The sequence below is a fragment of the Orcinus orca genome, chromosome X (genome assembly GCF_937001465.1).
Source record: "Orcinus orca chromosome X, mOrcOrc1.1, whole genome shotgun sequence".
NCBI classification, from domain to species: domain Eukaryota; kingdom Metazoa; phylum Chordata; class Mammalia; order Artiodactyla; family Delphinidae; genus Orcinus; species Orcinus orca.
Window position 1 is genome coordinate 88974054 of NC_064580.1, and position 124911 is coordinate 89098964.

General features: G+C 43.2%; 4 protein-coding genes across 4 annotated transcripts; all 4 read right to left on the reverse strand.

Moving 5' to 3' along the window:
* Nucleotides 1-32859: 32859 nt before the first annotated feature.
* On the reverse strand, nucleotides 32860-46022 carry LOC101287516 (nuclear RNA export factor 2-like). The gene is given in 22 exon segments (XM_049704518.1): nucleotides 32860-32904; nucleotides 33040-33100; nucleotides 37671-37853; nucleotides 38395-38467; nucleotides 39272-39314; nucleotides 39410-39435; nucleotides 39438-39524; nucleotides 39633-39648; nucleotides 39650-39698; nucleotides 39805-39912; nucleotides 40056-40111; nucleotides 40195-40263; nucleotides 40645-40681; nucleotides 42480-42589; nucleotides 42775-42882; nucleotides 43002-43090; nucleotides 43237-43306; nucleotides 43445-43525; nucleotides 43862-43972; nucleotides 44088-44171; nucleotides 44782-44935; nucleotides 45169-46022. Coding segments are annotated over 21 exon segments (1602 nt in total). The 5' UTR covers nucleotides 44878-44935; nucleotides 45169-46022.
* Nucleotides 46023-62787: 16765 nt separating this feature from the next.
* LOC125962936 (nuclear RNA export factor 2-like) lies at nucleotides 62788-65757 on the reverse strand (the record flags this gene model as incomplete). The annotated part of the gene is made up of 9 exons (XM_049704519.1): nucleotides 62788-62959; nucleotides 63496-63568; nucleotides 64198-64240; nucleotides 64292-64451; nucleotides 64556-64618; nucleotides 64725-64832; nucleotides 64976-65031; nucleotides 65115-65183; nucleotides 65566-65757. Coding segments are annotated over 9 exons (936 nt in total), but the record flags the coding sequence as incomplete, so codon positions are not given.
* A 1634-nt stretch (nucleotides 65758-67391) lies between these two features.
* Nucleotides 67392-69625, reverse strand: LOC125963152 (nuclear RNA export factor 2-like). Its single transcript, XM_049705228.1, has 8 exons — nucleotides 69478-69625; nucleotides 68783-68866; nucleotides 68563-68667; nucleotides 68366-68446; nucleotides 68158-68227; nucleotides 67923-68011; nucleotides 67696-67803; nucleotides 67392-67511 (listed from the first exon to the last, which is right to left on the reverse strand). The coding sequence occupies exons 1-8, from the start codon at nucleotides 69571-69573 to the stop codon at nucleotides 67392-67394; spliced, it is 753 nt and encodes a 250-aa protein (XP_049561185.1). The 5' UTR covers nucleotides 69574-69625.
* A 235-nt stretch (nucleotides 69626-69860) lies between these two features.
* On the reverse strand, nucleotides 69861-104094 carry LOC101287280 (nuclear RNA export factor 2). The gene is given in 27 exon segments (XM_049704520.1): nucleotides 69861-70048; nucleotides 72579-72655; nucleotides 92040-92222; nucleotides 92760-92832; nucleotides 93463-93505; nucleotides 93601-93716; nucleotides 93825-93883; nucleotides 93990-94097; nucleotides 94241-94296; nucleotides 94380-94448; nucleotides 94831-94867; nucleotides 96667-96776; nucleotides 96961-97068; nucleotides 97188-97276; nucleotides 97423-97492; nucleotides 97631-97711; nucleotides 97825-97929; nucleotides 98045-98128; nucleotides 98900-99078; nucleotides 99185-99240; nucleotides 99350-99457; nucleotides 99600-99655; nucleotides 99739-99807; nucleotides 100189-100224; nucleotides 101465-101572; nucleotides 103677-103755; nucleotides 103946-104094. Coding segments are annotated over 27 exon segments (2496 nt in total).
* Between the last annotated feature and the right edge of the window lie 20817 nt (nucleotides 104095-124911).

The following is a 124911-nucleotide window of genomic DNA, read 5'->3' on the forward strand; positions in this document are numbered from 1 at the left end:
TAGAAGGCAGAAGGAATTACTTCTGTTACCTACAATCCAAGTCCATTAAATTCATTTCTGTAAGCTTTTAGGTGCTTATAGTTATGTTGAATATTTGCAATGCAATTCTCATAAAGGCATAAAGCAAACCATTCTTAAAACAGACAAAGTTTGTCTTACAGGTTTCTAACGCAGACCAGTATCTACCTCTAAAACTGAGTTGGCACAATTGAAATGTTATTCCCACATAACTTAACTCATTGGGTCAGAGGAAAATATCATGGCCAGAGGTAACTTGGCACAGAACTGAATTTATCTAATAAATTCAGATGATGTATTATCCTCAAAAATCCCTTTGTGACCTGTGAGCAGGAAGAATATAATCCTTTTTCTGATAAGAAAATATGACAGCACTAAATATGGCAAATGATGGTTCATTATATCCTATCAAACATTCCTCTGGTCTGTCATTTAAAAAGTTGCTTCAAATAGACTTATCCTTTACTTATTTAAAGATTTTACAATGTGCATATGCATCATACTCTCCTCAGAAAAGCTGTGTGGCACATTAGTGGTGTGACATGGAAAACTTTTAATTCCAGGAAGGCTAAACTCAAAGGCCTATGGGGGCCACATTGGTAATGTAAATAATAGAGACAGATATATATATAAATCTTGGGACAAGCCTTTGATTCCACAGGTAAATTCTCTCTCTCCAGTTTTCTTAAAATGAACAATGCTCTTGGTCTTTTTGTCCCCCATTTTTGACTGACTAAGTAGATGCAAGAAATGTTTCAATTTTTCTTTTCAGAAAAGCAATAGCAATAACAGTAAAATAGAAACTAATATTCTGTGTCAGTGGAGGGGGGAGGTTATACAATAGAGAGCGGTAAGAACTGTGGTGAACGGGTTGAGGAAACTATCAGGTCCAGCCACTTGTTTCCTTGAGGGAGTGTAAAAATGTAGGCCCCAGGAGGTCAAACTTCATTTTTCAAGATAAGCCCAGGAACTGCATTTATATATGAAATCTTCCAATTTTTAGATGTTGGAAACTATTTTAAAAATTAAACATTATATGGAAAAAATTGTATTCCTTGAACCACCAATTTTTATTCTCTGTTGTAAACTAATATTAATTGAAGGAATATGATATCTAAAACCAGATGAGCTAAAATCAAGACTAAAGATGTATTTGATTAGTATTTCACAATTATCTTTAGATTAAAAAGTTAATTAAGCAATCAGAAGTAGAAAAAGAAGGAATGAAATTAAGAAAAGAAAGACAAAGAAGGTGACATTACATACTTCTTCCAGACAATAGGAGATGAGAAGAGTGTATTGCTTGAGTTATCATGGAGGTTAATGAAAACATTTACCAAAAATTCAGAACTATGAAGGGTAAATATATTATTCAATGAGAAAAATGGGGACACTATGGTTGACCTCCAAGAGCCTTCCTAAAATAAGAATGGCTCTCAGTTTTTACATGCCATGAGTGGTGTAAATATTACTTTCTTTTGTTGTACAAGGATTCCTTTTATAAGCTCTTGTATAATGACCACAGTCTCCTTTTTGTCAAGGAGTGATGATCCACATTTCATAGATCAGGAAATCAAGAACATAAACGATGTTACAGAAAAAGGACTAGAAATAAGTAACCTTTTATTCATGCAAATCTCAGTTATAAGTTCACATAGTGAAGCCAGAAATGTCAACCGGATGTCTAGATTACAGAAAGTCAGCACTAGTCTTTGCTGAGCTTTGAATACTATTTTTTTAAATCCTATTAATACAAAAGACTCAGGACACCTTTTACCTTAATTTATAAAGTTTTATCTGCTAATACATGAACAGTGTTTACAAGAGAAAAGAAACTTATTTTTCATTCGACTCTGAAAAAAAATTCACTAGTTCAAAAATCTCATTGTCAAAATTACACAGCAAGCATAGAAAAACATAATTTCCTACTGCAGGATTTTTCTTGGAATTAAATATTTTAATTTTAATGCAATCACCAATATGAGACTGAATGACAATATATTTGCTTGTGGGTAATATAAATTCAGACCACACCAACTGAGAACAAAATTAGATTGCCTTCATTCTTATTTAAGGGCTGTCTGACAAAAACATAGTCTCACTCTGAATACTCTCTATTAAATTCTCAAAATAAATATGACTGAATACAAAGCATCCTTGTTCTCCCATTGAGACAGTACATTTTCATGCACTGGAAACAGAAATGATTTGGCAGAAGGCATGAGGGCAGGGTGTTACCTTATTTTTTTTTCACTTTTAACATCTTTATTGGAGTATAATTGCTTTACAATGGTGTGTTAGTTTCTGCTTTATAACAAAGTGAATCAGCTATATGTATACATATATCCCCATATCCCCTCTTGCTTGAGCCTCCCTCCCGCCCTCCCTATCCCAACCCTCTAGGTCTTCAAAAACCATCGAGCTGATTTCCCTGTGTTATGCAGCTGCTTTCCACTGGCTATCCATTTTACATTTGGTAGTGTATATATGTCCATGCCACTCTCTCACTTCGTCCCAGATTACCCTTCCCCCTCCCCATGTCCTCAAGTCCATTCGCTATGTCTGCGTCTCTATTCTTGTCCTGCCCCTAGGTTCCTTAGACCATTTATTTTAGATTCCATACACACGTGTTAGCATACAGTATTTGTTTCTGTCTTACTTCACTCTATATGACAGACTCTAGGTCCATCCATCTCAGAAGAAATAACTCAATTTGACTTCTTCTTATGGCAGAGTAATATTCCAATGTATATATGTACCAAAACTTCTTTATCCATTCATCTGTCGATGGACACTTAGGTTACTTCCACGTTCTGGATATTGTAAATAGTGCTGCGAGGAACATTGTGGTACATGACTCTTTTTGAATTATGGTTTACTCAGGGTATATGCCCAATACTGGGATTGATGGGTCATATGGTAATTCTATTTTTAGTTTTTTTTGTTTGTTTGGTTGGTTTTTTTTGCGGTACACAGGCCTCTCACTGTTGTGGCCTCTCCCATTGCAGAGTACAGGCTCCGGACGCGCAGGCTCAGCGGCCATGGCTCACGGGCCCAGCCGCTCTGCGGCATGTGGGATCTTCCCGGACTGGGGCACGAACCCGCATCCCCTGCATCGGCAGGCGGACTCTCAACCACTGCGCCGCCAGGGAAGCCCTATTTTTAGTTTTTTAAGGAACCTCCATACTGTTATCCATAGGGGCTGAATCATTTCCCACCAACAGTGTGGGAGGGTTCCCTTTTCTCCACACCCTCTCCAGCATTTGTTGTTTCTAGAGTTTTTGATAATGGCCATTATGACCAGTGTGAGGTGATACCTCATTGTGGTTTTGATTTGCATTTCTCTAATGATTAGTGATGTTCAGCATCCTTTCATGTGTTTGTTGGTAATCTGTATATCTTCTTTGGAGAAATGTCGATTTAGGTCTTCTGCCCATTTTTGGATAGGGTTGTTTGCTTTTCTTATATTGAGCTGCATGAGCTGCTTGTATATTGTGGAGATTAATCCTTTGTCAGTTGCTTCATTTTGCAAATATTTTCTCCCATTCTGAGGTTTGTTTTTTCATCTTGTTTATGATTTTCTTTGCTGTGAAAAAGCTTTTAAGTTTCATTAGGTCCTATTTGTTTATTTTTGGTTTTATTTCCATTTCTCTAGGAGATGGGTCAAAAATGATCTTGCTGTGAGGTATGTCATAGAGTGTTCTTCCTATGTTTTCCTCTAAGAGTTTTATAGTGTTTGGCCTTACATTTAGGTATTTAATCCATTTTGAGTTTATTGGTGTGTATGGTGTTAGGGAGTATTCCAATTTCATTCTTTTACAGGTAGCTGTCCAGTTTTCCTAGCACCACTTATTGAAGAGACTGCTTTTTCTCCATTGTATACTCTTGCCTCCTTTACCAAAGATAAGGTGACCATATGTGCATCGGTTTATCTCTGGGCTTTCTATCCTGTTCCATTAATCTATATTTCTGTTTTTGTGCCAGTACCATACTGTCTTGATTACTGTAGCTTTGTAGTATAGTCTGAAGTCAGGGAGCTTGATCCTCCAGCTCCATTTTGCTTTCTCAAGAATGCTTTGGCTCTTTGGGGTCTTTTGTGTTTCCATACAAATTGTGAAATTTTTTCTTCTAGTTCTGTGAAAATGCCGTTGGTAGTTTGATAAGGATTGCTTTAAATCTATAGATTGTTTTGTGTAGTATAGTCATTTTCACAATGTTGATTCTTCCAATTCAAGAACATGGTATATCTCTCCATCTGTATGTATCATCTTTAATTTCTTTCGTCAGTGTCTTATACTTTTCTGCATACAGATCTTTTTTCTCCCTAGGTAGGTTTATTCCTAGGTATTTTATTCTTTTTGTTGCAATGGTAAATGGGAGTGTTTCCTTAACTTCTGTTTCTGAACTTTCGTTGTTAGTGTATAGGAATGCAAGAGATTTCTGTGCATTAATTTTGTATCCTGCTACTTTACCAAATTCATTGATTAGTTCTAGTAGTTTTCTGGTAGCATCTTTAGGACTCTCTATGTATAGTATCATGTCATCTGCAAACAGTGACAGTTTTACTCCTTCTTTTATGATTTGGATTCCTTTTATTTCTTTTTCTTCTCTGATTGCTGTGGCTAAAACTTCCAAAACTATGTTGAATAATAGTGGTGAGAGTGCGCAACCTGGTCTTGTTCTGGATCTTAGTGGAAATGGTTTCAATTTTTCACCATTGAGAACGATGTTGGCTGTGGGTTTGTCATATATGGACTTTATTATGTTGAGGTAAGTTCCCTCTATGCCAACTTTCTGGAGAGTTTTTATCATAAATGAACATTGAATTTTGTCAAGAACTTTTTCTGCATCTATTGAGATGATCATATGGTTTTTATCCTTCAATTTGCTAATATAGTGTATTATGTTGATTGATTTGTGTATATTGAAGAATCCTTGCATTCCTGGGATAAAACCCACTTGATCATGGTGTATGATCCTTTTAATGTGCTATTGGATTCTGTTTGCCAGTATTTTGTTGAGGATTTTTGCATCTATATTCATCAGTGATATTGGCCTGTAGTTTACTTTTTGGGGGACATCTTTGGTTTTGGTATCATGGAGATGGTGGCTTCATAGAATGTATTTGGGAATGTTCCTCCCTCTGTTGTATTTTGGAAGAGTTTGAGAATGATAGCTGTTAGGTCTTCTCAAAATGTTTGATGGAATTCACCTGTGAAGCCATGTGGTCCTGGGCTTTTGTTTGTTGGAAGATTTTTAATCACAGTTTCCATTTCAGTGCTTGTGATTGGTCTGTTCATATTTTCTATTTCTTCCTGGTTCAGTCTTGGAAGATTGTACTGTTCTAAGAATTTGTCCATTTCTTCCAGGTTGTCTGTTTTATTGGCATATTGTTGCTTATAGTTATCTCTCATGATCCTTTGTATTTCTGCAGTGTCAGTTGTTACTTCTCCTTTTCATTTTGAATTCTGTTCGTTTGAGTCATCTCTCTTTTTTTCTTGATGAGTCTGCTAATGGTTTATCAATTTTATCTTCTCAAAGAACCAGGTTTTAGTTTTATTGATCTTTGCTATTGTTTCCTTCTTTTTTTCATTTATTTCTAATCTGATCGTTATGATTTCTTTCCTTCTGTGAACTTTGGGGTTTTTTTTTTTGTTGTTCTTTTGTCTCTGATTGCTTTAGGTGTAACGTTAAGTTTTTTATTTAAGATGTTTCTTGAGGTAGGATTGTATTGCTATAATCTTCCCTCTTAGAACTGCTTTTTCTGCATCCCATCGGTTGTGGGTCATAGCGTTTTCATTGCCATTTGTCTCTAGGTATTTTTTGATTTCCTCTTTGATATCTTCAGTGATGTCTTGGTTATTTAGTAATGTATTGGTTAGGCTTCATGTGTTTGTATTTTTACAGTGTTTTTACTGTAATTGATATCTAGTCTCATAACATTGTGTTCAGAAAAGATACGTGATAGGATTTCAATTTTCTTAAATTTACTGAGGCTTGATTTGTGACCCAAGATATGATCTATCCTGGAGAATGTTCCATGTGCACTTGAGAAGAAAGTGTGTTCTGTTGTTTTTGGATGAAATGTCCTATAAATATCAATTAAGTACATCTGGTCTAATGTGTCATTTAAAGCTTGTGTTTCCTTATATATTTCCATTTTGGATGATCTGTCCATTGGTGAAAGTGAGGTCTTAAAGTCCCCTACTATGATTGTGTTACTGTCAATTTCCCCTTTTATGGCTGTTAGCATTTGCCTTATGTATTTAGGTGCTCCTATGTTGGTTGCATAAATATTTACAGTTGTTATATCTTCTTCTTGGATGACCTGTTGATCATTATTTAGTATTCTTCTTTGTCTCTTGTCTTTATTTTAAAGTCTATTTTGTCTGATATGAGAATTGTTACTCCAGCTTTCTTTTGATTTCCATTTGCCTGGAATATCTTTTTCCATCCCCTCACTTTCTGTGTGTATGTGTCCCTATGTCTTAAGTGAGTCTCTTGTAGACAGCATACATATGGTTTTGTTTTTGTATCCATTCAGTGAGCCTGTGTCTTTTGGCTGGAGCATTTAATCCATTTACATTTAAGGTAGTTATCGATATGTATGTTCCTATTACCACTTTTTAATTGTTTTGGGTTTGTTATTGTAGGTCTTTTCCTTCTCTTGTGTTTCCTGCCTAAAGAAGTTCCTTTAGCATTTGCTGTAAAGTTGGTTTGGTGGTACTGAATTCTCTTAACTTTTGCTTGTCTGTAAAGTTTTTAATTTTTCTTTCGAATCTGAATAAGATCCTTGCTGGGTAGGGTAACCTTGGTTGTAGGCTTTTCCCTTTCATCACTTTAAATATGTCCTGCCACTCTCTTCTGGCTTGCAGAATTTCTGCTGAAACATCAGCTGTTAACCTTATGGGGGTTTCCTTGTATTTTATTTGTTTCTTTTCCCTGCTGCTTTTAATATTTTTTCTTTGTATTTAATTTTTGATAGTTTGATTAATATGTGTCTTGGTGTGTTTCTCTTTGGATTTATCCTGTATCAGGCTCTCTGTGCTTCCTGGACTTGATTGACTATTTCCTTTCCCATATTAAAGAAGTTTTCAACTATAATCTCTTCAAATATTTTCTCAGTCCCTTTCTTTTCATCTTCTTCTTCTGGGACCCCTATGATTCGAGTGTTGGTGCATTTAATGTTGTCCCAGAAGTCTCTGACACTGTCCTCGATTATTTTCATTCTTTTTTCTTTATTCTGCTCTGCTGCAGTTATTTCCACTATTCTCTCTTCCAGGTCACTTATCTGTTCTTCTGCCTCAGTTATTCTGCTATTGATTCCTTCTAGAATATTTTTTAATTCATTTATTGTGTTGTTCATCTTTGTTTGTTTGCTCTTTAGTTCTTCTAGGTCCTTGTTAAACGTTTCTTGTGTTTTCTCCATTCTATTTCCGAGATTTTGGATCATCTTTACTATCATTACTCTGAATTCTTTTTCAGGTAGACTGCCTATTTCCTCTTCATTTGTTTGGTCTGGTGGGTTTTTACCTTGCTACTTCATCTGCTGTGCTTTTCTCTGTCTTCTCATTTTGTTTAACTTACTGTGTTGGGGGTCTCCTTTCGCAGGCTGCATGTTCATAGTTCCCGTTATTCTTGGTGTATGCCCCCAGTGGGTGAGGTTGGTTCAGTGGCTTGTGTGGGCTTCCTGATGGAGGGGACTGGTGCCTATGTTCCGGTGGTTAAGGATTGTTCTCTTCCTTCTGCTGGGCAGGGCCATGTCCAGGGTTTTTTTTGGGGATGTCCATGAACTTAGTTTGACTTTAGGCAGCCTGTCTGTTAATGGGTGTGGTTGTGTTCCTGTCTTGCTAGTTGCTTGGCATGGGCATCCAGCACTGGAGCTTACTGGCCATTGGGTGGTGCTGGGTCTTAGTGTTGAGATGGATATATATGGGAGAGCTGTCACTGATTGATATTACATGGGGCCGGCTGTTTTCTTGTGGCCCAGTATCCTAGACTCAGCCCTCCCACCTTGGAGGCTCAGGCCCAACACCAGCCAGAGCACCAAAACCCTGCCAGCTGCACGTCTTGGAAGAAAAGGAAGAAAAGAAAAAGAAAACTGAACAGATAGAACCCCAAACCAAATGGTAAAAGCAAAACTAAACAGACAAAATCACACAAAGAAACATACACACAAACACTCACAAAAAGAGAAAAAGGTAAAGAAATTAAAAATTAAAAATTTGAAAAATTAAAAATTTGAAAAATTAAAAAATAAAACAAAATTTTAAAAGTTAAAAAAATATTAATAAAAGAAGAGGACGATAGCAATGAGACCAATAAACAAATCCACCAGTGATAGCAAGCACTAAAAACTAAACTAAGATAAACTTAAAACTAAAAACAATTCAGACACAGAAAGCAAACCCCAAGTCTACATTTGCTCCCAAAGTCTGCTGCCTCAATTTTGGGAACATTCTTTGTCTATTCAGGTATTCCACAGATGCAGGGTTTATCAAGTTGACTGTGAGTATTTAATCCACTGCTCCTGAGGTTGCATGGAAAAATTTCCCTTTCTTTTCTTTGTTCGCACATCTCCTGGGGTTCAGCTTGGATTTTGGTTCCACCTCTGAGTGTAGGCCACGCTCAGGCGTCTGTTCCCTGCCCAGACAGGAGGGGGTTAAAGCAGTGGCTCATTAGGTCTTTCTTGCTCACTCAGGCCGGGGAGAGGGAGGGGTATGGTAGTCATAATTGGAATACAGGGTGAGCCTGCAGCAGCAGAGGCCAACATGACATTGCAACAGCCTGAAGTGTGCCATGTTGTTTCCCGGGGAAGTTGTCCCTAGATCACAGGACCCTGGCAGTGGTGTGCTGTACAGGCTCCCAGGGGGGTGTGGGTAGTGACCTGCACTTGCACACAGGATTCTTGCTGGCAATGGTGGCAGCATTAGCAGTCCATGCCCATCTGGGATCCAAGCTGATAGCTGTGGCTCAGGCCCGTCTCTGGACCTCACTTAGTCAGTGCTTTGCCATCTGTGGGCACACAGAGCAGGAATCCCCTCTCCTTGTGTACCCGGAAACAATGGTCTCTTGCCTCTCTGGCAGGTCCAGACTTTTTCCTGGGCTCCCTCTGGGCTAGGTGTGGTGCACTAGCCCCTTTCAGGCAGTCTTCTCACAGCCAGCCGTAGTCCTCTCCCTGAGGTCTGACCTCCGAAGCCCGAGCCTCAGCTCCCAGCCCTCATCCGCCCCTCTGGGTGAGCAGATCAGCATCTCAGGTTCATGAGTGCTGGTTGGCACCGATCCTCTGTGCGGGAATCTCTCCACTTTTCCCTCTGCAGCCCTGTTGCTGCGCTCTCCCCCATGGCTCTGAAGCTTCACTCCCGCACTCCCTATCCTCACCAGTGAAGGTGGTTCTAGTGTGTGGAAAACTTTCCTCCTTCACAGCTCCCTCCCAGAGGTGCAGGTCCCGTCCCTATTCTTTTGTCTCTGTTTTTTTTTTTTTCCCCTACCCAGGTATATGGGGATTTTCTTGCCTTTTTGGACGTCTGAGTTCTTCTGCCAGCGTTCAGTAGGTGTTCTGTAGGAGTTCTTCCACATGTAGATGTATTTTTGATGTATTTGTGGGAAGGAAGGTGATCTCCACATCTTACTCCTCTTCCATCTTGAAGGTCTCCCCCCAGGGTGTTACTTCATAGTGAAGAGGTAAATGTCCACAATGAAAAGGCAATAGACTTTTTACTTGAAATATGAACTTATACATTGAGCACTAAACAGAGAATTCCAATTTGATTACCTTCTAGCACAGTAGTGTCCAAAGTTGCTCACTCTGCACTCAGAGGAGCAAAACTACATAGGGCTTTTATCTCTGTATAACTTGTGTGGCTGTCCTCATTGGCTCCCACTGCACCTGGCTTTGCTTAGTCCAGCACCCTCCATCTGTCCCCTTGAGACTATACAGTATCTCAGGGTGGCATTTCCCTCAATCCAACTATTCTCCCTCATGAGGTTTTGGTTATATGGGTGTTTGTAGGGTGGTGTTACAGGGTTGGCCAGGGTGTTGGCCAGGGTCAGTGGTGGCTTACTTGAGCCTGTGGCACCAGGTTGCTGTCTGCACTGGTGACTGCTGAAGTGTGATAGATGTTGGCTGTGACCTTTTTCTTTGTCTCCACCCTTTGCATCAATGCAGTGTTTTCATAGATAGTTAATTACATCTTTATTACTACATGCACATATGTAATATTTTATCATATGTACATATGAATGGAAAGTAATAACAAAAGAAATAGATATTGCTTAGCAGCAAAAATCCTGCTAACAGAATTTTTATGAAGATCAGATGAACTATAGAAAGTATCTGGCACATACTAGGCCTTTAAGAAATGTTAGTCCCAGAGTCCTCCCTTCCATAAATGAGGAGATTCTGATGTAAAATAAATAGCATAACTATAATAAAGGGCATATGTATATTTATCCACAAGACATGAAATGTACACACATTTAAGGGCTGTGGTGCTATTTTGTTGTTGTATATGTTTCCTGATGGAGTTTGGAAGAGGATAGAATATTTGTGCCATGTCTTTTTATTATTTAATGAGTTATCCTATCTGATTCTTTACTCTTCAGTTTAACACCAGAAACACACACACACTGACTCCACTCACGTAGAAAGGAATTGTAGTCATCTTTCTCCAAGTGAACCCGTCCTGTAGGTAGTTGGAAATGAGAATCCGGGGATCAGAGAGAAGAGTGGGATGGACAAAAGGACTCAAGCTAACAGTGCCCTACGTAGGTGTGCTGAATAAGTTAATTGTTGTGAAAGACTCAGTTTTGTGAATCATTACCAACAAGTGAAACTGTACATACACTTTCAGTTTCATATATATATGAAAAATTCATATATGTATGAAATTTTCAAGTATATTTAGGACTATTAATTGCACATCGTCTTTGTTTCTCTTTGCAAAAATTGATACATTTTCTTTGTAGTAAAGGTAACCTATTGAGATGATCTCCACCTGCTGGTCAGAACCAGAACGACATCTCTCAATATCTCTGGGAGGCGGCTAGGTAAAGATTCTGGGAGGGAGGGGTCTCTGGTCTGACCCACCAACCAGGGCTTGCTGGAAGCTTGAATGGCACAGACAGGCCTTACAGTATCAGATGCTGCCTGGTTCTCTTGAGCTCTGCACAGGATGTTCCACCCCTACCTCATGTAGAGAAAGCAGCCAGAGTGAGGGTCTCTGGGGGAATGTATATCTGTGTGTCCGTGGCTATTTTTGGTTATATCCTTTTAGACACAATGCTTTATATATGTATTTACACATACACATAGGTGTATTATCAACAACAATTGGGATTATATTGTTCATACATCATGTAATCCTTTTTTTTAATTCAACAATTAACTGTGAATTCCTTTTCAGACCAGGAGATTTATATGAAATGTTTCTGAGATTGGATTATAACAAGTCTTTTTCCTGTTTTCAAAAGTGTATCTCATTCATTTTACTCAATTATAAAACTAATGTATGTTTGTAATTGGTAGAAATCAAAAGATAAAGATATGTATATGTAGAAAATGAAATGATCCTGTATCTACCTCATTTCCCTCTGCTGAGATACCCTTTGTCAGTAGTGTGGAACACATTCTGCAGATGCTTTTCTCAAATATATATGTATACAATACATGCAGATGTACAAGATGTATGAGCAGATGTACACATATTTTTTGTGTGTGGGAATGGGATTACAGCAAACATTATCATGCAATTTACCTTTTTTTTAGCTAAGGATAAAATTACCAAAACTTTAATTTGTATATTTATTGTTGGTATCTTTTCATAAGCTTAATCACAATCCTATAGTTTTCATTTACTTATCTGTATCCTAGTTCAAGAGGGTTCCTGGCATATAAAGTGTTTTCTGAGGTGTATGTGGATAATTTCCTTTCCAATTTTTCATACATTTTTTTTTCTTTTTGCGGTACGCGGGCCTCTCACTGTTGTGGCTTCTCCCGCTGCAGAGCACAGGCTCCAGACGCGCAGGCTCAGCGGCCATGGCTCACGGGCCCAGCGGCTCCGCGGCATGTGGGATCTTCCCAGACCGGGGCACGAACCCGTATCCCCTGCATCGGCAGGCGGACTCTCAACCACTGCGCCACCAGGGAAGCCCTTTCATACATCTTTTAATCTTTCAATATCATTGATTTTTATAATGAAGAAATCAGTACAGTTCATTGTTAATGTTTTGAAGGAGTGTTTTGAAATGTTTTTATTGCTGAATTAAGGAATTAATCATGATTTTGTTTTACATAGTTTCATAACCTCCATTCAAAGTAGAATTTGCTCATTTTGCCAGATGATTATTTTTTCCATTGGAAAATAAAAGTAAAATTGGAGGTCAGTGCCATCTGGTGACCAAATCCAAAATTGCAGCTTGGCATTATTTTTTTAGCAATAGGCCTACAAGAGAGACAGGGAAAGAGGACTTTTTCTTTCTTTCTTCTTTTTCTTTTAAATAAATTTATTTATTTATTTATTTTTGGCTGTGTTGGGTCTTCATTGCGCACGGGCTTTCTCTAGTTGCAGTAAGCAGGGGCTACTTTTAGTTGCGGTGCACGGGCTTCTCATTGCGGTGGCTTCTCTTCTTGTGGAGCACAGGCTCTAGACGTGTGGCCTTCAATAGTTTTGGCACACAAGCTCAGTAGTTGTGCCACACGGGCTTAGTTGCTCCACGGCATGTAGAATCTTCCAGTACCAGCGCTCGAACTCGTGTCCCCTGCATTGGCAGGCGGGTTCCTAACCACTGCGCCACCAGGCAAGTCCCAGGTCTTTCTCTGTGAAAGCACACTGGAGGAAACTTTCTGGGATTTATATGGCAAAGGAAATGTTAAATGGTGATGCAGACAGAACCCATGGATATTAACTTCTTTGACAGGAAGTTTTCTTTGGCCCTTCTCTCAAATTAAAAAAGTGCATGTATGTGTGTAGTTATAAATCTGTGTAACTTTTTAACTTTACAATATATTTAACATATTTTAATGTCCTAAATATATATTTTTCAGCATCACTTTTTAAATTTTTTATTGGCGTATAATTGATTTACAATGTTGTGTTCGTTTCAGGTATACAGCAAAGTGAATCGGTTATACATATACATATATCCACTCTTTTTAAGATTCTTTTCCCATATAGGTCATTACAGAGTACCGAGTTCTCTGTGCTATAGAGTAGGTCATTATTAGCTATCTATTTTATATATAATAGTGTGTATATGCCAATCCCAATCTCCCAGTTTATCCCTCCACCACCCCCTTCCGCCTGGTAACCATAAGTTTGTTTTCTACAACTGTGCCTCTATTTCTGTTTTGTAAATAATTTCATTTGTACCATGTTTTTTATATTCCACATATAAGAAATATCATACGATATTTGTCTTTCCCTGTCTGACTTCACTCAGTATGACAATCTCTAGGTCTATCCACGTTGCTGTAAATGGCATTATTCCGTTCTTTTTTATGGCTGAGCAATATTCTACTGTATATATGTACATCTTCTTTATCCACTCCTCTGAGCATTACTTTTTTTTAATCTTTATTGAAGTATAATTGCTTTACAATGGTGTGTCAGTTACTGCTTTATAACAAAGTGAATCAGTAATACATATACATATGTTCCCATATCTCTTCCCTCTTGCATCTCCCTTCCTCCCACACGCTCTATCCCACCCTTCTAGGTGGTCACAAAGCACCGAGCTGATCTCCCTGTGCTATGCGGCTGTTTCCCACTAGCATTCTATTTTACGTTTTGTACTGTATATATGTCCATGCCACTCTCTCACTTTGTCACAGCTTACCCTTCCCCCTTCCCATATCCTCAAGTCCATTCTCTAGTAGGTCTGTGTCTTTATTCCTGTCTTACCCCTAGATTCTTCATGACATTTTTTTCTTAGATTCCATATACATGTGTTAGCATATGGTATTTTTCTTTCTCTTTCTGACTTACTTCACTCTGTATGACAGACTCTAGGTCCATCCACCTCACTACAAACAACTCAATTTCATTTCTTTTTATGGCTAACATTCCATTGTATATATGTGCCACATCTTCTTTATCCATTCACCTGATGATGGACACTTAGGTAGTTTCCATCTCCTGGCTATTGTAAATACAGCTGCAATGAACATTTTGGTACATGACACTTTTTGTATTATGGTTTTCTCAGGGCGTATGCCCAGTACTGGGATTGCTGGGTCACATGGTAATTCTATTTGTAGTTTTTTAAGGAACCTCCAGACTGTTCTCCATAGTGGCTGTAACAATTCACATTCCCACCAGCAGTGCAAGAGTGTTCCTTTTTCTCCACACCCTCTCCAGCATTTATTGTTTCTAGATTTTTTGATGATGGCCATTCTGACCGGTGTGAGATAATATCTCATTGTAGCTTTGATTTGTATTTCTCTAATGATTAATGATGTTGAGCATTCTTTCATGTGTTTGTTGGCAGTCTGTATATCTTCTTTGGAGAAATCTCTATTTAGGTCCCCTGCCCATTTTTGGATTGGGTTGTTTGATTTTTTTTTGTAATTGAGCTGCATGAGCTGCTTGTAAATTTTGGAGATTAATCCTTTGTCAGTTGCTTCATTTGCAAATATTTTCTCCCTTTCTGAGGGTTGTCTTTTGGTCTTGTTTATGGTTTCCTTTGTTGTGCAAAAGCTTTGAAGTTTCATTAGGTCCCATTTGTTTATTTTTGTTTTTATTTCCATTTCTCTAGGAGGTGGGCCAAAAAGGATCTTGCTGTGATTTATGTCATAGAGTGTTCTGCCTATGTTTTCCTCTAAGAGTTTGATAGTGTTTGGCCTTATATTTAGGTCTTTAATCCATTTTGAGCTTATTTTTGTGTATGGTGTTAGGGAGTGTTCTAATCTCATACTTTTACATGTACCTGTCCAGTTTTCCCAGCACCACTTATTGAAGACGCTGTCCTTTCTGCACTGTATATTCCTGCCTCCTTTATCAAAGATAAGGTCACCATATGTGCATGGGTTTATCTCTGGGCTTTCTATCCTGTTCCATTGATCTATATTTCTGTTTTTGTGCCAGTACCATACTGTATTGATTACTGTAGCTTTGTAGTATAGTATGAAGACAGGGAGCCTGATTCCTCCAGCTCCGCTTTTCGTTCTCAAGATTGCTTTGGCTATTCGGGATCTTTTGGGTTTCCATACAAATTGTAAATTTTTTTGTTCTAGTTTTGTGAAAAATGCCAGTGGTTGTTTGATAGGGCTTGCATTGAATCTGTAGATTGCTTTGAGTAGTAGAGTCATTTTCACAATGTTGATTCTTCCAATCAAAGAACATGGTATATCTCTCCATCTCTTTGTATCATCTTTAATTTCTTTCATCAGTGCCTTATAATTTTCTGCATACAGGTCTTTTGTCTCCTTGGGTAGGTTTATTCCTAGATATTTTATTCTTTTTGTTGCAGTGGTAAATGGGAGTGTTTTGTTGATTTCACTTTCATATTTTTCATCATTGGTGTATAGGAATGCCAGAGATTTCTGTGCATTAATTTTGTATCCTGCTACTTTACCAAATTCATTGATTAGCTCTAGTAGGTTTCTGGTAGCATCTTTAGGATTCTCTATGTATAGTATCATGACATCTGCAAACAGTGACAGCTTTACTTCTTCTTTTCCGATTTGGATTCATTTTATTTCCTTTTCTTCTCTGATTGCTGTGGTTAAAGCTTCCAAAACTAAGTTGAATAAGAGTGGTGAGAGTGGGCAACCTTGTCTTGTTCCTGATCTTAGTGGAAATGCTCTCAGTTTTTCACCATTGAGGACGATGTTGGCTGTGGGTTTGTCATATGGCCTTTATTATGTTGAGGAAAGTTCCCTCTATGCCTACTTTCTGGAGGGTTTTTATTATAAATGGGTGTTGAAGTTTGTCGAAAGATTTCTCTGCATCTATTGAGATGACCATATAGTTTTTCTCCATCAGTTTGTTAATATGGTGTATCACATTGAGTGATTTGCATATATTGAAGAATCCTTGCATTCCTGGAATAAACCCTACTTGATCATGGTGTTTGATTCTTTTAATATGCTCTTGGATTCTGTTTGCTAGTATTTTGTTGAGGATTTTTGCATCTATGTGTATCAGTGATATTGGCCTGAAGTTTTCTTTCTTTGTGACATCTTTGTCTGGTTGTGGTATCAGGGTGATGGTGGCCTCGTAGAATGAGTTTGGGAGTGTTCCTCCCTCTGCTATATTATGGAAGAGTTTGAGAAGGATAGGTGTTACTCTTCTCTAAATGTTTGATAGAATTCGCCTGTGAAGCCATCTGGTCCTGCATTTTTATTTGTTGGAAGATTTTTAATCACAGTTTCAATTTCAGTGCTTGTGATTGGTCTGTTCATATTTTTTATTTCTTCCTGATTCAGTCTTGGCAGGTTGTGCATTTCGAAGAATTTGTCCATTTCCTCCAGGTTGTCTATTTCATTGGCATAGAGTTGCTTGTAGTAATCTCATGATCTTTTGTATTTCTGCAGTGTCAGTTGTTACTTCTCCTTTTTCATTTCTAATTCTATTGATTTGAGTCTTCTCCCTTTTTTTCTTCATGAGTCTGGCTAATGGTTTATGAATTTTGTTTATCTTCTCAAAGAACCAGCTTTTAGCTTTATTGATCTTTGCTATCATTTCCTTTATTTCTTTTTCATTTATTTCTGATCTGATCTTTATGATTTCTTTCCTTCTGCTAACTTTGGGTTTTTTTTGTTCTTCTTTCTCTAATTGCTTTAGGTGCAAGGTTAGGTTGTTTATTCGAGATGTTTCCTGTTTCTTAAGGTAGGATTATATTGCTGTAAACTTCCCTCTTAGAACTGATTTTGCTGCATCCCATAGGTTTTGGGTCGTCGTGTCTCCATTGTCATTTGTTTCCAGGTATTTTTTTATTTCCTCTTTGATTTCTTCAGTGATCACTTCGTTATTAAATAGTGTATTGTTTAGCCTCCACGTGTTTGTATTTTTTACAGATCTTTTCCTGTAATTGATATCTCGTCTCATAGTGTTGTGGTCAGAAAAGATACTTGATATGATTTCAATTTTCTTAAATTTACCAAGGTTAGGTTTATGACCCAAGATATGATCTATCCTGGAGTATGTTCCATGAGCACTTGAGAAAAATGTGTATTCTGTTGTTTTTGGATGGCATGTCCTATAAATATCAATTAAGTCCATCTTGTTTAATGTATCATTTAAAGCTTGTGTTTCCTTATTTATTTCCATTTTGGATGATCTGTCCATTGGTGAAAGTGGGGTGTTAAAGTCCCCTACTATGAATGTGTTACTGTCAATTTCTCCTGTTATGGCTGTTAGTATTTGCCTTATGTATTGAGTTGCTCTTATGTTGGGTGCATAAATATTTACAATTGTTATATCTTCTTCTTGGATCGATCCCTTGATCATTATGTAGTGTCCTTCTTTGTCTCTTGTAATAGTCTTTATTTAAAGCCTATTTTGTCTGATATGAGAATTGCTACTCCATCTTTCTTTTGGTTTCCATTTGCATGGAATATCTTTTTCCATCCCCTTACTTTCAGTCTTTATGTTTCTCTAGGTCTGAAGTGGGTCTCTTGTAGACAGCATATATATGGGTCTTGTTTTTGTATCCATTCAGCCAGTCTGTGTCTTTTGGTGGGAGCATTTAATCCATTTACATTTAAGGTTATTATCGACATGTATGTTCCTATTCCCATTTTCTTAAGTGTTTTGGGTTCGTTATTGTAGGTCTTTTCCTTCTGTTGTGTTTCTTGCCTAGAGAAGTTCCTTTAGCATTTGTTGTAAAGCTGGTTTGGTGGTGCTGAATTCTCTCAGCTTTTGCTTTCTGTAAAGGTTTTAATTTCTCCATCAAATCTGAATGAGATCCCTGCTGGATAGAATAATCTTGGTTGTATTATTTTCTCCTTCATCAGTTTAAATATGTCCTGCCAGTTCCTTCTGGCTTGCACAGTTTCTGCTGAAAGGTCAGCTGTTAACCTTATGGGGATTCCCTTGTGTGTTATTTTTCCCTTGCTGCTTTGAATGTTTTCTTTGTATTTAATTTTTGACAGTTTGATTAATATGTGTCTTGGCGTATTTCTCCTTGGATTTATCCTGTATGGGACTCTCTTTGCTTCCTGGACTTGATTAACTATTTCCTTGCCCATATTAGGGAATTTTTAAACTATAATCTCTTCAAATATTTTCTCAGTCCCTTTCTTTTTCTCTTCTTCTTCTGGAACCCCTATAATTCGAATGTTGGTGCATTTAATGTTGTCCCAGAGGTCTTGAGAGTGTCCTCAGTTCTTTTCATTATTTTTTCTTTATTCTGCTCTGCAGTAGCTATTTCCACTATTTTATCTTCCAGGTCACTTATCCGTGCTTCTGCCTCAGTTATTCTGCTATTGATCCCTTACAGAGTATTTTTAATTTCATTTATTGTGCTGTTCATCATTGTTTGTTTCATCTTTAGTTCTCCTAGGTCCTTGTTAAATGTTTATTGCATTTTGTTTATTGTATTTCCAAGATTTTGCATCATCTTTACTATCATTATTCTGAATTGTTTTTCAGGTAGACTGCCTATTTCCTCTTTATTTGTTAGGTCTGGTAGGTTTTTATCTTGCTCCTTCATCTTCTGTGTGTTCTTCTGTCTTCTCATTTTGCTTATCTTAGTGTGTTTGGGGTCTCCTTTTTGCAGGCTGCAGGTTCGTAGTTCCCGTTGTTTTTGGTGTCTGTCCCAAGTGGCTAAAGTTGGTTCAGTGGGTTGTGTAGGCTTCCTGGTGGAGGGGACTAGTGCCTGTGTTGTGGTGGATGAGGCTGGATCTTGTCTTTCTGGTAGGCAGGTCCACGTCTGGTCGTGTGTTTTGGGGTGTTGCGGACTTATTATGATTTTAGGCAGCCTCTCTCCTAATGGGTGTTTTTGTGTTCCTGTCTTGCTTTTTGTTTGGCATAGGATGTCCAGCACTTTAGCTTGCTGGTCATGGAGTAAAGCTGGGTGCTGGTGTTGAGATGGAGATCTCTGGGAGATTTTTGCCATTTGATATTACATGGAGCTGGGAGGTCTCTTGTGGACCAGTGTCCTGAAGTTGGCTCTCCCACCTCAGAGGCACAGCACTGACTGCTGGCTGAGCACCAAGAGCCTTTCATCCACATGGCTCAGAATAAAAGGGAGAAAAAGTAGAAGGAAGGAAAGAAAGAAAGAAAGAAAGAAAGAAAGAAAGAAAGAAAGAAAGAAAGAAAGAGGATAAAAGAAAATAAAGTAAGATAAAATAAAATAAAGTTATTAAAATAAGAAATAATTATTAAGAAAAAAAAATTTTTAAGTACAAAGAAAAAAACAACAAAAACGGACAATTAGAACCCTACGACAAATGGTGAAAGCTAAGGTATACAGACAAAATCTCACACAGAAGCATACACATACACACTCACAAAAAGAGACAAAGGGGAAAAAATAATAAATCTTGCTCTCAAAGTCCACCTCCTCAATTTGGGATGATCTGTTGTCTATTCAGGTATTCCACAGATGCAGGGTACATCAAGTTGATTGTGGAGATTTAATCTGCTGCTCCTGAGGCTGCTGGGAGAGATTTCCCTTTCTCTTTGTTCGCAGAGCTCCTGGGGCTCAGCTTTGGATTTGGCCCCGTCTCTGCATGTAGGTCGCCGGAGGGCGTCTGTTCTTCGCTGACAGGACGGAGTTAGAGGTGCAGCTGATTCAGGGGCTCTGGCTCACTCAGGCCCAGGGGAGGGAGGGGCATGATGCGGGGCAAGCCTGCGGCGGCAGAGGCTGGTGGGATGTTGCACCAGCCTGAGGCCCGCTGTGCATTCTCCCGGGGAAGTTGTCCCTGGATCACCCTAGCTGTGGTGCACTGCACAGGCTCCCAGGAGGGGAGGTGGGGATAGTGACCTGTGCTCATACACAGGCTTCCTGGTGGCAGCAGCAGCAGCCTTAATGTCTCATGCCCGTCTCTGTGGTCTGCTGAGCATTACTTTTGTAAATAAAAACACAACCAGGTTTATCTCATGCTGTCATAGTTTTATCTTAGTTATTTTGCTTACTAAAAATTAGTGTACATGTTCCCCCCAGTCCCTGGAAAGACTGCCTAAATATACATCTATAAAAGGAATTATCTTGTATCTCCCCTCTTCAACCTCTATGTCCCACCTCAAGATAACCATTTGATATATTTCTTAATATTCTCCAGATATGTTTGTGTGAGATTGTTTATTTGAAAATAACATATGTACGTTCTTATGAAAATGTATGTTCTTCAAAATTTAGATCATGTTTTACATTATGTTCTGTATCTCATTGTTACATTTCTTTCATTTTTGGTGTGGTTGAGCAATTTTACTTATGTTTGATTGCCATTCATTTTTCTTCTTTGAATTACCTGTTGGTACGTGTGAACAAGACTCTTTCAACTAGTCATATTTCCTCATACATCAGGCATATTAATTATGTTTGTAAATGTGTTGTGTCCGGTATAGACACTCCCCCATAACACTGATCCTATATATGCCTACTTCCTCCTTGCACAGACACTTTATTGATATTCTCCTGAGAAGGATATTCTCTGCCATCCACTCTGGACTACTATTGAGCTGTAACTGGTCCCTTCTGCCTTCAGTGAGGTGACATATACTGGCACCCATCACTTACTTCTGGTATCCTGGCCACTGCTCTAGGGGCATTACATCTGTGCACATTGTAGCTTCTTTGCTGTGACCCTAGGCAGTTCTGTCCGGCTCTCTCAGCACAGGGTTGTAGCCATTTAAATATGGTAGCTCTTAAATTGAATTATGTATTTTAAAATAAGAAAGAGGAAGGAAAAATAGTCACTTCAGAATAGGGATAATCGGGCTTCCCTGGTGGCGCAGTGGTTCAGAATCTGCCTGCCAATGCAGGGGACACGGGTTCGAGCCCTGGTCTGGGAGGATCCCGCATGCCGCGGAGCAACTAGCCCCGTGAGCCACAATTACTGAGCCTGCGCGTCTGGAGCCTGTGCTCCGCAATAAGAGAGGCCGCGATAGTGAGAGGCCCGCGCACTGTGATGAGGAGTGGCCCTCACTTGCAGCAACTGGAGAGAGCCCTCGCAGAGAAATGAAGAGCCAACACAGCCATAAATAAATATATTAATTAATTAAATGTTAAAAAAGGCAAAATTTCTTTAAAAAAAAAAGAATAGGGATAATCATTATTTTATTGAAAAGATTGTTCCATCACCAGTATTTGAAAATAGCATTTTGGGTATTTTATTCATTTTGCCAAATTAATACATCAGGATATTAATACTCTAGTCCAAACTCCCACCCTAACCAGAAGATAGTCATTATTAATCATTTGATACATATTCTGTTGATTTTTCCAGTATATATCTTAATAAAATATATAGATATTTATCCAAGTATAAAAGCATATTCTTTTACAAACTTGTGATCACTCTCTGCATATTATGTTGATATTTACCTGTTTTACTTAGAATGAGAGCTCTTTTGGCATTTCATCAGTATAGGTTCGGGCATGTTTTCAAGTGTTTCATTGGGTATTTATATTGCTTTTAATGCACATTCTCTGTTGTAATCTTTGGCTTATTTCTCTGTTGGTTAAGAGATCAAAGATATTAACTCCATATCTGCAATACAGGTTGCAAATATTTTCTTCCACCCTTTTATATACATTGTACTTTTATGTGTTTTTATGTATATACAGTGTGTATATATAGCATATATACAGATATATACCACACAACACCACACACACACACACAGATATATATATAATATATATCTTCAGACATAAAAGCAGTAAAGCTCATGTTAAAGAGAAACCCTTAACTATACACTTAGGCTTCCTCTGGACTGCCTGCCCACATAACAGAACAGTAAAACATTGGCACTTTGTGTAATTCCAGATTTTGAGTTTCTGAGCATTAATTTACAAAGTTCTTTCCCCTGGGGAAAGTTGCCTAACTTCAATAAGTCCTGTACCCTGATCTGAATTATGTCAACAATGAACAGCAACTTGAATAGCTGTAAGGATTAAATTAGATAAAGTATAAAGTACCTATTGATTAAAGTCCTTGTGTAAATGTCAGTAACCCTTTCTCAGGTCACCGTCCAGAGAGAGCAATGGCTCTGCTTTCACGTCAGCCTTGCTTAACTCTTCAGGGACCAGCTCAACCATCCTGGTAAAAGGTTTCATCCCATAATCAGTATCATGTTGAGTAAGTATCCATGGACACAATTCCAGGAGAGTTTGAAACAGTCAGTCCTTAAGCTTTGGAAGCCCATCCTTGAAAAGGGAAGCTAATGGATATATTGGGGGGAAGAGAGAGTACCCCGTTTCTACTCCTGACTCGATGCGTGACCCTGGAAGAGTACCATTCTCTGTGGACCTATCCTTGAACATTCATAAAATGGGAATAATGAATCCTTCCTCACAGAGCCCTGGTGTGACGAAAGGAGAAAACCTACAGAAATGTTTGGCACATTGTATGACTAGGACAAACAGTACTGCCCAACCTGCTCCTCCCTCCCATGAAAGAGACTACTTTTAAATAAACCAAAGAGCATATCTGTCATAGAGAGCACCTGGAAATGTAGCCAAGGAAGAGAAACTAGAGATATTTACCTGATGCATGAGCTTTTGGTGTCATTTCTGTGTTGTGGGATGAATTACGTGAGAAGTTTGAGAAAGAAAAGAAAATAGTTTGCTTTTACTCCAGGTGATTTTCTGTCCTCTTCTTTTACCTTCTGGTTTGGTATTGGAGCAGCAGTTTCCAACTGAGCCTCAGATGAAGAGAGCGTATATGGGCACAAATCAATAAAAGGTCTGCTGGACAGAAGACTGGGTTCAGCAGGCCTGTGCCTATGCCAAAGCACAGGACCTTGGGTGAGTCCCTTACCTTGTGTTGACCTCAGTTTTAACACAGAAGAATGATCAATACAGAAACTGTGGTTCAAGGCGTGGGTTTGACCCTAGGTGCCTTTAGTTGCAGAATGCATGATCTTTTGTAAGCAGTTAGTTTCCTTTCTCTGAGTCTCACTTTTTCTCTTAGGTGGGAATTGAGGTGGTATCTGCTCCTTAAGGTTATGGTGAAGATTAAATGAAGCACTACATTGAAAGCACTCAGAGCAATGAGCAGCACCTGCAGTGCTGAATACATGTTTGCAGTATTCATTGTAATTACCATTACTCCTACAGCCATCGAAAAGGAGAGTCCTGCAGGGGGAGAGTTGCATGGCCAGGAAAAGTAATTGTTCTGTGGTGCTGTTAATTTCATCACTGTTGGGAGAAAAACTGTAAAGGGACTTCCCTGGTGGTCCAGTGGTAAAGAATCTGCCTTAAAATGCAGGGGACATGGGTTCAATCCTTTGTCAGGGAACTAAGATCCCACATTCCCTGGGGCAACTAAGCCTGCGCGCCACAACTACTGAGCTTATGCACCTCAATGAGAGCGCCTGCGTGTTGCAAACTACAGAGCTCATGCCCCGTGAAACCCACGTACTAGAGAAGAGAAAACCCACACAGCACAACTAGAGAGAAGCCCACGCGTCGCAAGGAAAAGATCCCACATGCCTCAACGAAGATCCCGCATGCCGCATCTAAAACCCAACGCAGCCAAAAATAATAAATAAAATAAATAAATAATAAATAAAATCTTAATAAAAAAACTGTAGAAAGCTTATGGCTCGAAAGCTCATGGCTCATGAGCAGGACCAGATATATACGTTATTTAATATGAAATGAGTGTGTCATTTCCAAGGGTGTGGATTAAGATGCGTGGCTCAAGAAATTGGATATGTACAACTATAAATGTTCAATAAAAATCAAAGTTAAAATGATGGATGCATGCCATTATACATTTTTGCAAACTCATAGAATGTACAACACCAAGAGTGAACCCTAAAGTAAACTATGGACTTCGGGTGATTATGATGTGTCAGTGTAGTTTCATTAACGGTAACAAATGTACAACTCTGGTGCGGGATGTTGATAATAGGGGAGGCTATGCATGTGTGGGAGCAGGGAAATCTCTGCATCTTCCCCTCAATTTTGCCATGAACCTGAAACTGCTCTAAAATAATAAAGTCTTTTTAAAAAATCAAAGTTAAATCGTTTCCCCATACCAAGTGATTTAATAGTAATTACAAAATCAACAAGACAGTAATAACATAAAAACTGTATATATAGCATCACAGTTCTATGAAATGTCAATGTAATGTATATACAATATATTTGCGTATATGCAAGCAAATTAAAAATAAGGGAACAGAACTCAGTAAAATGTTTCTTTTTTCCAGTGATGGTGGGTTTGCTGATTATTGATGTTTTCATCTCTGTAGTGAACTGTATTTCAGTCATTTGGTAAAATGAATGTCCATTACATTTACGATGAAAAAAACTTTCAGCCCCTAAAGATTTGTTACTTATCAAATATATCAAATTACAAAACTGTATAAAGAGCTATAAAAAGGACACACGTACCATACTATGCAGGTTATAAGCAATAAACCTGACAAATGCTTTGAGTCCCTCTCCTTATTGCACCATCCTTCCTTCCCCCTCAGATGTACATATATATATGTATGTACATATATATATATATATGTATTTCATACTGTAAGTGTCCTTATCTTCCATTTGATAACTTGATTTTAACATACAGGTTTCAGATGTATACATGGCCTAAATCCTATATGTCCAGGGCATTCATTTTTACTATTATATAATATTTCACTGTAAGAATGAATCACAATGTATTTTTTTGGACCACTGTTGATGGACATTTTGTTCTTTACTACAGTTTTGCTCTCACAATCAGTGCTGAAATTAGCATTATTATAGATGAGGCTGTCTGCCCACATGCCAGATATTCTCTAGTTCCTTGCTACTCAAAGTATGACCCATGGAATAGCAGCTTCAGCACTCTGTGTTGTATTAGTCAGGGTTCTCCAGAGAAACAGAGCCAATAGCATGTGTGTGTGTGTCTGTGTGTGTATTTCCTTATCTTTCAGTTTTATTGAGACATGTGACATACAGCACTGTATAAATTTAAGGTGTACAGCATAATGATTCCACTTACATATATTGTGAAATGATCACCACAGTAAGTTTCTTTAGAATCCATCCTCTCCTACAGATATTAAAAACAGAAAAAAGGGTTGTTTTCCTTTTGATGAGAACTTTTAGAATCTACTCTATTCGCAACTTCCCAATATACTATACAGCAGTTTTAAATATAGTCATCATGTTTTACGTGATATCCCCAGTATTTATTAATCTTATAACTGGAAGTTTGTACCTTTTGACCACCTTCATCCAATCTCCCCACCCTCAAACCTCATGCCTGGTAACCACAAATCTGGTCTCTTTTTCTATGAGTTTTCTTAGATTACACATGTAAATGAGATCATACTTATTTTTCTTTCTCTGTCTGACTTATTTCACTTAGTATAATGCCCTCAATGTCTATCCATGTTATAGCAAATGGCAGGGTTTCCTTCTTTTTTTTAAGGCTGAATAGTATTCGACTGTATATGTATATATACACATTTTCTTTTCTCATTCATCTGTTGATGGACACTTAGGATGTTTCTACTACTTGCTATTGTAAATAATGCTGCTGTGAATATGGAGATGCAGATATCTCTTTGACATAGTGATTTTTGTTCCTATGGATATATTCCCAGAATTGGAATTACTAGGTCACATGGTAGTTTTATTTTTAATTTCTTGAGGAACCGCCATACTATTTTCCACAGTAGCTGTGTCAATTTACACCCCACTAACAGTGCACAAGGGTTCCCTTTTTTCCACATCCTCACCAGCATTTATTATCTCGTCTTTTTGATGATAGCCATTCTAACAGGCATGAGGTGATATCTCATTGAGGTTTTGATTTGCATTTCCCCAATGATTAGTGATGTTGAATACATTTTCACATACCTCTTGGCCATCTGTATGACCTCTTTGGAAAAATGTTTAATCAGGTCCTTTGCCCATTTTTTAATTGGATTGTTTCTGTTGTTGAGTTGTATGAGTTCTTTATATATTTTGGATATTAACCCCTTATTACATATATGATTTGCAAAAATTTCTCTCATTCCATAGGTTGCCTTTTCATTTTGTTGATAATTTCTTTTGCTGTGCAGAAGCTTTTTAGTTTGGTGTAGTCTGACTTGTTTATTTTTTATATTGTTGCTTGTTCTTTAGTTGTCATATCCAAAATATCATTCCCAAGACTCATGTCAAGGAGATTTTTTCCTAAGTTTTCTTCTAGGAATTTTGTGGTTTAGGTCTTACATTTAAGCCTTTAATGCATTTCAAGCTAATTTTTGTTAGTGGTGTAAGATAAGGATCTAGTTTTATTCTTTTACATGTGTATATCCAATCCAGCACCATTTATTGAAGAGACTATTTTTCATTGAGTATTCCTGGTTCCCCTGTCAAATATTAGTTAACCATATATGCTTGGTTTTATTTCTGGCCTCTGCATTTTTTTCCATTAGTCTTGTGTTTGTTTTTATGCCAGTACCATACAGTTTTGATTATTATAGCTTTATAATATAGCTTAAAATCAGGAAGTGTGATACCCCTGCTTAATTCTTCTCTCTCAGGATTGTTTTGGTTATTCTGGTTCTTTTGTGGTTCCATATAAGTTTTAGGATTATTTTTTGTACTTCTGTAAAAAATGCCATTAGAAGTTTGATAGGTGCATTGAATCTACAGAAAGTTTCATGTAGTGTGGACATTTTAACAAATTAATTCTTCCAATCCATGAACATGAGAGACTTTTCCAATTATTTGTGTCTTCTTCGATTTCTTTCATCAATGTTTTGTAGTTTTCAGTGTAGGGATATATTTCACCTCCTTGATTAAATTTATTCCTAAGCACTTTACTGTTTTTGGTGCTAATGTAAATGGATTATTTTCTTTTTCAGATAATTTGTTGTTGTGTATAGAAATGCTAAAGATTTTTTTCACATCTTTATTGGAGTATAATTGCTTTACAATGTTGTGTTAGTTCCTGCTGTAAAACAAAGTGAATCAGCTATATGTATACATATATCCCCATATCCCCTCCCTCTTGAGCCTCCCTCCCACCCTCCCTATTCCACCCCTCTAGGTAGTCACAAAGCACCAAGTTGATCTCCCTGAGCTATGCAGCAACTTCCCACTAGCCATCCATTTCATATTTGGTAGTGTATATATGTCAATGCTACTCTCTCACTTTGTCCCAGCTTCCCCTTCCCTCCCTGTGTCCTCAAGTTCATTCTCTATGTCTGTGTCTTTATTCCTGCCCTGCCACTAAGTTCATCAGTACCATTATTTTAGATTCCATATATATGCATTAGCATATGGTATTCGTTTTTCTCTTTCTGACTTACTTCACTCTGTATGACAGACTCTAGGTCCATCCACCTCACTACAAATAACTCAGTTTCGCTCCTTTATATGGCTGAGTAATATTCCATTGTACATATGTGCCACATCTTCTTTATCCATTCATTTGTCGATGGACATTTAGGTGGCTTGCATGCCCTGGCTATTGTAATTACTGCTGCAATGAACACTGTGGTACATGACCCTTTTTGCATTATGGTTTTCTCAGGGTATATGACCAGTAGTGGGATTCCTGGGTCATATTGTGGTTCTATATTTCATTTTTTAAGGAACCTCCATACTGTTCTCCATAGTGGCTGTATCATTTTACCTTCCCACCTACAGTGCAGGAGGGTTCCCTTTTCTCCACAACTTCTCCAGCATTTATTGTTTCTAGATTTTTTGATGATGGCCATTCTGACCGGTGTGAGGTGATACCTCATTGTTGGTTTGATTTGCATTAGAAATGCTAATGATTTTTGTATGTTAATTTTGTACCCTGTTACTTTACTAAATTCATTGATTAGATCGAACAGTTTTTTTGGCAGTCTTTAGGATTTTCTCTGTATAAAATCCTGTCATCTGCAAATAGAGACAATTTTACTTTTTCCATTCTAATTCTGATGCATTTTATTTCTTTTTAACACCTAATTTATCTGGCTAGGACTTCCAGTACTATGCTGAATAGGAGTGGTGAGAGTGGGCACCCTTGTATTATTCCTGACTTTTGAGAAAAAGCTCTCAGCCTTTCATCATTGAGTATGATGTTACCTGTGGTCTTGTCATATATGGCCTTTATTATGTTGAGGTAATTCCTTCTATACCTAATTTGTTAAGAATTTTTAATAATGAATGGATGTTGAATTTTGTCAAATGATTTTTCTGTGTCCATTGAGATTATCGTATGATTTTTTCTTTCATTCTATTAACGTGATGAATCACATTTATTGATTTGTATATATTGAATCATGCTTGTATCTCAGGGATAAATCACACTTGATCATGATGACTGATCCTTTATTTTTTTATTTTATTTATTTATTTTTTAAATAAATTTATTTATTTTGGGCTGCGTTGTGTCTTTGTTGTGGTGCGCGGGCTTCTCATTGTTGTGGCTTCTCTTGTTGTGGAGCACAGGCTCTAGGCACGCGGGCTTCCGTAGTTGTGGCTCATGGGCTTAGTTGCTCTGCGGCATGTGGGATCTTCCCAGACCAAGGCTCGAACATGTCCCCTGCATTGGCAGGCAGATTCTTAACCACTGTGCCACCAGGGAAGCCCCTGATCCTTTATTTTTATTTGAATGTTTCATTGACGTATAGTTGACTTACAATATTATATTACTTTCAGGTGTAAAACATATTCAATATTTTTATAGATTACACACCATACAAAATTATTATAAAATATTGACTATATTCTCTGTGCTGTACATTACATCCCTGTAACTTATTTATTTTATAATTGGTAGCTTGTACCTTTTAAACCCCTTCACCCACTTTGCCCTCCCCCCACCCCTCTCCCCTCTGGCAACCATCTGTTTGTTCTTCATATCTGTGAGTCTGCTTCTGTTTTATATTTATTCATTTCTTCTATTTTTTAAATTCCACATATAAGTGAAAACATACAGTATTTGTCTTTCTCCTTCTGACTTATTTCACTAGGCATAATACCCTCTACATTCATCCATGTTGTCACAGATGGCAATATTTCATTCTTTTTTATTGCTGAGTAATATTCTATAGTGTATACACACCCACACCCACCCACCCACCCACCCACACACACACACACACACACACACACACCACATTGTTTTTATCCATTCATCTGTCGATGGGCACTTAGGTTGCTCTCATATCTTGGCTATTGTAAAATAATGCTGCTATGAACATTGAGGTGCATATATCTTTTTGAATTAGTGTGTTTTCATTTTCTTTGGATAAATGCCCAGTAGTGGAATTGCTGGATCATGTGGAAGTTCTATTTTTAATATTTTTAGGTACCTCCATACTTTTTCCCATAGTGGCTGCACTAATTTGCATCCCCACTAACAGTGAATGAGGGCTCTCTTTTCTCCACATCTTCACCAACAGGCACGTGAAAAGTTGCTCAACATCACTAGTCATCAGGGAAATGCAAATCCAAACCACAATGAGATATGTCACAGAATAGTCAGAATGACTATTGTCAAAAAGACAAGAATGATCCTTTAAGTATGTTGCTGAATTCAGTTTGTTAGTGTTTTGTTGAGAGTTTTTGCATCTATATTCATCAGAGATATTGGCCTGTAGTTTTCTTTTTTTGTAGTGTCCTTTTCTGGTTTGGGTATCGGGTAATAATGCTGGCTTCATAAAATGGTTTCGGAATGTTCCCTCCTCTTCAATTGTTTGGAAGAGTTTGAGAAGGATTGGCATTAATTCTTTAAATGTTTGGTGAAATGTACCAGTGAAGCCATCTAGTCCTGGGCTTTTCTTCATTGGGAGATTTTTTTTTTTTTTTTTTTTTTTTTGCCGTATGCGGGCCTCACTGTTGTGGCCTCTCCCGTTGCGGAGCACAGGCTCCGGACGTGCAGGCTCAGCGGCCATGGCTCACGGGCCCAGCAGCTCCGCGGCACGTGGGATCCTCCCGGACCGGGGCACGAATCCACGTCCCCTGCATCGGCAGGCGGACTCTCAACCACTGCGCCACCAGGGAAGCCCTGGGAGATTTTTTTATTACTAATTCAATCTCCTTACTAGTAATTAGTCTGTTCAGATTTTCTATTTCTTCTTGATTCAATCTTGGTAGGTTGTTTCTAAGAATTTTCCCATTTCTTGTAGGTTGTTCAATTTGTTGGCATCTAGTTGTTCATTTTTTAAAAAGGAATTGGCTCATGCAACTGTGGAACCTGGCCAGTCCAAAATCTGCAGGGTAGGCTGGCAGGCTGGAGACCTAGGGAAGAGCTGCAGTTGAGTCTGAAGGCAGTCTGCTGGCAAAATTCCCTCTCCCTCTGGGGAGGTCAGTCATTTTTCTATTCAAGCCTTCAACCAATTGGATGAGACCCACCTATATTATAGAGAGTCATTTACTTTACTCAGAGTCTACTGATTTAAATATTAATCTCATCCCCAAAATGCCTTCACAGAAATATCCATAATAGTGTTTGACCAAATATCTGGGTACCACAGTCTAGACAATTTGACACATAAAATTAACCATCACACCTGGGATCCTGTTACAGCTGCAGAATTTCAGGCCCTGCCACAGACAGTCACCATCCTCAACCCCTAGGAAGTGCGCCCTCCTACCAGTACTTCACCACCTTTCTTTGATGCATGTTAGGGTGCTAAGAACAGCTGAACACCAATTCTTCCTTCTTTATATTATTTTGGTGTGGGTGAGGTACAATGTCTAATCTTGCATGATATGGGTCTGAGGTTTCTTCCCTTCGATATGGCCACTGAGGGAATGAAGTGTTCACATCCAAACACTGGCTTTCTCCAGCACAGGGGTTACAGGGTGGTAGGATCATAAGGAGTAGTGCCTGGAGGGAAATCCTGTGATCATTCAGGGAATGATACCATTAAAACTTTATGATCAGGTAAATAGGATAAATGGAATACATATTTTGGAATATAAGCAGTAGTATGGCTGGGGGTGGGGGGTACAAGCAGGGATCCCAGGGGTAAGGGCATCAGTTCAGACAAAAGTTCTGGGACAAAGTGTTGGGAGTGGAAAGTACCACACAGGAGCCAGAGCAATTCTGAGGGAAGGCACACAAGTTAGTTGGAGATTAAAAAGAGAGACAGAGACAGAGAGAGAGTCAGGCTGCAGGGTTAGCATTTGCCTAGGATCATGAGAGCAAGGGAATTGAAAGCAAGGAATTGGCAGGAGAACAAGTGAATGGAAGACAAAGGCAGCATCTGAGCTGGCTAGGGAAGGAGGTGAAGGATGTGGAAGCCTGATGATGTAGAGAGAGGAAGTAGAGGGGCCATGTGATGAGTTCCATTTTCCCTGCCCACGAGGGAACTCAAACAGCTTGGAGAGCCTGAATTGAGCCAGACAATGCAATTGTTGGTTTACATCTGAGTCTACCTCTATTCTTCACAGTGCAGCTGAGAAGTATACACTGTGATCTCTGTTCAGTTCTTTAGGTGAGAATGCCAAGATTGTCTCTGATCATTGAGGCACTACATGGAATAACATGGAATTATTCCTTATGTAATGGCAATCATCTCCTTAGTTCATATTTTTAAAGACATTCACAAGCCAATATATGGATCCTTCATGTAAATGACATAAAGAACTGAAAAGTGGCAAGTGATAGGAAATAACTTATTCAAGACCCAAAAATGGAGGCATAATTTGTAAACTGGTGGTACCTCACCTGTGTGTTCAATTATACGATTGTAACTTGAAATTTGGTACTGCTATTATTTTAATTTCAAAAATTATGCCCGCTTGTTGTCTAAAGTGCAAAAATTACAGAAGTACAGAAAATAAGTTGTGCAAGTGTCCCTTTCAACTCTTGCCTGCAATTCTCTACTGCTAATTGCATTTATGAGAAAGGTCACACAGACCTGACCATAATGTGAGATTCCATGTTATTGTTGTTTGTTTGGAAGTGAAATTAAATGGCTCAAGCACATGAGAAATGCATGGGCAGACAGGCTGACTCTCCCCTACTCTAAGGTACTGAAGTGAGATCCCTCCCACAGTGCACCTTCAGAAAGGGAGAGGGGGCAGTACAGTGGATGGATGAGAATCCTTATGGAAGCATGGTGAGAGGTGTGAAAAGGCCTGTTTCTCATTCACCTGTATGCAAATCTTGAAATTGTTCACGGTATGGTCTTTGGAAATGATTATGGACAAGAAGTAAAACATGTTCATCCTCATCTTCCTCCTTCCTTACAAAGCCCTCCACTAGCCAGTCGGCATCCCTTGCAAAGTCTCTGTTGTTCCGGGTCATATGCCTGTTTCTGAGAGTGTCTAGGTAGAGCATTTGACTGAGTCACTCTGCCTCCAAAAACCAATCCCTGGAAGCATATCACGTCCCCTCTCATCAGAATTTATTGACAAACTACCTATGGAGTCAAGCCTGATATATCTGCTAGGGATTGCCAGGGTCAATGGGGGTCGGGCAGGAAGGCAACCAAGGCCTTTCAGGCCTGGACTCACTGGCTCATGATTGGGGCAGGGAACAGCAATGCAGAACACACAACATACAACATGCAACATCACTCTTTATTATGAAAACAAACAGCAATTGTGAGTGTGGAAAATACAGAAACAACTGACCCTTCAGTTGGCTATGTTACCTGGCCTACAAGGTAACTCTGGATTCTTTGTTGGCCAGGCCTCCAACCCCGTTCATGGGCATGGCCTGAGGCTGGAGAAAAGAGAAACAATGATGATATGGATGAAGACAAAGACGGCATCCAAGCACTCCTTTTAGGGGATTTCTTTGAAGGCCTCTTCTGGGATCTTGCACTTGGTCTGGAGAGAAGGAGTCGCGATGTCAGAAGAGCCAGCTCCCCAAGTTCCATTCTTAGGCCACCGGCCTCCACCTTCTTGGCCTCCCTGAAGGCCCAGAAACATTCATCTTTAACCCACTTGATTCCCAGACCTCACCTTGAGCATACTTAAGACCTGACCAGCTCTGGTGTAGTTCCATTCGTTGTCCTGAAGGTACCTGCAGTGGGAGAACAACAGGTGATCTCCATTAGTACCACAGTAGAGTCACGCTGACCATGCAATGACACCGCTAAATCTATGCCACTTTCTTGCTGAGACACATGTACGAGTATGAACACTATGTGTAATGACGAAGAAAGACCCAGTGAAAAGCAAACCATCTATCACTAGCATTCATGCCCACTAGAATTCAAAGCACAAAAGTAGAGCTGTGCAAAAGAACAAGGGAACTTAATATACACTGATCAAGGAAGATGTTCCAGAAAATAACAAGTGAAAAATTTTTTTGCTTTTGTTTTTGTTTTGTTTTCCCTTCCCCCTCCCCGTGTCCTCAAGTCCATTCTATGTCTGCATCTTTATTCCTGTCCTACCCTTAGGTTCGTCAGAATCTTTCTTTTTCTTTTAGATTCCATACTAGTCTTTTTTTTTAACATCTTTATTGGAATGTAATTGTTTACAATGGTGTGTTAGTTTCTGCTTTCTAACAAAGTGAATCAGTTATACCTATACATATATCCCCATATCTCTTCCCTCTTGCGTCTCCCTCCCTCCCACCCTCCCTATCCCACCCCTCTGGGTGGTCACAAAGCACTGAGCTGATTTCCCTGTGCTATGCGGCTGCTTCCCACTAGCTATCGATTTTACATTTGGTAGTGTATATATGTCCATGCCACTCTCTCACTTTGTCACAGCTCACTCTTCCCCTTCCCCATATCCTCAAGTCCGTCCTCCAGTAAGTCTGTGTCTTTATTCCTGTCTTACCCCTAGGTTCTTCATGACCTTTTTTTTTTTTTAGATTCCATATATATGTGTTAGCATACGGTATTTATTTTTCTCCTTCTGACTTACTTCACTCTGTATGACAGACTCTAGGTCCATCCACCTCACTACGAATAACTCAATTTTGTTTCTTTTTATGGCTGAGTAATATTACATTGTATATAAGTGCCACATCTTCTTTATCCATTCATCCGATGATGGGCACTTAGGTTGTTTCCATCTCTGGGCTATTGTAAATAGAGCTGCAATGAACATTGTGGTACATGACTCTTTTTGAATTATGGTTTTCTCAGGGTATATGCCCAGTACTGGGATTGCTGGGTCATATGGTAGTTCTATTTGTAGTTTTTTAAGGAACCTCCATACTGTTCTCCATAGTGACTGTATCAATTTACATTCCCACCAACAGTGCAAGAGGGTTCCCTTTTCTCCACACCCTCTCCAGCATTTATTGTCTGTAGATTTTTTGATGATAGCCGTTAAGTGAAACATTTTTAAGTACAAATTTCCAGCCATCTTTTTTTGAGATATAATGTACACACTATTTTAAAGAATACAAGTCAGTGCTTTTTAGGATATCCACAAGATTGTACAACTATCTAATTCCAAAATAGTTTTATCACCTTGAAAAGAAACTCCTTAACCATTAGTGATCACTCCCTATTCCTCCCCTTCCCCCAGAACCTGGCAACCACTAATCTGCTTTTGGTCCCTGTGGATTTGCCGATTCTGGACATTTCACACTATATTCAACTTTTGTGACTGGCTTTTCACTTAGCATAATGTTTTCAAGGTTGATCATGTTATGACATATATCAGAACTGTACATTTTTATGAGTGAATAATATTCTACTATATGGATGTACCAGATTTATTCATCCATGCATCAGCTAAAGGACATTTGGGTTGTTTCCACTTTCGGCTATTATCAATAATGCTGCTATGAACGTTCCTGAACAAGTTTTAAAGTGAACGTATGTTCTCATTTCTCCTGGTAGATACTTGGGAGTAGGATTACTGGGTCATTTGGTAAATCCGTGTTTAACATTTTGAGGAACTGCCAAATTTTTTTCCCAAAGTGAGTGCTCCACTGAACCTTGATACCTGTAATATATGAGAGTTCTAATTTCTCCACATCCTCACCTACGCTTATCTTTTGTTTCATTGATTAAAGCCATCTTAGCGTATGTGAAGTGGTTGTTCTGATTTGTATTTTCCTAATGATTAATGATGTTGAGCACGTTTTCATGTGCTTGTTGGTCACTTGTATACAATCTTTAGAGAAATATCTATTCAAATCCTTTCTCCATTTTTAAATGGGATATTTATCTTTTGATTGTTCAGTTGTGAAATCCTTCAATATTCTAGATAGTAGATCTTATCAGATACGAGATTTGCAAATATTTTCTCCCATTTTGTGGGTTGTATTTTCACTTTCTTGATAGTGTCCTTTAATGTACAGAAGTTTTTACTTTTTTTTTTTTTTTTTTTTGCGGTACGCGGGCCTCTCACTGTTGTGGCCTCTCCCGTTGCGAAGCACAGGCTCCGGATGTGCAGGCCCAGCAGCCATGGCTCATGGGCTCAGCCGCTGTGCAGCATGTGGGATCTTCCCAGACCGGGGCACAAACCTGTGTCCCCTGCATCGGCAGGTGGACTCTTAACCACTGCGCCACCAGGGAAGCCCAGAAGTTTTTACTTTTGATGAAGAGCAATTTACTTGTTTCTTTGGTTGCTTGTGCTTTTGGTGTCATATACAAGAAACCGTTGCCTAATTCAAGGTCATGAAGATATACACCTCTGTTTTCATCTAAGTGTTTTTTTATATTTTATTGGAGTTAATTTACTTACAATGTTGTGTTAGTTTCAGTTATACAACAAAGTGAATCAGTTATATATAACTCCATTCTTTTTCAGATTCTTTCCCCATATAGGTTATTACAGAATATTGAGTAGAGTTCTTTGTGCTATACAGTAGGTCCTTATTAGTTATCTATTTTATATATAGTAGTGTGTATATGTTAATCCCAATCTCCTAATTTATCACTTCCCCCCCACATTTCCCCTTTGGTAACCATAAGGTTTCATTTCGAGAACTGTGAGTCTGTTTCTGATTTGTAAATAAGTTCATTGGTATTGTTTTTATTATATTCCACATATAAGTGATATATGATATTTGTCTTTCTCTGTCTTACTTCACTTACCCAATCAAAAAATGGGCAGAAGATCTAAATAGACATTTCTCCAAAGAAGACATACAGATGGCCAAAAAGCACATGAAAAGATGCTCAACATAACTAATTATTAGAGAAATGCAAATCAAAACTACAATGAGGTGTCACCACACACGGGTCAGAATGGCCATCATCAAAAAATCTACAAACAATAAATGCTGGAGAGGGTGTGGAGAAAAGGGAACCCTCCTACACTGTTGGTGGGAATGTAAATTGATACAGCCACTATGGAGAACAGTACGGAGGTTCCTTAAAAAAACTAAAAATGGAGGTACTGTATGATCCAGCAATCCCACTCCTGAGCATATATCCAGAGAAAACCATAATTCGAAAAGATACATGCAGCCCAATGTTCATTTTAGCACTATGTACAATAGCCAAGACATGGAAGCAACCTAAATGTCCATCAACAGAGGAATGGATAAAGAAAGTGTGGTACATATACACAATGGAATATTACTCAGCCATTAAAAAGAATGAAATAATGCCAGCTGCAGCAACATGGATGGACCTAGAGGTTATCATACTAAGTGAAAAAAGTCAGTAAGGGTTTTTACAGTTGTAGACTCTACATTAGGCCTTTGATCCATTTTGAGTCAATATTTGTATACGGTGTGTGATAGGGGTCAAAATTATTTTTTTTTGCATGTTAATACCCATGTGTCCCAGAACCACCTGTTTAAAAGACTATTTTTTTCTCCATTAATTATTTTGGCACCTATTGAAAATTAATTGGCTACAAGTGTCAGGGTTTCATTCTCGACTCTCAGTTCTATTGCATTCACCAATCAAAAGTCAGTGTCATACAGTCTTGATTATAGTACCTTTGTAGTAAGTTTTGAAATTGTGAAGATCAGGACTTGTGAGTTCTCAACTTTATTCCCTTTCAATATTGCTTTGACTACTCTGAGTCTATTGCATTTCCATGTGAATTGTAGAATCACCTTATCAATTTCTGGAAAGGAGCCAACAGTGACTTTGATAGATATGGTGTAGACTCTGTAGACCACTTTGAATAGTATTACCATCTTAACAATATTAAGTCTTCCAGTCTACAAACACAGAATGTCCTTCCATTTTTTTGAGGTTTTGTTTAAGTTATTCCAACAATGTTTTGAAGATTTTAAAGTATAAGTTTCTCACTTCTTTAGTTACATTTCTTTCTAAGTATTTATTCTTTTTGGTTCTACGATAAACCAAATTGTTTTCTTAATTTCAATTTAGGATTTTTCATTGTAAGTGCATAGAAATACAAATGATTTTTGTGTATTGATCTTATATCCTGAGATTCTGCTGAACTTGTTTATGTATTCTTACAGTATCTTAGCAAATTTCTTAGGATTTTCCATATAAAAGATCATGTCATCTGAGCATAATATTATTTTTAAAATGCTTCACATATATCATCATAAAATTAGGATACGTTTTTCATGAGCTTCCTTTTTTTCTGGAAGCAAAATACCCAAATACTTATTTTTCCAAATTGTCTGTGTGTTCCCTTTTTAATTCCCTCATTCTCCCAGCTCTCTCTTATCCTCATGCACACAAAATACTCACTTCTGAGACCACTGGAGGTTCATCCCAGACTGAGTGGAGAAAGCTTGTACCATTTGCTGCTGCTCCCAGTAGAAACTGGGCATGGAGCTGGTGGAGGGTGTGGGTACTGGGATGGAGAATGTGCTCTTGCTCTTTTTAGGGCTGACATCCCATACAAACAGCTCGTCATTCATGATGAAAAGACTGAAGGAAAAATGGTCACTCAGATAACTGGACAGGTGAACACCACCACACCCCTAACAACAATCTTGCTCCCACTGGCACTCAGCAACCAGATTCCTTCCACGTCCCTCCTGTGTCTGTCTCCCCGGTTCCTTGACTGGTACCTCTGCCCCTCTCCACAAAGCCCACCTTTGGAGAGACTGTCTTCCACCTTCACTCGATTTATAGGTTTATCCCCAACCCACGGGCAATTTTGTATTTACACTTTACCACACCCCAAGGGGTGGACAGTCTGATCCCCATTCTTGGAAGGAGACACTGAGTCACAGAGAGGTCATGCGACTTGACCAAGGTCACAGAGCGAGTGAGTGTTAGGTCAAGGAGATAATGCATAGGCCGATTCCAGAGCCCATGCTCTTCTTAACCACTAGGCTACACTGCTCTTGGGATCCCCCTGCTGGCTTTCCACAATACCGAGTAAACCTAAGATCTGCACCACCACATTCCCACGCCCCCGAGCCCAGGCTGGGATGGACATTCCCACCCACAACAGGGCTCTCACCTGGAATAGCTGGCAGGGGTAGTGGTGAAGGTCCGGGTGAAGGCACGCAAACAGCCCTGAGAACTTCCTTCCACTTCAACAGCAAACAAACAACAGTACCCCTTACAGCTGCATGTGCTGTACACGCTCACACAGCGGTCCCCAGTCAGGGTGTGACTGGACACTCATGCTGAGAGGGCAGTTGTTCACGGGGGCCAGGGTGTTGGGAATGGGGAGGGCAACTATAGGAGCAGTCTGCGCCCAGTGACAGGGCCCCTGACGACCACCACACAAGTTCACGGGGTGCATTTTTCACAGCCGCCCAAGAGGTGGATACTACTACCCCATTGTGCAAATGCGGAAACTGCGAGGTTAATTAATGGCCCAAGTTCTCAGAGTAAGTATTTGGGTTGAGAGCCACCAAACTCCACAGCCTGTGTCCCCAACACCCAGGGTGTGGAGGGCAGACAGGCACGGACAGAGCTCAGACTTGGGTGTTCTGTGGGAAGACTGAGGGTTGGAGAACACAGAGAGGAAGGGGAGGGAGGGGAGGGGAGGGGAGGGAATAGAGGGGAGGGGAGGGGAGGGAGGGGGGAGGAGGGGGAGGGAAATGAAGGGATGGGAAGGGAAGGGAAGGGAGGGGAAGGGAAAGGAAGGGAAGGGAAGGGAAGGGAAGAGAAAGGGAGGGAAGGGAGGGGAGGGGAAAGGAGGGGAAAGGCAGGTAAGGGAAGGGAAGGGCAAGGAAGGGAAGGGAAGGGGTCAGGGAAGAGAAGGGAAGGGAAGGGAAGGGAAGGGAAGGCGACGGAGGGGTCAGAGAAGCTGGGTGGTTAAGGGAATGAGCCTGGCCACGGGAAGGGAGCAGTGGGGAATCTGGGGAGGGGGGTCTACACACACTCACCTTCCTTGAACAGCCCGTTGACAGAGAAGCAGAGCATCGTTCCCTGAAAGGGAAGAGTTGAGGTGCCCAGACACCACATCCACCTCCCATCCACCTGCGGCTTCCTGGGCCCGCCCGAGGGAGGAAGCAGGCACTCACCATCTGGAACCACGTGTCCACCAGAAGGAGCTGAAGTCATGTTGAGTCTTGGGCAACACACAGAGAGTGTGCACAATGACACGTTTTGTGGGCTTCAGCAGCTGGACCCGCAGGTCTGTGAGGGGAGGGGAAGCGAGTGAAGGGCAGGGGCTGCCACGCCCTGGGCCCTATGATTGACCCCTTCACCGCCCTTTCCCACCCAGTCTTCCCATCACACACTCACAGGGGTCCTTCATATTCCTGCTTCTTCATATTCCTGCTGTCCTTGAAATACTCGCACAAGCTGCTTCTAGGAGACAAAGAGCAACAGTGGGTGGTGGGTGTTTGCAGGAGCTAGCCTGTGTCTGCTGGGGGGCCACACGGCCCGGGAGCACAGCCTGTGCTGTCATACTCACGGGGCTGGGTCCTCGGGGTGGAAGGGAATCGTCAGGGAGAAGCAGGCCTCCTCGTGATAAGCACCCGCGAGAACCTGTCTGTCTCCATAGTCATGGATCAAGTAGTACCTAAGGAGGAGCAATGAAGACAGTCTATCTCTGTGGTCTGGACCTCAAATGGACTTGAAAACTCCCCTGAGCAGACCTGTGCTCAGGTGGCCTCACCTGTCCTAGACCTGCCCCCCCTTGCTCAGCTTCCCAGAGATACTTACTGCTTCAGGAATTGCAGGACTAGGCTCTTCAGCTCATCAGATCCAAAGTAGCTTCCCTGGAATCAAATGGCACTTGAGACTATGCAGTAGATAAAGCCTCCCTGCAACACCCCAAATGTTGTTTGATCCTTTTCCTCACCTTGCAGGGCTTTACTATGTAGGGAGTGTCAACGTCAACGGTCACTGGTGACGGTAACTCCTGGCCATCCTGGAGAAGGGAAGAGAAAGTCAGGAGTGGAGACCAGGGGAGTGGCCCTGGATGATCTGGGAAAAGGATGGGCCCTGGAGGGTGAGGGTCAGAGGTCAGGTGTGAAAGGGACCTGGAAATTCCATGGGAAAGCTTACAGTGGATGTCTTCATCATGAGGTCCTGGAAGTCTCTAGTGTTATATTCAACTTGTGTGTGTGCGTGTGTGTATTTATGGGTATTTTTCCAGCAAGTATATCCATGTCATTTTCAGGGGTCCATGTCCCCCAAATGGTTAAGGTTCTGATGCTAATATGTGATCTAGGCAAGGCCCAAAGGGCTTGAGGGCAGGTGCAGAGGCCACCGACATTCGTAAGAGACAATGATTTACGTAGGCACTTACCAGGCGTAACAACTTCGGGAAACATTCTCTGATGGCCCTGTCCAAAACCAAAAATAGAGAAGAGGTGGTTGATAGTTCAAGGTTGCAATGCTTCCTTTGAGTTAAAACAGTAATACCATAAACAGAGATCAGTGTGTTCTGGCCAATCCAGCAGCACCCTTTGCCCACCTCTGCTCCTGATTTTAAGGGTTTTCGGTCCACTTGCCTGTTGAGCACTGAGCATCTGTCATCTTACTGTCTGAAAGGCACTGTCTCCTCATCTCTCTCAGTACCTTCACTTTAATATTCCTCCCCTCCCTCCCTTCCTCTCCTTTGCCTTGGTAGCTCCCACCCAGACTACTCGGACTCCCTTCTCCAGTGCCACAGGGACCAGCATTTCAAACCCATGCTGCAGGGCTTCCTTCTCCTCCCTCCCTTCCTCCAGGGCCCCACTGAATGCTGTGGGGAGAAGAGGGGATGGAGTGGGAGCCCGGGGCTCTGCTACCTCACTGGGGGTCCAGCACTCTGGCAAGACCCCGACAACCCCCGGGATGGCCCAGGATGCTGGGACAGTGAGGTGAGTGAGGTGGGGCTCAGGGAGGGAGATGGAGGGGATGAAGACAGAAAGGGAGTGAAGGTAGGAAAGGAGAGATGAGAGAGACATAGGGGCACAGAGACAAGGGAGAGAGAGACAACAAAGGGAAGGGAAAGAAGCTCTCCCGTGGTCGGGGTCCGGGAAGAAGAGAGAAGAAAGGGAAAACGGCACACTTGTTGCAGCTCTTCACCTGCCCCAGAATCGCCCAGACACACCAGGTAGGAATGGAAAATATGCACATGTTGGGCTGGGGGCCCACTGGATGCTGGCTGAAACTTTGTCACCTGTGTGAGCTCAGCCAGACTTGGGCACGGGAAACCGAGCAGCCATGGGGGCAGATCTTTCTCAGAAGGAGGAAAGGGTCAGGTCCCAGCTCAGTATGGGGTTGAGGATCCGTGGCCCCCTCTGATGATCACTGTCTTCTCTCCCGATGACCCCTGCACCTCTCTGAGTTGGTTCTTTATCTGAGGAATCATACCTGTCTCAGGCTGCCCAGGGCTCCTGTGAAGGACCAGGCGGGATGATGTGACGTGTGCAGGGAGGGATGGGAAGTGCCCCTCAGAGGCCTGTCCTTCTCTCTCTTCTACCACCTCTGCCCTCTGCCTTCCACTCCTGCCTCAGGAAGCCCTCTGATCACTGGCAGGGGCCCACGTCTGGCCCCTTGACTCAAGGAGCCCTGCTTTCTCCCAAGGAGGGTCCAGCTCCTGGCATTGGGCCAGCAGAATGGATGTCATGACAGCAGCCACCCATGGCCTCAGCCCTCAGCATGGCGCAGGAAAGCCCCCATGTCAACCTGGGAGAGGAGGGGGGATCCATTTGGAGGAAGGGGAAGAGGGCCCCTCTCAGAACGGGGGAGGCAAACCCCATCTCAGCACGAAGAAGGAAGGCTTCTCTCAGCAAGAGGCCCTGGACAGGAGGACCCTTCTCAGTCCAGGGCGCCAGCATCTGGATCAAGGCTGGTCGCTCCTGGTCCTGGTGAGGAGGAGAAGCCCTGCTTCCTGGGGCACACTCTTGGGAGGCCTTGCTGGAATATAGCTGGGCGCAGAGAGCTGGAAACAGACCCCAGAGCGCCTGCAGAGGTGAGCAGGTCAGGGGAAGGAAACTCCTCACCGGTGATAGGCACAGAGAGAGCAGAAGTTGGGGCCTGTGATCCTCCCAGAAGACCAGGGCTGCCACCTTTGGCAAAGGGGCACTGTCACAGAGAGTCTAGGCTCCCATGGGTGAAGGTCACCAAGAAGGGTGACAGGGTGTTCACACTGACCTTACATAGGTGGACTGGTCTGGGAAGGTGTCACACAATGGGTTCCCTTGCAGCCACAGCTCTTCAAGCTTCAGCCCTTGCATCTTGCTCAACTCCCACACAGACGTCAGCTGAGAAATATGGCGCGGAAGTGGGAAAAGGAATCCCAGGGAAAGAGGGACATCTGGATCCCTGCACCCCCAGACCCCTCCTTCCCACACAGGTACCTTCACCTGCCTCCTGTCATCACTCTGATGGCCAATAACATGCCCGCCCCTACTCTCAACCCAACTTTGACCTGGCTCCCTCTTTTCACCTCATTTTTGGAGAGGTTCAGGATCTTGACCGTGGGGGCCATCTGTATAATGTCAGACAGGCCATTCAGCTGGTACAGTTTGTTGTTGCTCAAGTTCAAGGACAACAGCTTTGGGGCAAGAAGAGGTAGAGTGAAGGTTACTATCTAGGACCTTGGAGACAAATCTGCCCTCCTCCCCATCTCTTCCACCCCCTACCCTAATACCAGCACTGGGCCTACAGCCTCACCTCAGGGAAATTCTTTTCGATGACCTGCAGGGTGGCAGTCATGCAGCTTCTTCGATTCAGAAATATATCAATATCATAGCCCACCAAGTCTTCAGGAAGGAGAGGGGAGGGAATCAGATGGCTGAGTGGGGTGTGGGGCCAGCACCAGCCCCTCCCCACGTTACCATCCCTAAGTCTCCCTCCAGGAAGACCCCTGTGCCCTCGCACGCCCTAGAATTACTGCTGTCAGCCGTACCTGGGTCAAGGCGGAGCCTCTGGAGGTCAAGAGCTTGCTGGGAGACATCAAATCGTTTGCTCAAGGTCAGCTGCGGAGAGAGAGATGGAGAGAGCCGCTCTGAGGCTGTGGTGGTGGCAGGGAAATCGGGGGCGAGCGGGATGGGGGACTGGAAGAAGGAGAGGTGGGTCTGAGCATTGGCACACAACATGCCTTGCATCTGCATTACCTTTAGCTGCTCCATTTCTTCTGGCTTCAACTTACACCGCACAGAGTAGGGAACAGCGGAGGGCCTGACAAAGACAGGTATCTACAGCAAGAAGAGGTGGGGTAAGCACCAGGAACTCTAGTTCCAAAGAAGAAAACCAGGGGCTTCCCTGGTGGCGCAGTGGTTGAGAGTCCGCCTGCCGATGCAGGGGACACGGGTTCGTGCCCCGATTTGGGAGGATCCCACGTGCCGCCGAGTGGCTGGGACCGTGAGCCGCGGCCGCTGCGCCTGGGCGTCTGGATCCTGTGCTCCGCGACGGGAGAGGCCACAATGGTGAGAGGCCCGCGTACCGCAAAACAAACAAACAAACAAACAAACAAAACCCAGCCCCTGGCCTGTACTCCAACCTCAGGGTGAGGTACACGTAACGCCCTCAACACACACCTTTCCTCTCTCCTCGTCATGTATCTTGTAGCTGACATCCATCAATGCACAGGCAGTGCTAGCTTCCTGGACAAAGAATCGAGCCCCATTTTTCACAAAGTGGAACTACAGGGATTGAATACAACAGCAATAGAATCAGAAGCCAACAGACCCTGCTGAACCAGGTCTCTCTCTCCCCCTTCCCTGTGCCCACGCGTCTGGCTTCGGCATCCTCTCTTACGTCCACTGGAGTGAAGGGGACACTGCAATGGCTCTGGATTGACTTCATTAGCCATGTCTTGTCATACTTTATCCCACAAGGAATCTAAGGATGAAAAGAAGGCATGGGAGAGAGGACAGACAACAGGGAATTTAGGCTGGAGGACGAACCTTTTCCTGTTGTTTCCCGGCCTTCTACTGAGCTTGAAAGGGCTTGTAAAGAAGGGACCACTGGCATGATTTCTTATGGGTGTGCGTAATATAGATTTCCTAAGTACTCTTTCTCTCCAGTCAAACTCTCTTCCACATAATCAAGGTGTCAGAGATGATGTTCCTTTTATAAATTTGCAGGAGATCCTACCCAGCGCACACACTGCTTGCCCCTCAGACAAGGTCTCCAGAGGCTCGACCCTCTGTCTCCCACACTCAGCTTGCCAAACTGAGACCTCCAATGTGGAGTCGCTCCATATCCTTGGCAGTAGTTTCCATCTTTGCTTTGAGACAGGCTCCTCCGTTCTCCTCACGGTCAGCCTGTTCCCTTTACATTGCTTCTCTGAACCTGCCCTTAGATGAACAAGACTGTTAACTCCTGGTAATAAAAAGGACAGATTACAAACTGTCCCCAGTGAAAGAAACCAGCATCTCTACATGAGACCAACACAGCTCCCCCTACCTTTTCTCTCCTGCACATTCCATACATTTTTCAGGATACTCACTGTGACCCTGAACCAGCTCCCTGGGGTTCCATCTTGTGTGTTCTCCCCCATTTCCCTCTCCAGAGGTTTTCTGTTTCTCCACACAGTAGTATGCATGTGGCCTTCACTGTGCCATCTCACTCCTCTCTTGTTGCCTGGGATGGTACAGGGAGAGCTGCAGGGGGGACGTGGAGAGAAGGACGGTGAGTGGCCATAAGTGCTAAGAAAGTCTTCTGTACACCCTCGCCTCTTTGACACCAGCACTACAATTAGGATTGCTCAACCATTATTTCACTTCTAGCATGCTTCAGTTTTGCAGTGAGAGAAGAAAAACAAGTCCACGGAGAGTGAGAGAGGTGCATAGTCCCAGGGGCTGCTGTGTACAAACCCAGCTGCCTGGCCACTTACTGTCTTACTTCGGGGTCCTCCTGGACATCCCTCTTCACCACGTTTCCATCATCCTCCTGGAGGTTTGAAGGCTGAGGCTCACACCCATCGCGTTCATAACGAGGGCTCCTCTCGCCAGAATTACCTGGGAAAGAACTCCAGCCTTTCTTTCTTCCTTGAGGTGGTCTACCACCATCACTGTATTCTGAAAAGAGGAACAAAAATACAAGTTTGCAGACACATCTGTGATCCGCTTACCACGTACCATGTCTTAGGCTAACAGCATGGTAGGGCAGGCCAAGTGCCAACCTGGCCTAAGGGACCAGTCCCACAAGCCTCAGAAAGGACACTCTTCTGCCTGTGCAGAGAGGACAGCCTTATCCGACAGATGGCACTATCAGGGGAAGAATCGAGGAGGAGCAGGATGAGGAAGAGGAGGACAAGGAGGACAAAGAGGGAGGAGGGAGGAGAGGACAACTGCGCTGAAACTTTTAAAACAGTGGAGCAGGACTGATAAAGAACCGAGGTGTATGCATCCATGGGTTAGACTGGACACCAGTCATAGAGATACCAGGAAGGCCCCCGAATCTTGCCTTCTCTCAGGACTTTCCAGCAACCACACCAATACCTCTCTCATGCTTCCCAAGTCCAAGGAGCCGCCATACCGATTCCACTAACAACCAGCAAGCTAGCTGGACTTCCTTTGCCAGTGCACTTGGAGCTTTAATGTCAGGTGGCACTGAGGTAACAGCCTCCTGAACTGTCTCCCTCCCTCCAGCCTTGCCCTGAACAATACTCTGTTGGAAAGAGCCAGAGTGAGCTCTCTATTGGGCCAGCCTGAAATGCCTTTCAGCTCAGCAGGCAACTCTTCCTAATTTCAGCACTTTTTTAACAAGGGTGTGAATGATAACCTGGAATGATGTGTCAACCAGCATTTGCAAGTGTTTAGGGATTCTTCTTTTTGCTTTCTATTACTGTTTTCTAATTTGATTCCATCATGGCCAGGAAACACACTCTGGGAGATTTCAAGTCTTCCTTTTTTATTTTTTTAAATAATTTTATTTCTTTATTTATGGCAGTGTTGGGTCTTCTTTGCTGCACACGGGCTCTCTCTACTTGAGGCGAGCGGGGGTTACTCTTCGTTGTGGTGCACGGGCTTCCCGTTTCGGCGGCTTCTCGTTGCGGAGCTTGGGCTCTAGGCACGCGGGATTCAGTAGCTGTGGCACGCGGGCTCAGTAGTTGTGGCTCGAGGGCTCTAGACCGCAGCTCAGTAGTTCAAGCGCACGGGCTTAGCTGCTCTGCGGCATGTCGGATCTTCCTGACCAGGACTCAAACCTGCGTCCCCTGCACTGGAAGGCGGATTCTTAACCACTGCACCACCAGGGAAGTCCCTCAATTCTTTTTGAATTTACTGACGCTTGTCTGATGGTCGAGGAGATGGTCTACCTTGGTGAATGTTACAGAGACCCTCGGGGAAAAAAACTGTATTCTGCTGTTGTTGCGCAGACTGTTCTATTTATGTCATGCAGATCTCATTAGTTTACTGTGTTAATCAGGTCTCCTATATCCTTGCTGATTTTCTCTCTAGTAATTCTGTCACTTGCTAAGGGGGAGGTGGGTGTGGAAAGCTCCCACTATAAATATAGACCTGTCTCTTTCTCCTTTCGGCTCCACCAGTTTTTCCTTCATGTACTTTGAGGCTCCATTGTTTGGTGCGTACACATTTAGGATCTTTACATCTCCCTGGTGTACTGATCCTTTCACCATTCTGTAAGGCCTCTCTTTGGCTCTTGTTCATTTTCTTTACTCTGACATCTACTGTACTGGATACTGAAGCTACAGGCATGCTTAGAAAGTGTCCTGGGTATACCTCACCTTGTATTCACTCCTAGCAGTTGTGTTGCTGTTCACCCCTCCACCCACAAATTCTCCCCTCCAGCATATCTAATTCACCATGTCAAAAGATTTGGAAGTTTTTCCGCACCTGCAGAAATAAGATCGTGTCAATTCTCTCTCCCATGGGTGGATTCACTAAGGGTATTTTATTTTTAACGCATTCCACTGAAACAGTGAACCAGCAGATAATCATACTAGTGGCTTGTGGGGAGGGAGGATTATGGTAATTACACTGTTAGAAACCAGCTTCCGTTGGGTTGTAATACTTAAGGTTCTCTAGGTTTGTGTGCTGTGCCTTTTGTACATTAACTATTCCATGTTGTCTCAGGGCACGCTTATGAGTAAAGATCCGCCCACTGCTGATCACTCCACGATGGAGTGATTATGACCAGGCCTCAGATGAACTCCTCTGGGGAGCCCTTGCTTTCCCTGTGTGGCCCGCTGTCAGGGCAATCCTGCTACTCACAACCTTGGGACTTTCCCTGTGTGGCACTGGAAGTGAAAGGAAACACAGATAGGGCATTTGACCCACAAATGCTACTTGCTCAGTCCCCAAACCTCGGAGGGGGCCTGGCGTGCTCTCTTTCTCCCACACTCCACATCCAACTGGTCAGGAAATTCTCTCGGCCCCTCTCTCAAAGTATGTCCAGAAGCCAGCCACTTCTCACCACCTTCATTACCACCACCCTGGCCAAGATACCAACAGCTACCTCCTGGACTGTACTGCTGTCCAGCTGGCCCCTCTGCTTTCATCCTGGCTCCCTTACCTGTCTCTTTTCAACCCAGCAGCAGAGCGCAAGTCAAATCATTTCACTCCTCTGCTCAACACCACATAACAGTGGTTTGAAGCCCACCAACATGTTCAAAAGCCAGGAGTTCATAATGACACTCATCAACAATAACAACAACAAAGAGGAACCTTACTGGTGACCTTTGGAGAATGCCGGGCAACCAACTCGTTTTCAGGAAAATCCAGCAATGAAAGGGAAAAATTCACATTTTAAAGGGAGCAGTAAGGGCATGTGGTCTACGTACGGTGTATAGGAAGAGTCAGAGTCATTTGCAAGAACCCAAATTCCTTCCGAAATAACGTTGCTGAGGGGAAAGCGTAAAAGGGAGCTATATGACAGCTACCGCAGTCCCCCGGCTGACCAACTACGTCGGGTGCCTGAACAGGGCTAGAGACCTCCCTCATCAAGGTGATTCAGACACAAGCAATCTCAGACATCGACTTGTCAAGTATTTGATAGAATAATCCAGTGAATCTCTGTCACTTACTGCGTATGTGATTTTAGGCGAGTATTTTACCTCTCTGAGCCTCAATTCCATCGTGCGGTAGTGCTGTTTGCCATGTGTTTCCATTTGTCCCTGTTCCGGCGACCTGGAAGAGCTGTACTTCTTGACCTCCTTTGTTTGGGCAGGGCTGTGTATGTGACTGGTTCTGGCTAATGGGCTGTGAGTGACATGTGTTATTTCTGGGCCAGAACATATGCTTGTTGGATTGAGACCTTGCAGGGTCCTCTTCCCCTCAGGCACAGAGACTGACAACTTTCTAGATGATGGCTGCTCTGTCAGTTTGGGTCTCCAAGTCATTCCAGTAAAAATGGCTCAGACCCCCGAAGTCCACCATCCTGTGAGGGGTATGCACCCGCCATGGACATGTAGTCGAAGTGAGGAATAATCCCCTGAGATGCAGGGACTGTCTATTACCACAGCATAATCTAGCCTATCTTGATTCTTGTATCTTATCTGTAAATTAAAATAACATCCTCTCAGGATTTTTCTGAGGATTAAATGAGAAAACTGGTATGACAAGGTTGCCACAGTGCTTGACATATAACAGGAACGCAAAAAATGGCAGCTATAATGATTAAATAATTATAACAAACTAGTTTTGAAAAAGTGTGGAAAATTGGTATAAAATGAGAGCTATTTCATCCACTCATCGTTACGGGTAAGTTGTATCATATTTTCAAGAGTGGGGCATTTTCAACATCATCCTCAATGGTGAAAAACTGAAAGCATTTCCATTAAGATCAGGAACAAAACAAGGTTGCCCACTCTCACCACTCTTATTCAACATAGTTTTGGAAGTTTTAGCGACAGCAATCAGAGAAGAAAAGGAAATAAAAGGAATCCAAATCGGAAAAGAAGAAGTAAAGCTGTCACTGTTTGCAGATGACATGATACTATACATAGAGAATTCTAACGATGCTACCAGAAAACTACTAGAACTAATCAATGAATCTGGTAAAGCAGCCAGAAACAAAATTAATGCACAGAAATCTCTGGCATTCCTATATACTAATGATGAAAAATCTGAAAGTGAAATCAAGAAAACACTCCCATTTACCATTGCAACAAAAAGAATAAAATATCTAGAAATAAACCTACCTAAGGAGACAAAAGACCTATATGCAGAAAATTATAAGGCACTGATGAAAGAAATTAAAGATGATACAAATAGATGGAGAGATATACCATGTTCTTGGATTGGAAGAATCAACATTGTGAAAATGACTTTACTACCCAAAGCAATCTACAGATTCAATGCAATCCCTATCAAACAACCACTGGCATTTTTCACAGAACTAGAACAAAAAAGCGGAGCTGGAGGAATCAGGCTCCCTGACTTCAGACTATACTACAAAGCTAGAATAATCAAGACAGTATGGTACTGGCACAAAAACAGAAATATAGATCAATGGAACAGGATAGAAAGCCCAGAGATAAAGCCACGCACATATGGACACCTTATCTTTGATAAAGGTGGCAGGAATATACAGTGGAGAAAGGACAGCCTCTTCAATAAGTGGTTCTGGGAAAACTGGAGAGGTACATGTAAAAGTATGAGATTAGATCACTCCCTAACACCATACACAAAAATAAGCTAAAAATGGATTAAAGACTAAATGTAAGGCCAGAAACTATCAAACTCTTAGAGGAAAACATAGGCAGAATACTCTATGATATAAATCACAGCAAGATCCTTTCTGACCCACCTCCTAGAGAAATGGAAGTAAAAACAGAAATAAACAAATGGGACCTAATGAAACTTCAAAGCTTTTCCACAGCAAAGGAAACCATAAACAAGACCAAAAGACAACCCTCAGAAGGAAACAACCTAAGTACCCATCATCGGATGAATGGATAAAGAAGGTGTGGCACATATATACAGTGGAATATTACTCAGCCATAAAAAGAAACAAAACTGAGCTATTTGTAATGAGGTGGATAGACCTAGAGTCTGTCATACATAGTGAAGTAAGTCAGAAATAAAAAGACAAACACCGTATGCTAACACATATATATGGAATTAAAAAAAAATGTCATGAAGAACCTAGGGGTAAGACAGGAATAAAGACACAGACCTACTGGAGAACAGACTTGAGGATATGGGGACGGGGAAAGGTGAGCTGTGACGGGGCGAGAGAGAGTCATGGACATATATACACTAATAAACGTAAGGTAGATAGGTAGTGGGAAGCAGCCGCATGGCACAGGGATATCGGCTCAGTGCTTTGTGACTGCCTGGAGGGGTAGGATAGGGAGGGTGGGAGGGAGGGAGACGCAAGAGGAAAGAGATATGGGAACATATGTATATGTATAATTGATTCACTTTGTTATAAAGCAGAAACTAACACACCATTGTAAAGCAATTATACCCCAATAAAGATGTTAAAAAAAAAAGAAAAAAGAAGAGTGGGGCATTTTATTTTATTTTTAAGACTTCCTAATGACTAGCACTTATGCACTTATTTCTTGCCGTCATGATATCAGAAACATAAATTGAGGTTATATGTAAAGAATGAAAACGTGGAAAGATTAAGCAAAAGAGAGAATGACTAATGACATAAGATAAAATGAGTTAGCAATAAGTAGTTTCTTAATGAGAAGAACAGATTTTAATTATTAGTAAGCATACATTCTTCTTAGTAAACAAAGGTACAAGGTATTAATGCGGCAGAAGAGATTTACTTTGAACAGGCTTTCCCAAAAGGTTTTCTGAGGAACACTAGTACTTCCAGTGGTCTGTGGAAAAATGTTCCTTTCCCATATAGCTTGAGGAAACTACCTGCTACAGACTGAATGTTTATGTACCAACCTAGTCTCCAAGGTAACAGTGTTTGCAGGTAGAGTCTTTGGTAGGTGATTAGGTCACGAGGGAGATGCCGTCATGAATGGGATTAGTGCCTTTATAAAAGAGGACCCAGAGAGCTCCCTTGCCCTTTCTGCCATGTGAGGATACAGCGTGAAGACAGCCCTTTATGAACCAGGAAGCAGGCTCTCACCAGACACTGAACCTACTGGTGCCTTGATTTTGGATTTCACAGACTCCAGAACCGTGAAGAATAAATTTTTGTAATTTGTAATCCACCCGGTCCATGGTGTTCTACTACAGCAGCCTGAACAAGCTAAGACACTACCCTATTCTTTGAGATTCAAGTGGCATATTATCTTAAAAATATGACAATATAGAAATCCTTTTTACCTTCATTTTTGTATGTCCCATATTTCCTCAATGGATAAAAACATTTTTGTTGTTGCTGTCTCTCAGACATAGTGTCTTGTAGAGCAAACCTGAAAGTGCTGAAATGAGAGGAAAGAAATGGCTATTATATAAGAAAAAATATATATATCACCCCTTTAACCATCTCTCAAGCAATATTTAAATCCCTCACAAATGTAAACACCATCTTTTACTTGCTGCATTTTACTCATTAAGTACCATCTACGTGATTTTTATGAAATGTATCATCTATAATTTTACTTAATATGGTTTTCTTAAATAAATTCACTGTTTTTTTTCCCACACGAAGGAAAGGGGAGAGCTTTCAAGGAATGTAACAAGGAATGGTTAGAAAGTCAGGAGGAAAATCAGAAGCCAATAGTGTCTGGCTGGACTAATTTAAGCCGTTTAGAGAGTCCAAGCAGAAAAAGATTATGGCATCCCACCCCCCACACACTGAAAAGCTACTGATCGGCAAAGCAAAAACAGAAAACTAATTCTGAACCTTAAGGTGCTGGCTACTTTCACACTTTTACTGAAAAAATATCAAATTAGAAAAAGTCTCTCTCCTTGCCTCTCTCTACAGAACAAATTAAGAGACAGAAATTCAGATCAGATTTGAAATCATTGATACGAACTGGCATCTAGGAGTTCTCTGGTGTTCCTAATAACATTATATAAGAAACATATGAAACATTATATTATCCTTTATATAGGATAATATAAAGCATGTGTAATATGCATAATCATATGCATAATGTGCACAGTCATATGCATAATAGGGATACCAGAAGAAGAGGAGAGAGAAAAGGAGATAGAAAATGTATTTGAAGAAATTATGGCTGAAAACTTCCCAAACCTAAAGAAGAAAACTGATATCCAGGTACAGGAAGCACAGAGGGACCCACACAAGAAGAACCCAAATAGAGTGACACCAAGACGTAGCATAATTAAAATGGCCAAAGTGAAAGATATAGAGAACTACAAAGTCAACTGGGAAACAAGGTTTAAAATGGCAGTAAGTACATACTTATCAATAATTACTTTAAATATCAGTGGACTAAATGCTCCCATCAAAAGACAGAGTGGCTGAATGGATAAAAAAAAAATAAACCAAGAACCTACAATATGCTGCCTATAAGAGACTCACTTCAGGGCACAAGACACAGACAGATTGAAAGTGAGCAGATGGAAGGCTCTTTCATGCAACTGGAAACAACAAGAAAGCGGGGTTAGCAATACACATATCTGACAAAATAGACTTAAAACAAAGTCCATAAAGACAAAGAAGGACATTATATAATGATAAAGGGATCAATAAAGAAGAGGATATTACACTAGTTGGCATATATACAGCCAATATAGGAGCGCCTAAATATATAAAACAAATAGTTACAAACATAAAGGGAGAAATTAACAGGAATACTATGATACTAGGAGACTTTAGCACCTCACCCACATCAATGGACACATCTTCCAGACAGAAAATCAACACAGCAACAGAGGCCCTAAATGACACAGTAGACCACTTGGACTTAATTTATATCTACAGGACACTACCTCACCCGCATAAACAGAATACACATTCTTTTCAAGCGTTCAAGGAATGATCTCTAGGAGAGGCCACATACTAGGTCAAAAAACAAACCTCAACACATTTAAGAGGATAGAAATGACTTCAAGCATCATTTATCACCAAAATGACATGAAACTAGAAATCAACCACAGAAAGAAAACTGGGAAAAGAATGAATACATGGAGACTGAACAACATGCTACCAGAAAACCAGTGGGTCAATGATGAAATCAAAAAAGAAATCAGGAAATACCTCAAGACAAGTGACAGTGAAAACACAACCTTCCAAAATCTGTGATGCAGCAAAAGCAGTTCTCAGAGGGAAGTACATAGCGATTCAGGCCTTCCTCAAGGAACAAGAAAAATCTCAAATATACAGAAAGAGAAAAAGAATTAGAAAAAGAAGAATCAAAAAATTCCCAAAGTCAGTTCTTTGGGAAAGAAATAAAATAGAGATAAAAATAGAAAAGATCAATAAAACCAAGGGCTAGATTTTTGAAAAGACAAACAAAATCGACAAACTTCTAGCCAGACTCACCAAGAGAAAAAAGAGATCATACACCGTGATCCAGTTGGATTCATTCCAGTTGCTCTGATAGCCTTATGGAAGTTCCCTTGTATGTTATTTGTTGCTTTTCCCTTGCTGCTTTTAATATTCTCTCTTTATCTTTAATTTTTGCCATTTTAACTACAGTGTGTCTTGGTGTGGTCTCCTTTGGCTTGACCCTGTTTGGGACTCTCTGTGCTTACTAAACCTGGATATCTCTTTCCTTTCCCAGGTTAGGGATGTTTTCAGCTATCATGTCTTCAAATATGTTCTCTGCCCCTTTCTCTTTCTCTTCTCCTTCTCAGACCGTTATAATGCAAATGTTAGTACACTTGCTGTTGTCCCAGAGGTCTCTTAAACTGTCCTATTTCTTTTTCTCTTTTTCTCTTTTTTCTATTCTGCTTCAGTTATTTCTACTACTCAGTCTTCCAGCTTGCTCGTCCATTCCTCTGCATCATTTCATTTACTGTTGATTCCGTGTAGTGTATTTTTCATTTCCATTATTGTATTCTTCTCTGTGTGGTTCTTCTTCATATTTTCTAAATCTTTGTTAAAACCTTCTCACTCTGTTCATCCAATCATCTCCTGAGTTCTTTGAACATCTTCATGATCATTACCCTGAACTCTTTATCAGGTAGATCGCCTATCTCCACTTCACTTTGTTCTTCTTCTGGGGTTTTATCATGTTCCTTTGTTTGGAATAGATTCCTCTGTTGCCTCATTTTGTCCAATTTGCTATTTTATTTCTCTGTGTCTGTTAGGTTGGCTCCATTTCCCAACCGTAGAGAAGTGGCTTTTTGTAGGAGACGTCCTGTGTGACCCAGCCGAGCTCTCCCCTCTGGTCACCAGAGCTATATGCTCTAAGGGTGCCCCCTGTTAGGGCTGCATGTGTCCTTCTGTTGTGACCGGCACACTACTGTGGATGTTGTGGTAGGTGTGGCTGGCCCCTGGTCCAGCGGGTTGCCAGGCCCTGCCTTGTGCAGAGGCTGGTGGCCACTGGCGAGTGAGGCTGGGTCATGAGGCTGCTGGCTGCAGTGCCCCAAGAAGTCCCGGGATTAGCGCTGGCCCACTGGTGGGTGGTGCTAGGCTCTGCAGTGGGTGGTGGTGGGGCTAGAGGTCCTGTATCTAGTGTCAGCCTGCTGGTGGGCAGGGCCAGTTCCACATGGCTGGCTGCCGGGTTTGGGGGTGTCCAAAAGCTGGTGTTGGCCCACTGTTGAGTGGGGCTGGATCCCAGGGCAGCTGGCTGAGGGGTCCAAGGTGTCTTGGAACTGGTGTTGGCCTGCTGGTGGGTGGGGCTGTGGCCCAGCGAGTCCTGGAGCTAGTGCTGGCTCGCTGGTGGGCAGAGCCAGGTTCCTGGGTCTCTGGCTGCAGGGCCTTGGAGTCCTGAAGCTAGTGTCGATTTGCTGGTGTGTGGGCCCAGTTCCTGACATGGCTGGGTATGGGGTCTGGGGTGTCCCAAAGCTGGCGTCATCCCAGTGGTGAGTGGGGCCAGATCCAGGAGCAGCTGGTTGAGGGGCCCAATGTGTCCCAGAGCTGGTGCCAGCCTGTTGGTGTATGGGCTGGGTCCTGGTATGCCAGGCGGCAGGGCTGCGGTGGTTCTTGGGCTAGTGTTCCCAGAGGAATATTCCTTTTTGCATATTTACAAATATGTACATTAACAGAAGATGTTCTTTAATTTTATTACATTTTCATGAGACTGAATTTCTTCTAAAAGCTTGAAGCTTTTAAAGATATTCCATATTGAATTTTAATGGTGCTCTTTAAAGAAAATTGTTGCTGATCATAAATGTTGACAATTTTCTTGCTTCTCATCTTTCATGTCTTTATGAACTCTGTGTTGTATGTGTACAGAATGGTAATACTTGATGAAATTGTAACTGTAAAGAATCCATTGTGTCAAACTATCCTGACACAATAATATCAAAGTACGATAGTAAAGAAAAAGCTTTGCCAAAAATTTGAGAAAGAAAAAGAGATTTAAGTAGGCTACCATGGATGCCTTTGTGGTCCTTCCTAAACTTACTGCAGGGGTGAGAGCTCTAGTGCTTTGTAACTACCCATTCACTGATTCAATGTAGGTATTTCCTGAATAGAAGTATTTGTTACCTGGAAAGGCATAGTAGTTGAAAACCATTTGAGCTTGAGTACTGTGGGTATTATGCTCATATTGATAATTGTGCTTTCAAATGGTGCCGGAAGGTGGTATTTTTGTTTACCTACGCAATATACATTCCTCATCTTCCTAAGTGGTCTCAAATTTTCATTAGTGCATTTCCTCCCTCGTACAGTCACATGTTGGGGGGAATTTGCCTGCTAGTTCCAAGGGTGAGACCAGAGTTACTCTAGATCTCACGCAATAATCCTGTGTCCCTAGCCACAGTCATTGGTTCAAGATTGGGCCTGAGTCTTTATATCTTTGAGCCACTGGATCAACGAACCTAAAGTCTCCTCTACCTCTGGGCTCTCAGTTATATAAGCAAGTATCTTTCCTTATCGTATACACAAAAGTGGATTTTACTTTCTGTTACTTGTAGCTTTGTTACTTACTGCTATATATGTTTTTGAAGATATGTTATCGGGTGAATGTAAGTTCAGAATTTGTAATCTTCTCAATACATTTTCTTTTATGGTTTGATAGTAGCCTTCTTGGTTGCAATTGCTTGATGTCTATTTTGCCTGATAGTGATACAAATTAACCACGTTTCTTTCAGTTTTACTGATCATTGGTATTTTTTACCATCACTTTATTTTCATCCTTTCTGACAGTCTACTCTACCTGCTTCATGACCTACTGAAACACATTCATAATGCCTGTATTAGACTGTTCAGACTGCCACAACAAAAATACCACAGACTAAGTGGCTTAACAACAGAAATTTGTTTCTCACAGTGCTGGAGGCTGGAAGTACAAGATCAAGGTGTGAGCAGGGGTGATTTCTTCTAAGGCCACTCTCCTTGGCTTGAAGATGGCCATCTTCTTGCTGCTTTTTCACATGGTTGTCCCTCTTTGTATACACACTTCTGCTGTCTCTCTGTGTGTCCTAAACTCCTCTTCTTATAAACACAGCAGTCAGATGGGATTAACGTATCCCCTAACAGCCTTAAATTCACTTAATCACCTTTTAAAGGCCCTATCTCCAAATCCAGTCACATTCTGAGGCACTGGTAGTTAGGGCTTCAGGATATGAATTTTGGGAGAACACAGTTCAGTCAATAACAAAACCTAATGTTAAGATGACGTTATCATAGAAAACAAGAGAGCAGAGGCAGGAGCAATGATGCGGAGCAGGCAGGAGGATGGTATGTTAGGCTTTCATTTTCCTATAGCTTCTCCAGTTCCTAAAATTCTCGAATGGCCAATGAATCCCAAGCATTTGACTGAGAAATTTCCATTGCTACTACCTCAGCCTGGACCTAAAGGATGGGAACTAGTATTCCACACTAGTTAACAGCTCACAGCTTAAAATCTAACCCTTTCCTATTATCAATAGATCTGCTATTTTCTTCCAAGACACTTGACCCTTCTTAACCTCAGCTTCTTAATTAGATACAGAGACAAAATAATTAGTCATACAACTCCAACTGTGAGAATTAAATGAAATTGAGATCTACTTCTGCACATAATCAGGGCTGATTGCTGGGTGGAAGGTTTGGAAAGCTGTTTCCTCAGCCATTTATGCACAGAATGTTCAGGCTCATTCTATTCTAACAGCTCTATGTTCTAGGTCATGCCACAGCATTGTCTATGAGACATGCAGAAGGGGAAGAGTTGCGTCTGTGCACTGGGGTTAGACCTTTTGGGGGCCCAATTATCTCACCAAATACCTCCCTTACTATTTAGCAACCAGAGCCACTTGCAGTTCTCTATTTCGACTCCTAATCTTCAGGAAGACAGAGACATTGTCTGAATTTTTTCATGGCCCTATCTTCCCTTCTTAGCACTAAGCTTGACATGCACTAGGTGCATGAATGAATGAGTAAGTGGATGAATGATAGTTATATGGCACACATATGTCTTTCTTCTCTGACAGTTCGTAGCCCCTGGCAGGCCAGAGCCTTAGCCTTATAGCTAAGTCCAGTGGTTAAGCCTCGGTGCTCTCACTGCAAGGGGCCCAGGTTCGATCCCCGGTTGGGGAACTAAGATCGGGCAAGCCACGCAGCACAGCCGAAAAAAAAAAAAAAAAAAAAGATGGATGCATTATGTTGAACATAAATTATAGCTCAGTGAAGTTGGCTTTTAATATGTCTTTGTATCCCTTCCAGAATCTGGAGCTGTGTCATGCTCATATGTGGAATCAACCTGTATTTTCAGATTGAACTGTACAATTGGGTTTTTCATGTGTTTGCTTGCATGCTTGATTTTTGTTTTGTTTTGGGTGTTTTTTTTTGCCACAGCCAAGAATGTTCTCAGATATCCTGACTTATACATCCAACCACATGCTCCCCACCGAGATTATTCGTAGGCTCCACAAACGACATGGTCAAAACAGAACTGTCAGTTTCCTGGCATTGCACCGAAGCTGGTCCTCCATTCATTTCCCCGTCGAAGAAAACCGCCCTAACCCAGCTGCAAAAACCCACATTCCAAGAGACACACTTAATTCCTCTATCCCTTACCACAAACGTGGACTTCATCAACAAGTTCAGTACTTCCAAGATACATCTCATCTCAAACCCCATCTCACCCCTTCCATTGCTACGACTGTAGTCTACGAGACTGTAACCTCTCACTGTCATGTGTGTAGTAGCCTCCTAATCTTGTCTCTTGATCTTACAGTTGCTCTATTTCAGTCTGTCCTCCAAGGAACATTTAGAATGAGCTTTAATAAAGCAGATTTTGATAATAATTTCCCTTCATTTCAGAAAGCACCCAATGGCTCCATCATAATAAGAACAAAACCCAGAGTCCTTACCATGGCCCACAGGACCTTCTGTTATTGGGCCCCTCCTACCATTCTCACCTCATTTTCTAACACTGTCCTCCCAATACACACTGGCATACAAGCTGTTCCCTAAAACTGCCAAGCTTGCCCATATCTTAGGGCCTTTCATCTTGCTCTTCCCTCTGCCTCGAGGGCTCAGCTCCTATATCTTCCCACTGCTGACTGTGTACTTCTTGTTATTTGAATATTAAATCTAAGTTACGTCTTCAGAAAATCCTTCCTTGCCTTCCCCACCCTAGTCATTCTCTGTCACATTTTCCCATATTATTTTCTTAATGGCTCTCAAATCTTGAGTGTATCAACCCCTGTAGAATGTGAGCTCCATGAGAACCATGACCCTGTCTGTCAGGTGCTCTGATTTATCTCCAGTGCCTATCACAGTGCCTCACATATCACTGGTAACCAATAAATATTTGTTGAATGAATGAGTGAGTGAGTGAATGACGTAGATTTAGCATGCTAAGTTGTGAGGACTCAGGCATAGTCTGGGACATGGGATTTGGGAGGATGGGAGAGTGAGCTCAGGTGTCTCTGAAGCAGCAGTTTTGTTTGAACCCATGAAAACTGTGGTTGGAAAACTGGGTAGAAAGGACATGATAATTGAGGTGGTGCTTCTAGCTGCCTTGGGTGTGAAAGTGTACCATATGTTCTATACCTATTCTCCTTCTTTCTTAATAAAAGAATCCCAAATTTATTTGGGACAGTAATGTTTCCAGTAAAAGACCACATTTATAGCCTCCTTTGCAGTCAAAAATGGTCACATGACCGACTTCTACCTAACGAGGTGATGGCAGAAGTGTTGTATAGTAGTTCCAGGAAGGTGGCTAAAAGGGAGATGAATTTCTCAGACCATGGTGTTTCTCATACCATCTGTTGTGGACTGAACTGTGTCCTACCCAAATTCATACGTTGAAGCTTTAACCCCCAGTACCTCAGAATGTGACTGTGTTTGAAGATAGGGCCTTTAAAGAGGTGATTAAATTAAAATGAGGCCGTTAGGGTAGACACTAATCCAATATGATTGGTTTCCTTATAAGAGGAGTTTAGGACACGTAAAGAGATACCAGGGTGTGTATGCACAGAGGGACAACCATGTGAAGAAGGAGTAAGAAGGAGGCCATTTGCAAGCCAAGGCGAGAGGCCTCAGAAGAAACCAAACCTGTGGACACCTGGATCTTGGACTTCCAACCTTTAAAACTGTGAGAAATAAATTTCTGTTGTTTAAGCTACTCAGCCTGTGGTGTCTTGTTATGGCAGCCATAGCAAACTAATACACCATCAGATAAGGTTTTCAATTTTGACAGCTCATTAGAATCAACTGGGGTGAACCTTAAAGATACTGATGACTGGGCTTATCCCTAGAGGCTCTGATTCAGTTGGTTGAATCTGAGCATTCGAGGGGATCCTAATGGATATCCAGAGTTGAAAACCACACGTCTAGGAGAATAGTTTTTTGCACTCCATTGAGCAGGCTGAGAGTGATGAATCTAGCATCATTTAGAAGGCAACCCCCCGTATCTCCCTCCTTCCACTGTTTTTCCTCTACCCCATATCCCCCTTCTTCTTCTGCCCTATCCAGATCTCCACAGATGGACCCAGAGATGCCCCCACCTCTTAATCCTGTTCCATATCCAAGTTCAGTCCTAATTTGAGGAACATTTAATAGCTTCAGCCCCACTTCTGCCCTCCCTGTCAAGAAAAGTGAGTCTCGAGGGGCCTCACATTCTCTTACTCTGCCTGTTAGCCAGAGCCAGGGCAGCTCTCTAGAGGTAACTTCTTGCCTCTTAATCCAATTATAAAATGGATGAAAGACATGAACAGAGGGCAAACAGGCTTAGGAAGAGCTATTCAACATCTTTAGCCATCATGCAAATGCAAATTAAAAGCACAATGAAATGTTAAACCCACCTATCAGAATGGCTGAAAAAAACAGTGACAAAACCAAATGCAGGCAACACTGGATAAACTGAGTCACTCACACATTGCCAAAGGCAATGCAAAATGGTACAGGCCGTCTGGAAAACAATATGGCAGGTTTTTCAAAAGGAAACATGCGATTACCAAATGATACAGCAGTTGCACTCTGGGCAATTTACCCAGAGAAATGAAAATTCATGTTTACACAAAAACTTTTACATGAAGTTCATCACAGTTTTGCTCACAATAGTTAAAAAGTGGAAATAGCCCAGATGTCTTTCAGCAGGGGAATGGGTAAGCAAACTGTGGTACATTCACACCGTGGAATCCTATTCAGCAATAAAAAGGAACAGACGATAGACACACTTTACAACTTGGATGGATCTCAGGAGAATTATGCTGAGTGAAAGGAATCCATTCCTAAAGGTAGTGTACTATATGATTCCATTTCTATGACATTTAGGAAATTATAATAGTGTTTGACAGAGTTTAGGGATGTGGGATCAGGAAGAAGGTGGGTGTGGCTATAAAGGCTAACATGAGGGAAACGTGTGGTGATGAAACAGTTTTTGATCTTGTTTGTGGTGATAGTTAGAACACCTACACTGCTGGTAAAAGTGCATGGAATTATATATATAAGTATTATGCACAAGTGTTCTAACACACAAAAGAGTGCATGTAAAATGGCGAAATTGTGGTAAGCTCAGTGGATTGTACCAATGTCCATTTCTTAGTTTCGATACTGTACTAAAGTAATACAAGGTGTTATCATTAGGATAAGGTGAGTGATGGGTATACATGACCTCTGTACACATTTTTTTGCAACTTCTGGTGAATCGATAATTATTTCAAAATAAAAAAGTTAAAAAAACAACACAGGAGTTGTGGGGAAAATCGTCTTAGGTACAGAACCTAAGAACCTAATAAAAATGTTAACACAGTTTTAGACCTGTTAAATGATTAAGAAATCCATAATTATTGGAGTAAATATGGTACTTTACTTGCTAAATACCTTATGTTTGCTTATAGAAGTGAACATCAGAACGGTCACAACTTGTGAGTACTGAAGTGGTGGAGAGAAGGTTATCAGGAGGCAAAGCTTGGATTTTAGGGTTGTCCAGGAATGGAGTCCTTACTCTAATTTTCAAGCACTGTGTAGGTCGGATATAAATGCTAGAGACTGCCAGGGATGATGTGGGAGAGGGGACTTTTTGGTCCTGGCCCCACTAACTCATGGTTGGGTCAGGGGAAGAGCAATCCAAGACACACAACATACAATGTGCAATGTTACTCTTTAATATAAAGATAAACAAGGATCATGTGTGGGAAAAATATAAAACAACGGGCAGGCCTACATGGTAAACTTTGGCTTCCTGATTAGCTGGACTGCAAACTTAGTCATGGATATGGCTTCAGTTAAGAGAAGAGAGGTGACAAATATGATGAGGATGAAAATGACATCTAAAGGCTCATTTGCAGAGTTTTGTTCTCAAGATCCCAGGTCAGTGGATGAGGGTCACATGTGGAATTTTGCCCTTGGACTGAAGAAAGTAAAGAGAAAGAATTGGGATGTCAGCAGAGCCAGCAGCCGTGAGTGTCAACCCCCGGGCACCTGACTTCTGTCCACCTTCACCTTCCTGAAACCCTAGACGTCTATTTCTTCTTATCTCTGAATTCTCAGAATTCACTTTTTGATGAGTAAAGAAATTTTTAGTTCTGGTATAGTCTAGTCATTGTACTGAAAGCACCTCTAGTGGGGGAGGATAGATGACCTCCCTTAGGACCAAACTGGAGACACTTGACCACACAACTTCACTGCTACATCTATGCTACAAGAGCAAGCCTTCAAGTTTACCAACATGTATGTACCAGAATGAGCAGATGCCACTGCATGTAATGCTGAAAAAGAGGCGAAAAGCTAAATGCCTATCAATAATAGCTTATGGCTTCCTGGAATTCAATTGTTTAATATATTGATCTTAGAAAGAATAATGTAGCTTCACATATACTGAGAAGAAACTATGCTGGCACTAATAATAAAAGAAGTTTCAAGACAGTATATAAGATAGGATACCTGTATTTTATAATACATGGAAATGTATTAGTATGAAATTAGGGTACTTCTCACAAGTAAACGTTTGTAAGGAAAAATAGATTTAAAATAATTACCTGAAAATTCCCATTAATCACTCCTCTACTCCTCCCAGCTCCCTCCTATCCCCATGCAACCCCAGCACTCACTTTTGAGACCACTAGCGGTTCATCTCAGATGGGGTGGAGGATGCCTGCATGATGTCCTGCTGCTGCTGGGAGAGGGGGTGCATGGAGCTGGAGGTGGGTGTAGGCAGTGGGATGGAGAACACACTCTGGGTCTCGCTGGGGTCGGCATCCCTCACATACAGCTCGTCATTCACGATGCACAGACTGAAGGAAAAATGGGGCCTCAGACAACTGGTGGATGGACACCCACACCCCCAATACTGACTCTGCTCCCACTGGCACTCAGCAACCAGATTCCTTCCACGTCCCTCCTGTGTCTGTCTCCCAGGTTCCTTGACTGGTACCTCTGCCCCTCCCCACAGAGCCCACCTTTGGAGAGACTGTCTACCACCTTCACTTGATTTATAGGTTCATCCCCAAACCAGGGGCAATTTCGCATTTACCCTTTACCACAGTGCAAGGGGTGGACAGTCTGATCCCCATTCTCAGAAGAAGACACTGAGTCACACAGAGGTCATGGGAATTGACCAAGGTCACAGAGCGAGTGAGTGTTAGGTCAAGGAGTGAACGCATAGGCCGATTCCAGGCCCATACTCTTCCTAACCACTAGGTACACTGCTCCTGGGATCCCCCTGCTGGCTTTCCACAATACTGAGTAAACCTAAGGTCTTTGCCACCACATTCCCTCGCCCCTGAGCCCAGGCGGGGATGGGCATTCCCTCCCACAACAGGGCTCTCACCTGCAGTCGCGGGCAGGGGTAGCGATGAAGGTCCGGGTGAATGCACGCAAACAGCCCTGAGAACTTCCTGCCACTTCAACAGCAAACAAACAACAGTACCCCTTACAGCTGCATGTGCTGTACACGCTCACACAGCGGTCCCCAGTCAGGGTGTGACTGGACACTCATGCTGAGAGGGCAGTTGTTCACGGGGGCCAGGGTGTCGGGAATGGGGAGCGCAACTATATGAGCAGTCTGCACCCAGTGACAGGGCCCCTGACGACCACTACACAAGTTCACGGGATGCATTTTTCACAGCCGCCCAAGAGGTGGATACTACTACCCTATTTTGCAAATGAGGAAACTGAGAGGTTCAGTAACGGCCCAAGTTCTCAGAGTAAGGATCTGGGATGAGAGCCACCAAAATCCACAGCCTGCGTCACCAACGCCCAGGGTATGCAGGGCAGACAGGCATGGACACAGCTCAGACCTGGGTTGTCTGTGGGAAGCCTGAGGGCAGGAGAACACAGTGGGGAAGGGGAGGCGGGGGGAGGGGAGCGGAGCGGAGGGAACAGAAGGGAATACAAGGGGAGGGAGGGAAGGGAAGGGGAAAGAAAGCGAAGGGAAGGGAAGGGGTCAGGGACGCTGGGTGGTTCTGGCTGTGAGCCTGGCCAGGGCGAGGCAGCAGTGGGCCATCTGCGCTGGGGGTCTACACACACTCACCTGCCTTGAACACTCCGCAGACGGAGAAGCAGAGCATCGATTCCTGAAAGGGAAGAGCCCAGGCGCCCAGTCACCACCTCCACCTCCCACCCACCTGCGGCTTCCTGGGCCCACGCGAGGGAGGAAGCAGGCGCTCACCGTCTGGAACCACGTGTCCACCACGAAGGAGCTGAAGGCATGCTGAGTCTTGGGCAACACACAGAGGGTGTGCACAATGACACGTTTTGTGTGCTTCAGCAGCTGGACCCGCAGGTCTGTGAGGGGAGGGGAAGCGAGCGAAGGTCAGGGGCTGCCACGCCCTGGGCCCTATGATTGACCCCTTCACCGCCCTTTCCCACCCAGTCTTCCCATCACACACTCACAGGGGTCCTTGAGCTTCTTCATATTCCTGCTGTCCTTGAAATACTCGCACAAGCTGCTTCTAGGAGACAAAGAGCAACAGTGGGTGGTGGGTGTTTGCAGGAGCTGGCCTGTGTCTGCTGGGGAGCCACACGGCCCAGGAGCACAGCCTGTGCTGTGATACTCACGGGGCTGGGTCCTCGGGGTGGAAGGGAATCGTCAGGGAGAAGCAGGCCTCCTCGTGATAAGCACCCGCGAGAACCTGTCTGTCTCCATAGTCATGGATCAAGTAGTACCTAAGGAGGAGCAATGAAGACAGTCTATCTCTGTGGTCTGGACCTCAAATGAGACTTGAAAACTCCCCTGAGCAGACCTGTGCTCAGGTGGCCTCACCTGTCCTAGACCTGCCCCCCTTGCTCAGCTTCCCAGAGATACTTACTGCTTCAGGAATTGCAGGACTAGGCTCTTCAGCTCATCAGATCCAAAGTAGCTTCCCTGGAATCAAATGGCACTTGAGACTATGCAGTAGATAAAGCCTCCCTGCAACACCCCAAATGTTGTTTGATCCTCTTCCTGACCTTGCAGAGCTTTACTATGTAGGGAGTGTCAACGTCAACGGTCACTGGTGACGGTAACTCCTGGCCATCCTGGAGAAGGGAAGAGAAAGTCAGGAGTGAAGACCAGGGGAGTGGCCCTGGATGATCCGGGAAAAGGATGGGCCCAGGCGGGTGAGGGTCAGAGGTCAGGTGTGAAAGGGACCTGGAAATTCCATGGGAAAGCTTACAGTGGATGTCTTCATCATGAGGTTCTGAAAGTCTCTAGTGTTATATTCAACTTGTGTGTGTGCATGCGTGTATTTATGGGTATTTTTCCAGCAAGTATATCCATGTCATTTTCAGGAGTCCATGTCCCCCAAAATGGTTAAGGTTCTGATGCTAATATGTGATCTAGGCAAGACCCAAAGGGCTTGAGGGCAGGTGCAGAGGCCACTGACATTTGTAAGAGACAATGATTTACGTAGGTACTTACCAGGCGTAACAACTTCGGGAAACATTCTCTGATGGCCCTGTCCAAAACCAAAAATAGAGAAGAGGTGGTTGATAGTTCAAGGTTGCAATGCTTCCTTTGAGTTAAAACAGTAATACCATAAACAGAGATCAGTGTGTTCTGGCCAATCCAGCAGCACCCTTTGCCCACCTCTGCTCCTGATTTTAGGGGTTTTCAGTCCACTTGCCTGTTGAGTACTGAGCATCTGTCATCTTACTGTCTGAAAGGCACTGTCTCCTCATCTCTCTCAGTACCTTCACTTTAATATTCCTTCCCTCCCTCCCTTCCTCTCCTTCGCCTGGGTAGCTCCCACCCAGACTACTCGGACTCCCTTCTCCAGTGCCACAGGGACCAGCATTTCAAACCCATGCTGCAGGGCTTCCTTCTCCTCCCTTCCTTCCTCCAGGGCCCCACTGAAGGCTGTGGGGAGAAGAGCGGATGGAGTGGGAGCCCGGGGCTCTGCTACCTCACTGGGGGTCCAGCACTCTGGCAAGACCCCGACACCCCCCAGGGATGGCCCAGGATGCTGGGCCAGCGAGGTGAGTGAGGTGGTGCTCAGGGAGGCAGATGGAGGTGATGAAGACAGAAAGGTAGTGAAGGTAGGAAGCGAGAGATGAGAGAGACATAGGGGCACAGAGACAGGGGAGAGAGAGACAACAAAGGGAAGGGAAAGAAGCTCTCCCGTGGTCAGGGTCAGGGAAGAAGAGAGAAGAAAGGGAAAACGGCACACTTGTTGCGGCTCTTCACCTGCCCCAGAATCGCCCAGACACACCAGGTAGGAATGGAAAATATGCACATGTTGTGCTGGGGGCCCACTGGATGCTGGCTGAAACTTTGTCACCTGTGTGAGCTCAGCCAGACTTGGGCATGGGAAACCGAGCAGCCATGGGGGCAGATCTTCCTCAGAAGGAGGAAAGGGTCAGGTCCCAGCTCAGTATGGGGTTGAGGATCCGTGGCCCCCTCTGATGATCACTGTCTTCTCTCCCGATGACCCCTGCACCTCTCTGAGTTGGTTCTTTATCTGAGGAATCATACCTGTCTCAGGCTGCCCAGGGCTCCTGTGAAGGACCAGGCGGGATGATGTGACATGTGCAGGGAGGGATGGGAAGTGCCCCTCAGAGGCCTGTCCTTCTGTCTCCTCTACCACCTCTGCCCTCTGCCTTCCACTCCTGCCTCAGGAAGCCCTCTGATCACTGGCGGGGGCCCACGTCTGGCCCCTTGACTCAGGGAGCCCTGCTTTTTCCCAAGGAGGGTCCAGCTCCTGGCACTGGGCCAGCAGAATGGATGTCATGACAGCAGCCACCCATGGCCTCAGCCCTCAGCATGGCGCAGGAAAGCCCCCATGTCAACCTGGGAGAGGAGGGGGGATCCATTTGGAGGAAGGGGAAGAGGGCCCCTCTCAGAACGGGGGAGGCAAACCCCATCTCAGCACGAAGAAGGAAGGCTTCTCTCAGCAAGAAGCCCTGGACAGGAGGACCCTTCTCAGTCCAGGGCGCCAGCATCTGGATCAAGGCTGGTTGCTCCTGGTCCTGGTGAGGAGGAGAAGCCCTGCTTCCTGGGGCACACTCTTGGGAGGCCTTGCTGGAATATAGCTGGGCGCAGAGAGCTGGAAACAGACCCCAGAGCGCCTGCAGAGGTGAGCAGGTCAGGGGAAGGAAACTCCTCACCGGTGATAGGCACAGAGAGAGCAGAAGTTGGGGCCTGTGATCCTCCCAGAAGACCAGGGCTGCCACCTTTGGCAAAGGGGCACTGTCACAGATAGTCTAGGCACCCATGGGTGAAGGTCACCAAGAAGGGTGACAGGGTGTTCACACTGACCTTACATAGGTGGACTGGTCTGGGAAGGTGTCACACAATGGGTTCCCTTGCAGCCACAGCTCTTCAAGCTTCAGCCCTTGCATCTTGCTCAACTCCCACACAGACGTCAGCTGAGAAATATGGCGCGGAAGTGGGAAAAGGAATCCCAGGGAAAGAGGGACATCTGGATCCCGGCACCCCCAGACCCCTCCTTCCCACACAGGTACCTTCACCTGCCTCCTGTCATCACTCTGATGGCCACTAACATGTCCCCCCCACTCTCAACCCAACTTTGACCTGGCTCCCTCTTCTCACCTCATTTTTGGAGAGGTTCAGGATCTTGACCGTGAGGGCCATCTGTATAATGTCAGACAGGCCATTCAGCTGGTACAGTTTGTTGTTGCTCAAGTTCAAGGACAACAGCTTTGGGGCAAGAAGAGGTAGAGTGAAGGTTACTATCTAGGACCTTGGAGACAAATCTGCCCTCCTCCCCATCTCTTCCACCCCCTACGCTAATACCAGCACTGAGCCTACAGCCTCACCTCAGGGAAATTCTTTTCGATGACCTGCAGGGTGGCAGTCATGCAGCTTCTTCGATTCAGAAATATATCAATATCATAGCCCACCAAGTCTTCAGGAAGGAGAGGGGAGGGAATCAGATGGCTGAGTGGGGTGTGGGGCCAGCACCTGCCCCTCCCCACGTTACCATCCCTAAGTCTCCCTCCAGGAAGACCCCTCTGCCCTCGCACGCCCTAGAATTACCGCTGTCAGCCATACCTGGGTCAACGTAGAGCCTCTGCAGGTCAAGAGCTAGCTTGGAGACATCAAATCGTTTGATAAAAGTCAGCTGCAGAGTGAGAGATGGAGAGAGCCGCTCTGAGGCTGTGGTGGTGGCAGGGAAATCGGGGGCGAGGGGGACGGGGGTCTGGAGGAAGGAGAGGTGGGTCTGAGCATTGGCACACAACATGCCTTGCATCTGCATTACCTTTAGCTGCTCCATTTCTTCTGGCTTCAACTTATACCGCACAGAGTAGGGAACAGCGGAGGGCCTGACAAAGACAGGTATCTACAGCAAGAAGAGGTGGGGTAAGCACCAGGAACTCTAGTTCCAAAGACGAATACCAGCCCCTGGCCTGTACTCCTTCCTCAGGATGAGGTACACGTAACACCCTCGACACACACCTTTCGGCTCTCCTCGTCACGAATCTTGTAGCTGACATCCATCAATGCAGAGGCAGTGCTAGCTTCCTGGACAAAGAATCGAGCCCCATTTTTCACAAAGTGGAACTACAGGGATTGAATGCAACAGCAATAGAATCAGAAGCCAGCAGACCCTGCTGAATCAAGTCTCTCTCTCCCCCTTCCCTGTGCCCACGCGTCTGGCTTCGGCATCCTCTCTTACGTCCACTGGAGTGAAGGGGACACTGCAATGTCTCTGGATTGAGTTCGTTAGCCATGTCCTGTTATACTTTATCCCATAAGGAATCTAAGGATGAAAAGAAGCGATGGGAGAGAGGACAGACAACAGGGAATTTAGGCTGGAGGACGAATCTTTTCCTGTTGTTTTCCGGCCTTCTACTGAGCTTGAAAGGGCTTGTAAAGAAGGGACCACTGGCATGATTTCTTATGGGTGTGCGTAATATGGATTTCCTAAATACTCTTTCTCTCCAGTCAAACTCTCTTCCACATAATCAAGGTGTCAGAGATGATGTTCCTTTTATAAATTTGCAGGAGATCCTACCCGGTGCAGACACTGCTTGCCCCTCAGACAAGGTCTCCAGAGGCTCGACCCTCTGTCTCCCACACTCAGCTTGCCAAGCTGAGACCTCCAATGTGGAGTTGTTCCATATCCTTGGCAGTAGTTTCCATCTTTGCTTTGAGACAGGCTCCTCCGTTCTCCTCACGGTCAGCCTGTTCCCTTTACATTGCTTCTCTGAATCTGCCCTTAGATGAACAAGACTGTTAACTCCCGCTAGTAAAAGGGACAGATTACAAACTGTCCCCAGTGAAATAAACCAGCATCTCTACATGAGACCAACAAAACTCCCCCGGGGCTTTTCTCTCCTGCACATTCCATACATTTTACAGGATACTCACTGTGACCCTGAACCAGCTCCCTGGGGTTCCATCTTGTGTGTTCTCCCCCATTTCCCTCTCCAGAGGTTTTCTGTTTCTCCCCACAATCGTATCCATGTGGCCTTCACTGTGCCATCTCACTCCTCTCTTGTTGCCTGGGATGGTACAGGGAGAGCTGCAGGGGGGACGTGGAGAGAAGGACGGTGAGTGGCCATAAGTGCTAAGAAAGTCTTCTGTACACCCTCGTGTCTTTGACACCAGCACTACAATTAGGATTGCTCAACCATTATTTCACTTCTAGCATGCCTCAGATTTGCAGTGAGAGAAGAAAAACAAGTCCACGGAGCGTGAGAGAGGTGCATAGTCCCAGGGGCTGCTGTGCACAAACCCTGCTGCCTGGTCACTTACTGTCTTACTTCGGGGTCCTCCTGGACATCCTTCTTCACGACGTTTCCATCATCCTCCTTGAGCTGTGAGGGCTGAGGCTCACATCTATCGTGTTCATAATGAGGGCTCCTCTCGCCAGAATTACCTGGGAAAGAACACCAGCCTTTCTTTCTTCCTTGAGGTGGTCTACCACCATCACTGTATTCTGAAAAGAGGAACAAAAATACAAGTTTGCAGACACATCTGTGATCCGCTTACCACGTACCATGTCTTAGGCTAACAGCATGGTAGGGCAGGCCAAGTGCCAACCTGGCCTAAGGGACCAGTCCCACAAGCCTCAGAAAGGACACTCTTCTGCCTGTGCAGAGAGGACAGCCTTATCCGACAGATGGCACTATCAGGGGAAGAATCGAGGAGGAGCAGGATGAGGAAGAGGAGGACAAGGAGGACAAAGAGGGAGGAGGGAGGAGAGGACAACTGCGCTGAAACTTTTAAAACAGTGGAGCAGGACTGATAAAGAACCGAGGTGTATGCATCCATGGGTTAGACTGGACACCAGTCATAGAGATACCAGGAAGGCCCCCGAATCTTGCCTTCTCTCAGGACTTTCCAGCAACCACACCAATACCTCTCTCATGCTTCCCAAGTCCAAGGAGCCGCCATACCGATTCCACTAACAACCAGCAAGCTAGCTGGACTTCCTTTGCCAGTGCACTTGGAGCTTTAATGTCAGGTGGCACTGATGTAACGGCCTCCTGAACTGTCTCCCTCCCTCCAGCCTTGCCCTGAACAATACTCTGTTTGAAAGAGCCAGAGTGAGCTATCTTTCGGGCCAGCCTGAAATGCCTTTCAGCTCAGCAGGCAACTCTTCCTAATTTCAGCCCTTCTATAACAAGGGTGTGAATGATAACCTGGAATGATGTGTCAACCACCATTTCCCAGTGTTTAGGGATTCTTCTTTTTGCTTTCCATTACTGTTTTCTAATTTGATTCCATCATGGCCAGGGAACACACTCTGGGAGATTTGAAATCATTTTTTTATTTTTATTTTTTTTAAATAAATTTATTTCTTTATTTATGGCTGCATTGGGTCTTTGTTGCTACACACGGGCTTTCCCTACTTGCGGCAGCGGGGGCTACTCTTCGTTGCGGTGCACGGGCTTCTTGTTGTGGCGGCTTATCTTATTGCGGAGCACAGGCTCTAGGCATGCGGGCTTCAGTAGTTGTGGCACGCGGGCTCTAGAGCGCAGGATCAATAGTTGAGGCGCACAGGCTTAGCTGCTCCGCGGCATGTGGGATCTTCCAGACCAGGGCTCGAACCTGTGTTCCCTGCACTGGCAGGCGGATTCTTAACCAGTGCGCCACCAGGGAAGTCCCTCAATTCTTTTTGAATTTATTGAGGTTTCTCTGATGGTCGAGGAGATGGTCTACCTTGGTGAATGTTACAGAGACCCTCGGGGAAAAAAACTGTACTCTGCTGTTGTTGCGCAGACTGTTCTATTTATGTCATGCAGATCTCATTAGTTTACTGTATTATTCAGGTCTCCTATATCCTTGCTGATTTTCTCTCTAGCAATTCTGTCACTTGCTAAGAGGGAGGTGGGTGTGGAAAGCCCCCACTATAATTATAGATCTGGCACTTTCTCCTTACATCTCCATCAGTTTTTGCTTCATGTACCTTGAGGCTCCATTGTTTGGTGCGTACACATTTAGGATCTTTATGTCTCCCTGGTGTACTGATCCTTTCACCATTCTGTAAGGCCTCTCTTTGGCTCTTGTTCATTTTCTTTACTCTGACATCTACTGTACTGGATACTGAAGCTACAGGCATGCTTAGAAAGTGTCCTGGGTATACCTCACCTTGTATTCACTCCTAGCAGTTGTGTTGCTGTTCACCCCTCCACCCACAAATTCTCCCCTCCAGCATATCTAATTCACCATGTCAAAAGATTTGGAAGTTTTTCCGCACCTGCAGAAATAAGATCGTGTCAATTCTCTCTCCCATGGGTGGATTCACTAAGGGTATTTTATTTTTAACGCATTCCACTGAAACAGTGAACCAGCAGATAATCATACTAGTGGCTTGTGGGGAGGGAGGATTATGGTAATTACACTGTTAGAAACCAGCTTCCGTTGGGTTGTAATACTTAAGGTTCTCTAGGTTTGTGTGCTGTGCCTTTTGTACATTAACTATTCCATGTTGTCTCAGGGCACGCTTATGAGTAAAGATCCGCCCACTGCTGATCACTCCACGATGGAGTGATTACGACCAGGCCTCAGATGAACTCCTCTGGGGAGCCCTTGCTTTCCCTGTGTGGCCCGCTGTCAGGACAATCCTGCTACTCACAACCTTGGGACTTTCCCTGTGTGGCACTGGAAGAGAAAGGAAACACAGATAGGGCATTTGACCCACAAATGCCACTTGCTCAGTCCCCAAACCTCGGAGGGGGCCTGGCGTGCTCTCTTTCTCCCACACTCCACATCCAACTGGTCAGGAAATTCTCTCGGCCCCTCTCTCAAAGTATGTCCAGAAGCCAGCCACTTCTCACCACCTTCATTACCACCACCCTGGCCAAGATACCAACAGCTACCTCCTGGACTGTACTGCTGTCCAGCTGGCCCCTCTGCTTTCATCCTGGCTCCCTTACCTGTCTCTTTTCAACCCAGCAGCAGAGAGCAAGTCAAATCATTTCACTCCTCTGCTCAACACCACATAACGATGGTTTGAAGCCCACCAACATGTTCAAAAGCCAGGAGTTCATAATGACACTCATCAACAATAACAACAACAAAGAGGACCCTTACTGGTGACCTTTGGAGAATGCCGGGCAACCAACTCGTTTTCAGGAAAATCCAGCAATGAAAGGGAAAAATTCACATTTTAAAGGGAGCAGTAAGGGCATGTGGTCTACGTACGGTGTATAGGAAGAGTCAGAGTCATTTGCAAGAACCCACTTTCCTTCCGTAATAACGTTGCCGAGGGGAAAGCGTACAAGGGAGCTATATGACAGCTACCGCAGTCCCCCGGCTGACCAACTACGTCGGGTGCCTGAACAGGGCTAGAGACCTCCCTCATCAAGGTGATTCAGACACAAGCAATCTCAGACATCGACTTGTCAAGTATTTGATAGAATAATCCAGTGAATCTCTGTCACTTACTGCGTATGTGATTTTAGGCGAGTATTTTACCTCTCTGAGCCTCAATTCCATCGTGCGGTAGTGCTGTTTGCCATGTGTTTCCATTTGTCCCTGTTCCGGCGACCTGGAAGAGCTGTACTTCTTGACCTCCTTTGTTTGGGCAGGGCTGTGTATGTGACTGGTTCTGGCTAATGGGCTGTGAGTGACATGTGTTATTTCTGGGCCAGAACATATGCTTGTTGGATTGAGACCTTGCAGGGTCCTCTTCCCCTCAGGCACAGAGACTGACAACTTTCTAGATGATGGCTGCTCTGTCAGTTTGGGTCTCCAAGTCATTCCAGTAAGAATGGCTCAGACCCCCAAAGTCCACCATCCTGTGAGGGGCATGCACCTGCCATGGACATGTAGTCGAAGTGAGGAATAAGCCCCTGAGAAACGGGGACTGTCTATTACCACAGCATAATCTAGCCTATCTTGATTCTTGTATCTTATCTGTAAATTAAAATAACATCCTCTCAGGATTTTTCTGAGGATTAAATGAGAAAACTGGTATGACAAGGTTGCCACAGTGCTTGACATATAACAGGAACTCAAAAATGGCAGCTATAATGATTAAATAATAATAACAAACTAGTTTTGAAAAGTGTGGAAAATTGGTATAAAATGAGAGCTATTTCATCCACTCATCCTTACGGGTAAGTTGTATCATCTTTTCAAGAGTGGGGCATTTTATTTTATTTTTAAGACTTCCTAATGACTAGCACTTATGCACTTATTTCTTGCCGTCATGATATCAGAAACATAAATTGAGGTTATATGTAAAGAATGAAAAAGTGGAAATGTTAGGCAAAAGAGAGAATGACTAATGACATAAGATAAAATGAGTTAGCAATAAGTAGTTTCTTAATGAGAAGAACAGATTTTAATTATTAGTAAGCATACATTCTTCTTAGTAAACAAAGGTACAAGGTATTAATGCGGCAGAAGAGACTTACTTTGAACAGGCTTTCCCAAAAGGTTTTCTGAGGAACACTAGTACTTCCAGTGGTCTGTGGAAAAATGTTCCTTTCCCATATAGCTTGAGGAAACTACCTGCTACAGACTGAATGTTTATGTACCAACCTAGTCTCCAAGGTAACAGTGTTTGCAGGTAGAGTCTTTGGTAGGTGATTAGGTCACGAGGGAGATGCCGTCATGAATGGGATTAGTGCCTTTATAAAAGAGGACCCAGAGAGCTCCCTTGCCCTTTCTGCCATGTGAGGATACAGCGTGAAGACAGCCCTTTATGAACCAGGAAGCAGGCTCTCACCAGACACTGAACCTACTGGTGCCTTGATTTTGGATTTCACAGACTCCAGAACCGTGAAGAATAAATTTTTGTAATTTGTAATCCACCCGGTCCATGGTGTTCTACTACAGCAGCCTGAACAAGCTAAGACACTACCCTATTCTTTGAGATTCAAGTGGCATATTATCTTAAAAATATGACAATATAGAAATCCTTTTTACCTTCATTTTTGTATGTCCCATATTTCCTCAATGGATAAAAACATTTTTGTTGTTGCTGTCTCTCAGACATAGTGTCTTGTAGAGCAAACCTGAAAGTGCTGAAATGAGAGGAAAGAAATGGCTATTATATAAGAAAAAATATATATATCACCCCTTTAACCATCTCTCAAGCAATATTTAAATCCCTCACAAATGTAAACACCATCTTTTACTTGCTGCATTTTACTCATTAAGTACCATCTACGTGATTTTTATGAAATGTATCATCTATAATTTTACTTAATATGGTTTTCTTAAATAAATTCACTGTTTTTTTTCCCACACGAAGGAAAGGGGAGAGCTTTCAAGGAATGTAACAAGGAATGGTTAGAAAGTCAGGAGGAAAATCAGAAGCCAATAGTGTCTGGCTGGACTAATTTAAGCCGTTTAGAGAGTCCAAGCAGAAAAAGATTATGGCATCCTACCCCCCACGCACTTCGAAAAGCTACTGATCGGCAAAGCAAAGACAGAAAACAAATTCTGAACCTTAACGTGCTGGCTACTTTCACACTTTTACTGAAAAAATATCAAATTAAACAAAGTCTCTCTCCTTGCCTCTCTCTACAGAACAAATTAAGAGACAGAAATTCAGATCAGATTTGAAATCATCGATACGAACTGGCATCTAGGAGTTCTCTGGTGTCCCTAATAACAAACGTGGTCTGAGGAGCGCAGAGTACGCCATCACATGGCAGGCAGTGAATACGAATATGGAAGAGAGATAAGCAAGAGTAGGGCTTTAATGTGGGGGTTGGGAAGGAAGGGGGAAGGGAGGGGTCCACCCAGTTTCCCGAGCCTAGCTGCCGAGAGCAGCCCATGAACGCCTGCCGCCCGCTGTCCCGCCAATTCTGAGTAAACCTCTAGTACCGGCGGGCGCCCCTCCTACCCGACTACCGCCTACCGTCTACCGCCTACCATGGCAGAATATGAAAGCCGGTGGAAAGGTTGGCATCGGAGCCAGAGCCTCATCAAAGTTCCCCCTCAGCCAGGACAAGTACCTTAATTCTAAAGGTCTTCTTCACCTCTCGGTCTGACTCCTCAGAAGGCTAAGCCGAGCTACCGACCATTCGGCAGGCTCTCCACACGCTGAAAGGGCGCCCCCGTCGGTCGCGACCTTATGGCGTCACGTGACTGCGCGACCTACGTAACGTAACGTAACGCAACGCGCCGCTGTGGGGCCCTACCTGACTTCCAGGGGCTTGGCTGGCGGAGGCCACAGAGTAGAAGGATGCAGGTGACCTCAGGGTTCAGGAGCCCTCAATCGTGAACTGTGACCGAGAGAACTGAGCCTCAGGAGACCACAGCATGTCCCATGACTGTAGAATATACATGACCAACAGCCGAAGGGTAGGTGCGGTGTTCACATGACGGCAGGTGCTTTGCCTGCCATGTGATGGTAGCGGCCACATCCGTGTTGACTCAGGGATCTGAAGATTCTGGTAGCCAGCAATCTTCACGAGATAGAGATGGCTGAGCCTGATGTGTGACCAAGGGGGATATGTGACCGACCATAGCATCCATACGACTCTCAGAAGCAGGTCACCTGTGTGACTTGGAGGGCTGAGGCTTCCACATGCCACTAGCTAGGGAGGGCCACATGACAGGATGAATCCACATGATGGGCAGGGTTTAGGAGTCTGCCATGCTCTAGCGACTTGAAAAGCTGGATCTACCACATGATCATAGTGGCAATAGGTCCAGAGAGACTACACGAGCTCAGGGTTTAAGGGCTCATGGTGCTGACATGGCCAGTAGGTCTGGGCCTGCCACATATCTGTCAGGGCCTGCCACTTGATGGCCGCATCCGCGTGACCATAGCCTTAGGAGCCCACGGTGCTCAAAAGCTGGGTCAGCCTCCTGAGCGTAGGATAGTGACAGCAGGGTTCTCCCGGCTGCATGTTTCAGGAGGCCGTTCTCTTCACGAGACCTGGAGACCTGAGATTGCCCACATTCCTGGGCTTCCCGTTGATGGTGGTGCCTCTGGATGATCTTCCTCAGAACACAGGCTGGCTTCACCTGCCCCAACCCCCTTTTAATGTGCTAATGTGCTTCTTTTATGTGCTAATTCTGTTTCCCTATAACACGTGAAATTTAACACATAAATTAACACATAGCAATGGACTAGGTCCTCCCTAAATCCATAACCATTGCCATATTTTAGGGACCACTTCAAAAACCTAAGCGGTGGGTACAGGTAAGCTTTGTTGCTGTAATTTCATGCAAGTCTAAGAGAAATTAAAGCAAACTCAATAAGTGAATTTTAGCTGTTAATTTGAAAACAAATGTATATAATGATTACTATGTATCAGGCACTTTAAAACGTCAACTCCTTTAATGCTGGCAATTCTATAAATGAGGTACTATGATTATTATTCCAGTTTTCAAAGATGAGAAAGTGGAAGCACAGATGTGTTAAGTCACTTGCCTAAGAGGTAACTGAACCTATAGGTGCCAAACCAGGGTTTACTCCCAGGCACCCTGGCTCCAGACTTTGTGTTTTGATCACCCACAAGAGTCTCCAAAGAAAATTAAGAATAATTCAGCCTTCCTTATTCAGACTAACTGGAAAGCCATCCGCAGTTACTGAAAAGTTGAGATCATAGAGGACCTCTTTAAAGTGCCATTTAAATAATTTCCAGTACTACCAGTAATTAGAACGAATCCAAGCTGAAGCCAGGTAAGGCCCTCGGATTCATTTTAAGGTATAAACTTATCCTTAATAAGTGAAGTATTTGTGTATATAAAAGGTGGTATAAAATGCTAGACGTTAGTTGAAAACGTTTCCTTCTTTTATTTTTAAACACTCTAAAGAGAAATATTGCAGACTTTATGGCTCTTTTTCTCTAAAGAGAAATATTGCAGACTTTATGGCTCTTTACGGAATTCCAAAAGTTAAAAGTGAGCAGAATCTGAATTAGATATTACTGCATTTATATTTTGTTTGCATCTTCCTAGAAAGGACAGAGAAAGGGAAAGGAGAATATACAATATACTTTAGTTTTTTTTTTAATTGCAGTTTTACAAACACCTCTTTTGCTGATTGGTGCGGAAAACAGAAGACCTATCTGTATATCCAAAAGAGATTTGATGTGATATTGCGCGTTTGCTGGCTTAGGCAAACTTAATGCTATACAAGCAGTGGGATTATTTTGCCGGCACCCTGCAACGTGGCATGGCTACATAAATAACCTGAAGAAAATACAACAGACCAAATTTTGCACCATGGTTAAATTTGAATATACTAGTAAGGATAACAGACTGTGTTTGTAGTTCTAAGCCTGTTGAAGGAAGTAGTGATTTTTTGGAGTGACTCTGTTTGGGCACATTGCTGTTACTTGGATAATTTTGGAAAATTATTTATGGGACACATGTAAATGCACGGTATGAAAATGGAGCCGCGTGTTTACAATAGAGCCTATTATGAAACCTCAAGATGCATTTAGGAAGCATCTGTATACAATCACTGGATGGAATCCGACATCAAGACCTGATGTCTGTCCCAACTGTAGCTTCTGTAATGGACAAATCCACTAATGGTGATTGAGGTCAACTTCTTTCACCAAAAGGCAAACCCTGGAGTTCTAATTATAACTTTACCTGGGAAGGGTCAGATATTCTCCTGTCAGAACTAAAGGTCGTATCATTTATTCTTTCCCTGTGATGATTACCAGGAGTTATTTTAGGATTTAAAAATATATTTAGTTACACCAGTGGTTGCCCGTCAGCTCTTTGTAACATACATTGGGGAAGGGACGCTAAGGCTATGGGTAAACACCTGTATGAACACAGCTTATATGAGCTAGGCAGTTTAGGCACTGCATGTATCAGGTGCTCCGTCTGTTTAGGTGAGGCAGGCTGATAAGCTATTTTTCTTGAATGTTGTTTGGCAAGGTTTACCGGGAACAACTTTTACTTCTTTTATATTTCTGTTTTGGGGTGGACGTTTTGGAGGTCAGTGCTAGTGGCTTTGTTTAACACAGAGAAATGGGAAAGGAGAATAACAGACATTTGTGATGCTGCTAAATTAAACACAAATACTTAAATGCTTTTGGTTCAAACACAAATATGTACAACTCAAGTAGAGATCCTATGTGAATTTACTTTCAGAAAGTAAAATTGACTTAATCTGGTAACATTATCCAAGAGAACTTATGAGATATTGCTGTGCCTTTATAGAAATGGTAATCGAAACATGTTTTTCTTTGTTCCTTTAAGAAGCTCGTTAATTAACTAGAAGTGACTTTACTGTCAGTGTCAAGCAATGGGAAAGAAGAGAAACAATTGTAGATAGTGCTCCCTGTCAGAGTACTCAGTGTGCTCCCTTCCCCCAGCACAGTGTAAATTTTAACAGCTCTAGGTGATGAGCTCATTCTTGGGGACTACCACAGCCTGGAAACAGAAAATTACATCCACCGTGAAAACTTCTTTTGAGGCCAAAGGATGGAAGGGGGCGAGAAGGCAGGGATTCCTTACAGGGTTTTTGCTCATAGACTATGTCATTTGTGATGGTATGATTCTCTGATACAGTTTGAAAATCCCATCCGCGTGAAGACTATTTAAAAATTAAATAAGTGTGTTTCAAGGCTTTAAAAATTATGAGACAGGGAGAATTGAAGTGGTCCTAGCTTGGCTCTTGTTATCCACTCATTGTAACTATTTTTTTGCCACACCCCCCCAAATAATTCTAACTATAGACTTTGAAAGTATTGTGAGATGGGTTTTTATGTAAACAGCCACATTGTTTCCTTGTTAAGATATCACACTGGCATCTACTGCTGGTGGATATGTTCCCATATGATGTAAATGAGTGACCTTTGCCAGTTTTCTTTAGAATAAAAACAGGCTCTGAGGACTAAATTATGTCAATGAACTTTGCATTTCCATAACATCACCAGATGATTTTTTAATTATCTACTTCATGTAGCCTGTTTGGGGCCAGCGATAATCTAAAATGTACATGATGCTCTACCTTTTTTTCCCACAAAATCTGGAAAAACATGGCATATCCTGTGCTCTCTAAAAAATGACAGGCACTTGCAATAGTTGACTATCACTGGATTCTGAAATTCTAATTTAGTCTAGTGTATCTGTTTTTATATGGGACACTTTGATGCAGTTCAAAGTCTCCCAAATGGGGAGGGGGATCAAGATGGTGGAGTAGGAGTATGTGGAGCTCACCTCTCCCCACAGACACATCAAAAATACCCCTACATGTGAGGCAATTCTCACAGAAAACCAACTGGAAACTGGCAGAGGATCTCCTACACAACCAAAGCTGCAAGGAATATCTCTACGTATCCAGGAAGGACAGAAAAAATTTTAAAGGCATGAGGACGGTCCTGGCACCCGTGGGAGAGAGGAGGAAAGGTACACATAGGCAGACCCTTGCCTCGGGGAGCCCCCTTGCCTGCTGGAAAAGCCACTGGGATAGATGGAGGGGATGGAAAAGCCTAAATTCTACTCACAAGGAATGCATGGATGCTGGCTTGCTAACAATCAGGGCAGAGAGAGACTGGCACTGGCGGCTGCTGCCTTGCTGCACTTCCCAATCCAAAGCACACACAAGGTGGTGGGGCCACAGATGCACACAGCAGCTGAGTATGGAATCTTAGGTAGACAGGTCCAGGGAGAGGACTTGATCTAGATGTGTGGAGACAGCCCGGAGGGCCTGGGGTATGGTCTGGGCCAAACCAAGAAGCCCATGGTGAGCCCGCACATAGTGGGGGCAGGTCCTGCCACAGTGCCCATTGTCAGTGTGCACACAGTGGGGGCAGGTCTGCCCATGGTGGACTTTGCCAGCACATGCACCACATGGCACCATGGAAAGGCACAGCAGCTGGGCACTGCATCTCGGTTGGACGGGCTCTTGGCAGGAGTATGCAGCCGTTCATTTCACGGTGGGAGCACACTGGCCCTGCTCACTCTACACCATAGCTTGGAGCCAGATCTGGAGCTGACAGGTCCTGGGAGAGGGCTTCCACAGAGGCAGCCCAGGTTCCAGGCAGCGGCACAACCACCTCAATTCCTGTAGCCACAGGGCCCCGGCCGCCAGCACCAGCCTACTCCACACCACAGCCCAGCACTAGGTCTGGGATGAACACAACAGAGAAAGGGATGCAACCTTGGGCTGCTTCTGGGCAGAACCATGGATGCCTGCACGGGAGGCACATAGGTTTGTGGTGACCACACGGACCTCATTAGCTTCAGTGGTCACCTCCTTTGCATCAGGGCGTGTGCTCAGGGGCAATGGAACCTGACTGAACCTGACCCTCAGGGCTTCTACTCCAACAGCTGGGAAGCAGGCCCCAGCCCCAACAGGGCTGTGACAGCCATAGAGCAAAGAGGAGGCCCCAGCCAACAACCAGTGCAGGCTCTGGTCAACACAACTTCAAACACACCCCCTATCAAGGGAACAAGGGCCAGCACAATTTAAGGAAATATGTGGCAAGCACCCACAGCAAAACCAGCCCTTGCACCAAAAATATTGGACTCGTACCGTCTACACAGGAATCCTCCAACCTCAAAACACCCCTTCAAGAACACAGTAGATTCATGCTTCTCCTAAATTCAGAGACAAAGAAAGTTAAGTAGAATGAAAAACAGAAGAACTATTCCCAATGAAAAGAACAAGAGAAATCCCCTGAAGGAACAAATAATGAAAGAGACCTCACCAGTCTACTAGTCCCCAGATTCAGAAAGGAGGTAAGAAAAAGGCTAAAGAAATTAAGAAAGATTATTGATAGAAATGCAGATCCCTGCAACAAGAACTAGAAACTATAAAGAGAAATCAATCAAAACTAGACAACTCAATTGCCGAGATAAAAAACAAACTAAAAGCAATAAATAGCAGACAAACTAAAGCAGAAGAATAAATAAGTGATCTGGAAGATAGAATAATGGAAATCACCAAATCAGAACAGCAAACAGAAAGACAAATTTTTAAAAATAAAGAAAACATGTGAGATCTATAGGATAATATAAAGCATGCGTAATATGCATAATCATATGCATAATGTGCACAGTCATATGCATAATAGGGGTACCAGAAGAAGAGGAGAGAGAAAAGGGGATAGAAAATGTATTTGAAGAAATTATGGCTGAAAACTTCCCAAACCTAAAGAAGAAAACTGATATCCAGGTACAGGAAGCACAGAGGGTCCCACACAAGAAGAACCCAAATAGAGTGACACCAAGACGTAGCATAATTAAAATGGCCAAAGTGAAAGATATAGAGAACTACAAAGTCAACTGGGAAACAAGGTTTAAAATGGCAGTAAGTACATACTTATCAATAATTACTTTAAATATCAGTGGACTAAATGCTCCCATCAAAAGACAGAGTGGCTGAATGGATTAAAAAAAAAAAAACAAAAAAACCAAGAACCTACAATATGCTGCCCATAAGAGACTCACTTCAGGGCACATGACACAGACAGATTGAAAGTGAGCAGATGGAAGGCTCTTTCATGCAACTGGAAACAACAAGAAAGCGGGGTTAGCAATACACATATCTGACAAAATAGACTTAAAGTACATAAAGACAAAGAAGGACATTATATAATGATAAAGGGATCAATAAAGAAGAGGATATTACACTAGTTGGCATATATACAGCCAATATAGGAGCACCTAAATATATAAAACAAATAGTTACAAACATAAAGGGAGAAATTAACAGGAATACTATAATACTAGGAGACTTTAACACCTCACTGACATCAATGGACACATCTTCCAGACAGAAGATCAATACGGCAACAGAGGCCCTAAATGACACAACAGACCACTTGGACTTAATTTATATCTACAGGACACTACATCCCCCAAATAAACAGAGTACACATTCTTTTCCAGTGTGCAAGGAACGTTCTCGAGGCAAGGCCACATACTAGATCAGAAAACAAACCTCAACACATTTAAGAGGATAGAAATGACTTCAAGCATCATTTATCACCAAAATGATATGAAACTAGAAATCAACCACAGAAAGAAAACTGGGAAAAGAACGAATACATAGAGACTGAACAACATGCTACCAGAAAACCAGTGGGTCAATGATGAAATCAAAGAAATCAGGAAATACCTCAAGACAGATGACAATGAAAACACAACCTTCCAAAATCTGTGATGCAGCAAAAGCAGTTCTCAGAGGGAAGTACATAGCGATTCAGGCCTTCCTCAAGGAACAAGAAAAATCTCAAATATACAGAAAGAGAAAAAGAATTAGAAAAAGAAGAATCAAAAAATTCCCAAAGTCAGTTCTTTGGGAAAGAAATAAAATAGAGATAAAAATACAAAAGATCAATAAAACCAAGGGCTAGATTTTTGAAAAGACAAACAAAATCGACAAACTTCTAGCCAGGCTCACCAAGAGAAAAAAGAGATCATACACCGTGATCCAGTTGGATTCATTCCAGTTGCTCTGATAGCCTTATGGAAGTTCCCTTGTATGTTATTTGTTGCTTTTCCCTTGCTGCTTTTAATATTCTCTCTTTATCGTTAATTTTTGCCATTTTAACTACAGTGTGTCTTGGTGTTGTCTCCTTTGGCTTGACCCTGTTTGGGACTCTCTGTGCTTACTAAACCTGGATATCTCTGTCCTTTCCCAGGTTAGGGATGTTTTCAGCTATCATGTCTTCAAATATGTTCGCTGCCCCTTTCACTTTCTCTTTCTCTTCTCCTTCTCAGACCCCTATAATGCAAATGTTAGTACACTTGCTGTTGTCCCAGAGGTCTCTTAAACTGTCCTATTTCTTTTTCTCTTTTTCTCTTTTTTCTATTCTGCTTCAGTTATTTCTACTACTCAGTCTTCCAGCTTGCTCGTCCATTCCTCTGCATCATTTCATTTACTGTTGATTCCATGTAGTGTATTTTTCATTTCAGTTATTGTATTCTTCTCTGTGTGGTTCTTCTTCATATTTTCTAAATCTTTGTTAAAAACTTCTCACTCTGTTCATCCAAGCTTCTCCTGAGTTCTTTGAACATCTTTATGATCATTACCCTGAACTCTTTATCAGGTAGATCGCCTATCTCCACTTCACTTTGTTCTTCTTCTGGGGTTTTATCATGTTCCTTTGTTTGGAATAGATTCCTCTGTTTCCTCATTTTGTCCAATTTGCTATTTTATTTTTCTGTGTCTGTTAGGTTGGCTCCATTTCCCAACCGTAGAGAAGTGGCTTTTTGTAGGAGACGTCCTGTGTGACCCAGCCGAGCTCTCCCCTCTGGTCACCAGAGCTATATGCTCTAAGGGTGCCCCCTGTTAGGGCTGCATGTGTCCTTCTGCTGTGACCAGCACACTACTGTGGGTGGTGTGGTAGGTGTGGCTGGCCCCTGGTCCAGTGGGTTGCCAGGCCCTGCCTTGTGCAGAGGCTGGTGGCCACTGGCGAGTGAGGCTGGGTCATGAGGCTGCTGGCTGCAGTGCCCCAGGAAGTCCCGGGATTAGCGCTGGCCCACTGGTGGGTGGTGCTAGGCTCTGCAGTGGGTGGTGGTGGGGCTAGAGGTCCTGTATCTAGTGTCAGCCTGCTGGTGGGCAGGGCCAGTTCCACATGGCTGGCTGCCGGGTTTGGGGGTGTCCAAAAGCTGGTGTTGGCCCACTGTTGAGTGGGGCTGGATCCCAGGGCAGCTGGCTGAGGGGTCCAAGGTGTCTTGGAACTGGTGTTGGCCTGCTGGTGGGTGGGGCTGTGGCCCAGCGAGTCCTGGAGCTAGTGCTGGCTCGCTGGTGGGCAGAGCCAGGTTCCTGGGTCTCTGGCTGCAGGGCCTTGGAGTCCTGAAGCTAGTGTCGATTTGCTGGTGTGTGGGCCCAGTTCCTGACATGGCTGGGTATGGGGTCTGGGGTGTCCCAAAGCTGGCGTCATCCCACTGGTGAGTGGGGCCAGATCCAGGAGCAGCTGGTTGAGGGGCCCAATGTGTCCCAGAGCTGGTGCCAGCCTGTTGGTGTATGGGCTGGGTCCTGGTATGCCAGGCGGCAGGGCTGCGGTGGTTCTTGGGCTAGTGTTCCCAGAGGAATATTCCTTTTTGCATATTTACAAATATGTACATTAACAGAAGATGTTCTTTAATTTTATTACATTTTCATGAGACTGAATTTCTTCTAAAAGCTTGAAGCTTTTAAAGATATTCCATATTGAATTTTAATGGTGCTCTTTAAAGAAAATTGTTGCTGATCATAAATGTTGACAATTTTCTTGCTTCTCATCTTTCATGTCTTTATGAACTCTGTGTTGTATGTGTACAGAATGGTAATACTTGATGAAATTGTAACTGTAAAGAATCCATTGTGTCAAACTATCCTGACACAATAATATCAAAGTACGATAGTAAAGAAAAAGCTTTGCCAAAAATTTGAGAAAGAAAAAGAGATTTAAGTACGCTACCATGGATGCCTTTGTGGTCCTTCCTAAACTTACTGCAGGGGTGAGAGCTCTAGTGCTTTGTAACTACCCATTCACTGATTCAATGTAGGTATTTCCTGAATAGAAGTATTTGTTACCTGGAAAGGCATAGTAGTTGAAAACCATTTGAGCTTGAGTACTGTGGGTATTATGCTCATATTGATAATTGTGCTTTCAAATGGTGCCGGAAGGTGGTATTTTTGTTTACCTACGCAATATACATTCCTCATCTTCCTAAGTGGTCTCAAATTTTCATTAGTGCATTTCCTCCCTCGTACAGTCACATGTTGGGGGGAATTTGCCTGCTAGTTCCAAGGGTGAGACCAGAGTTACTCTAGATCTCACGCAATAATCCTGTGTCCCTAGCCACAGTCATTGGTTCAAGATTGGGCCTGAGTCTTTATATCTTTGAGCCACTGGATCAACGAACCTAAAGTCTCCTCTACCTCTGGGCTCTCAGTTATATAAGCAAGTATCTTTCCTTATCGTATACACAAAAGTGGATTTTACTTTCTGTTACTTGTAGCTTTGTTACTTACTGCTATATATGTTTTTGAAGATATGTTATCGGGTGAATGTAAGTTCAGAATTTGTAATCTTCTCAATACATTTTCTTTTATGGTTTGATAGTAGCCTTCTTGGTTGCAATTGCTTGATGTCTATTTTGCCTGATAGTGATACAAATTAACCACGTTTCTTTCAGTTTTACTGATCATTGGTATTTTTTACCATCACTTTATTTTCATCCTTTCTGACAGTCTACTCTACCTGCTTCATGACCTACTGAAACACATTCATAATGCCTGTATTAGACTGTTCAGACTGCCACAACAAAAATACCACAGACTAAGTGGCTTAACAACAGAAATTTGTTTCTCACAGTGCTGGAGGCTGGAAGTACAAGATCAAGGTGTGAGCAGGGGTGATTTCTTCTAAGGCCACTCTCCTTGGCTTGAAGATGGCCATCTTCTTGCTGCTTTTTCACATGGTTGTCCCTCTTTGTATACACACTTCTGCTGTCTCTCTGTGTGTCCTAAACTCCTCTTCTTATAAACACAGCAGTCAGATGGGATTAACGTATCCCCTAACAGCCTTAAATTCACTTAATCACCTTTTAAAGGCCCTATCTCCAAATCCAGTCACATTCTGAGGCACTGGTAGTTAGGGCTTCAGGATATGAATTTTGGGAGAACACAGTTCAGTCAATAACAAAACCTAATGTTAAGATGACGTTATCATAGAAAACAAGAGAGCAGAGGCAGGAGCAATGATGCGGAGCAGGCAGGAGGATGGTATGTTAGGCTTTCATTTTCCTATAGCTTCTCCAGTTCCTAAAATTCTCGAATGGCCAATGAATCCCAAGCATTTGACTGAGAAATTTCCATTGCTACTACCTCAGCCTGGACCTAAAGGATGGGAACTAGTATTCCACACTAGTTAACAGCTCACAGCTTAAAATCTAACCCTTTCCTATTATCAATAGATCTGCTATTTTCTTCCAAGACACTTGACCCTTCTTAACCTCAGCTTCTTAATTAGATACAGAGACAAAATAATTAGTCATACAACTCCAACTGTGAGAATTAAATGAAATTGAGATCTACTTCTGCACATAATCAGGGCTGATTGCTGGGTGGAAGGTTTGGAAAGCTGTTTCCTCAGCCATTTATGCACAGAATGTTCAGGCTCATTCTATTCTAACAGCTCTATGTTCTAGGTCATGCCACAGCATTGTCTATGAGACATGCAGAAGGGGAAGAGTTGCGTCTGTGCACTGGGGTTAGACCTTTTGGGGGCCCAATTATCTCACCAAATACCTCCCTTACTATTTAGCAACCAGAGCCACTTGCAGTTCTCTATTTCGACTCCTAATCTTCAGGAAGACAGAGACATTGTCTGAATTTTTTCATGGCCCTATCTTCCCTTCTTAGCACTAAGCTTGACATGCACTAGGTGCATGAATGAATAAGTGGATGAATGATAGTTATATGCCACACATATGTCTTTCTTCTCTGACAGTTCGTAGCCCCTGGCAGGCCAGAGCCTTAGCCTTATAGCTAAGTCCAGTGGTTAAGCCTCGGTGCTCTCACTGCAAGGGGCCCAGGTTCGATCCCCGGTTGGGGAACTAAGATCGGGCAAGCCACGCAGCACAGCCAAAAAAAAAAAAAAAAAAAAAGATGGATGCATTATGTTGAACATAAATTATAGCTCAGTGAAGTTGGCTTTTAATATGTCTTTGTATCCCTTCCAGAATCTGGAGTCTTTGTATCCCCTCCAGAATCTGGAGTCATGCTCATATGTGGAATCAACCTGTATTTTCAGATTGAACTGTACAGTTGGGTTTTTCGTGTGTTTGCTTGCATGCTTGATTTTTGTTTTGTTTTGGGTTTTTTTTTTTTGCCACAGCCAAGAATTTTCTCAGGATCTCCTGACTTATACATCCAACCACATGCTCCCCACCGAGATTATTCGTAGGCTCCACAAACGACATGGTCAAAACAGAACTGTCAGTTTCCTGGCATTGCACCGAAGCTGGTCCTCCATTCATTTCCCCATCGAAGAAAACCGCCTTAACCCAGCTGCAAAAACCCACATTCCAAGAGACACACTTAATTCCTCTCTATCCCTTACCACAAACGTGGACTTCATCAACAAGTTCAGTACTTCCAAGATACATCTCATCTCAAACCCCATCTCACCCCTTCCATTGCTACGACTGTAGTCTACGAGACTGTAACCTCTCACTGTCATGTGTGTAGTAGTAGCCTCCTAATCTTGTCTCTTGATCTTACAGTTGCTCTATTTCAGTCTGTCCTCCAAGGAACATTTAGAATGAGCTTTAATAAGGTAGATTATAATAATAATTCCCTTCCTTTCAGAAAGCACCCAATGGCTCCATCATAATAAGAACAAAACCCAGAGTCCTTACCATGGCCCACAGGACCTTCTGTTATTGGGCCCCTCCTACCATTCTCACCTCATTTTCTAACACTGTCCTCCCACTACACACTGGCATACAAGCTGTTCCCTAAAACTGCCAAGCTTGCCCATATCTTAGGGCCTTTCGTCTTGCTCTTCCCTCTGCCTCGAGGGCTCAGCTCCTATATCTTCCCACTGCTGACTGTGTACTTCTTGTTATTTGAATATTAAATCTAAGTTACGTCTTCAGAAAATCCTTCCTTGATTTCCCCACCCTAGTCATTCTCTGTCACATTTTCCCATATTATTTTCTTAATGGCTCTCAAATCTTGAGTGTATCAACCCCTGTAGAATGTGAGCTCCATGAGAACCATGACCCTGTCTGTCAGGTGCTCTGATTTATCTCCAGTGCCTATCACAGTGCCTCACATATCACTGGTAACCAATAAATATTTGTTGAATGAATGAGTGAGTGAGTGAATGACGTAGATTTAGCATGCTAAGTTGTGAGGACTCAGGCATAGTCTGGGACATGGGATTTGGGAGGATGGGAGAGTGAGCTCAGGTGTCTCTGAAGCAGCAGTTTTGTTTGAACCCATGAAAACTGTGGTTGGAAAACTGGGTAGAAAGGACATGATAATTGAGGTGGTGCTTCTAGCTGCCTTGGGTGTGAAAGTGTACCATATGTTCTATACCTATTCTCCTTCTTTCTTAATAAAAGAATCCCAAATTTATTTGGGACAGTAATGTTTCCAGTAAAAGACCACATTTATAGCCTCCTTTGCAGCCAAGAATGTTCACATGACCGACTTCCACCTAATGAGGTGATGGCAGAAGTGTTGTATAGTAGTTCCAGGAAGGTGGCTAAAAGGGAGATGAATTTCTCAGACCATGGTGTTTCTCATACCATCTGTTGTGGACCGAACTGTGTCCTACCCAAATTCATACGTTGAAACTTTAACCCCCAGTACCTCAGAATGTGACTGTGTTTGAAGATAGGGCCTTTAAAGAGGTGATTAAATTAAAATGAGGCCGTTAGGGTAGACACTAATCCAATATGATTGGTTTCCTTATAAGAGGAGTTTAGGACACGTAAAGAGATACCAGGGTGTGTGTGCACAGAGGGACAACCATGTGAAGAAGGAGTAAGAAGGAGGCCATTTGCAAGCCAAGGCGAGAGGCCTCAGAAGAAACCAAACCTGTGGACACCTGGATCTTGGACTTCCAACCTTTAAAACTGTGAGAAATAAATTTCTGTTGTTTAAGCTACTCAGCCTGTGGTGTCTTGTTATGGCAGCCATAGCAAACTAATACACCATCAGATAAGGTTTTCAATTTTGACAGCTCATTAGAATCAACTGGGGTGAACCTTAAAGATACTGATGACTGGGCTTATCCCTAGAGGCTCTGATTCAGTTGGTTGAATCTGAGCATTCGAGGGGATCCTAATGGATATCCAGAGTTGAAAACCACACGTCTAGGAGAATAGTTTTTTGCACTCCATTGAGCAGGCTGAGAGTGATGAATCTAGCATCATTTAGAAGGCATCCCCCCATATCTCCCTCCTTCCACTGTTTTTCCTCTACCCCATATCCCCCGTCTTTTTCTGCCCTATCCAGATCTCCCCAGATGGACCCAGAGATGCCCCCACCTCTTAATCCTGTTCCATATCCAAGTTCAGTCCTAATTTGAGGAACATTTAATAGCTTCAGCCCCACTTCTGCCCTCCCTGTCAAGAAAAGTGAGTCTCGAGGGGCCTCACATTCTCTTACTCTGCCTGTTAGCCAGAGCCAGGGCAGCTCTCTAGAGGTAACTTCTTGCCTCTTAATCCAATTATAAAATGGATGAAAGACATGAACAGAGGGCAAACAGGCTTAGGAAGAGCTATTCAACATCTTTAGCCATCATGCAAATGCAAATTAAAAGCACAATGAAATGTTAAACCCACCTATCAGAATGGCTGAAAAAAACAGTGACAAAACCAAATGCAGGCAACACTGGATAAACTGAGTCACTCACACATTGCCAAAGGCAATGCAAAATGGTACAGGCCGTCTGGAAAACAATATGGCAGGTTTTTCAAAAGGAAACATGCGATTACCAAATGATACAGCAGTTGCACTCTGGGCAATTTACCCAGAGAAATGAAAATTCATGTTTACACAAAAACCTTTACATGAAGTTCATCACAGTTTTACTCACAATAGTTAAAAAGTGGAAATAGCCCAGATGTCTTTCAGCAGGGGAATGGGTAAGCAAACTGTGGTACATTCACACCGTGGAATCCTATTCAGCAATAAAAAGGAACAGACGATAGACACACTTTACAACTTGGATGGATCTCAGGAGAATTATGCTGAGTGAAAGGAATCCATTCCTAAAGGTAGTGTACTATATGATTCCATTTCTATGACATTTAGGAAATTATAATAGTGTTTGACAGAGTTTAGGGATGTGGGATCAGGAAGAAGGTGGGTGTGGCTATAAAGGCTAACATGAGGGAAACGTGTGGTGATGAAACAGTTTTTGATCTTGTTTGTGGTGATAGTTAGAACACCTACACTGCTGGTAAAAGTGCATGGAATTATATATATAAGTATTATGCACAAGTGTTCTAACACACAAAAGAGTGCATGTAAAATGGCGAAATTGTGGTAAGCTCAGTGGATTGTACCAATGTCCATTTCTTAGTTTCGATACTGTACTAAAGTAATACAAGGTGTTATCATTAGGATAAGGTGAGTGATGGGTATACATGACCTCTGTACACATTTTTTTGCAACTTCTGGTAAATCGATAATTATTTCAAAATAAAAAAGTTAAAAAAACAACACAGGAGTTGTGGGGAAAATCGTCTTAGGTACAGAACCTAAGAACCTAATAAAAATGTTAACACAGTTTTAGACCTGTTAAATGATTAAGAAATCCATAATTATTGGAGTAAATATGGTACTTTACTTGCTAAATACCTTATGTTTGCTTATAGAAGTGAACATCAGAACGGTCACAACTTGTGAGTACTGAAGTGGTGGAGAGAAGGTTATCAGGAGGCAAAGCTTGGATTTTAGGGTTGTCCAGGAATGGAGTCCTTACTCTATAATTTTCAAGCACTGTGTAGGTCGGATATAAATGCTAGAGACTGCCAGGGATGATGTGGGAGAGGGGACTTTTTGGTCCTGGCCCCACTAACTCATGGTTGGGTCAGGGGAAGAGCAATCCAAGACACACAACATACAATGTGCAATGTTACTCTTTAATATAAAGATAAACAAGGATCATGTGTGGGAAAAATATAAAACAACGGGCAGGCCTACACGGTAAACTTTGGCTTCCTGATTAGCTGGACTGCAAGCTTAGTCATGGATATGGCTTCAGTTAAGAGAAGAGAGGTGACAAATATGATGAGGATGAAAATGACATCTAAAGGCTCATTTGCAGAGTTTTGTTCTCAAGATCCCAGGTCAGTGGATGAGGGTCACATGTGGAATTTTGCCCTTGGACTGAAGAAAGTAAAGAGAAAGAATTGGGATGTCAGCAGAGCCAGCAGCCGTGAGTGTCAACCCCCGGGCACCTGACTTCTGTCCACCTTCACCTTCCTGAAACCCTAGACGTCTATTTCTTCTTATCTCTGAATTCTCAGAATTCACTTTTTGATGAGTAAAGAAATTTTTAGTTCTGGTATAGTCTAGTCATTGTACTGAAAGCACCTCTAGTGGGGGAGGATAGATGACCTCCCTTAGGACCAAACTGGAGACACTTGACCACACAACTTCACTGCTACATCTATGCTACAAGAGCAAGCCTTCAAGTTTACCAACATGTATGTACCAGAATGAGCAGATGCCACTGCATGTAATGCTGAAAAAGAGGCGAAAAGCTAAATGCCTATCAATAATAGCTTATGGCTTCCTGGAATTCAATTGTTTAATATATTGATCTTAGAAAGAATAATGTAGCTTCACATATACTGAGAAGAAACTATGCTGGCACTAATAATAAAAGAAGTTTCAAGACAGTATATAAGATAGGATACCTGTATTTTATAATACATGGAAATGTATTAGTATGAAATTAGGGTATTTCTCACAAGTAAACGTTTGTAAGGAAAAATAGATTTAAAATAATTACCTGAAAATTCCCATTAATCACTCCTCTACTCCTCCCAGCTCCCTCCTATCCCCATGCAACCCCAGCACTCACTTTTGAGACCACTAGCGGTTCATCTCAGATGGGGTGGAGGATGCCTGCATGATGTCCTGCTGCTGCTGGGAGAGGGGGTGCATGGAGCTGGAGGTGGGTGTAGGCAGTGGGATGGAGAACACACTCTGGGTCTCGCTGGGGTCGGCATCCCTCACATACAGCTCGTCATTCACGATGCACAGACTGAAGGAAAAATGGGGCCTCAGACAACTGGTGGATGGACACCCACACCCCCAATACTGACTCTGCTCCCACTGGCACTCAGCAACCAGATTCCTTCCACGTCCCTCCTGTGTCTGTCTCCCAGGTTCCTTGACTGGTACCTCTGCCCCTCCCCACAGAGCCCACCTTTGGAGAGACTGTCTACCACCTTCACTTGATTTATAGGTTCATCCCCAAACCAGGGGCAATTTCGCATTTACCCTTTACCACAGTGCAAGGGGTGGACAGTCTGATCCCCATTCTCAGAAGAAGACACTGAGTCACACAGAGGTCATGGGAATTGACCAAGGTCACACAGCGAGTGAGTGTTGGGTCAAGGAGTGAACGCATAGGCCGATTCCAGGCCCATACTCTTCTTAACCACTAGGCTACACTGCTCCTGGGATCCCCCTGCTGGCTTTCCACAATACTGAGTAAACCTAAGGTCTTTGCCACCACATTGCCTCGCCCCTGAGCCCAGGTGGGGATGGGCATTCCCGCCCACAACAGGGCTGTCACCTGCAGTCGCGGGCAGGGGTAGCGATGAAGGTCTGGGTGAAGGAACGCACACAGTGCTGAGAACTTCCTTCCACTTCAACAGCAAACAAACCACAGTACCCCTTACAGCTGCATGTGCTGTACACGCTCACACGGCGGTCCCCAGTCAGGGTGTGACTGGACACTCATGCTGAGAGGGCAGTTGTTCACGGGGGCCAGGGTGTCGGGAATGGGGAGCGCAACTATAGGAGCAGTCTGCACCCAGTGACAGGACCCCTGACGACCACTGCCCAAGTTCTCGGGGTGCATTTTTCACAGCCGCCCAAGAGGTGGATACTACTACCCTATTTTGCAAATGAGGAAACTGAGAGGTTCAGTAACGGCCCAAGTTCTCAGAGTAAGGATCTGGGATGAGAGCCACCAAAATCCACAGCCTGCGTCACCAACGCCCAGGGTATGCAGGGCAGACAGGCATGGACACAGCTCAGACCTGGGTTGTCTGTGGGAAGCCTGAGGGCAGGAGAACACAGTGGGGAAGGGGAGGCGGGGGGAGGGGAGGGGAGGGGAGGGAACAGAAGGGAATACAAGGGGAGGGTAGGGAAGGGAAGGGGAAAGAAAGCGAAGGGAAGGGAAGGGGTCAGGGACGCTGGGTGGTTCTGGCTGTGAGCCTGGCCAGGGGGAGGCAGCAGTGGGCCATCTGCGCTGGGGGTCTACACACACTCACCTGCCTTGAACACTCCGCAGACGGAGAAGCAGAGCATCGATTCCTGAAAGGGAAGAGCCCAGGCGCCCAGTCACCACCTCCACCTCCCACCCACCTGCGGCTTCCTGGGCCCACGCGAGGGAGGAAGCAGGCGCTCACCGTCTGGAACCACGTGTCCACCACGAAGGAGCTGAAGGCATGCTGAGTCATGGGCAACACACAGAGGGTGTGCACAATGACACGTTTTGTGTGCTTCAGCAGCTGGACCCGCAGGTCTGTGAGGGGAGGGGAAGCGAGCGAAGGGCAGGGGCTGCCACGCCCTGGGCCCTATGATTGACCCCTTCACCGCCCTTTCCCACCCAGTCTTCCCATCACACACTCACAGGGGTCCTTGAGCTTCTTCATATTCCTGCTGTCCTTGAAATACTTGCACAAGCTGCTTCTAAGAGACCAAGAGCAACAGTGGGTGGTGGGTGTTTGCAGGAGCTGGCCTGTGTCTGCTGGGGGGCCACACGGCCCGGGAGCAGAGGCTGTACTGTCATACTCACGGGGCTGGGTCCTTGGGGTGGAAGGGAATCATCAGGGAGAAGCAGGCCTCCTCGTGATAAGCACCCGCGAGAACCTGTCTGTCTCCATAGTCATGGATCAAGTAGTACCTAAGGAGGAGCAATGAAGACAGTCTATCTCTGTGGTCTGGACCTCAAATGAGACTTGAAAACTCCCCTGAGCAGACCTGTGCTCAGGTGGCCTCACCTGTCCTAGACCTGCCCCCCTTGCTCAGCTTCCCAGAGATACTTACTGCTTCAGGAATTGCAGGACTAGGCTCTTCAGCTCATCAGATCCAAAGTAGCTTCCCTGGAATCAAATGGCACTTGAGACTATGCAGTAGATAAAGCCTCCCTGCAACACCCCAAATGTTGTTTGATCCTCTTCCTGACCTTGCAGAGCTTTACTATGTAGGGAGTGTCAATATCAACGGTCACTGGTGACGGTAACTCCTGGCCATCCTGGAGAAGGGAAGAGAAAGTCAGGAGTGGAGACCAGGGGAGTGGCTCTGGATGATCCGGGAAAAGGATGGGCCCTGGAGGGTGAGGGTCAGAGGTCAGGTGTGAAAGGGACCTGGAAATTCCATGGGAAAGCTTACAGTGGATGTCTTCATCATGAGGTCCTGGAAGTCTCTAGTGTTATATTCAAATTGTGTGTGTGCGTGTGTGTATTTATGGGTATTTTTCCAGCAAGTATATCCATGTCATTTTCAGGAGTCCATGTCCCCCAAAATGGTTAAGGTTCTGATGCTAATATGTGATCTAGGCAAGACCCAAAGGGCTTAAGGGCAGGTGCAGAGGCCACCGACATTCGTAAGAGACAATGATTTACGTAGGCACTTACCAGGCGTAACAACTTCGGGAAACATTCTCTGATGGCCCTGTCCAAAACCAAAAATAGAGAAGAGGTGGTTGATAGTTCAAGGTTGCAATACTTCCTTTGAGTTAAAACAGTAATACCATAAACAGAGATCAGTGTGTTCTGGCCAATCCAGCAGCACCCTTTGCCCACCTCTGCTCCTGATTTTAGGGGTTTTCAGTCCACTTGCCTGTTGAGCACTGAGCATCTGTCATCTTACTGTCTGAAAGGCACTGTCTCCTCATCTCTCTCAGTACCTTCACTTTAATATTCCTCCCTTCCCTCCCTTCCTCTCCTTCGCCTGGGTAGCTCCCACCCAGACTACTCGGACTCCCTTCTCCAGTGCCACAGGGACCAGCATTTCAAACCCATGCTGCAGGGCTTCCTTCTCCTCCCTCCCTTCCTCCAGGGCCCCACTGAAGGCTGTGGGGAGAAGAGGGGATGGAGTGGGAGCCCGGGGCTCTGCTACCTCACTGGGGGTCCAGCACTCTGGCAAGACCCCGACACCCCCCAGGGATGGCCCAGGATGCTGGGCCAGCGAGGTGAGTGAGGTGGGGCTCAGGGAGGGAGATGGAGGGGATGAAGACAGAAAGGGAGTGAAGGTAGGAAGGGAGAGATGAGAGAGACATAGGGGCACAGAGACAGGGGAGAGAGAGACAACAAAGGGAAGGGAAAGAAGCTCTCCCGTGGTCAGGGTCAGGGAAGAAGAGAGAAGAAAGGGGAAACGGCACACTTGTTGCGGCTCTTCACCTGCCCCAGAATCGCCCAGACACACCAGGTAGGAATGGATAATATGCACGTGTTGGGCTGGGGGCCCACTGGATGCTGGCTGAAACTTTGGCACCTGTGTGAGCTCAGCCAGACTTGGGCATGGGAAACCGAGCAGCCATGGGGGCAGATCTTCCCCAGAAAGAGGAAAGGGTCAGGTCCCAGCTCAGTATGGGGTTGAGGATCCGTGGCCCCCTCTGATGATCACTGTCTTCTCTCCTGATGACCCCTGCACCTCTCTGAGTTGGTTCTTTATCTGAGGAATCATACCTGTCTCAGGCTGCCCAGGGCTCCTGTGAAGGACCAGGCGGGATGATGTGACGTGTGCAGGGAGGGATGGGAAGTGCCCCTCAGAGGCCTGTCCTTCTGTCTCCTCTACCACCTCTGCCCTCTGCCTTCCACCCCTGCCTCAGGAAGCCCTCTGATCACTGGCGGGGGCCCACGTCTGGCCCCTTGACTCAGGGAGCCCTGCTTTTTCCCAAGGAGGGTCCAGCTCCTGGCACTGGGCCAGCAGAATGGATGTCATGACAGCAGCCACCCATGGCCTCAGCCCTCAGCATGGCGCAGGAAAGCCCCCATGTCAACCTGGGAGAGGAGGGGGGATCCATTTGGAGGAAGGGGAAGAGGGCCCCTCTCAGAACGGGGGAGGCAAACCCCATCTCAGCACGAAGAAGGAAGGCTTCTCTCAGCAAGAAGCCCTGGACAGGAGGACCCTTCTCAGTCCAGGGCGCCAGCATCTGGATCAAGGCTGGTCGCTCCTGGTCCTGGTGAGGAGGAGAAGCCCTGCTTCCTGGGGCACACTCTTGGGAGGCCTTGCTGGAATATAGCTGGGCGCAGAGAGCTGGAAACAGACCCCAGAGCGCCTGCAGAGGTGAGCAGGTCAGGGGAAGGAAACTCCTCACCGGTGATAGGCACAGAGAGAGCAGAAGTTGGGGCCTGTGATCCTCCCAGAAGACCAGGGCTGCCACCTTTGGCAAAGGGGCACTGTCACAGATAGTCTAGGCACCCATGGGTGAAGGTCACCAAGAAGGGTGACAGGGTGTTCACACTGACCTTACATAGGTGGACTGGTCTGGGAAGGTGTCACACAATGGGTTCCCTTGCAGCCACAGCTCTTCAAGCTTCAGCCCTTGCATCTTGTTCAACTCCCACACAGACGTCAGCTGAGAAATATGGCGCGGAAGTGGGAAAAGGAATCCCAGGGAAAGAGGGACATCTGGATCCCGGCACCCCCAGACCCCTCCTTCCCACACAGGTACCTTCACCTGCCTCCTGTCATCACTCTGATGGCCACTAACATGCCCCCCCCACTCTCAACCCAACTTTGACCTGGCTCCCTCTTCTCACCTCATTTTTGGAGAGGTTCAGGATCTTGACCGTGAGGGCCATCTGTATAATGTCAGACAGGCCATTCAGCTGGTACAGTTTGTTGTTGCTCAAGTTCAAGGACAACAGCTTTGGGGCAAGAAGAGGTAGAGTGAAGGTTACTATCTAGGACCTTGGAGACAAATCTGCCCTCCTCCCCATCTCTTCCACCCCCTACCCTAATACCAGCACTGGGCCTACAGCCTCACCTCAGGGAAATTCTTTTCGATGACCTGCAGGGTGGCAGTCATGCAGCTTCTTCGATTCAGAAATATATCAATATCATAGCCCACCAAGTCTTCAGGAAGGAGAGGGGAGGGAATCAGATGGCTGAGTGGGGTGTGGGGCCAGCACCAGCCCCTCCCCACGTTACCATCCCTAAGTCTCCCTCCAGGAAGACCCCTGTGCCCTCGCACGCCCTAGAATTACTGCTGTCAGCCGTACCTGGGTCAAGGCGGAGCCTCTGGAGGTCAAGAGCTTGCTGGGAGACATCAAATCGTTTGCTCAAGGTCAGCTGCGGAGAGAGAGATGGAGAGAGCCGCTCTGAGGCTGTGGTGGTGGCAGGGAAATCGGGGGCGAGGGGGACGGGGGTCTGGAGGAAGGAGAGGTGGGTCTGAGCATTGGCACACAACATGCCTTGCATCTGCATTACCTTTAGCTGCTCCATTTCTTCTGGCTTCAACTTATACCGCACAGTGTAGGGAATAGCAGAGTGGCTGACAAAGACAGGTATCTGCAGGAAGAGGTGGGGTAAGCACCAGGAACTCTAGTTCCAAAGAAGAAAACCAGCGCCTGGCCTGTACTCCTTCCTCAGGATGAGGTACACGTAACGCCCTCGACACACACCTTTCGGCTCTCCTCGTCACAAATCTTGTAGCTGACATCCATCAATGCAGAGGCAGTGCTAGCTTCCTGGACAAAGAATCGAGCCCCATTTTTCACAAAGTGGAACTACAGGGATTGAATGCAACAGCAATAGTTTCAGAAGCCAGCAGACCCTGCTGAACCAGGTCTCTCTCTCCCCCTTCCCTGTGCCCACGCGTCTGGCTTCGGCATCCTGTCTTACGTTCACTGGAGTGAAGGGGACACTGCAATGTCTCTGGATTGAGTTCATTAGCCATGTCCTGTCATACTTTATCCCATAAGGAATCTAAGGATGAAAAGAAGCGATGGGAGAGAGGACAGACAACAGGGAATTTAGGCTGGAGGACGAACCTTTTCCTGTTCTTTTCTGGCCTTCTACTGAGCTTGCAAGGGCTTGTAAAGAAGGGAACATATGTATATGTATAACCGATTCAGTTTGTTATAAAGCAGAAACTAACACACCATTGTCAAGCAATTGTACCCCAATAAAGATGTTTAAAAAAATGAGAAAAAGAAAATTTTTTTTAAAAAAAAGAAGGGACTACTGACATGATTTCTTGTGGGTGTACGTCATATGGATTTCCTAAGTACTCTTTCTGTCCAGTCAAACTCTCTTCCACATAATCAAGGTGTCAGTGATGATCTTCCTTTTATAAATTTCCAACGCCCAGGGTGTGCAGAGCAGAGAGGCATGGATACAGCTAAGACCTGGATTGTCTGTGGGAAGCCTGAGGGCAGGAGAACACAGTGCGGAAGGGGAGAGGAGGGGAACGGAGGGGAGTGGGAAGGGGAGGGGAGTGGGGGTACGGGAGGGAAGGGCAGGGAAGGAAGGGGAGGGGAAGGGAAATGAAGAGAAGGGGAAGGAATGGAAGGGAAATGCAAGGGAAGGGAAGGGGTCAGGGAAGCTGGGTGGTTCTAGGAGTGAGCCTGGCCAGGGGGAGACAGCAGTGGGGCATCTGGGGTGTGGGTCTATACACACTCACCTGCCTTGAACACCCCGCTGACAGAGAAGCAGAACATCGTTTCCTGAAAGGGAAGAGCCCAGGCGCCCAGTCACCACCTCCACCTCCCACCCACCTGTGGTTCCTGGGCCCACCCGAGGGAGGAAGCAGGCGCTCACCGTCTGGAACCACATATCCATCACGAAGGACCTGAAGTCATGTTGAGTCTTGGGCAACACACAGAGAATGTGCACAATGACACATTTTGTGTGCTTCAGCAGCTGGACCCGCAGGTCTGAGGGGAGGGGAAGCGAGCGAAGGTCAGGGGCTGCCACGCCCTGGGCCCTATGATTGACTCCTTCACTGCCCTTTCCAACCCAGTCTTCTCATCACCCACTCACAAGTGTCCTTGAGCTTCTTCATATTCCTGCTGTCCTTGAAGTACTCACACAAGCTGCTTGTAGGAGACAAAGAGCAACAGTGGGTGGTGGGTGTTTGCAGGAGCTGGCCTGTGTCTGCTGGGGAGCCACATGGCCTGGGAGCAGAGCCTGTGTTGTGATACTCACGGGGCTGTGTCCTTGGGGTGGAAGGGAATCGTCAGGGAGAAGTAGGCCCTGTGGTGATAAGCACCGAGGAGACCATATCGGTCTCCAGAGTCACAGATCAAGTAATACCTGTGGGAGAGCAATGAGGACAGGCTGTCTGTATGATCTGAGCCCCAAACATGACATGAAAGTCTCTGTGAGCAGACCTGTGCTTGGGTGGCCTGGCCCAGTCTCAGCCCTCTCTATTCCTCATGGTGGCAAGGGTACTTACTGCTGCAGGAAGTAAAGGATCATACTCTTCAGTGTCTCAGATCCTTTATAGCTTTCCTGGAATCAAAAGGCATTTGAGAGTAAGCAGTGGATAAAGCCTCCCCACAACACCCCAAATGTTGTTTGATCCTCTCCCTCACATTTCAGGGCTTTATTACGTAGGGGGTGTCAACATCATTGATAACTGGTGACAGTAACTCTTGGCCATCCTGGAGAAAGGAAGAAGAAGTCAAGAGTAGAGACCAAGGGAGTGGCCCTGGATGATCCGGGAAAAGGATGGGCCCAGGCGGGTGAGGGTCAGAGGTCAGGTGTGAAAGGGCCCTGGAAATTCCGTGGGAAAGCTTACAGTGGATGTCTTCATCATGAGGTCCTGAAAGTCTCTAGTGTTATATTCAACTTGTGTGTGTGCGTGTGTGTATTTATGGGTATTTTTCCAGCAAGTATATCCATGTCATTTTCAGGAGTCCATGTCCCCCAAAATGGTTAAGGTTCTGATGCTAATATGTGATCTAGGCAAGACCCAAAGGGCTTGAAGGCAGGTGCAGAGGCCACCGACATTCGAAGGGACAATGATTTACATAGGCACTTACCAGGCGTAACAACTTCGGGAAACATTCTCTGATGGCCTGTCCAAAACCAAAAATAGAGAAGAGGTGGTTGATAGTTCAAGGTTGCAATGCTTCCTTTGAGTTAAAACAGTAATACCATAAACAGAGATCAGTGTGTTCTGGCCAATCCAGCAGCACCCTTTGCCCACCTCTGCTCCTGATTTTAGGGGTTTTCAGTCCACTTGCCTGTTGAGCACTGAGCATCTGTCATCTTACTGTCTGAAAGGCACTGTCTCCTCATCTCTCTCAGTACCTTCACTTTAATATTCCTTCCCTCCCTCCCTTCCTCTCCTTCGCCTGGGTAGCTCCCACCCAGGCTACTCGGACTCCCTTCTCCAGTGCCACAGGGACCAGCATTTCAAACCCATGCTGCAGGGCTTCCTTCCCCTCCCTTCCTTCCTCCAGGGCCCCACTGAAGGCTGTGGAGAGAAGAGGGAATGGAGTGGGAGCCCAGGGCTCTGCTACCTCACTGGGGGTCCAGCACTCTGCCAAGACCTGGACCAAGACCTGGACTCCCCCCATGGATGGCCCAGGATGCTGGGGCAGGGAGGTGAGTGAGGCGGGGCTCAGGGAGGGTGATGGAGGGGGATGAAAACAGAAAGGGAGTGAAGATAGGAGGGGAGAGATGAGAGAGACATAAGAGCCTAGAGACAAGGGAGAGAGAGACAACAAAGGGAAGGGAAAGAAGTTCTACTGTGGTGGGGGTCTGGAAAAAGAGAAAAGAAAGGGGAAATGGCACCCCTGCTGCAGCCCTTTCCATCACCTGCCCTGGAATGGCCCAGGCATCCCAGGCAGGAATGGAAAATATGCACATGTTGGGTTGGGGGCCCATTGGATGCTGGTTGAAACTTTTTCAACTTTATGACACAGAGAGGAGAGCATAGGGACTGTGGTCCTCCCATAGGACCAGGTCAGCTGCTCCCTGCAAACAGGCACTGTCATGTGTAGCTCAGGATCCTGCGGGCAACTGAGAATACATCTGACCTTATGTTGGTTGACTTATCAGGGAAGGTGGTGCATGGGGGGCTTCTGTCTACACACATCCTTTCTGGCTCCAGCCGGTGGCCCTTGTCCATCTCCCCTGCAGACTTCACCTGTAATTATTGGGAGGAAGCACATGGACCAGAGAAACAAAGCCAGGATGGCCGTGCACCCCTAGTCCCTTCCTTTCCTTACAAATCCATTTCCCTTCCTCTGTCACCACCCTATTAGCTTTCCCACCTTCCCTTCAAAGATGGAACTGGGTACCACACCTCACCTCAGTGTTGGAGAGGTTCAAGTTCTTGGTGTTGGAAGCATTCGGCATAGTGTTGGATAGGCCGTGCAGCTGGTAGGGTTTCTTGCTGCTCAGGTCCAAGGACAAAAGCTATGATGAGGAAAGAGAGTGAGGATGCCAGCAGGGGATACCTGAGACCAATCTGCCTCTTCTACCTAAACTCTCCCACCATCTCCACCAGCCCCAGCATTGGGCCTAAGTCCTCATCTTGGGCATATTCCCTGGATGGATCTGCAGGGAGGTGGCCATGCCATTTCTAGGGTTTCCCGCCATTCCAATATCACAGGTCATCAAGTCTCCAGGAAGCCAGGAGGAGGGAAACAGAAGCTGAGAGCCTCCTGGCTGGTTCCGCTCTAGCACCAGCACCTCCTCAAGTTACTATCCCTGAGCATCCTTCCCAGACAGACCCCTCTGCCCTCACCTGCCCTACAATTACTGCTGTAGCCATACCAGGGTCAAAGTGGAGCCTCTGGATATCAAGAGATTGCTGGGGAGCATCATATTGTCTGTTCACAGTCAGCTGCAGAGTTAGGGATGGGGCTCAGTGGCTCTGAGTCTGAGGTGGTGATTGGGGGCAATAGGTGGCAATCCCAAAAGAAAGGGGGAAAGATTTAACAGGATATGTTTAATTGGAGCCCTGGAGGCAAAGAACATGAACAGTGGAGAAGCAATATTTGAAGAAATCATGATTGAGAAATTTCCAAAAGGGTCAAAACACATCAAGTTTGTAAAACTTTATTAATTAGAGAAAAAGTATACTTTAAGGAAAACCATTACTAGAGAAAAAAGGATCAATTCATCAAGAATATATTAATTAAATCCTAAATTTCTATGTACCTCTTGATAGAGCCAAAATATGCAATCTGAAAATTGAGGGACTTCCCTGGTGGCACAGTGGTTAAGAATCCACCTGCCGGGGCTTCCCTGGTGGCGCAGTGGTTGAGAGTCCACCTGCTGGTGCAGGGGACACAGGTTCGTGCCCCGGTCCGGGAGGATCCCATGTGCCACGGAGCAGCTGGGCCCGTGAGCCATGGCCGCTGAGCCTGCGCGTCTGGAGCCTGTGCTCCACAACGGGAGAGGCCACAACGGTGAGAGGCCCACATACCGAAAAAAAAAAAAAGAATCCGCCTGCCAATGCAGGGGACACAAGTTCAAGCCCTGGTCCAGGAAAATCCCACATGCCACAGAGCAACTAAGCCCGTGCACCACAACTACTGAGCCTGCGCTCTAAAGCCCATAAGCCACAACTACTGAGCCCACACGCCACAACTACTAAAGCCTGTGTGCCCTAGAGCCTATGTGCCACAACTACTGAAGCCCACGTGCTCTAGGGCCTGTGTGCTGCAACTACTGAAGCCTGCGTGCCTAGAACCCATGCTCTGCAACAAGAGAAGCCACCACAATGAGAAGCCCGCACACCACAACAAAGAGTAGCCCCCGCTCACCGCAAGTAGAGAAAGCCAATGCACAGCAACAAAGACCCAACGCAGCCTAAATAAATAATAAAAGAAAATTGATAAAAGCAATGGAGAAATAGACAAATCCACAGTCATGTGAGACATTTTAACATAACTCACTGAGTGACAGATAAAACAGGCAGATGAAAATTTGGTTAGATGTAGAAAATTAAACATGAGTAACAAAATTTACTTAATTAAAATAGAACACTGTACATAACAATTAACTACACAAAACTTTCCAGAATAGATTATATGCTGGGCCATAAAGCAAGCCTGGAGACACCTCTATGGGGATAATATATTATACCCTGAACGGTTGGTGTGAAAATTCAAGGGTAACCGTGGGTTCCCTGACCCTCTCCCACCTTTAGTATAAATCCAAAGAATATTAGCTTATACTAACCCCACCCCCAATTAGGGGACCGTCTCCACTCTCCAAGCCCTAGGTCACATGACTCAGGCCTTTTCCCTAACCAGGGGGAAAATTTCACCTCAGCCATGGCCATTTCCATAGGAGGGGAGGTTTTCCATGTGCAGTCAGGATGGGTGTGTCAGAGCCTACTTGGCCCATTTCCTCAAGAGAGTGGAAACTAGTCAGCCTGGGCCCTCTCCACCCCTTCTCTAAAGGGGGGTCAGATTGTTGGGGGTCCTGTGGGTTTGGGTTACGGAGGGAACTCAGAACCCCTCCAGCCCTATGGAGATCTGAGGACAAGGTCTCATGTTGACCAACTCACCCATCCGGTGGCCTGAAGGCAGTGATCTGTCACCACCGTCCTCACAGGCTGCTCGTGAAGAGAATCTGTGGGTCTGGTGCTGGAGGTTTAGAGAATATCAAAGAGGGCTGCCAAGGAAGGAGACAGCAGGCCCCAAACTCTGTCTCAGGGCCACAGAAGATGGAGTCCTAACCGGAAGTCCCTTCCCCAAGGGCATAGAGGAGGAGAGCCCTGGGAGTCAGAGGAGACTTAACTTCCTGTAATTACTGCCGCTTAAGTTTGCTACCAGCCTAACACCCAGGAAATCATTTCCAACTGAGGCACAGTTGCAGAGGACACCAACTGCAGTTAAGAAGCCAAGGTCCCAAGTACTTGTAGCTATAAATCCAGGGAACTCCAAAGGCATGTAAGCCTGCTGCATTACATTTTCTTCCTTCATGTATTCCTCATGAGAGGACCCTGAATCACCAGGCCCTTGTCCTCTCTGTGGTTGCTGATGCTTACTGAGTTTCAGGAGCTTGTATTAGGTCGTTCAGATGCTACAGGGGACAAAAGAGACTGGAACTGAGTTCCATGGATGGGGATGACCCTGCCCTGCATAGCTTTAATAAATTCTTGTTGCAATATATGGAGTTTTCTTAAGGTAGGGTAAAGTAATAGAAAGAACAGAAAATAGCCACATGTCAGGAAATAACTCCAGCACATCCCAGAGAGGTCAAACAAAACAGACCTAAGGGCTTCCCTGGTGGCGCAGTGGTTGAGAGTCCGCTTGCCGATGTAGGGGACACGGGATTCGTGCCCCGGTCCGCGGGGATCCCATGTGCCGGGGGGTGGCTGGGCCCGTGAGCCATGGCCGCTGGGCCTGCGCGTCCGGAGCCTGTGCTCTGAGGCGGGAGAGGCCACAACAGAGAGAGGCCCGCGTACCGCAAAAAACCCAAAAAAACAGACCTAAAATATATAAAGGAAATTGCAAACAGAGTTTGGTGGACCACCGGAATGAGAGTAGGAAGGAAAACGTCATGCCCTTTCCTTAAAAAAAAAAAAAAAGTATTCAGTGTAGATAGATGCTCCCTGGTGGTCAGAGCTATAATTGTAGCTCTGAAAGTCTCAGAACAGGAGGCTTTGAAAGGTGAGGGAATGAAGTGGAGACTTGGGCTTCAGTGCAATTTTCAATTCAGTGGAATTTTCAACCCCCCCTGGCAGTAATCTCTTTCTGAGCTCCATGCCTTCAGAAAGGAAGCCTAGCCCCTGAATGAGCTAAGGAGAAATCTTCATATGAGACTGTGTGAAACTTTGGGGTGAAGGAAGTGTAAGACAGAAACACACACACATACACAGATAAACTGTCATGTCAAGAGTTGTGATCTTTTTTTTTAATGAAACAGTACAGTGTGAAAAATTTTCTAAAACAATAAATATATGTAAAATTATTGTCAGTGGTTATTAGTTATTACATTTCTCTTAATAAAATTTCCTAATTACAAAATATTAAGCAGCTAAAAGTATATTTAGATATCAAATTATATATATTCCATCTATATATAGATGGAATATATATAATTATATATATTCCATCTATAAGAAGATAGACCTACAGATACCCATTGTAAATACATTAGTAAATATTTTCCAGATGTATTTTTCTGTGTATACAGATGTGTTTATCTACCTTTAAGTATTTATAAATATTTTATATATTTGTATTTTTTTTCAGTTTTGCAACTACTTGAATACATTTCTGTACAGTCTATTTTTTAATTATAACTCTCCGTATCTGTATTTCATCAGTTAATGTGATTTGGTGTCTCTCCAGATGTTTATTGGAAATGCATTTTAATTTTCAGGTGATTTTTTTGTTGTTGCTGGTCTATTATGTCCTTCTCTCTACTGATTAGCAAATTCCTTTATAGTCACGTATTAGCACAATATCTATCATATTGATAGCAAATATATTTAATCAATGAATATAATTTATAAAATTCATGAGGATAGCTTATTGCATGTACCCATATTTCTGCTCTATCTCTTCTTCTTTATTCCTTCCTGATTCTCCAAGAGTCCTTCTTTCATTATTTCTTTTCTGGTTGAAGAACGTCCCTGTCAACTCACAATCCTACACCCAGGGAAAATATCCTTTAGGAATGAAGGAGATAAATCAAGACATTCTCCAATAAAGGGAAATAATTTGTCACCATCAGATATACTCTAAAAGAATGGCTAAAGAAGTTCCTTAAACAGAAAACAAATGATAAAAGGAGCATTTGAACATCAGGAAGGAAGACAGAGAACAGCAAGCAAATGTGTAAGTAAACACAGTAGGCATTTTTTCTTCTCTTGAGTTTTCTGAATTATGTTTGATGATTGAAGCAAGAATTATAATACTGTATCATATAATTCTAAATGTATGTAGATGAAGTAACTAAGGCAATTATACTATAAATGGGTTAGGATAAAGGGACATACAGGGAGATGGAATTTCTGTACTTCATTTGAACTAGTAAAATGGTGACTCCAGTAGACCGTGGTAAGTTATATATATATAATGTGCTACAAAAAGCAACCATACACAAAAAAGCTATACAAAGACATACACTCAAAAACTCTAAATAGGAGAGACGGGGAAGATGGCGGAAGAGTAAGACGCGGAGATAACCTTCCTCCCCACAGATACACCAGAAATACATCTACATGTGGAACAACTACAGAACACCTACTGAACACTGGCAGAAGACCACAGACCTCCCAAAAGGCAAGAAACTTCCCACGTACCTGGGTAGGGCAAAAGAAAAAAAGAATAAACAGAGACAAAAGAATAGGGATGGGACCTGCACCAGTGGGAGGGAGCTGTGAAGGAGGAAAGGTTTCCACACACTAGGAAACCCCTTCGCGGGCGGAGACTGCAGGTGGCGGAGGTGGGCAGCTTCGGCACCACGGAGCAGAGCGCAGCAACAAGGGTGCGGAGGGCAAAGCAGAGAGATTACCGCACAGAGGATCAGGGCCGACTGGCACTCACCAGCCCGAGAGGCTTGTCTGCTCACCCGCTGAGGCGGGTGGGGCTGGGAGCTGAGGCTCGCAGGGAGAGGACTGGGGTTGGCAGTGTGAACACAGCCTGCAGGGGGTTAGTGCACCATGGCTAGCCGGGAGGGAGTCCGGGGAAAAGTCTGGACCTGCCAAAGAGGCAAGAGACTTTTTCTTCCCTCTTTGTTTCCTGGTGCGCGAGGAGACGGGATTAAGAGCACTGCTTAAAGGAGCTCCAGAGACGGGCACGAGCTGCGGCTAACAGCGTGGACCCCAGAGACGGGAATGAGACGCTAAGGCTGCTGCTGCCGCCACCAAGAAGCCTGTGTGAGAGCACAGGTCACTCTCCACACCTCCCTTCCATGAGCCTGTGCAGCCCGCCACTGCCAGGGTCCTGGGATCCAGGGACAATTTCACCGGGAGAACGCACGGCACGCCTCAGGCTGGTGCATCATCGCACTGGCCTCTACCACCGCAGGCTCACCTCGCATTCACACCCCTCCCTCCGCCCGGCCTGAGTGAGCCAGAACCCCCGAAGCAGCAGCGCCTTTAACCCCGGCCTGTCTGAGCGAAGAACAGACGCCCTCCAGCGACCTACACGCAGAGGCGGGGCCAAATCCAAAGCTGAGACCCGGGAGCTGAGTGAACAAAGAAAAGAAAGGGACATCTCTCCCAGCAGCCTCAGAAGCAGCGGATTCAAGCTCCACAATCAACTTGATATACCCTGCATCTGTGGAATACATGAATAGACAACGAATCATCCCAAATACAGGAGGCGGACTTTGGGAGCAAGATTATTTTTTCCCCTTTTCCTCTTTTTGTGAGTGTGTAAGTGTATGCTTCTGTGTGAAATTTTGTCTGTATAGCTTTGCTTTCACCATTTGTCCTAGGATTCTGTCCGTCCTTTTTTTTTTCTTTTTCTTTTTTTAAAAAAATTTTTCTTAATAATTAATTTAATAACTTTATTTTAACTTACTATATTTTATTTTATTTGATCCTCTTTCTTTCTTTCCTTCTTTCTTTCCTTCCTTCTTTCTTTCTTTCTTTCTTTCTTTCTTTCTTTCTTTCTTTCTTTCTTTCTTTCTTTCTTTCTTTCTTTCTTTCTTTCTTTCTTTCTTTCTACTTTTTCTCCCTTTAATTCTGAGCCGTGTGGATGAAAGGCTCTTGGTGCTGCAGCCAGGAGTCAGTGCTGTGCCTCTGAGGTGGGAAAGCCAACTTTAGGAAACTGGTCCACAAGGAACCTCCCAGCTCCACATATCAAATGGTGAAAATCTCCCAGAGATCTCCATCTTAACAACAGCACCCAGCTTCACTCAACGTCCAGCAAGCTACACTGCTGGACACCATATGCCAAACAACTAGCAAGACACGAACACAACACCACCCATTAGCAGAGAGGCTGCCTAAAATCATAATAAGTCCACAGACACCCCAAAACACACCACCAGACGTGGAACTGCCCACCAGAAATACAAGACCCAGCCTCATCCACCAGAACACAGGCAGTAGTCCCCTCCATTAGGAACCCTACACAACCCACTGAACCAACTTTAGCAACTGGGGACAGACACCAAAAACAACGGGAACTAAGAACCTGCAGCCTGCAAAAAGGAGACCCCAAACACAGCAAGATAAGCAAATGAGAAGAGAGAAAAACATACAGCAGATGAAGGAACAAGATAAAAACCCACCAGACCTAACAAATAAAGAGGAAATAGGCAGTCTACCTGAAAAAGAATTCAGAATAATGATAGTAAAGATGATCCAAAATCTTGGAAATAGAATAGAGAAAATACAAGAAATATTTAACAAAGACATAGGAGAACTAAAGATGAAACAAGCAATGATGAACACAGTAAATGAAATGAAAAATACTCTAGATGGGATCAATAGCAGAAAAACTGAGGCAGAAGCACAGATAAGTGACCTGGAGGATAAAATAGTGGAAATAACTACTGCAGAGCAGAATAAAGAAAAAAGAATGAAAAGAGCTGAGGGCAGTCTCAGAGACCTCTTGGACAACATAAAATGCACAAGCATTCAAATTATAGGGATTCCAGAAGAAGAAGAGAAAAAGAAAGGGACTGAGAAAATATTTGAAGAGATTATAGTTGAAAACTTCCCTAATATGGGAAAGGAAATAGTTAATCAAGTCCAGGAAGCACAGAGAGTCCAATACAGGATAAATCCAAGGAGAAATACACCAAGACACATATTAATCAAACTGTCAAAAATTAAATATAAAGAAAACATATTAAAAGCAGCAAGGGAAAAACAACAAATAACACACAAGGGAATCCCCATAAGGTTAACAGATGAACTTTCAGCAGAAACGCTGCAAGCCAGAAGGGACTGGCAGGACATATTTAAAGTGATGAAGGAGAGAAAACTACAACCAAGATTACTCTACCCAGCAAGGATCTCATTCAGATTTGATGGAGAAATTAAAACCTTTACAGAAAGCAAAAGCTGAGAGAATTCAGCACCACCAAACCAGCTTTACAACAAATGCTAAAGGAACTTCTCTAGGCAAGAAACACAACAGAAGGAAAAGACCTACAATAACGAACCCATAACAATTAAGAAAATGGGAATAGGAACGTACATATAGATAAGTACCTTAAATGTAAATGGACAAAATGCTCCCACCAAAGGACACAGACTGGCTGAATGGATAAAAAACAAGACTCAATATATGCTGTCGAGAAGAGACCCACTTCAGACCCAGAGACACATACAGACTGAGAGTAAGGGGATGGAAACGGATATTCCATGCAAATGGAAACCAAAAGAAAGCTGGAGTAGCAATTCTCATATCAGACAAAATAGACTTTAAAACAAAGACTATTACAAGAGACAAAGAAGGACACTACATTATGATCAAGGGATCAATCCAAGAAGAAGATATAACAATTGTAAATATTTATGCACCCAACATAGGAGCACCTCAATACATAAGGCAAATACTAACAGCCATAACAGGAGAAATCGACAGTAATACATTCATAGTAGGGGACTTTAACACCCCACTTTCACCAATGGACAGATCATCCAAAATGTAAATAAATAAGGAAACACAAGCTTTTAATGATACATTAAACAAGATGGACTTAATTGATACTTATAGGATACTCCATCCAAAAACAATAGAATACACATTTTTCTCAAGTGCTCATGGAACATTCTCCATGATAGATCATATCTTGGGTAACAAATCAAGCCTTGGTAAATTTAAGAAAATTGATATCATATCAAGTGTCTTTTCCGACCACAACGCTATGAGACTAGATATCAATTACAGGAAAAGATCTTTAAAAATACAAACACATGGAGGCTAAACAATACATTACTTAATAACGAAGTGATCACTGAAGAAATCAAAGAGGAAATAAAAAAATACCTAGAAACAAATGACAATGGAGACACGATGACCCAAAACCTATGGGATGCAGCAAAAGCAGTTCTAAGAGGGAAGTCTATAGCAATACATTCCTACCTTAAGAAACAGGAAACATCTCAAATAAACAACCTAACCTTGCACCTAAAGCAATTAGAGAAAGAAAAACAGAAAAAGCCCAAAGTTAGGAGAAAGGAAGAAATCATAAAGATCAGATCAGAAATAAATGAAAAAGTAATGAAGGAAATGATAGCAAAGATCAATAAAATTAAAAGCTGGTTCTTTGAGAAGATAAACAAAATTGATGAACCATTAGCCACACTCATCAAGAAAAAAAGGGACAAGACTCAAATCAATAGAATTAGAAATGAAAAAGGAGAAGTAACAACTGACACTGCAGAAATACAAAAGATCATGAGAGATTACTAAAAGCAACTCTATGCCAATAAAATGGACAACCCGGAAGAAATGGACAAATTCTTAGAAATGCACAACCTGCCAAGACTGAATCAGGAAGAAATAGAAAATATGAACAGACCAATCACAAGCACTGAAATTGAAACTGTGATTAAAAATCTTCCAACAAACAAAAGCCCAGGACCAGATGGCTTCACAGGCGAATTCTATCAAACATTTAGAGAAGAGCTAACACCTATCCTTCTCAAACTCTTCCAAAATATAGCAGAGGGAGGAACACTCCCAAACCTCATTCTACGAGGCCACCATCAGCCTGATACCAAAACCAGACAAGAATGTCACAAGGAAAGAAAACTTCAGGCCAATATCAGTTATGAACATAGATGCAAAAATCCTCAACAAAATACTACCAAACAGAATCCAACAGCACGTTAAAAGGATCATACACCATGATCAAGTGGGGTTTATTCCAGGAATGCAAGGATTCTTCAATATACGCAAATCAATCAATGTGATACTCCATATTAACCAACTGAAGGAGAAAAACCATATGATCATCTCAATGGATGCAGAGAAAGCTTTCGACAAAATTCAACACCCATTTATGATAACCCTCCAGAAGTAGGCATAGAGGGAACTTTCCTCAGCATAATAAAGACCATATATGACAAACCCACAGCCAGCATCGTCTTCAATGGTGAAAAAGAAAGCATTTCCACTAAGATCAGGAACAAGACAAGGTTGCCCACTCTCACCACTCTTATTCAACATAGTTTTGGAAGTTTTAGCCACAGCAATCAGAGAAGTAAAGGAAATAAAAGGAATCCAAATCAGAAAAGAAGAAGTAAAGCTGTCACTGTTTTCAGATGACATGATACTCTACATAGAGAATCCTAAAGATGCTACCAAAAAACTGCGAGAGTTAATCAATGAATTTGGTGAGGTAGCAGGATACAAAATTAATGCACAGAAATCTCTGGCATTCCTATACACTAATGATGAAAAATCTGAAAGTGAAATCAAGAAAACACTCCCATTTACCATTGCAGCAAGAAGAATAAAATATCTAGGAATAAACCTACCTAAGGAGACAAAAGACCTGTATGCAGAAAATTATAAGACACTGACAAAAGAAATTAAAGATGATACAAATAGATGGAGAGATATACCATGTTCTTGGATTGGAAGAATCAACATTGTGAAAATGACTCTACTACCCAAAGCAATCTACAGATTCAATGCAATCCGTATCAAACTACCACTGGCATTTTTCACAGAGCTAGAACCAAAATTTTCACAATTTGTATGGAATCACAAAAGACCCTGAAAAGCCAAAGCAATCTTGAGAACGAAAAACGGGGCTGGAGGAATCAGGCTCCCTGATTTCACACTATACTACAGAGCTACAGTAATCAAGACAGTATGGTACTGGCACAAAAACAGAAATAGAGATCAATGAAGCAGGATAGACAGCCCGGAGATAAACCCACGCACATATGGTCACCTTATCTTTGATAAAGGAGGCAGGAATATACAGTGGAGAAAGGACAGCCTCTTCAATAAGTGGTGTTTGGAAAACTGGACAGGTACATGTAAAAGTATGAGATTAGAATCGTCCCTAACAACATACACAAAAATAAGCTCAAATGGATTAAAGACCTAAATGTAAGGCCAGAAAGTATCAAACTCTTAGAGGAAAACATAGGCAGAATACTCTATGACATAAATCACAGTAAGATCCTTTTTGACCCACCTCCTCAAGAAATGGAAATAAAAACAAAAATAAACAAATGAGACCTAATGAAACTGCAAAGCTTGTGCTCAGCAAAGGAAACCATAAACAAGACCAAAAGACAACCCTCAGAATGGGAGAAAATAATTTGTAAATGAAGCAACCGACAAAGGATTAATCTCCAAAATTTATAAGCACCTCATGCAGCTCAATAACAAAAAAACAAACAACCCAATCCAAAAGTGGGCAGAAGCCCTAAATAGACATTTCTCCAAAGAAGATATACAGATTGCCAACAAACACATGAAAGAATGCTCAACATCATTAATCATTAGAGAAATGCAAATCAAAAGTAGAATGAGATATCATCTCACACTGGTCAGAATGGCCATCATCAAAAAATCTAGAAACAATAAATGCTGGAGAGGGTGTGGAGAAAAGGGAACACTCTTACACTGCTGGTGGGAATGTGAATTGGTACAGCCACTATGGAGAACAGTATGGAGGTTCCTTAGAAAACTACAAATAGAACTACCATATGACCCAGCAATCCCACTACTGGGCATATACCCTGAGAAAACCATAATTCAAAAAGAGTCATGTACCAAAATGTTAATTGCAGCTCTATCTACAATAGCCCGGAGATGGAAACAACCTAAGTGTCCATCATCAGATGAATGGATAAAGAAGATGTGGCACATATATACAGTGGAATATTACACAGCCATAAAAGGAAACGAAATTGGGTTATTTGTAGTGAGGTGGATGGACCTAGAGTCTGTCATACAGAGTGAAGTAAGTCAGAAAGAGAGAGACAAATACCGTATGCTAACACATATATATGGAATATAGGGAAAAAATGCCATGAAGAACCTAGGGGTAAGACGGGAATAAAGACACAGACCTACTAGAGAATGGAGTTGAGGATATGGGGAGGGGGAACGGTAAGCTGTGACAAAGTGAGATACTGTCGTAGACATATATATACTACCGAACGTAAAATAGATAGCTAGTGGGAAGCAGCCACATAGCACAGGGAAATCAGCTCGGTTTTTTGTGACCGCCTGGATGGGTGCGATAGGGAGGGTGGGAGGGAGGGAGACGCAAGAGGGAGGAGATATGGGAACATATGCATATGTATAACTGATTCACTTTGTTATAGAGCAGAAACTAAGGCACTGTTTTAAAGCAATTATACTCCAATAGAGATGTAAAAAAAAAAAAGCTCTAAATAAAAATTAAAGTTTTAAAAATTGTTCAAGCAACCTATATAAATTTAGGAAAAATAAAACTAATAATCAAAAACCAGAGAGAGCAAACAGAAAACAAATAATAAAGTGGCTGACTTAAAATGTAACATATCGATAATTACATTAAATGTAATCTGAAGTAAATGTGAATGGTCTAAATACACCAATTAAAAAACCAAGATTGGCATAGTGGATTGAAAAACATGATCCAACTATATGCTTCTTTTAAGAAGTTAACTTCAAATATAATAACAAATGCAGGTTGAAAGTAAGTGATGGAAAAAGATACATCATATGAACACTAATCAAAGGAAAGCAGAAGTGGCTAAATTAACATCAGATAAAGTTGACTTCAGAGGGGAGAAAATTCTGAGACATAAAGGGATATTGCATTATTATAAGAGGCTAAATCTACCAAAAGACATAGCCATCCTAAATGTGTGCACACCAAACAACAGATAGACAAAATATTTGAAGTGAAAGCTGATAGAACTGAAAGGAGAAATAGACAAATCCACAATTAAAGTTGGAGACCTCAACAACCCTCTCTTGAGAATTGATAGAATAATGAGACAGAAAATTGGGGAGGATATAGAAGAACTCAACAACACTAACAACCAACAGGGTCTAATTGAAGTTTATAGAACACTTCACCTAACAATAGCAGAATACACATTCTTTTCAGGTGCCTATGGAATATTTAACAAGATATATCATAAATCAAACCTCAACAAATTTCAAGAAATTCAAATTATACAGAGTGTGTTCGCTGGCCATAATGGAATCAAACTAGAAATAAATGATAGAAAAAAATAACAGTATAGTCTCCAAACACTTGAAAACTACAAAACACACTTCTAAATAACCAGTGGGTCAAAGTTGAAGTCTCAGGGGCAATTTTAAAATTTTTAGCTGAATGAAAATGAAAACTCAACATATCAAAATTTGTGGGCCTCAGCTAAAGCAGCACCAAGAAGGAATTTATAGTACTAAATGCATAAGTTAGAAAAAACAAAAATGTCTCAAATTAATAGTCCAAGCTCTTACTTCAAGAATCTAGAAAAAAGAATAGCAAAATAAACCAAAATCAGAATAAGGAAGAAAATAATAAAGAGCAGAAATTAAAGAAATTGAAGTGAGAATAATAAAGTGAATGAAACAAACACCTGATTCTTTGAAAAGATGAAATTGACAAACCTCCAGCAAGACTGTTAAAGAAAAAAAAAGAAAAGACACAAGTTACCAGAATCATGGATAAAAGAAGATGTTACCATAGACCGTACAGCCTTTAAAAAAAAAAGAGAGATAATCAGAGAATAACTACAAGCAACTCTACACACATCAGTTGACTACTTAGACAACATTGACCAATTTTTGGAGAAATACAATCTACAACTCAACCAATGTGAAATAGATAATTTAAATAGCCATCTAACTATTGAGGCAATTTAACTTGTAATTTAACAACTCTCCCAAAAGATCCAGGCCCACATGATACCACTGAAAAATTCAATGTTTAAAGAAAAATTAACATCAATTCTACAAATCTCTATCCAGAAAATAAAAGAGGAGGGAATACTTCCCAATTCATTGTGTGAAGCAAGTGACAATATTAACCTAATACCAAAACCAGACAAAGGAAAGAGAGAAAGAGAGAAAGGAAGGAAGGAAGGAAGGAAGGAGGGAAGGAAGGAAAGGAAGGGAGGGAGGTCCATATGTAAAACATCTCACACCATAGATCTTCAGAAATGAGCAAGGAGCAGTATATTTGTGGGAGTGGGCTAATGGAAGGGTTGAGAAAATGGTGATGAGGCTACTTTTTCCTTTAATTGATTCATTTATCAGGCAATTATGAAAGTATCACTGTATATTCTGTAAAAGTTTAAATAACAGACAAGCATGAATCATGAAATGTGAAAATGTCTGTAGGTGAATCTTTAATATAGATACTAAATAAATCTCTTAAACTTTTAATAGGTTGTGGAAAGCTATAACCCAAAGTAGTGTTTAGACTATATTAATTGGCTCTCTTTCAACTGAAATTTTAAAAATACAGTAGCTGATGCCAGTGGCATTAGGAGAACATCTGGATTGCCTGATATACACAGGAGCTTTTAAAAGCTCTTATTTCCTCACATATCTGTTTGTCCCAACTTCATCCTTCCCAGGCTTTTCAGTCTGTCTATTCCTTGTCCTGACTGTTGTTCTTTTTTCCAGGCTGCTGCAGTCAGTACTTTTACCTTTGAATGTTATATTATTTTGCTAGGACTTTCATAACAAAATACCACAGACTGGGTGGCTTAAAAAACAGGAATTATTTTTTTCACAGTTCTGGAAGCTAGAAGTCTAAGATCAAGGTGTTGGCAGGCTTGATTTCTCCTGAGGCCTCTCTTCTTGGCTTGCAGATGGCTGTCTCCTCATTCTGTCCTCACATGATCTTTACTCTGTGTGCACATATCTTTGGTGTCTCTTTGTGTGTCCAAATTTTGTCTTCTCATAATGACGCCAGTCAGATTGGTTTAGGGCCCATCCTAAATGCCACATTTTAACTTACTCACCTCTTTAAAGACCCTATTTCCAAATACAGTCACATTCCGAAGTAGGGGTTGTTAGGACTTTGAACATATGAATTTTGAGGTGACACAATTCAGTTCATAGCACTCCACCCTCTAGATACCCAAATTTCATGTCCTTCTCACATGCAAATTACATTTACCCCTATCTCAACAGACTAAAAGTCTTAATCCATCTCAGTTTCAACTCTAAGTCCCACATCTCATCTAAATATCATCTAAATCAAGTGTAGGGGAGACTCGAGAGATGATTGATCTTGAAGCAAAATTCCTTTCCAGCTGTGAAACTGTGAAACCAGATTAAGTAATCTGCTTCCAAAATATAATAGTGAGATAAGCATAGGATAGACAGTCCCATTCCAAAAAGAAGAAATTTGAAAGAGGAAAGGGGTCATGGGTCATAAGCGAGTCTGAAACCTAGGCAGAAAATTCCATTAGATTTTAAGGGTCAAGAATAATCCTCTTTGGCTCAATGCTCTGTCCTCCAGGCTCATAGGGTTGGAAGCTCTACTTTCTGGGCCCACTGGGGTAACAGCGCCACTCCTGAGGCTCCAGGTCTGGCTTGCTGAAACCAAGGAGACAGCCCCATCTTTGGGGTCATTTCTACCTTTTCTTGAAGGATAACACATGTTCACAGTTGAATGTATCTGTTGGCCTGTCCTGTAGAATCCCAGAGGTCCAACAGTCTTCCTTCACTTTGTCCCATCTCTGTCTTCTTCAGTCGAAGCTGGCAGTGTTTCTGCTGGTATAATCCCATCTCTGTTCCAGGCTTCTGCTGAGATGGCTGATTAGACCATGAGTCATACCCATAATCTCTTTATGGAGTGATTGTCTAATCACATACTTGGTGTTCTCTCCAGAGCATGCTTTCTCATTTTTTGCAATATGGATAGACTGAGAATTCCTCAAATATTTAAGTTCTGATGCCTTTTTGCTTAATTTCTTCTTCAATTTTTCTCTCTCTCACACATTTTGCTATAAGCAGCAAAGAGAAACTGGGCAATGCCATCAACGTTTTGCTTAAAATCTCCTCTGCTAAATATCTAAATTTGTCACTTACAATTTCTACTTTCCACAAAACACTAGAACACAATTTGGCCAAGTTCTTTGCCACTTTGTAACAAGAATCACCTTTCCTTCAGTTTCCTATAACATGTTCCTTTTTTCTTTCTAAGTTCTCATCAGAATCTCCTTTAATGTCCACTTTTCTACCAACAGTCTCTTCATGGCAAACTAGACTTTTTCTGACATACACTTCAAAACTCTTCCAGCCTCTATCCATTCTCAGATACAAAGCCACTTCCACATTTTCAGGCATTTGTTAAAGCAGTACCTCTCTTCTCAGTACCAAAATCCATATTAGTGTTCTCCAGAGAAACAGAACCAACAGGATGTTTATTTATTTTAAGGAACTGAGTCACACAATTGTGGAGGTTTGGCAAGTAAAAATATGGAAGGAATTCCCTGGCAGTCCAATGGTTAGGACTCTGAGCTTCCACTACAGGGGCCACGGGTTTGATCCCTGGTCAGGGAACTAAGATCCCACAAGCCAAGCAGCACGGCCAAAAAAAAAAAAAAAAAAATCAAAGGAAGAGGTCAGTCAGTTCTTCAACTGATTGGATGAGGCCCACCCACACTATGGAGGGTTATGTGCCTTACTCAAAGTTCACTGATTTCAATGTCAAATTCATCCAAATGATGGAAGAAATTTTCACATATTGAGGTATGGGGAAGTCATTCTAGCTTATACATGGTGTAACTTAAACTTTATGCTAACCAGAACAGCCTGTTTTGTGGCCTATTAAACATACATTGTAGGGACTTCCCTGATGGTCCAGTGGTTAAGAGTTCACCTTCCCATGCAGGGGGTACAGCTTCGATCTCTGGTCAGGGAGCTAAGATCCCACATGCCTCATGGTCAAAAAAACAAAAACATAAAACAGAAGCAATATTGTAACAAATTCAATATAGTCTTTTAAATAAAATGGTCCATGGACTTCCCTGGTGGTGCAGTGGTTAAGAATCCTCCTGCCAATGCAGGGGACACGGGTTCGATCCCTGGTCCAGGAAGATCCCACATGCCACGGAGCAACTAAGCCCATGCACCACAACTACTGAGCCTGCGCTCTAGCGGCCGCGAGCCACAACTACTGAGCCTGAGTGCCTGAACTACTGAAGCCCGTGCACCTAGAGCCTGTGCTCCACAACAAGAGAAGCCACCGCAATGAGAAGCCCGTGCACCACAACAAAGACCCTGCTCACTACAACTAGAGAAAGCCCATGAGCAGCAACAAAGAGCCAATGCAGCCAAAAAAAAAAAAAGTTCACATCAAAAAATCTTTAAAAAAATACATTGTACATCTGCTTTAACCATTAAAGAACAGGGTGTTTTGTCCAGAAGTAAAGAATGCCCATTTGGAAGATAGAGATAAATGCTTCCTTTTCTGGGACATCAATGTTAGTATTCCTTCAGTGATAAGGCTCCTTTCCCAGACACCAATGCCATACTGACTTACTGTGTATGTGCTCATCCGTCTTTTTTGTAATCTTGAAGAAATGTACCTCTGTCATGTTTGACGTTCTTTGTTCTGACAAGACATAAAACTGTGCTGAAAACCATGCTTCGCTGAAGCAGTTCCTCAGAGCTATCTGAGAGGCTGTCTCCTGGGCAATAGTCCTCAGTTTGGCTCGAATAAAACTCCCCTCTATTATTATAGTTTAGTTTATAGATTATTTCCATCAACACAAAAAGCACCTTCATAGAAACATCCAGAGTAATGTTTGACCAAATGTCTTAGAACCATGGCCCAGCCAAGTTGACCCATAAAATAAACCGTCACGAATGCTGTCAGCAAATGCTGCCTGGGAAGTCACTTCAGCCCTGGGAATTCTCCAAGTCAAGAAAACAAAGGGAAGCCCCTGAGGTGGTCTGTCACAGAGCTGCCATACTAGTCAAAGCATACAACCACTATTCTTTGAGAATAAGGTCTGTACTATTTTCTCTGGCACTTAGCAACCTACACCAGGAATCTTCATGGCTGCTGCTGATCTGGGGAATAGGGATGGTAAGAGAATTATTTTAAATGCCATAGCTCTCTCTTACTAAAATGTCACAGCTTCTTTCTTCATTAAACTTTCTCCTGGTTGTAAGATTTTGACTAGATTCTAGAGTTCCGTGAAAGTTGAGTCTGACAGTCTTTGCCAGCTTAGTTGCTTTTGTAGATGAACAGGGCCCTGGAGTTTGCTACTGTACCATTTTGAGTGACATCACTCCCCTAAATTAAACCACTTTCATGGACCCCTGAAAGTATCATGGGACCTAGGCATTGTGACTACTGTGCTTAATTGATAAGATGGCCCTGGGCCTGCCCAGAATTTTGGTACCTAGAAGCCATTCTGAGACAGCCCTTCCCCAGGGATAGTGACCTTCCTAGCTCAGGTCAGCTTCAGTGGTCAGAAAAATGGGGATTCAGTTCCCAGCCCTGCCACTAACTCTATGATCTTGGGTAATGGACTTAACTACTCTGAGATTCACTTTTCCTCTTTTTTCCATTTGGTTCTCAGAATTAAAGTAACTCAAAGAGATAGCAAATCTGAAATTGTCTAGCCCAATACTGATACTCAAATCTAGTTCCAGTTCCCTCTCCTCACATTCAAATCTTCCATGAGCCATCTATTTTCTCTCTTGCCATTTTTCCACAGGTGAAATTAGTGACTGGGAATGGCTAAATAAATTTTGAAGAGTGTTTGCATTCTCATAAAGGACAATCTTCAGCCCATAGGATCTTTTTTTTTTTTTCACGGGCCTCTCCCGTTGCGGAGCACAGGCTCCGGACGCACAGGCTCAGCGGCCATGGCTCACGGGCCCAGCCACTCCGCGGCATGTGGGATCTTCCCGGACCGGGGCACGAACCCACGTCCCCTGCATCGGCAGGCGGATTCTCAATGATTGCACCACGAGGGAAGCCCACAGCCCATAGGATTTAAACTTTTCTGATGGAATTAAAAGTCTCATTTCTTTTGGGGGAAGTACAGTTTAGGAAGAGGAACGAGTCCCCTTATCTTGGCATATACTTTGGGCGTTGGCATGTGTTTTTGATAAGGGAAGATCTTTGGTAGATGATGACACTCCACTCTTGCAGAGGACATGATGCTTGATAAATTAGACACACTATGATGGACATGCAGATATTAACTACCTGCAGGTAGGGAGTTGTGCGATTTGGGGCACATCACGTGAATCCTTACTTTGCTCATCTGTGAACTGAGGATAATGAAGGTGACATGTGAAAATACTTTACAAACTCAAACTTAACCAATGTAAGGCAGTATAATTATTCAGTTATACATCCACTGTTATAAAATCTTAGCTGATAGTAAAAAAATGCCTACCCACAAAGCAATAGCCTGAAAACGGTATCAATGCAAGGAGTTAGTGACGCGTTTATTCCTTCAGCTTTCTTGAAGGAAGACTTTCCCGATCAAATCTCTCCTAGTACAAAAAATGAAACCACAGAATTTTTCATTACCAGGTCTAATTCCACATATAATTTTTGTGAAATTTATTTGTTTGTTTATATCAGGCTTCATTTCAAAAAAATGTCAAGGCAGCTCACAAAGACAGAGGCTTGATGGTAAAAAAAAATGTAAGTGATGAAATTGTAGATAAAGAAAAGTAGAAAAATATAAGAGTGAAGTTATGAGTGAAAAATGAGGGTTAGGTTGGTATTGAACCCCATATTCAATGCTTCAGAGCACCCTGTAAAACCTAGCCTAATAATCATCCAACCGTTGAACACTGCCAGTATTCAGTACTTCTTGAGATAACCTAGTTTACTTTTGAACAACTATGACCACTAGAAAGGGCTTTTTCTTAGGATCACCACCATGTAATTTAGCACTTAGTCATGGTCTCCCTAATACTCTCTACTTGATATTCTAATTTAATTAACATTTACTGCAAGTTCAATATGCATCAGAAATTGTATTGATACGTTATCTCATTTAATCTTTAAATAACCTTGTGAGGTGAGTTTTTTAAATCTTCATTTTACAGATGAGGAAAAGTAAGGTTTCAGAGGTTGAATGACCTGCTTCTAGTTACCTTAAAGCAAATGAGTGTTAGAATGGTCTTCCAAACATAGGTCTTCTGAATCTGAATCCAATGCCTGCACTACTCCATGTCATTTCCCCATAATGCATATGTTTTTTTTATCCCCCTGTTGCACTATAAACTACCTGGGCACTTGGTAGGTTGCTACCAATTATTGAGTAACAAATATTACACTGAAGTGAATTCAGGGAAAGCCTCAGGAATCACCTCCTGACTGCACTGGATATAGGATATAAGATACAGATATAAGATATAAGATACAGAAATATGTAAGGATAGGATTTTCTTCTTTTTTAGGATGGGAATGAGCCCTGCTCCACCCAACCTATTAAGGGCTCTGTCAGCTTTGGAAAAGAAAAACATGATGTAGAGTATATACAAGCCAAATTAATGATTACTTTCTTGGTTACTTTATGCCGTATTTCAGGATAAATGAGAGCTCGATACGCCATGACTCTCTCTCTTGCTCTCCCCATAGCTGCCCTGGTATTTATAGATTCATCCATTTTATGGTGGCTGAAAATTTGAGGAACCAAATAAAGCTCTTGCTTGCTTAGATTATTTCTTAAATGAAGGCAAAAGAGTACTGCACACTTCTTGTTTGTCCACCTCTTGCTGGGGGTGGGGTGGGTACCAGCTACACTTCCTCTTTCTAACAAATCTCCCTCCTTGTATATGTATCAGGTGAGGTAAAACTGCCATACATCTCATCTTTTGAAAAGAAATACAACACAGTTAGATTTTCCTGACACATTGTTCTACCCTCAGTGAGACAATTAAAGATTTTATGAATTCTCCCTCCTGTGTCTTGCCACAATATACCTAAAAAGTATATAAAAACAAATGGAAGAAAACATAAATGGAGCAAACCTCTAGTGAGGTTATGCTAATAATTTTATTTTGTTTATAGATCTGTGGGGAATCCTTTTCTATCTTTCCAGAGTATGATTTGTCATTGCTACTCCCAAACATCTGTTTTCCAAGTTCCTGTCTTAAATTGAGGTGCAGAGTGAAACTTTACTGACTCCAAGTCTCATGGGTCAATTGTTATGTACTTAAAGTTTTTAATTCTCTTTGGACTTGATTAAAAGGTCCCAAGAAACTTGGGTCTGTAATTAAATTAAGCTTCTTTTAATCTGAAGGCTACCTCTTTCCTTTAATGACATCATGATGCTTATTTGACTTTCTTGATATCAGTCACTGTGAAATTAGCCTGTCTGCAGCTGGGCTTTGCTTTCCCACTTTCCTGCATCTGAACTCGTATATTTCTCAGACACCTATGACCTAGCCCTGGCATTTCAGAGTCTTGTCAAGAGAACTTCACAGTCTCTCTTCATCTGTCTCTTACTCCCAGTTTTCTCTGATACCACCCTGCCCCTGATATCACACAGATCCTGTATCTGGTCTCCTCCCCTGTTTACCTTTCCAGCTTCACATTAACACTCTTTTTTTATGACCACATTAGATTCATTTAAGACCATCCAGTCCAAGTCCCTCTCATTTTCTTTTTCTGGTTAGAAACCTCAATGACCCCTTTTACCTAACAGTTAATGAATAAAACCCTCTCTGTCAAAGTCTTCCAGGTCTGACCCTACTCTTCCTGTGCATATTCTCTTATACATTCTCTGATGGGTTGCTCCCTCTATCTTTACTCTCTCTCTGTAACCACCCCTGCACTATGGGGCTCTTCCTGGAAATCCCTAGCCCTCTTACAGTATGGCCACAAATTATGTGGCCTTTGAGCTCAAGCCCACCAAGCCTTCTCCTAGTTCTTTCCTTCCCTTAGAGTGTACCTAGGCCCTTTTTTACCTTATCAGACCAACACTTTTTAGGCCAGGTTAAGTTGTGATTTGATCATAGTTATCAGTCTGGTAGCCAGCAGGAGTGATGGGGATAGATACTAGGGTAGGGGGCTTGTTGTTTTGCAAGGCAGAGGGCTAAATATCATCTGGAAGCAAGGTGGGAATGCTAGCTATTAATTGGGAGAAATGGATAGGGTTGCTGGATTTAACCAAAAATAAATACAAGGACATCCAGTTAAATTTGAATTTCAGATAAACAATGACATTTTGTTTTAGTGTGTGTTCCAAATATTTCACTGGACATATTTATACTGAAAATTAGCTTTTTTGAAATTCAAATTTAACTGAGCATTCTGTTTTATCTGGCAATCCTAGAATTGGTCTACCTTTTCAAGTTCAGAGGGTTCAGGGGGAGGTGGGATTTCAAGATGAAGAGATGGAAGTCCCTTTCTCTGCTACCCAGGATGCCTTCTGACTTTCACATTTTGCCTTAATTTGGTAATTAATTCTCTCAGTCTTTTGTTTTCTTTCTGCAATGCATCAATGTCACTCAACAAGTCAGCAGATTCCATATAATTCAATATAATGGCTATTTCTCTGAATCCTCTTAACTGCTTGAGATATTACACTTGCACGTGCATTCCTTTCTATTACCACCTGTGAAAATTTAAAAATTGTACTGCTACAGCATGCCAGGAACAACTTACTACCAGTATTTTGCCAACTACCAATAACAGAATATCATAGCCTGTTCCAAAATGGAGTCTATTCCCTAGGACTACTCCCAGTACCTCCTGTCTCAGGTAAGTTTCTAGGGGAAAATGACAATGAGACGGAGATTTGTTTGTAGGTAATTTACAGGGGTATGTTCAAAAGAACAACACTTGTGAGGGAAGCAGGAGATTAGTAGAGAAACTGAACTGTGATACAGTTCCAACAAAGGACTCAGCTGATCCCATGGTCTTTCAGAGTTGCCCAAAATTGAAACAGGTGGCCTGGTTTTTGTATACCTACATTATCCCATCAATGTGGGCTGCCCCCAGAAGGCATTACCTTAGGAGAGTCAGTTCCCTTCAGACAAGGCCAATTCCCCAGAAGGGGAAATGAGTGCCTCTGTCCTGATAAGGCCATACTGTAAGAGGGCAGTTCTGGGGAGCACAACACAGCACCCATTACAACAAATTTATTTGTATCTCCATTGCTGTCTATTACCTATTCTATCAATCTGTATAATTTTCAAAAATTTATCTTCATTTTTTCTATTATTTTCCTTACTATCTTTACTGTAGTCTCTTCTCTCTTGTATTCCTTCCAATTTAAGTTTACTTTGTTGTCATAATACTTCCTGGGATCTGCTTTCTCTAGACTCTTCCTTCATCCACTGCTATCTGAACTTTTCCTTCCCCTTACCCACAATGTTTCTGCCCTGTTGAATTTGATTTCTGACACTAGTGGTTTTCATTTTATATGTGGGTTTGTTCTTCTGGAGTAAACTATATGCTGGATAGTTCTGAAGTCCTCAAGGGCTTAGTTCACCTGAGCACTTTTTGATCTCTTGCTGATTCTATGCATTTTTTTCCACTCACCTGTAATTCAGAGCCTGTAATGACTTCTTTCAATGTTTCAGTTGCTCACAAACCTATTTTCTCAGTTTGATCAAGAAATAATGATGTCCCAGATGAGACTGGTAACAGTGAAGATGAGAATTGGACATTACAAGAGATATTTTGGTGATATGATCAAGGGGAATTGCTTATGGTCTAATGCAGGAGTGAAGAGGTGCTCAAAAATGGTTTTTGGCTTGAGCAACTGAATGAAGGTTTTATAGAAATGGGGGAAACTGGGAGATGAATGATTGGTAATGGCAGAAGCAGGCACTCTATTTGGATAAATTAAGTTTGAAGTACCTGTTAGATAGCTAAGTGGGTATATCAAAGAAGTAAGTCTTTGAGAG

What these genes read in the sequence shown, in the direction of transcription:
- LOC125963152 (XM_049705228.1), bottom strand. Translation starts at nt 69,573, where the DNA reads ATGGATACGATTGTGGGGAGAAACAGAAAACCTCTGGAGAGGGAAATG. An exon ending in GTGACGAGGAGAGCCGAAAG is followed by an intron (nt 68,447 to 68,562) that starts GTGTGTGTCGAG and finishes TTCTTGCTGTAG; the next exon opens with ATACCTGTCTTTGTCAGGCC. An exon ending in TGAACCTCTCCAAAAATGAG is followed by an intron (nt 67,512 to 67,695) that starts GTGAGAAGAGGG and finishes CATATTTCTCAG; the next exon opens with CTGACGTCTGTGTGGGAGTT.